The 144,179-nt window shown below is 37.0% G+C and overlaps 2 protein-coding genes across 2 annotated transcripts; one reads left to right on the forward strand and one right to left on the reverse strand.

Moving 5' to 3' along the window:
• Positions 1-22,832: 22,832 nt before the first annotated feature.
• Positions 22,833-31,188, forward strand: LOC134673951 (transmembrane protease serine 11G-like). Its single transcript, XM_063531996.1, has 8 exons — positions 22,833-23,424; positions 24,655-24,844; positions 26,793-26,895; positions 27,345-27,521; positions 28,662-28,753; positions 29,544-29,607; positions 30,615-30,761; positions 31,060-31,188. The coding sequence occupies exons 1-8, from the start codon at positions 22,884-22,886 to the stop codon at positions 31,171-31,173; spliced, it is 1,428 nt and encodes a 475-aa protein (XP_063388066.1). The 5' UTR covers positions 22,833-22,883; the 3' UTR covers positions 31,174-31,188.
• Positions 31,189-32,911: 1,723 nt separating this feature from the next.
• On the reverse strand, positions 32,912-96,307 carry LOC134674145 (uncharacterized). The gene is made up of 3 exons (XM_063532200.1): positions 96,182-96,307; positions 33,810-33,934; positions 32,912-33,330 (listed from the first exon to the last, which is right to left on the reverse strand). The coding sequence occupies exons 1-3, from the start codon at positions 96,305-96,307 to the stop codon at positions 32,967-32,969; spliced, it is 615 nt and encodes a 204-aa protein (XP_063388270.1). The 3' UTR covers positions 32,912-32,966.
• Positions 96,308-144,179: the final 47,872 nt, after the last annotated feature.

Raw genomic sequence — 144,179 nt, forward strand, 5'->3', positions numbered from 1 at the left:
CACGGTCTGGTTACTTTTGAAAACTCGTATCTCACTCAAGTTTGACAGTTTATTTTCTTCGTAATCATAATGCTGTCATTACGGTTAAAGAGGTTTTATGTTTATTAATTAGGTCTTGTCGGGTGACCATGATTGTAGAGAATTAAATTTGCCCTCGCCAAAAAGTTAAATAATAGGAAAAAGTGTGGTTGTTAAACCTAAATATGACGGTGATCGATCAATTATTAGTTACTGAGTGTGCAGGATTAGTCCTGCTCACGTCTCATGAATCACCCTGTATATCGTTGTCTGAGTACCCACAACACAAGCCTTCTTGAGCTTACTGTGGGACTTAGTCAATCTGTGTAAGAATGTCCTATAATATTTATTTATTTAAAGTTTCATAGAATAAATTAAAAAAACGAGTCCATTTTCCATCTGTGAATTTGCCCGTATGACCCTATTTTCAAAAGCATCAGCTCAGAAGGCTCAAATTCTGACATTAGGTATTCGGAAACTAAACAATTAAATAAAACCGGGAGTGCGAGTCGGCATCGCGCACGAAGGGTTCCGTACCATTGGGCAAAAAAAAGGAAAAAAAATCACGTTTATTGTATGGGAGCTTAAATATTTATTTTATTCTGTTTTTCGTATTTGTTGTTATAGCGGAAACAGAAATACATCATCTGTTAAAATTTCAACTGCCTAGCTATCACGATTCATGTCATGAGATACAGCCTGGTGTGACAGACAGATCGACTGACAGACAGACAGATGAACAGCGGAGTCTTAGTAATAGGAACCCGTTTTTATCCTTTGAGTACGGAATCCTAAAAATGTACTATGTAGTACGGTATAGGGTATTTTAAATACGGTCAACGTTATCACGCTGTAATGTTTTTAGTATCTTATAAAACTACCTTCAAGTTCGTCACGCTGAGTAGTGCATGCGAAATGAAGTGAAAGACGTGAGAAGAATACGCCAATCACCAAGACGATCGTAAAGTATCCTATGAAAACCATAACATATTGTTTAATCTCAACCGACACATAACAACACAACATAAACAACATAAGACAACATAATATAAATAACATAATTACAAGCTTTTATTTACTTTCACCTGTCCGTTGTCTGTTTGTAATCAAATCTTGCAAGTTAAATTTAATTCACTTCCCGGTTTCCGATTGAGCTGAAATTTTGCATGCATATCGGATGACAATGCAATATAATGGTACCATCGAGCTGATCTGATGATGGAGACAGGAGGTGGCTATTGGAACTCTGTGATGAAACAACGCAACCTAATTGTGTTAGGGGTTTTTAGAATTATCTCGATGCGTATTAGTTGTCTGTCGTAAGAAAAGTACAGTCAGTGATAAAAGCTTGTCCCAAAAAATTCTGCATAATACGTTGAAAATAGCTCCATGTACTCGTACCTACGTTTTACAGCCATTTTTAATATTCCTGAGACCTCGTAATAAATCATGTCACAAAATACGCAAATATATATAAAAGCCGCAGCCAACAGCAGAGCGTCAGGAGCTTAAAAGTTTAAGCTGGTTTAATTTTCACAACTGCATGAATTTTCATCGCAAAGCTTTGCGCGAAATGATATTTTTTTGGCAACACCTCTGAATGACTAAACTGACTATCAAATACTTTAATTGACCAAGCGAAAACTAAGATCCACGTTTCAGCTTGGGTAAAAAATCGATACCTCCTATCTATATATCCTTAGTTACTTACATAACAGTAAACAAATAATTTGTACATTTTCGGGTAGTTATAACATTTATTGAAACCAACCAAATACAAAACCACCTGGACATGTCACTGAACGACATGAATTTATCATGATTTAACCTACATTATTTGATCATGTAAGGCTCGCCGCATGCCAAATCTCAGCGCGCTCGGACCAACTTGAAAAATTAAAAAAAAAAGTCGGGCATTTTGTTTTTTTTATGTAGGTACTTTGTTTTGTCTCTAGGCCCTCTGTGATATTTGGTCGAGCACCCCCAACTATCACGCATCGCTTAAAAGTTGCCATACAAACAAATACTACACGCGATTACATAAATAATATTGACCAGGTTTGAATCCCGGTTATGTATGATAGATTAAAAAAAAAATATGCCAATATTATTAAATTTAAAATCGAAGCCATGATTCCTAAGAACAGATTTCGCTTTCTCTCATAGCTTCTGACTTCTCCATACTGACCCATTTGGATTGATCACCCTGTACTTATATACACTATTATAATATACTCTCTGCTATGAGTAAGTATACTGTGGCAAGTGCAAAACAGGCCACGGACAGTATGAAATAAAATAAAATACATATTTTCTAGGTCATCTTCAAAACATCGTTGTAAAAATTCTGGCATAAATCTGGAAAATTCGATTTTCTGATCTAATTCAATATCGCCATTTTATCCTACAGTTTGTCATTCAAGTGTCAGAGTAGAGACAGAGAGTTGTGTATGAATTCCGGTTTCTAATTTATATCGTCGGCATCCTGTCGACAAAATCTCGACATGGTACGAGTACTCGCAATCAAATAGATTTTTGTCGTACTTTTGTACTTTAAAAGGTAGGTACGTACGATATAGGTACAACTAAAAATAAATTAAAAATAGACATATATTCTTGATTCTTTTCTGTCAAACCAACCTTATAAGATTTCAGTTAAGAGTCTACCCTTGAAATATATTTTGAATCCCGGGGAAGGACATAGGATAGTTTTCAACGCAGAAATCATTCCAAAGGGGGGTAAAATTTACTACAGGAATGAGTATATAAAAATACCTACTAATTGTACGCAGACGAATTGATGTACACGATGACGAGCTAGTATGTTTATATAAAACCTTAACTTAGAAATACATGTAGTAAATAAGATTTAGGGGTAGAATTTAGCTATGGAGCACAGTACCTACACGCAAACCTTCGTCATCAGTCAAATCTTCAGTTAACTATCTCAAATAGTTCACAACTCCAACAATGTCAGCTTACCGCTATCTAGCATTTTAAGGCTTAAACTTAAGAAGGGTCTGAATCAACACCAAGAATTTATGGCAGCTTTAAAATAATATTATTTCAAGGGTTAAAGGGAAAGGATTTTAGAGAAGATTAACCGAATCTAAATCAGGATTTTATACCCACTAATTAAGTTTAAATTGTAAAATACAATTGTATTTGCAAACTTCGATTTTCTCGGTTATATCACCTTTAAGATTTAATAACTGTCGAATGAAAACTCAAACAAGGTACCTACAAACACTTCGATATTGCAATCTTTTTATGCGTCAATCGTCATAATGTGAACATTACAGCTGCAGTTTCAGCGACGCGGTAAAAGCGCCGCAGATGACATAGTCGTGTATTTGATGAGTCTACATTTCTACAAACAGCAATAGTCCTAACTGTACATCGGTGGACCTTATTACAAAAGGCATAAGGTCCACCGAGGTACAGTTAACAGTGCGGGCGATGCTACTAGCTCTAGAGAGCCGGGATTTTGATCGAGCCAGCGTAACGGTTGACTCAAAGAACCATCCACCGATAAAGTCCATCTAAGCGAACTTTTCGTAGACTTTAAAATGGTAATGGGGCATTTCAGAAAAGTGTCGGACACGTGACGCTATTTTTTCAACAGTGCCTACTAATAAAGCTAAGAAGCCGATATTTGACATGATAACGGTACGGTATATTAAGCATATTGGAACTCACGTTGCTATGTCAAAATGACGTCATTTCGTTATCATATGTCCGTGCGCTGTGCGTCTCGCTCGCATAAATACATGTACGAATAAGAACCAGAGAAATGCACGCACGAATTATAACCAAATTATCATGGAATGTAAGTTGGGATTGGCCTCAGTGTGATAACCGGATTTTTTTTCAATTCCCTGGATTGAAATGAAAGGGCTTAACTATTCTGATAGCGATTCTGAAAAAAAGCGTTAAAACGTTTGCAGATTGCATAGAAGTACGAGTAAATTAAAACGAAACAACCGCTCTCGCGTTTTACCACGCTAGTGCTTAAAAATAAAAACTTTTATTATTTGAGCGTGGATCAACCCTGGCGGGCGGGAAGTACGTCATTACTGGGATTGTGGCCGAATGAATGGCTGACGGCTAACAGTTGCGGTCTAGCTATGTATTGCTAGAGCTTGAACGAGCCGAGTGCCGGTGAACCAGTGAAACCTAATAATATTATAAAGTCAATATGGCTAACAACAAAAGCGCTGGTGGCCTAACGGTAAGTACCGATACCTAAAATGGCCTTATCTGTTAATTTACGAGCGCACAGCAAGTTTAATACATGAGCAGTCGTCAACCATCCCATTCTCGGCGAGCGTTTGGAATCATGGATTGTCACCGTTATTCTAGCAAACTCGGCAACCTTTATCCTCGTCTAATGCTAGATTGTTAATCAAGGGTTGAAAGTGACCCATTTAAACGTTTCAAACCAGAGATAAATACTTATTGTTGTTTTTGTGACTTGTCTTAAAATACAATACCCCGTTTCTGAAAAAAGCTTTATAAATGGCCAATTTCTAGAACGGTTCTTGTTTAAAATCTGTGCACGATTACTGCTCCTAACGCTTTCAGCGGTGGCAAAGTTTTACATAAATCAATAATGTATAGGTGTTTGCCGTGAAATTCGTTAGAAAATAACTTTACCTAACATTATTTACAACTAAAAGTTACCAAACTTGAGTCGATGTTGAAAAGAAAGCTTGTATACTTAGTAATATTAGAAAAAAGTTTGAATGTAGGGAACATTTTAGGAACTTGGCAAAGCTTTTTCAAAGTGTCATTAATCATTTGAAGGGATACACAAAAGAGATTAAAGCATGTTATACAACATTTTGGACACGAAATTATGATGTCTGTCATTAATTTTCATTTGTTATGTCCGACCGGCCAAAAATATGAGCAATGTGTTTTGGGCGTAGTTATGTATGTTTGATTGCTTTTATTTATTAATTCCTATAAAGCTTATTAGAAATATAAGTCCAAAGATGCTCAGGTAAAAAGACATTTGCATCTCGACTTTCTTTTCAGCGAAAATTGAATTTATTCGCGAACAGGGCGAGGGCGCCACAAAAAGTTTCTCGACAATATTTTTGAGGTTATGTTTCTTTCGGAAAGGGATGGTCTGTGCCATATTTCGGAGTAAACAAACCCCATTCACTTAGCGGTGGCCGCACGGTAATGACAAATTTCCGTAGCGCTGTACAGGGGTCGACTTAGAATGACTTTGCTGGAATACTACCCTAGTTTAGTGACCTGAGGACCGGTAAGTACAGCAGTCACATCAAATAGATAGTGGCAGCCCCATATATTATATTTTCACGGCCATTTAGTCAGTGTCTTAGAGGCGTGTAAGTAAATACAGGGTGATTTCGGGGTCGTGGAGCAAGAGAGCCAGACATCATACAGAATCCAAAGATGAGCCTAATGATGTTGTTAATTATTGTTTATCACCAATAATGATGATTATTTTCCAGGTGACAAGTAGGAAAAAACATTTTTGCATACAATTTGGTGACCCTACTCAATGTGACGTCTTGTCGTTTTCCATACAACGTATGTCAAAAGTCATAGGGTGACCATAATTACTTAGTACATTAATTTTACTTGAAAAATAAGAATAATTAAAGTAATTATCTTTTAATCAAATACTTCCATATGATAACGTGGATCATTTACAGAGTTAGAAAAAGTGGTTCTGGATCACGACCCAGAAATCATTTATATATTATGTATACATATACTACTAGTATATTAGTACAATGGTAGGTATGAGAAGTTTCTTGTAAAATATAGCAAAGGACAGATTGCGAATTGCAACAGACGAGTATGTCGCGAATGCAAATAATAGCGGGATATTGGACGCAACGGGCTGCGAACAGATACGATAAACAGATCGTATATAGCCTCCTAAGGCCCAAGGTCCTACCTATAGTACTTATTCAGTTCAATGAAATTTAAATCATATTCGATTGGAACAGAGTTGCTTTTGCATTGTTTCCTTCAGTTTTTGAACAACGCAAAATCAACTCTATTTCCTATTCTGTAGGTTAAAATTTCTGTGGCCAATTTTGCATTTTTCATTTGTATGGCTGGGCCTTAGGAGGATAGAAGACCTATTCTGAAGGATCTTTTATCATAGATTTGTAATTTTAAACCACCACTAATAAGTAGGGATCGCTTCATAAACAGGTGTAGTGTCTCGTATGAAGTTCTAGTCTGAAGGTGTATGACCCTTTATCTGCTTTTTTTTACATTTAGTACAGCATGATTGGAAGCTTACAATAGATAAAAAATTATATGTTATTAACACAAGTTGTTATAGAAACGGCATGCGTTGTTCTAATGATCCTAAAGTTGATGCAACTGAGCATTGTCTCATTTATCAGATCAGTGCGATGGAACTATCTAGCACAATGTTGTATTTTTGCCAAATTCCATACCTAACTATCGAATCTACTTATCAATTTTCACGAGAATTGTCGAAGAGTTAAGAAATAAGAATAAGAATAAGAATAAGAATAAGAATAAGAGATGAAATGCGACATATACACATATACATATACCTACAAGACTAGAACAGCTATAAATACATGAAATCAGTTTTAGCCAAGTAGAAAAAGAGACGCTTAGCTTGCGTTTCGCCATCGCCGACTAAAAACTTGCATGAATTTCTAGTGAAAATAACAAAAAAATAGTAGCAATAGTGGCATGTTTATTTGTCATTAGTCACAAGAACACCCGCCGCGCGTTACTCGGCGCTGCTGACCTCTGACGTCGTTTAATCTCCACTGGGCCGTTTGATTAAATCGGAACTACGGTTTTTCATTAAAAAAGGCTTTGTTGCGACTAGGGAATGCAATCTCGCACCAAGAATGGTGATTCGAGATCTCGCACGAAAAATCTGAATCGAGATAGGGAGTTTCGAGATCTCGACCATCAGACTTTCGAGATCGAGATTTGACAAAACAATTAAAAATGTGTTATTGTGGTCAAAAATCTCTAAGAATCCCGTAAATACTTATTAATTAGGGTACGCCATGCTATATTTTGAAAAAGAAAACAACGAATTAAATTAACATTTAACAATAAAATATTTTTTATACTAAAAACACGAAAATACTTCGCTCTAATTTGCATGTAGGTTAGAAAAAATCTTTGCATGTAGGTCAAAAAGATTACTGAAAACAAACTAATTCACTTTCAATCTCGTTCGAGATCCCGAAAATATTAATCGAGATCTCGACCGAGATTGGCAAAATCGAGATTTCTTGTCAACGAGATTAAATCTCGAAAATTCGTGCGAGATCTCGCGAGATCTCGAAACTGCGAGATCGAGATTGCATTCCCTAGTTGCGACCGCTATAGTTATTGCGAGACATCAAAAGTGTCGAGGTAAATAAATTGAAACTTTATTAAGGATGACTCACGTTAGACAGGGCCGTGTCCGGGCCGGAGCTTCCGGCGCTTACTTTTCTATGACACGATATGTGATGCTTTCCATAGAAAACAATGCGCCGGAAGCTCCGGCCCGGACACGGCCCGGTCTAACGTGAGTCATCCTTTAACGGACGTGAAGCCTCACGCGAACATGGGCAGTATTTTTTGACAAACTGATTAATGTACAGGTGACAGTCCATTTCCAACGACAGCTGCACTACTGTTCATTTTACTATGGAAATTGACAATGACAGCGACGCGTTCAGTACCGGTAGTGCAGCTGCGGTTAGAAATGAAATGCTACCATACCCCGCAGTAATGATGCGGTTATGATAATTATCAAACATGCCTGCGATACGGCTAATTGGGCACCAATTTTTTAAAAGGAATGATAACTAATTGTAAGTATAATTATTATTTTTAATTAAGATTGAATCTCCAATAATCATAATTTTCAGGCAGGCGGCTATGAATGCTGTTACGGGGGCAGCCGAAATGTCATGCCAGCTTCGTTCAAATATGAAGATTTAAAAAAATATTTATTTTATAATAATATGTACCTACGCTAGTTTTAAGGTATTTATCTATGGGCCAATAGTTGCCTGAAAATAAATATTTTCATTTCATTAAATTCAATCAGGTTATTCAATTATCTATGTTACATTATTGATGCTGGTAACAATAGTGTAGTAAACGAAGCAAGTTGTTGTATGGAGACCCATGCATTAATTTCTCAGTCAATGAAATTTTGCTTGGTTATTGTATAGTATGAGCCGAAACTAACATATAAATATCCAAAAAAAAAACCACTCCTAAGTTAGGTATTTATACGTAAAAATACAAATCTGTTTATACATATATTGAACCGAGTAATTCCTCCGTCCAAAATTATTTTACCAAATAAGTTATTTGTATCAGTATGTGATACTAAAAAAAAATCTAAAACTTTTGTCAAACATGAGAATATTTTTTTTACGATAATTCCTTTTTTGGCGCTCATTTTCATCGGAAAATTGCTCTGCCATTTTTTCCTTATTATATGATCTTAGAATATAATTTGGCGTAGTGGGTAAGAAAATTCAAAAAAAAATGCATACCCAAGTTTATGTATTTTAGAACTATAAAAAACTGAGAGTGGAAAATTTCTCAGCCTGATTTCTTTTTAAATATATACTAAGTAGTCACGTATATACTTAAATCCAAAATATCCAAAAGAACTGTCATCCCTTGTACACCCCGCTCCCTATACACTGCTCCCGATATGTTTAGTTTTGAATACGCTCGTTATTTTTTTGGATGTTTTTATAGTTGAATGGAAAGAAAACTGTGAACTTAATTCAATAAATAAAATGGATAGAGAAATTTTCCACAGCGAGTAAAAAGGCAATTTCTGAAAAAAAGTATAGTTACATGGTAAATTTTTTAGATTTTCAATTTGTATGTATAAATCGGCAATAAAATGGCATTCCAGTGAAAAAATTAGACTAAGAAATTTTCCGGTCCAAGCCACGCCAAAAAATTATATTTTGTTAATATTGGTATTTTTGCGGGGATTTTTTTTTTTGATATTTCATATATTGTTGCAATACGTTACATGAACATGTCCGGAGAAGAAAGTTTAAACGGAGCAATTTTCCGTAAAAAGATATTAACGATTTAAGACTTTAGGTATTTACTTAAATACTATTATTATTATTATTCTTTGGAAATGTATACAATACTTTTTATTTATTGATACTTTATCATACTGTAAAGCTTTTTCTGGCTGAGGAATTACTGCGGGGTCCACTACCTTTATTTACTAGACTACAAGAGCTATTAATGTCATCGAGGAAAACCACACATCGGGAAACGGTGATTTAATATTCTATTACCGCGTAACAATGTTTAACAACAACAACAAATAGGGTGGCGTAATTAATTTCGCTATTATGCGCAATTTCTGGACAATTTACCCTGCTGTCAAATAGTGAAGGGATGTGCTTTCGGATTGTATGTCTAATTATGTGTATTTAATAGTATACAGCCTTTCTGGTCATTAGCCCAATATAGTAGGAGAAACGAAAGCCTCAAGACTCCGATGGCTCGGGCACGTGGTCCGTATGGGTGAAGATCGAGCGGTTTGGAGAGCGTACTCGGGCCGTCCGGATGGTCGACGTCCTAGGTATCGCTGGTGCGATGAGGTCGTGAAAGATCTGAACGAGCTCGGTGCCGTCGATTGGACAGAAACGGCGCTAGACAGAGAAGCATGGCGTTCCTTAGTGTCAGAGGCCAAGATCCACTTCGGGTCGCTGCGCCACGGCAGTAGTAATAGTATACAGCATGAGGCTATTGATATTAATATGAAAATCTCGTTTAATTATTTTGAACCGAGGGAGTAGCTGTAGTATAAAATAAATGGAAAATGTTAGGTTTATTTAAACTTCATGACTCAATAGTTTCTCTAAATTAGCAATTATGATTTTAACTTCAATAGATTTGGACAGGCTTTATTTATTTGATTCCTTTCACCACTATGGATTTCTTTTCTTCTAGAGATTAATGTACGAGCCAAAAATGTCACCTGACTTCAGCCCTACTATAATTTGCTAATTAATTCAAGGAGCTTCAATTTAATAAAGTCTCTGAATATCAATAAAATAAATAGGTACCCATCCGCACTGCCTTGGAAATGGCATTTAAATTTTATCAGCAGCGATCCGTTATTAATGCGGTGTAGCCGCAAAACGCTTAATTTCTGGCTTGATGGGATTACCGGCCGCGGGCGCGAGGCTGGCGTTAATTACGTTCTGTTAGGTTATTCCCTAAGTCGAAAAGGTCAAAGACACCGCGCCATCTGGTAAGTTTTAACTAAGCCTTTTTATTTCCCAAGTACTGAGATTGTACAAGCATTGAGCAACCAAAGTAATAAAACATGTAAACATGTCATCATCATCATCTCAGCCATAAGACGCCCACTGCTGAACATAGGCCTCCCCCTTGGACCTCCATACGTGCCGGTTGGAAGCGACCCGCATCCAGCGTCTTCCGGCGACCCTAACAAGGTCGTCTGTCCACCTTGTGGGTGGACGTCCTACGCTGCGCTTGCTAGTCCGTGGTCTCCACTCGAGCACTTTTCGACCCCATCGGCCATCTTCTCTGCGTGCAAATGTAAACATTTACCTAGTGAAAATGTTCTTGTTATTTTTTTATATCATTTATTTATGTTTAACATTGCCATCTCTTGTTCGTCATTGAGTTAACGATAAAGCTTCCATGAGGCAGCTGGGTTAACTTAATTCAGCCGAATAACACAGAGTTGTTATATCATTTAACGTTCCAATGAAATTCAAATGATATTGAAAAGTCAACTCAATTTAAACACCGTAAAGTTGTTTTTACAGTGTAACTGTTGTTCCAAATACGACCTGAATTTAAGGTAATAATTTACAATTTTGTGACTCGGGTCGGATGTTAATTAGTCTTTCGTAAAATAACCTTATTGTTTGAGGGTTAATTGATGTTTTATCTGTAATTTGATTTGATTTATTCGGAGGAGAATTAAATAGGTACTTTTGGTAAACTCTTACGTTGTAATACGGAGCCACGATTAAATGTCATGGTAGGTACCTACAGCCGACGTCAAAGATATGTTTACACTTTTCGCCTTATTACAAATTAGTAAGATGAAAAAGCCGTGGTGGCCGAGTGGATATGACGTCCGACTTTCAATCCGGAGGTCGCGGGTTCAAATCCTGGCTCGTACCAATGAGTTTTTCGGAACAGTACGAAATATCATTTGATATTTACCACTTGCTTTTCGGTGAAGGAAAACATCGTGAGGAAACCTGCATACATCTGCGAAGAAATTCAAAGGTGTATGTGAAGTCCCCAATCCGCATTGGGCCAGCGTGGGGACTATAGCCCAAGCCCTCTTGCGAGTGAGAGGAGGCCTGTGCCCAGCAGTGGAACGTATAATAGGTTGAATTATTAAGTTGAAAAAGTGTATACATATTGTTGACGTCGACTGTACCTGTATAGTTATATTATAAAAGTGTACATTCACGTAACATTCCTTGTCAACATAGCTCAAAAACCAAATACCAACAGTGTACAGTCACCTGCAATAATATGTGACTATTTGAAGGCCGCAAAAATATGTGACACGCTCTTCTCTTATGGCTCTACAAATGAATTGTGTCAGATTTTTATGTTGTGTCACATATTACTACAGGTGACTGTACGTAGGTATAAGTAACACTAACAAGATCTAGGAAGAAAAGTTGCACCTTTCAAAATAAATAGGAAAATACACTTTGTATTATCACGCAGCCAATGCTCTTCCATTGATTGCAAAACCAAGTAAGACCTCGTTCAAACTAAAAGTAAATAGCGGATGGTGCTGGGCCTAACACACGGCGTTGCATGAACAAGAGATTTCCTTTGGCAGGATTGGTCCTTAGGACCCAGGGATGGATTCAAGAAGTGGAGCCACCCAGATTTTTGATGTAAATTTTTAGGGGGGGGGGGGGCTCTCAATTTGGTCTTGATATCTATATCATTTAAGCTACTAGGCCAAGTTTGGTATCCTTTTCGTATAAATCGGGGGTGCTGAATACATTTCTGATATCATAATAACACCATTCCGAAGTAAAATCACATAAAATATGAAAAAAAAAACTTCTCGCTTAAACTGCTGAACCAATTTTGTTAAAATTTGGTACAGAGTTAGTTTGAGTCCCAGGAAATAACATATAACACATACCTTAAGGGTGTGAAAAGGGAGGAGGAAATTTGTATGGGGATTCAATAACTGCTGAACCGATTTAGATAAAATTTGGTATAGAGATAGTTTGAGTCCCGGGGAAGAATATAGGATAGTTTTTATCCCAAAAAAATACCTTAAAATGAAAGGTAAGGTGTAGGATTGTATGGGAAATCAATAAACGTTAAACCGATTTCGATGAAATCTATGTCTACATCTTTGATTTAGTTGAAAATGATACTAAATTTGACTTAGAACCTAAACTTAAAGAATTATTAACCTCAGACGTCGCAGATGCTTAAAAACCCCCCCACCCCCACCTGCATCAAAAATCTGGGTGGTTCCACTTCTTAAATCCATCCTTGGGTCCTAAGGACCAATCCTGTCAAAGGAAATCTCTTGTTCATGCAACGCCGTGGTTGACCTTTTTATGCTCTGAGCACACTCAACTAAAATACTAGTTTAACTTCGAGCGAGCACAACGCTAGCATCTAATGAATGCAGCTTTATCTTAGCATTAAACATATAAGTAGGTATTTAGTTAACCTAGTATTCTATAATTTAGATTACAGAGGTACCTAATTACAACCACGACAAAGTCAAAAGGACGGGTATCACGGGTATCTAATAAACAAAGAAGTCTATATTTTGGATTTGTTATTAACCTTACGATGATTTACTTATTCTTATTCTTATTGACTACGCTATTTAAGGATTTATCCAATAGGATATCAGACGCCACTGGTGATCGTAGAGCTGGCAGCTTCCTCGCCCAAAGAATAAGTATTGCGAGACAGCGGGGAAACGCTGCCATCATCTACGGCACCATTCCGCAGGATAGTTTCTAATTATTTATTTTTAGATTAGTTTTATTTATTTTTAGATTTAGTTCTCATTGTTTATATAATTATAAACTGTCATTGCCATCCTTAGAGCTGAAATTTATGTTGTAGGTAATTTTTGACTATTGTTATGCCTTAATTTTATTCATCCCATCGATAATGCGTTTTCATTCAACAATGGCAACGTGCGTTTAATTTCCCTGTTAGGTCAGGAAATGAATGCTCAAAAAACGTTGTAGAGGGAAATGCTAGGAACACAATTTTTGACTCTGTAACTTTGTTTGGACTACATACGAGGTGAATACATCTAAAGTCCCGGGCTGTAGCCCCGCTACTCCGGGGCAGAGGGGGGTAAGAAGGTCTAATTTTTCGGTTTTTCATTGATATCTTGGAAACTTTGCATCTTAGCGACATGACTACTAAGACTGACTTCTTATTGTTTGGCCTATGTCTTCTTTCCGCACTACAATGTGTGAAGTCCACATGTCACCGCTTCAAACTGTTGCGGAGCTGTGAGCGAGTTTGTCTTGCAAACTGTGAAGCCCCCTCCAGACTATGCGCGTGAATCACGGGGGAAGCCGCGAACGCGAGTGTGGAGGAGGCTTAACAGGACTGCGAACTGCGAGGCTTCGCACACACGAGTAGTTTGTTTCCAACTTAATCTAAATTTATAATTAAAGCAGCCCGAGCTAGACAAAAAGATTCATTAAGATGTTTTATATTTCACTAACTGAAAAAGGGATATTATTGTTTTATCCATTTCTTAGCCAGAAGAGGTCTGATAAGAGGTCTGATATCTGTGTCTTGGCAAAGAGTAAAGACATATGTAACTTTGTATAAAATGAATAGTCTAAGAAAAAAACGTGCCTCGGAAATCAAGAAAAAGTCATTCTCGGATAGATGGCGCACACACCTTTAGCCTATTCTCGGCTAGATGGCGTCACGACACCGTTACATATTTAACAATTTTAACACATAGATATCAGTGAATGAACATGGGTCAAAACGATATAATAGTATTTTATGCAACAGTTTTATAAGAGGGGTCAAAAAATGTGAGTGGCGTGGGTAACAATGTGAGCCGAAGGCGAACATTGTTAATAAATACGCCATGTGCATTTTTTGACTACTTATACAACGTTGCATACAATGCTTTTTCTATGAGTAGGCAATATTAAATAAAATACAAAAAAATATAAACAAAATTTTATTTATGAAAATGTCAATGTAAATTTTGGATAGTAGGTATTACTATATGTATGTAGCTCTTGTCTGCGACAAGCACCCATAATACCAAATATTACTGCAACCTGTAACAAGAAAAAGGAGAATTAAATAATATTCAGTTTCAATGCAAAAATATAAAATGTACATAAATATAGCTCGTTGTACTGTGTACCCTAAAAATGTGTATCAAAAATTTTTATAACATATACCAACCTTGCTTAAAAGATAGATCTGATCCGGTGCTTCCAATTAGTCTTTGAAAATACACCAAAGACGTTTTCAGAGAATGACGAAGTTTTGTGCTCCAATCTCCACGCCATGCACTTCTCATAAGATTTGTCGTATAGGTGCTGAGATTTAGTACTTAGGCAACAAATTTTCGGTCGTTGCTTGTGCTGCAGCGGATATTTCTTCAGGTGTAGAAACAATGTAGTCCTCTTTGTCCATTTTCAACACTTTTTATGAACGCAAAACAAATAGTAACGCAAAGTACTCAAAGAACAAGAAATTACCGGGAAAGGCGGGAAACGAGAAACAAACGAGTAATGTCTATGGTTATGTTTTTTTTTAAAGCCGTTACACACTACCGCACCGCACAAGGGTCGTGGTGCTGTAGGGTATAAAAGTATTTTTTATTATGTTGGTAGCAATGAACTCAGTACAAATTTGTTTCTTTTTTAATAAAAACCGTATGCATTCAATCGTTTGTCACGTTGGTAGCAATATACCGGTATGTGCCACCTGCTACCCTGCACTAGCTTACCGTATCGTAATGTCTCTAAAACGATACAAGTGCTTTTTTGGGCAATAGACTATAGACTTTTAAGGAGTATTAATAATGTACGCCCTTATATGTTCGTTCGTGACTATGTAAATGACAGATAAAAGTACCCGAGTAGAAAAAAATAATAAAATCATTTATCCATATATATTCATTTTTTGATAACTTTATACGTGTTTATTTTGAGTTATAGTCGTGTGCCGATAGATGGCAGTAAATTTACAGTGATTACAATATTTACTATGACAGGACCCCTCTATTCTATCTATTTTATTTTGGTCTTGGTAATCATAATGATTTAGTATACTTTACGGTTCCTTAAAAGTATTCCTGTGTTTTCTTTTATCTTAGTTGTAGGAGTGACATGTATGATATGAGTTACTTCTTTTCTTTATTTTACTTTATCTACTATCTTGTATATTGACCGATCTCATCATCATCATCATCATCTCAGCCATAAGACGTCCACTGCTGAACATTAGGCCTTCTCCTTGGACCTCCATTCGTACTGGTTGGAAGCGACCCGCATCCAGCGTCTTCCGGCGGCCTTATCAAGGTCGTCAAGGTTATCTTGTTGGCCGATCTATGTAGTGTATAATGTGAACGAAGCGTCTCCGTTTGGGGAAAAATGCTTGCGTAGGTATGGCCAGCTGGCTTGCTCTACTGATGAGTGATTCCCTCACACACACACACACACACACATTTCCCTCTTTATCTCTTAAAAGTGTATGAGCTGATCGATAATTACATTATACTTTTAAATGATTCCGTTTTTGTATTTTTTTAATGGTGGATTTGGACTCTTCAGTCAGGTCATAAAGCCACTTGATTATTAGCTTTTATTTTATTAAATATTATTAAAAACACCGACCGCTAAGCTTAAGTTTGACTGGGCTGGACATGTCTGCCACATGCACCCAGAAAGGTGGGCCAAAATGGTTACTGAGTGGGACCCACTGAATACAGTAGACGGTGCAGGCCGGAGTTTAGGCAGACCGAAAAGGAGATGGCGGGACGACTTGGACGCATTCTACCCCAAATGGTGGGAAAATGCCGATGACAGGGTCGAGTGGAGAAAACGAGGGGAGGCCTTTGCCCAGCAGTGGGACACCAAAGTAGGCTAGAGAAAAAAAAATTAAAAACAAACAAAACAATAAGCTGTTCCAATTAATCTAACAAATATGTAGGTTGCATTGATGCACACCTAACCATTAGTTTATTTTATCACTGACAGCAGGGAGCGGCCACCATTCGTGCCGTGATGAAAACATCTACATCTAACTGTGTTAATACGAGATATAGGTCAGATATGATTACGTAATTTTTAGTAAACCAACGTTTAATTATTGCATGCAATGTACTCGTCCTAGGGGAATCCAGACAAATTGACCCACCAAAAACATAAATGTAAAAAAGGAGAGCCAAGTTCAATACAAAAATTATGCTTGGCTGTGGGGCTCGCCGCAAAAAGAATGGAGATCTAAATGAGTGCCACTGCCAAGTTCTATGCAAAATCCAAATATGTAATTTTTGTATTGAACTTGGCTCTCCTTTTTTACATTTATGTTTTTGGTGGGATATCAATACTTTTTGTAAAGAAAACTAGGCAGGTATTTAGATTTAATGTTTTTTCTTGTGTTTCCGCTGTATGGTTTTTACTTCTGTTCTTTGTATAATTATGTGGTGCCGCGCGCCGCCGACGACACACCGTTGGCCGGTTGTTTAGAGCGTATTACAAGTTTTTTGTATGGGGACACCACTTATTTTTTGACTAAACTTTATTTTAATATAGCAAATATAATAATACATATATTGGGGTAGTTTCAAATATCTGCTTGTAACGGTTCCAACGCTACAATAAAAAAATATTTTTTTGTATGGGGACCCCCCCTATTTTTTAACTTTTTTTTGTTTTTAGATTTTTTCCTACGCTTACACACAATAACCGAGCTGGATTCCAAATTTCATCCTTCTAGGTCATCTGGAAGTAGGTTAGGTTTAGGTACTTATATGTCAGTCACAATAAAAAATGGTTTTTTTGTATGGGGACCCCCCCTATTTTATAACTTTTTTTATTTTTAGATTTTTTCCTACGCTTTCACACAATAACTGAGCTGGATTCCAAATTTCATCCTTCTAGGTCATCTGGAAGTAGGTTAGGTTTAGGTACTTATATGTCAGTCCCAATAAAAAATGGTTTTTTAGTATGGGGACCCCCCCTATTTTTAAACTTTGTTTTATTTTTAGATTTTTTCCTACGGTTACACACAATAACCGAGCTGGATTCCAAATTTCATCCTTCTAGGTCATCTGGAAGTAGGTTAGGTTTAGGTACTTATATGTCAGTCCCAATAAAAAGTGGTTTTTTGTATGGGGACCCCCCCTATTTTATAACTTTTTTTATTTTTAGATTTTTTCCTACGCTTTCACACAATAACTGAGCTGGATTCCAAATTTCATCCTTCTAGGTCATCTGGAAGTAGGTTAGGTTTAGGTACTTATATGTCAGTCCCAATAAAAAATGGTTTTTTTTGTATGGGGACCCCCCCTATTTTTAAACTTTGTTTTATTTTTAGATTTTTTCCTACGGTTACACACAATAACCGAGCTGGATTCCAAATTTCATCCTTCTAGGTCATCTGGAAGTAGGTTAGGTTTAGGTACTTATATGTCAGTCCCAATAAAAAGTGGTTTTTTGTATGGGGACCCCCCCTATTTTTTAACTTTATTTTATTTTTAGATTTTTTCCTACGGTTACACACAATAACCAAGCTGGATTCCAAATTTCATCCTTCTAGGTCATCTGGAAGTAGGTTAGGTTTAGGTACTATAAGTCATAAGTCAGTCTAAAAATTTACGACTTTTTGACCTTCATACCTTTATAACTGTTTGAGCTAGCTTCATGAAATTTGGGCTTCTAGATATCCTTATGGATATAATTAAACACACGTAGTTTTATGTGTTTACGTCAAAGATGTTTTGAGTTATAGAAGGGTCAAAAGTGGCACCAAGTGGTTCGTGTAATATTACACTCGGCGCGGGCTAGCCAGTTCCTTTGCTTGAACTTGGCTTGACACGCTGCCGCGTGTCTAGATATAGACGGTAAGTTTGTAAGTAAGGACAAATTGATAAGTGGGTACCTACTCGACATTTTTACACGACCCGAACCTGGATATGTCCTTAAACTATGTCAAACCAAAAGAGAGGTAGGGCACAGTGAAATGTCATCTTGCTCGAATCTGGAGCAGCCCAACTAGGGAATTACCTCCACCTTAGAGAAGATGACAGACATAACAGCACTGCTTAGTTTACTCTGTATGTATGTAGTGTAGTAGGTATGTGTTACAGATAATGAGTAAAGTTTCTATCCAATGCTTGCAACGAGAAATCCTTGTAAGCTTGGAGAGGGCAACGCGTGTGTAACGCTACTAGAGTTGCAAGCGCCCATGGGCTGTGGTGTCTGATAAATATAGGCGGACCGCACGCTTTTTAAATACCGTCGTACGTTGCATAAACAAATTTAAAACGCGTAAAAATATCAATTATTCCAAAGAAAATATTGTCCGATAAAAACAAATATGTAGTAGCAATACTTTTGCGAATCTTTTACACTCCTACAGCGCCACCTGACTTTATTTACACTAACTACAGCGAAACCTCCTGAAAACTTTAGCTTTTAGGAAAAACGTTAACGCCGCTCGTCGGCAGATGGCGCCGCACTGCTGAGTTTCGCTACTCTTCGCTAGGTGGCGCTGTGAGTAATGTCGTATAATTTGAATTACCAATGTTGTCACTCTGAAAGATGTTTCGAAACAGAAAATATAATAAAGGAAACTAAGTTTCGCTAACTTTTACGTTTACTATTGAACTAGCAATATTTATTTTGCATTGTTTTTAAATGTACTTCCGGCTCGATTCGGAAAATGAATTAGATATACATTAGACATAAAGAAGTTACAATATGGATAATTTAAAGATATGTGTAAGGTAGATATGTCAAATTAGACGTTTCCGCGATTCTGGACGTCCTCTTGAACGATTTAGATCTAGTCGATATCTAATGTAGATCCCAAAAATTTCTAGTTCGTCTCTAGTCTTGCAATTATCTCGTTTCCCGAATACGCCTGTTCGACTTTTTGGCGCCCACAATACATAGAAATTTAAGGATACGACACGACATTTAAGGTTTTAACTATTATTAAGAAAACCCCAAGTTTTTGCACACTTTTAACAAAATCAACAATTACCAGTAGACCAACCAGGAGGCCGATTTTTGAAATTCGACCACTCGATTTCGTGTATTTTGTTAAATAATATCTCCAATACTAGGCACTTAAATTCTACTAATAGAATTGAAATCGAGTGGTTAATAGCACTAGATTCTAAATTTCGATTACTCGTATTTCAAAAATTAGCATTTCCTTCTCCATTTTCCACCGACTTTCGAGTGACGAAATCGTGCGATCGAAATTCAAAAATCGGCCCCCAGTTCTTATAAATTATCACTATACAAGGTGGAAAAATCGCGTGCCACATGGATGGCAACTACCTTAAATATTGTAAATAGCACATTTTGTGTAAAGGAGACTTCCCTTTGTTTTTAAAAATAAATTCTGCATTTAAGGATTTATGAAAAATCGCTTGCCTCAGTCGGGACTCGAACCGGTTAAATGTGACAACATTTTTTTGCACGCACGAAAAAGTATCACGTTGTGGACAAATCTCTATGGTAACGTTACGTAATGTAATGGCAAGTAATGGTAATGTTTTCTTATGGCGTTATCACGTTTCTCATAACTTTACAGACAACCATATTTTTTTAATAAATTAATATACTTACTTTACTTGTATTCTTGGGTACATAACATAATATTTATTAATTTATATATGTAATATGTATGCATGTTTGTATATATGCATGTTTATATTGCTATTATCTTTATATGTGTAAGTCTATAATTAGAATATTGTTTAGAATAACCTGATTTGTGATTCATAATTCTTCTCTTTGTCTACAATCCCGCACTAAGTACAAGTTTTCTGTTTGACCCAATGGTTGATTGGTAGAGAATGCCTCAAGGAATTAAGTCCGCCATTTTATTCTCGTGCAATAAAGTTTAAATTAAAAAAAAAATACCGTAGCGGCGAAAAATGATTTAATCCGATGTCCTTGCCAATCAGTTTACACTCCGGGTCTCGGTATCACGGGGAAGTGTTTATGCGAGTATGCCCCAATAATTGGATCGGCGACACGCTGGTTGAATATGGGTCACGTCAAACAATGTCAACAAAAAGGGCTCTACTTACCGAGTAAACGCAAGCTTCATGGGATATATGAACGCAAATATAAGATATTTTACTAGAACTGACGAATGGTATACTCGCTTGAATGATATCATTGATGTTCGGGTTGGTGTCAGCATGATAAACAATAAACACTCCAAAACTGTTTGGCACTACGTCCATAACAACATTAAGGAGTGCGTTTACGTACTTAGAAAAATGTAGATTTAAATTTTGAACTAATTAATTTATTAATGTATTGTAATTGACATACGATAAATAAATTAAAATATTATCCTTTATTAAGTACCATATGCGTTACTAACTGATATGTTTGAAGTCGGTGCCAAGCCAAATAGTAATAATATTGGTCAAAAACATCAGCATTCAGCTTTATTTCTATAAATCACATTACAACTGTACTCATATTATAAACGTGAAAGTAATTCTGTCTGTCTCTTTGTGGGATGAAACCTCATACATGCTGAATTCCACGCAGGCTCTGCCGGTACCTTAACACATTGAGGTAGCCACAAAAAAAAAACAATCTTTAAAAATCTCCAGAAATTTTGCATAACAATACGGAAGCCACTTAAAAATTAACATTCTCCAACCCCGGCGGATACAATTATCCTTGAACTTCGACATCAAAGCTCTTGGGGATATAAAAGATAAAGATAAGATATGATAAGACGGACACGGCCGTCGGTTCGTGTTTCCGGACATCCATCACGGGTGATATTGAGTAGGGGAAAAAATGGCCAAACTGAAAGTGTATGATAGATTATGACGCGAGAAAAACTAATTTACTAGAGCGCTAGTGCTAAAGATTAAGGGCCTCCTTGACCGTTAGTAATCTAGATTAGGGTTTAACCTATGAGTTAATGACACCCAAAGATCTCTAACCTACTTTTAAGAGCATATATAACTACGACTTCCAGTCACCATACTTGTTTAGTACCTAGGTAATTACGATAGCGCGTTCGACTGTATCAGCTGTTAAATGACAAATAAATACAGTCAAAGTATTACCTACTACAACGGGTGCTATAGGTTGTACAGTCACCTGCAATAATATATTATACAACAAAGACCGCAAAAATATCTGACACCATCTTATTTGTAGAGCTATAAGAGTGTGTTACATATTTTTGCGGCCTTCAAAGAGTAACATATTATTGCAGGTGACATTACATTACATTAAATGGTGAGGCTCGCAAATCCCAATATTATAAATGCGAAAGGAACTCTGTGTGTCTGTATGTCTGTATGTATATATCTGCATGTTACCTCTTCACGCTTTAACCACTGAATCGATAAAGATGAAATTTTGTATGGAGATAGTTTGATGCAATCGGTAAAAGTAACGGTACTGACTTCATCAGCATAATTTCTCATTCTATCTCAAGTTATACAATTCATAACCACTTGACCGTCCGACGATAGCATAGTATCCGAAAAAAATATGCTCTTAACCGTCCGCGGGAACCTTACTATCCAAAGGGGTGGAAGAAAGATTTGATTTCAGAGCCATCTAACGGATTATTTCGCCATTATTTACTAATTCTCTTGATGCGACAACGTAGCCTAACTAAATAGTTAGCTCTAAAAAAAATTTGATGGCCGTGTAATTCTAATTTTTGTGGAAAGTTGTGAATGCGCTGCGCGGGGCGTGCGTCGCTAAAAAACCCCGGACGGTTGACAGGAAAACAGTCTCGCGGGCCGGACGGTTGAGTGGATAAAGAACCACTCAGTAACTTTAAAATCGTTTCTCTTAACTCTGTAATAACGGCAACATGTAGCGACTCATTGATGGCAATAATCCATCGTAGTTACAAGTGACCGATGTAATAAATTTGTTTAAGGATCCATTTTCACTGATTACCTACTGAAAATTATTATCAAACTTTGTTAAATAACTTTGACTTGTGAAATGTCTTTATTATCGCTAATGGATCTGCAAATTAAATTAATTGCCGAATCTAATACCTAGTCGCTGTCGAACGACGTTCAAAATATTTGAATTTTTAATGTAGTATTAAGTAATCAACTTATTCATGATGAATGGCTAATGTGAGGTCAGAAGGCTTTTCAAATGTTGATCGAATAATATGATTGGATTGGAATATTTGGCAGTGAAATTGTAATCATTGTGTAGTATAATGGCAGCATAAATATATTATAGCATAAAAATGATAAAAACGTCATATTAAACGTATCTATAATAAAAGGACAAATTTTTACTGCTAAATAGCATAAACAGTTAGCTCTTTGTCCAGGAAATTACTTGAGTTCGATTTCAATGATATGACCATTTTAACTATTTTACCATCTGTAACTGCTGAGAACATCCCCTGTAAATAGTAGTATAAGTAATATCTTTTATTTTAATATTTTCCGGTTTGCGTTCTCACTTTAAGTAAGCTGTAAATAATAGAAAGAAGTGACCGATAACTAAATCATAAAATGTTATCGGTACATTTATTTCAAAACCAAATAAAATACTAGTTCAGAGCTACGACCGCATAACTCGGCTGAGATGTTGATATTTACCGTTTTATATTTTTCATGTGCTCTCGCTACTAACGATAACTATAAAGAACCATCTGTTAGTGATATAGCTAGCAACTTAGTAGATATTCTAGCTGTAAATTCAGCAGATAATCCAAAGTTGAACGAATTAAGAGAGAAACTAAAGACGATAAACAAATATGTTATCGATAAAGAAAAGATGGCAGAATTATTGTTAAATGAAAGTAGAGACATTAACTTAACTGAAACTAATTTCTATGAAGCACTAAATGATAATGACGGCTTCAGACTATTACAGTTAAACGAAGAACCTAAAAATCTCTATTTGAAATTGAAAGAAAAAATGAACAGAGATGATATTTTAAAAATTATTTCTCAAAAAAACTCTTCCGGAATTGTACAATCGTTTAGAAGGTCAATGAATATGAAAGACGAAGTTCCAGGACTTGACGAGGAAATTATAGAAGAGGTAGTAGATAAGATGCTAGGAGAAAAGATAAAGGACGAACATAAGTTTGATGAAGATAATATAGCCAATATATACTGGGGTGAGTCCAGCTCAATCTTTGACGAGGATAAATCAAACATTCATTTTGGTCGCTAAGCAAACGGAAAAACTGTAGGAGTTATTGTTTTCTAAAGCAATATTTGTCCGTCCCAGATGATAGTTCAGTGTATGTTTGATCAAATATAATATCTCCACTGGATTTTATTTCAGTCTATGTACGTTTAGGGCGTACGGCGTAAATAGGTATTTAGATTTACTGAATCATAATTATGAAAGTTATATATATTTCTATGCAAAGTTACCGTTTTTATTGATCTTGAGTGTGCTAATAATATCATGTTTTAATAACATCAGAATCAGTGATAAAATCCAATTAAAATATTTTACCCAATTAAAACTTTTGCTTACTTGTTGTCTCATACTTGTTATTATATTATCCAATTTATTGTTAGTCAGTTTACGGACCATTTTAATTTTAGGGTAAGTAAATATTTAGATTCATACTAAGTATATAATAAAATAAATGTGAGAGTAAGGCCGTAAGTAGTATAAAAAAATAACTCTGTCTGTTAGGTACCTCTCCAAGGTGCCTCTCCATGGTCGAACCGCTGAACCGATTTAGATGATATTTCTTTTGAAATCCGGGAAGGATATAGTCAAGTAGTGTATAAGTTATAACTTTATAAGTATGTTAGTACGGTGGGTAGAACACAAGAGGATAGAGAGCGCTTTATCCGCCAACAAGCTGTCCTCAGTTTGGCGGAATATAAAAATGTTAGTACCATGTAAACTTTTTGTGATAAATAAATTTAAAAAAAAGTAAGTAAAAGGGGATGGAGTTTATTTTTTTGCATATACTTTCTATGCAGATGAAAACGTGGGAAGAAGAAAGTTCAAAAATAATTACTCAAAAGACATGCTTCTCAGAAAATGTTTAGGATTCGACAAAAGATACAAGTTACAATGCCGAGTTTGCCTTTGAAGTTGTAATAGACAAAAACATATCTCGTGAAACTCGATTGGCCAATATTGATGTTATCGGAATTTCTTGCCGATGAATACGACATATTGTTTTAAGGGCTCGTACATTCTTGTTTGATTACGGAGCCCTATATTTAGACGACCCTATGAGAAACTTTAGAACATGTGAATGATATGAAACGTAGAGAGTAATAAGATTTATCGTATTTCTCAAGTTACTATAGTTTTGGTAAGCGATATTTACGTCACAGTCGGGACAAAATATAAAAGAGTAAAACTCTGTTCACAGATCCAAAATCAGAGCTGGAAGACCTAAAAGAGCACCACAGCCGCTCCGGGCGCCGCATATACAAGGGCGAGCGCACGGTCATCCAGAAGTACCCTTTCATGGTTTCCGTCCACATCATGGGCCGCTTCTGGTGCGGCGGCGTGCTGTACTGGCACGACCTGGTGCTGACGTCGGCGGCTTGCTTGCAACTGTAAGTAGGCACTTACATCAGGCGATGATGATTCTATTGATGCTCCACGTACAGCAGTAACCACCAACCAACAACCAACCAGTTACAGCACACACAGTTACAGTGGCAGTAACGACCAAGGGCAGCTTTATTGTGCACAGTGCGATCAGATATTTAAAACTAAGTTCGGTTTTGCGAGACATATACGTGCTCATCAGAGGAATTTGTAAAGGTCGCCGTTGTCGGACACGACATGGAGGAGTATACTATATACTATACAGCAGGAACATAGTTTTGATCAAAGTGATACAAAATGAGATTTTTGCCATCTGGGTCAGTTGTTGTACTTTAAGTTTGGGTTGTGCGGCAGGTGACACGCCTTATACAATGGGGTTGGCCGGTGGAAGTTTTTAGCAGATGGCGCCATCATAGCTTGCCCTGTCAATCCCTAGAATTGTGTAAAATTTTTGTCTTTTTAATACCCTGGATGCCAGTCCTTTAAGCCAAATCTCATAGAAAAAGGGACAAGCTGTGATGGCGCCATATAGATGGCATATGGATGACTTGGTTTGCATAGGCAAACCTTTGACAGTTGCCAACCCCATTATATCTTTTTCTAAAGCGGAATCAGCTCTTGCTGATTATACGCTCTTGTCGATACAATTCATAAATTTCATCTACAAGAGCGTATGATAGCTATACATAGGTATACAGTTAGAGTAGAAACAATTTAATGGTAATATTGTACAGTCGCCATAATATATCGGAGCGGTCTAGGCACTCACTAATATCTGAACACGCCTAGGCGTCCTGATGGCGTTAGAGTGCATGTTCAGATATTGTGAACACCTTGGCCGCTGCGATATATCTGAGGGCGACTGTAAAACTGTAACTACTTACAGAATACATTGCACTACGGATCAGCTAGTCTAGTTGTCAGAAAATCGTTGGATATCTGACTAAATTTGTTCTGTAATTGAATTACATAAGCCCGAATTGGTCAGGACGAAATTTCTACTCAATTACATTATTTATTTGATAGATTTTAGAAAATACTAATAGAATTTGATGATCGCACAATACAATTCACGATCCTATTATTTATTTTCAATGAAACACCAAATTAACATTGTTATCGCTCCTGTATTGAAAATAATATTAACTAGATTGAAAACACTTTAATAAAAACATTAATTCTAAATCCTATGAATAAAAACGATACTTATAAAGTTAAACTTTGTCCACGGAATAATTTTGAACTGAATAAATTCTTTTAATATTATGATAAAGTTGCAAGTTAATTAAGATCTAAGCTGGAAAGTTTAGCTTTTACTTCTTGGACGCGGTTTCGTGATAAAACTCTCAAGGGACGGACCAGTCTTATTTAGACTTCGTTAAATGTCCTGAGACGTCTTCTACATTTATTAGTTTTTTGCTTACTTTATCTCGACTACAATTTAAAGTGACTTTTTGAGCTAGTTTTACGTGTATTGTTTATTAGATATCTGACGTAGAATTTAATAAATATGTCACACATTTAATAAATATGTGACACAGCATCGTGGCATGCAGCCATAAAAAAAAACTAGAGGCAGTATTTGTCATTTGCTTTATGGTTCGTAATGACACTGCCACTACGCCTATAAAAAAAAAACAAAAAACAATGTTTGCTATAATTTCGTGATCAAACTCTCAAGGGACGGACCAGTCTTATTTAGACTTCGTTAAATGTCCTGAGACGTCTTCTACATTTATTAGTTTTTTGCTTACTTTATCTCGACTACAATTTAAAGTGACTTTTTGAGCTAGTTTTACGTGTATTGTTTATTAGATATCTGACGTAGAATTTAATAAATATGTATAAGAAAAACAACTCGCAGGTAATTTAAAAGTATAGTTAGGGGCTGCGCATTATTGGCCCGATTATGTAAATTGTAATACTAATCACAATTAAATGGGTACTCCACAGTATGCACAACAACCGATTCTTCCGAGAAAACCCTCGCGTGCTTCAGGTGCGCGTAGGCAGCAACCACAGCAGGATCAGCGGTGAACTTGTCGACGCACTAGAGGTAAGAATCATTAAATGCTTCTTATACAAAATATTTTTTTTCTTTTTCATGCTCTCTGCTATGGCTGTCGTGAATTAAGACGAAACAGGAGCTGAGTTTTAAATATTTTAGGTAAATATACCCGTTTCGCTAACGGAAGCGGCTCCTAAAATTACTGCGATAAGGACAAGACGAAAAATCCTGCGTAAAAATCTCAAAAATCGAGGTTTCGTACTCGACTGTTTCCTCCTCCAAAATTTTACCAATCCTAACTAAACTTGGATATCTAAATGATTATGAAATTATCTGTGTCGGACCGTTTCGCTTTTTTGGCTAATTGATATCAGTTCAGTCAGTGGTATCAGTTTTTGGTAATTGGTATCAGTGAACCTGACCTGACTAACCAAATTTTTTTAAATTTTCGATCGGCGTTTTCTATTGTCATGTTTTCAAGGCCTGATTGTTCCCAGGTATACTTCCACCCGACGTACAACCCGCGCACGCTGGCGGACAACATCGCCGTCATCCGGCTGCGGTACCGCATCGCCTTCGACCACCACCGCGTGCCGAAGATCATCGACATCTCGCACTTCGACCACAACCCCGCCGCCACTGAAGTGCTGGTGTTAGGGTGGGGTGTTACTAGGGTAAGGGCGATTTATATAAACAGCAAACGGGTAAAATTATTGTAACTGGTGTTAGGGTGGGGTGTTAAGGATCATACGTCGGACTCCAGCGGGCATTTTCGTGGCATGTCAGAATGATAGGTAAGGTTCGCAAATCAATCAATTCACTTTCGAGTATTTGTACTTAGTATTTGGTACCTAGTATTTATAATGTGAAATTCCAACTCTACCAACAAATATAAGTATGAACAACAGTCATAATGACGCATGTCAGCTATTTATTTGTTTTTTAAGTGGCCACTTCAGTGGGCTATCAGTCATCACTTCAAAGAGTATTTTCACATTAAAGATGAATAAATGATAATGGGTAACCAATTTAATTAACTATGTTACAAATACTAGGTACATTATAATACTCGTAAGTTAAGATTTTTTTGTAAACCTTACCTTGCCCTCAAACTGCCCCCTATAGTCCGATGTTTGGAAGGACAATTTATATAAACAGCAAACGGGTAAAATTATTGTAATTTTCCTATTTACCTACTGTCGGGGCTTCTAACATCCGTGGTGACCGGCGGCCTAGCAAAGGTGGCAATAGCTTGCGCTTCGCCATCGAAACACTTAGTGTCTCTCTATCGCTTCCATATTAGTGTGACAGTTGCGTTTCGGTCGCTACGGAGCGATAGGGAATGGGCATGTTGTCTACGGGGCCTGACATCGACCGATCGACTGATAGATTTAGTTACATATTTGGAACGACCAACATTTTAAATTGTAATTCCACGCGACAGGATAACACACTTTAGTTAAAAAGTACTTCTTGAGACCTTTCTAATGAGCCTAAACTCGATATGTTAGTGGTTTTCCATCGGAACGATCATTTAGCTTCAACTGCATCAGCATATATCAGCTCCATGTTAGTCATGGGAATTACGGACGTAACTACACCAAATATTAACTGAATCAGATAGCAGGTGGTTAAACATTTTACAAGACTAGCACACAAATTCATACAATTACATTTATAGTTACCAAGACCAATTACAACCCCTCTGGTATTGCGGGTGTCCAAGAGCGACGGTAATCGCTTACCATCAGGCGAATCATCAGCTCCTTCGTCTCCTATAGCATAAAAAACTAAAGTAAAACACACATCAACAGATGTCCAACCGCCTCGCGTACGAGCCAGTGTTTCTACAGCGCAAATTCCTGCCTGTCTACCCCAACTCTTTCTGCAAGGAAGTCTACGGCGAGTAAGTCAATCATAATATTATGTCCGCCATATCATCGGCGAGAGTTGCAAAGCTCCTATGAAAAGACTAAAGCTTTGTAACATTAGGCTATTGGCAACTAAAATTGCAAATCCTTGAAATTGAGTTACGACTTTTCAACTTTAGCTGACGATACGATCTCTACTTAATTTGCAAAATTGAATATTGTTTTTTTTTTTATTAGTATTAACTGACCGGCGAGTGACCCTAATCACAAGTAAACAACTAATAGAAAGCGTAGACAAAGCCTAAGATGGACCTCACCGTTTTAGTAATAGCCTATTTACTCACTTGCTTTAAAGAGACCGAGATCATAAAGGGTATAGCAGGATAGCCTTTGAAAAATTGCCCCCTGCGTTTTTGGGTCGAAACTATAACCAAATGATTCCTTTTGAGGAGGTAATACCCTGCACAAAGTTTCATTCCTCTGTTACCCCCTGGGGGTGAAAAACACCCGATTAACCCCAAAACTGTTTTATTTATTTTTTCTAAACTATGAAAGTGACGAATTTTAAATTTTGTACAAGTATTAATGAGACTAAAAACTATATTTCAAAGGCTATCCTGCTATATCCTTTGTTGCCGGAGCGCATTCCATTCCTTATATTATAGCATGTGAAATTTTCCGTCATATGTAAAAACTAATAAAAATCCTATTATTTAGGTACGTTAACAACAACATAACACGACATAAATGAAATAAATTAATGCAAAAATAAGTATTTTATCATGACTTAAATTGTTTTAATTTTTTTTCTATTTTTGATTGTAGTGACTTTATAACGAAGCATCAATTCTGCGCTGGCACGCTAACCACAGGAGAAGGGGCATGTGACGTGAGTACTGCCTAATACCAATTTATTAGTAATCCGATATTTGGGATTCGAACCTTCGTATACCTTCGTATGCATCACACATGAGTCCTTATTTGTGACGTTCCATGGCAAAAAGTACCTTATGGCGGCTGGCGTTTACGTCGCATAGTGTCGCAATAATATTGGAGCAACTTTAATAATAGCGTAAGCGCCAACCGCCATAAGGTACCTTTAACCGTGGGACGTCACATTTCAGACTTACGTAATTACTCTTTATTACTTAATCTTATTGTAAGTATAGTTACTCGCCCAGCGGCGAGCTATAAATATCGCCGTGTCTCTTTTATTTACACGGGAGTGCTTATCTTTTGTTCGTGTTTATAGCCGATAGCTCATAGCTTACTAGCTCGCGGTGGGACCAGTGCCTTAAGCTCCTATAGCCACTTCCCGGTTACATTTTCAGACATACCGGTAAATTTCTTTTAACATCAACCGATTATCACACATCATTCTGCAAAATTACATGGCCATTTTGTGACTAAATTGCATTAATAAAAAGTCCATGCAAATTTACAGCTTGCTGAATGTACAGTCGAGTGCGTTCGCGGTGATCCACTTTTAAATTGCCTCGATCCATGCAACGAGCTATACTCCGGCCCTTCTTACAGATAACCAATTAGGACGCATTTAAGGTTACCCACCTTAGTGTGACAGTTTGAGCCTAAGCTTGAGTTTATCTCGAGGCATGGTATAGTACTCTCTTCCCGTCTTTTCTAGGTCACCTGACTGACACAAGCCTACGTCATCATGCGACAGCGCTATATGATAATATGCGATAGCGCTATATATAGCAGCCATGTTATTGTGACGTAGGCTTGTGTCGCTCTGGGAAGAGAAGACCATGTTTTATTAGACTATGATCTCGAGGCAAATATTTCATAAGTGGAACACCGCAAACGAACTCGGCTGTTCGTCGTTAAAATATGTCTTCTATATTGATGAACACCATTCCTGTACCGATTTATTAGCACGACGCCGGCGGTCCGGCCATCCTGTCTGGCAAGCTGGTAGGCATCATATCGTTCGGGCCCACGGTCTGCGGGTATGCCAACGCTCCGACCGTGTTCACGCTGGTCGGAGCCTATGCGGACTGGATCGAACAAGTCAATGATTCGGTAAGTTATACCATACAGCCGTATTCGAACAATGATATACGTCAAATACTAGATATTGAAACGATATGGATTGGATATGTCAGTGTCAAACAAGTGTCAAAAGTGACGTTTTTGTTCGAAGGCATTTCGAAGTCACGGGCAACAAATAATTATGGGATATGTCCTGCACGGAAATCATGGTCGCACTTTTATTACCTGTCATGTCATGCGCACTTTCGCACTTTCATACTTGTTAGAACGTGACAGATCATAAAAAGGCGACATTTTAGCCCTACTGACCTTCTTATGTTGTCTCTAGATGCCAGACTACTACCGCCTCAAAGTGCGCACGACCACACTGGGCATCAAACGTTCTGATGTATTCAAACAACTCAACACGGAGGTGCCTGAAGGCCCAAGAGTCAAAATCTAAACTGTTTCAAATGTGTTTTATATGTGTTTTATTTTTGTCACCTCTAATAATTTATGGGGTAGGTAATATAGGGACCGCGGGCCAGGAGCAAATATTGTCAGTCATCGCCTCCCGCTTGATACTTTGTCGATGATAGTTTAAATGCTATCGTGAATTTAAAAAAAATTGTCAGCCGGTTGTATCGCGGTGGAAAGACACACACGCGGCGCGACGCGGCGACGCGGCGGAGTTGATCACATGAATAGGTACTTATGTAAAAATATTTTTTTTCAGTCAGAGGGGGTAGCGCTACTATGCTCAGTCTGGAGGATGTCTTGTCGGTGTTCAGGGGTATTTATATTTATCATTTAATGGAGTGCAACCTACCAAACAAAAAAAAACCGGGCAAGTGCGACTCGGACTCGCGCACGAAGGGTTCCATACCATAATTTAAAAAAGGCAAAAAAAAACGGTCACCCATCCAAGTACTGACCCCGCCCGACGTTGCTTAACTTCGGTCAAAAATCACGTTTGTTGTATGGGAGCCCTACTTAAATCTTTATTTTATTCTGTTTTTAGTATTTGTTGTTATAGCGGCAACAGAAATACATCATCTGTGAAAATTTCAACTGTGACAGACGGACGGACGGACGGACGGACAGTCTTAGTAATAGGGTCCCGTTTTACCCTTTGGGTACGGAACCCTAAAAAAGCAACTATCAAAATCAATTCGTGCAGTGAAAGGATGTGTAGTTACGAGTAGGTGCAGTCAAGTGTAAAAAAATATGGCTGTAGACAACTTACTCAAAAATATGTCCCATAGTTCTTAATTCGCTGATATAAGAGCTGTGGGACATATTTTTGAGATGGTTTGTGATATTTTTACACTTGACTGTACATCATCATCATCTCAGACATAAGACGTCCACTGCTGAATATAGGTCTCCCCCTTGTTATGGGGGGTGAATGCCATAATTGCCACGCTTGGCAGGCGGGTTGGCGATCGCAGTCGAGTACACGGAATTTGAGGGACGCTGCTGCCCGTCCACCGGTGGTCTTGGACGTAGTTTAAGGACATACCCGGGTCCCTGTACCGGGTGACTGTACATACTCGAATGTAAAAACCCGATTGACGGATAAGTAACTAAAATCAAAAATATTTATATCTGTAATTTGAAGTCGAAATCAAAATAATTCAACATAATATACCTACGATAATAAAATGGGTTAAAAGATCAGTCATTTAAATTGGCTGTCATAGGAAATGCCAGTAAAATATTTCATAATTATAAATTCTGGCTTTTTATTACTCCTCTTCTTCTTCCTCGCGTTATCCCGGCATTTCGCCACGGCTCATGAGAGCCTGGGGTCCGCTTGACAACTAATCCCATGATTTGACGTAGGCACTAGTTTTTACGAAAGCGACTGCCATCTGACCTTTCAACCCAGAGGGTAAACTAGGCCTTATTGGGATTAGTCCGGTTTCCTCACGATGTTTTCCTTCACCGAAAAGCGACTGGTAAATATCAAATGATATTTCGTACATAAGTTCCGAAAAACTCATTGGTACGAGCCGGGGTTTGAACCCGCGACCTCCAGATTGCAAGTCGCACGCTCTCACCGCTAGGCCACCAGTGCTTTTTTGTGCTTCTGGCTTTTTATTACTCCATACACAATATTATATCGATTAACAACAAAGTATAACTAATATGTCAGGATATATGACTGTGTCCTTCTTATTATTACTGTCGTTAAAGTAAACCTACTCGTATTGAGATCTATCAAATTACTATGTACCTATTTAAATTTAAAATTCATGACTCTCGTCGTTGCTTACAAAATACCTTCGCCATTTCAAGTACCGTACTCTCATCTTGTTTTAACACAGTAGCATTGAAAATTTTCGTCTCTTTGCCTACTTTTTCGCAATGTTCTGGTATCTTCTCAACTGGCACATATTCTTTCTTATCTAAGGAAAACTTTCCTTTATAGTGCTTCAATTTCATATGAGAAAAACTGCTGGTTGTGCCTTTGACTGAAGAATTGGGGTCTAGACGAAAAGACACGCAGAGTATATGATCAGTATCACTACACGCTCGGATTATGAAGTTGCCTGGGTATTTCAAGAGGAGATATTCCACTTCGGAGCGAGTGACATTGCCCCAGTACCAGTCGAACCTGAAACGTAATAAAACAGTTACCAGTTAAACACAAAATAGGACAGATACTTATTTTCATCATCATCATCTCCTAGCCATTTTCGGCTACAGCGATTGCCTTTCTACTGCTGAGAGCGTCGCTGGTGCGCTCTCAAGTGACTGACGTAGCCAATCTTTGCAACAAATGTGTGGCCACACTCGCTGCAGGTTAGCACCCTTCCGACGTAATTATCCGTGATGGCCACAGGTGGTTTGGCCTTTAGCTCGTCACGCTGATACTTATTTTAATGAACAATCAAATCATTTTCGGCTATATGTACATAGCAAACTGTTCTGTAGTTCTGTAGGAATTTTCGCAAAAAAGCTTTATAATAACGCATTCAAACAAGCATACGGTACCTTCGCCTAATGGTACGTAATCACTGTAGCCCATAGACGCATATACAGATGTTTAGAAAAATTATGATGTAGTGTAGACATTTGTTGCGCTCAACGTACCTTGGTAATTTGCAATAAATTGAACAGAAATCTTCATTGCTTTCGGGATCCCTGTCCCCCCGGCATATGCAATCTGCAATTCGATATATACGAGTATGATATGATTTCCCGAAGCGGTGAGTTTTCTATTTTGCCTTTAATTTTAAAACTGTTATTATTTCATTTAATTCTAAATACATATAAGTACATAATTACACATACAGTCAGCAGCAGAAGTTGCTAAGCGGGCCAGGTGCTCAAAATGCACTTGACGCGACGCATCGTTAAGAGAATAAGAGCGTGTCAAGATAATTTTGAACACCTCGCCCGCTTAGCAACTTCTCCGGCTGACTGTACCTTGTCAAAATCATAAGGAACTAATAAAAAGTATACTATCGACAAACAAAACTAACGACAGGCGAAAAATCTCTCATTCACATTTGCATGGTCGCCGCAGCCGCAAGAGTGAAAAAGATAGTAAGACGACCCCAATCATTAGTTTGGTTTGCTCAAAATATACCAATGTCAAAGAAAAGATGAATGATCTGTGAGTAACGATATGAACAGGAAGGAAGTGAAGGGTTGGCTGAGTGATGGAAGAAATAGTCATACCCTCTAGCGGCCCACCATACAAGGAAAATTGGCAATCTAATTTGAATCTACCGTATTAGAAAATAGAGTTGAATTTGTTTTGTTTTAAAATCTAACTAAACAAAATAAAAACAACTCTATTCCATTTCATTAAGATTTAAATTTCATTGGAGGTAATTTGTACTAGTATTAGGACATTGAACCCCAAGAGGATACTGCGTTGTCCCCAAAGAAAATGTGTTCATGCAACAAACTATGACAAATATGCGGCAATGTATTTCCCAACAACAACAAAAACAAGACACATTTATTAAGTGCCCTTAGATTTGTCCATCGTTTTGAAAGACTTTTGATATAAGTACAACCGTCATAATGACCCAATGAAAGTTTCATGTTGTATGTTCAGTTGGGATCAAAAAACATCCAGCACAAAGTTTTTGGTGACTATACACTTTATTTTTAGGTAAGTTCTACGTCAACTATTAGGTAGTCGTGTACATTTCTAGGTAGGTACAGTAAACATATTTGCAATGTTGCAAACATTTAGTAAAATACGTATTTGGGTTCCATTTGGTTGGGTGTATCAAAATAATATACCTTTAGATACTATACGGATCATGGCCGCATTTTCATCACTTGTCATGTCATGCGTCACTTTCGCACTTTCATAATTGTTAGAACGTGACAGATTATAAAAAGGCGACCATCTTAGCCCTACTGGATAATTCATAAAGGAAACTTTTTATTATGATCCAGTATTCTATTGTTCTTTTCTTTTGTATCTTTTTACTGAGGTGTGCCAATAAAGAGTATTCTATCTTTATATCTATCTATTTCTACAATTATAAAGAGGAACTTACCTTGCATTTTTCTTCCAATATTTGACTATTCGTTCATTGTCTATATAACTTCAAAACAACATTATTTTCATTTCACACAATGCCTCATCAAAGACATTTCTCTATACCACTATTTATCATCAAAGACATTTCAGGATATAGCCCCAAGTACTAATTTAATATATAAACTAGGATTACTTAAAGAGCACTCTTGATTATTGTACAGCAACAATACTTTAACTAAATGCAGGTTATTGAAATAAACAGAACACATTTCATAGTCCAGTTTTCCTGTATTGAATATGTAGGTATATGGTAAAACATACCTAATATTAACCACAAAACGAGGACAAAACAAATGATGTAATATGCGGTACACTGTGTTTATTATAGTTATGTCAAAAAGTTTTTGCAAAAATTTCATTTTTGGTACAAGCTTTTATCGCTGACTGTACTTTTCTTACGACAGACAACTAATACTCATCGAGACAATTCTAAAAACCCCTAACACAATTAGGTTGCGTTGTTTCATCACAGAGTTCCTATGGCCACCTCCTGTCTCCATCATCAGATCAGCTCGATGGTACCATTATATTGCATTGTCATCCGATTTACTTATACATGCATGCAAAATTTCAGCTCAATTGGAAACCGGGAAGTGGATCAAATTTAACTTGCAAGATTTGATTACAGACCGACAAACAGACAGACAACGGTCCTGAAGATGAAAGTAAATAAAAGCTTGTAAAAATACTTAGTTAAATTTAGTATCTATCATGTTTCACTAATTGAAAAAACCGGGCAAGTGCGAGTCGGACTTGCGCACGAAGGGTTCCGTACCATAATGCAAAAAAAAAACAAAAAAAAAGCAAAAAAAAACGGTCACCCATCCAAGTACTGACCACTCCCGGCGTTGCTTAACTTTGGTCAAAAATCACGTTTGTTGTATGGGAGCCCCATTTAAATCTTTATTTTATTCTGTTTTTAGTATTTGTTGTTATAGCGGCAACAGAAATACATCATCTGTGAAATTTTCAACTGTCTAGCTATCATTGTTCGTGAGATACAGCCTGGTGACAGACGGACGGACGGACGGACGGACAGTGAAGTCTTAGTAATAGGGTCCCGTTTTACCCTTTGGGTACGGAACCCTAAAAAAAGGACTCTGAATAAATAAAGCAATTTGGAGCTACAAAATGTCATAATAATCAACCCATTTATCCCGACCGTGTTATAACACCGCTTTTTAGGGTTCCGTACCCAAAGGGTAAAACGGGACCCTATTACTAAGACTTCGCTGTCCGTCCGTCCGTCCGTCCGTCCGTCCGTCCGTCTGTCACCAGGCTGTATCTCACGAACCGTGATAGCATATCAATATAACATATCAATTATAAATTTCCCGAAATTTCGATATTTTCCCGGGAATTTTGTTTCCAGTTCCGATACTGGCTGAAAGTGCCCGTTCCCGGGAATTCTCGAGAAAAATCAGTCTCGGGAATTCCCGGGAGCATGCCCTATACGGGACCCTATACTCCGCTGTCCGTCCGTCTGTCACCAGGCTGTATCTCGTGATCTGTGATAGCTAGACAGTTGAAATTTTCACAGATGATGTATTTCTGTTGCCGCTATAACAACAAATACTAAAAACAGAATAAAATAAAGATTTAAATGGGGCTCCCATACAACAAACGTGATTTTTGACCAAAGTTAAGCAACGCCGGGAGTGGTCAGTACTTGGATGGGTGACCGTTTTTTTTTTGCTTTTTTTTTGTTTTTTTTTTGCATTATGGTACGGAACCCTTCGTGCGCGAGTCCGACTCGCACTTGCCCGGTTTTTTTGTTGGTTTTTTGTAGTGGCTATTGTTGATACTAAGTAAGTATATCGAAAAATCATAAAAAAAACCACGGGTAAGATGTTTTAGTTTTACGTTTATCTGGGTATAGATACTTAACCAAAATTTACATATTTAGTGACATACATATATTGCAAGTTAAATTAAAGTTTGTAATAGGTAACCAACCATCGAAATCTATATACCTACCTAGGTATCTGGTGCCAAACAAGTTTAAGCATAAAACTGAATCCCCGTTCCAACCGCGTCAAACGATCCATCCGCTCATACCAATCATTCGGGAATCCATTCATTTCGCTCATCGCACATACAAGTCGTTTTATACCGTATGTCTATATTAATAAGGATGGTTTTAGCAATGCCGTGGGTAAGCGTATGAAATGATTGAAAATAGTTTGAAGTTTTTTTGCTATTGCTGGAAAATGGGAGTTAGTAGTTTTGTTCTTAGATAGCTCGGGCCGGATAAGGGAATGCGAAAGCAACTTTTTATATTTGTCTGTCTGTTACCTCTTCACGCTTGATCCACTGAACTTAGATGGAATTTCGTATGGAAATGTTTTGAGTTCCGGGGAAGAGCAGTATTACGTCCCGGAAACCTTAAGGGAGTGAAAAGTGGGGTGGGTTTTTTTATAGAAGTGGTATATGGATGTATTAATTCCACACAAAGTCGCTGGCAGCAGCTAGTTCATTATAAACTCAATATCTACAAACATTTTGCAAAATTTTAGGTTAAAAACTCAATGAAAGTAATTGGTTTTCCAGGTAAATTTTGACTTCACAATCTCTACGTTTTAATGAGATGTGGAGTCTTGCAAGATTAACACGCTGTTACGAGCAATTAGCAAGTTTGATAGGATCCCACGAGCCCCCGGGGAGCGGTTACCTTCGCAGCCTATTTAACTTTGCCGGATAGGAGACCCAAATGCGCACCATGTTACATTAATAGTTTTACCTGACACTGTACAGATCGACATTTATAAAAATTCCAAAAATGTTGTCGAAAAGAAAATTGTAATTGTCTCCCAAATCTCATCAAAATCTGACGAGTATCGGTTGAAATATGTGATCAGTAGGCAAAAACATGCAGACACGAAATAATTTATGCGCCAGCTAAAATGGCGACCTCCGCTTTCGGTCGGTCATTATGATAGTAATTCAACATTTTAAGCTACAGCAACCTCTTTACGCAAAGACTACAAATTTATTTAAAAAGTTTACAAACACAAGTTATCATAAACATTATGGCAAGTAAGTACCTACTACACAATCCACGCATCTTTGAAATTTCTTTATGAATAACAATCCTTCATCTCGAAAGTAATGGCGCGTCAAGAATGACACCAGAAAAGATTTGTTTTGACTAAGTGCAATTTACTGCGGTGCGGCGTATTCACCGTATGTAACACTCACAAAATTTGTTGGCAGCAAATACCTACGTATAATCATAATGGAACCAGAGGCACAATTGTCGGCACCATACACAAAATTATGTCGACGGAATATATTATGTTTCATGTGAAATACCGCGAATCGTTGATTGATACGCCCGTCGTACTAAACTACACGTCGCCTACATCCACCAAAATAATATCACAGGCCTTCTTTAGATATTAAAACTTCTCATACCTATCCTGGGATCTGAAAGAGAAAAAGTTAAAATCATAATCGGTACCTATATAGTTTCCTAAGTTGCCTACTGGACATAGGTCATAGGTATCTGATGATTTTAAATCACTAAGAATTCTGTTAAATAGTCTAAGGGGTTAAAAGAATCTCTTCTTTCGCCTCAACGTTTCTGAATTAAAATATGTTTATGATTTCTACCTTAATCCATTGCAATATGGTAAAAAATGTATACATACTCGTATTTATATACTCGACTATATTTGAGCACTAAACGATTTCACCTAAGGTCTTAAGCTTTGTAATTAAATACCGGGCTTTCGGTCGGACCGTGTAAAGTCTTGTGGCCTTATTTGGGATTAACTTGTGAGGTAGAAGGTTTAGTTACAAATTATTTCATACTCGACGAGTTTACGCCATCAAATTGTTATATTTGTAGGCAATTAGGTAGGTAATCACACATGCGAATTTTATATGTTACATGCAACTACTACTTTTTTGCACGCTTTACATTACAACCCAAATGGTTTCACAGATTTTAACTAGTGAGGAATTTTAGTCGGTTAAAAGTTTTCAAACTTTAAACATAATGAAAATTTTGTAACGAAACTAGAAAAAATAATACATATTTCAACATTTCGCGTTATATATGTATGTCATCATAAGTGTATGTAAAACGAACACCCTAAACACACAGCGCTAAGGAGTTGAGCACACACATGCAAATGAGACACTCGTATTTACTCTCTTGTGCGGGTTTCGCTGTTTTTGGGCTGTTTTAGATTTCATTAAACATAGTATTTGCAGTATTTGAATAAATGTATTTCAACAGCGAAGATTACGTATGTTTACTTTTGTTTTATTACATAAAATAAATAACCGTTTGTCAGAATTATATACAGGGTGTTTGGTACATCGTTTCCCAAATTAAAACGGCAGATACGAGTAGGTTGAGTCATTTGCTATCTTCTCAGGCCTAGAAATTTTTAATTTGGTGCAAAAAAAATTTCACTTCTATGACAGTAAAAGTAAAAATAAATTTCTAATTTTTACTTGCGTAGTAGTAAAAAAAAACATGACCAATTTTGTTTTTCTAGGCATGAGAAGATAGCAAATGACTCAAGCTATCTGCCGTTTTAATTTGGCAAACGATGTACCAAACACCCTGTATAATTGAGTATTTCTTTGTTATACTGTTTAGAGTAGGAATGAATAAATATCTATAAGCTTTTATTGTTAGAGTGAGACAGATTTATCGTTAAAAAGATATATAATAACACACAAAACAGTGGTCGTAGTCCCTTTTACGTTTTATTTATGTTTGATCATGCTCTGAGGGATGATTAGTTGGATATACATATGTATAATACATATTGAACAACTTTTACTATGGGGCCAACCCTGAAATCGCGAAATAGTCAGCCGTCTCTTACATCTTGGTGAACCATAATTATGTCAACGTATCCTATGGAACAGCAGATTTGCTTTGGTATGTTTTAAATTGGTTGTGTAGTTTTATACTTTTTCGTTGTTGTTTTTTTTTATTTTTGTTTTATGAAGTAGTAAGTTTATCACCAATAAATGTTATGACTTCTGATTTCAGTGATCCGTTTTACGAACTTGAACTTCTACCTTCAGAGCCGGTTTTCGAGATCATTCGATTAATCCAGTGACTAAAATGGCCTGTAGGATCCCCTATTTATTACATCTTAGTTGATTACGCCAAGACTGATTAGAATGTAGCCGCAGCTCCATCATGCATTGCAATTAGTGCTAAGTGTGCCTTATTTAGGCGGTGGATTACAGGTGCCACGGACGGACGGGCGCAATTTACTAGGCTCTACGCGTCGCAAGGTATAAACGACCAGCGGCTCACAGAGCTTTTGCAAGCTAGTATACTCGGACATAGTACCTAGCATCCAATAAATCCACGCATAGCATAATAAAACCACGGTCGATTCGGTCACCGCGACTGCTACCAACGCCGTTGCTGTCTCTGGTGTGCTCGCAAGTAGGATAGTACCCTGTAGTGGGATTCTGACCATACCTATACCGAGGCAAGCCCTAGACTGGAGTCTAGCACCAAGGAAAGTGGATTTCCGTCCAAAGCAGAACTGTCGACAGACTAAATATTATTGCAGAGGCGAAGGCGATTGGGAAGACTTGCGAACTCAAGCATGAAGCTCAAGACCGATCAGATGGCGGCGCATTCTGAACGCCCTCTGCCCATCTAGGGCATTAAGTAAGACACTTAGGCCCAGTTGCACCAACAGACTGATTAACGTCAAACAGCAAAAAGGTATGAAATTTCCCACACAAAAAAAAATTGTGACCGCTTTAACGGTGACAAACGGTTTGGTACAACCGACCCTTAGTAGCATTCATAAAATTTTACGGATATCTGTTGTGAAATGTGACCTGTAGAGGAGAACTGTCGGACAAACAACCAGATTTAAGAAATAATGTATGTCCAAGCTGAAACGGAGACGCTTCGCGCTTGATCGGTCAAATACAGCTAAAAATGTTTATCTTGTGTCTTAGGCAGTTATGGCAAGGCCACGTCTCTTAAACCGCGTGCGCTTGTGATTTGTCTGCAGCAGTTGAGCTTGAACCGGCTACCTGCTGTGAAACTGTCACTGATTAATGCCCCATCTGCCTCCAGGCAACGTACGTATTATGAGTTAAAGAGGTCATCAGCTATAGTTCGTTTTTTTTAGCATTAGAAAGAACTCCACAGAAGCAAGCGTGCAGTTATTATCAGGCTCTTTAATTGTTAATAATTATTGAATTATCTAATGTAGCATGGTCAATACATATAATTTACTTCAAATTATTACCGCTAAAAGTGCCGGATTTGGAACTACAAGCTTACTTCTGCGAAATTCTTTCTAATGCTAAAAAAAACGGACTATAGACTTGACGTACGCTAGATATGGTCAATTATAGTATCCCTCAAGAGAATAGTGGATGAACGCTTCCCCATTAAGTTACTTGTTGTTTTTTTTTTTCATTTTATGTCACGAATAAACGGTCTATATTGTATTCTATTCTATTCTATTATAGAAAATGAAATACTAAAAGTGCGCACCTAAGTATAGTCTGTAATAAAAATGCGACCGTGCTTCCGTCGCAAAACTCATTTTGGGTCACTGCGTTGTTGGTCCACAAAAGGTATCTGCGGTGTGGATGCACCTTAACCTCGACATTCTTCACTGACCCTATGTAAACTTTATCTCGGTGCAATAAGATTTAAGATTGGTCACTTAATTGTGCCAGCGATGGGGCTCACTGAGCTGTCGCGACCCAATCTCAGATAATGTCCGTAATTTCGAGCGCGACAGAAAAAAAGGGGCCGAGTAATTACTTTCTTTCGTCTAGGGCGGGACTTATCGAATTACTTCTGCCATTTCTACGCCTTGGGCTTGTTTAACATAAAATCTTAAACTTGAATTGTGTATTGTCTGGCTTCTTATCAACACAGTCTAATGAAATAGGGCTTCTTTCAAAAACTTTCTTATTACATGCTTTAATTTGACAATTTTAATTTCATTTCCCTGGAAATGTGTTTGAGTTTCCTCGCAAAGCTCCTGTCGCCAACCTTTGTAAAAAATATTACCAGAAACAATTGATAGCAGTTATTCTTAATTTTAGTAACAAAATATACCTACAGCGAAACTTAGTTCTTTCTTAGTTGAGTAAAAAATACACACTACAAATATATGCGGAGGACTCATTTTGTCATCTTTTTATACAAGGAACTAAACTACTTAGCCAAAGATGTTAAGTAACTTGGAGAGAAAACAGAATTCGCAACGCGGAGACACCGAAAGTCAACAGCAGGACTTGGGAGGCAAACTAGCCTACAAAGACAAACCTCAAGTAATGTAAATACAAGGGAAAGAAATAGGTACGGCGTGTATCTTAGTGCCACGGTTATATTTGATATTTATTGAAATCAAATTTAACAGCATTACAGCTAACACCAATGCACTGTAATATTAAGTAGTAAAGTTAAGTAAGTTATAATAAAGCGAAACCCTCCAATCAAAAAGAGACACAAACAGTACATGTAAAGACAGACAAGAATGAAACAAGTTGGAGGAGGCCTTTACCCAATATGGGGTTCCTATCGTCTTATAAGTTTAGTGAACAGGCACCTTCTGGGCGAGCTCGCTCCATCGTAGGCCACGTCTACGCCTCGGCTAGTCTGTGGCCATGAGTAAACCCATGCATAATAAAAAAAAAAAAAAGTAAAAAAAAAATTGTAAAAAGTCTTCACTCAAACTTCACTTCAAAAAAAAAATGCTTAAGTTTTTCACGTTCACATGTAATTACTAGAAGGTAAATTAAATTAAGAATTAATAGTATATGTACCTAAACTAAACTATACCAAGTTTGTAAACTGATAAGGAAATAAAGAGGCTTTTTTATTTTTTATTTATTTATTATTTAATAAAGCGATTAACAAGCGATTGCATGTTTGATTCGCAAAAACGTAAATTAAAAAGCTTATGAATTTGGTCGGCAAACAAGTCGCAGTCAGGTGTAAAAGATAAAAAATTATGAAGGAGTGTCCGGGAACGGACAATTGGAGAGAACTGTGCCCTATCCCACAAAACTTTACAAGTGTACAATTCGACAAAATTGTTAAATTGTAAACAAAAAAATGTACCACAATAATTACAAATATGTATTCATTACAAGTCTGCAGTATACAAATATGTAATTTTTGCTAAAGCGTATCACAAAGAATAAAGGTATGTCACGACAGCTACATAATTGTAGAATTGTTGATTTGTAAATATACAAGTGAAAAATTGTAATGTTACAACTACAAATATGTAATAATTTATTTTGCTTCTTTAATGTTGAAGGTAGTTTCACTTTATACGCAATACGCAAAAATTACATCAATTATACAGGGTGAAATTTAAATCACTGGCCATATTCATTCCCGGCACTAGGTTACACTTAAGGAATCTATTTAGCGAAAAAAAAAGAGTACACTTTATACAAATTCATTACCTAAATACACCTAAATACCTACATGATTCAGCCCTACGTAAAGAGGTTAGAATAATTATAAATATTGTGCTATTTCGGGGTTTTAAAAAATACCGGTTCTGAGCCCTGGGAAGCGCCTTTCCGATTTTTTTTAATTTTAATTTTTCAATTTTTAAATATTTTCCACGAGTCGTGGTCACCCTATTACCACAAATGTAAACAAACCTAATAGTAGGTTTTAACAACAACATCAGCAAAACCCTTATCTGACCTTCACTAAACCTTATAATCGTTGCAATAGGGTCCATCCAGTTAGTGTTGGCGATGGTAGGCAGGTTTATCAATTTCGAGGGTAGTCTAAACTAAACCATTCCGCGCTAGCGGTAAACATAACGGTAAGCATAAATGATTAGTCACTCGTCACTCGCCAACCTTAAAATAATAATCGCGCGCGTACTAAGGTTAAAAAAAATGTTTTCGAACCGGGAATATTACGAAGTGGTACGGTGTTATTTATTAAGTGGTGAGTGTTTACGTGGTGCACAAAGATTATACGAAATGGAATCCGTTCCACGCCTTCGCAGACAAGGATTGAATCCAAGAGTACCATCTCGTGGGACTTTCGTTAATTGCGTCGATTTTTAATTAAATGTACGTAAGTTGATTCAATTTTTTAAATACGCCTGAATGCAAAGATTCCTGATCTAGTTTTTACTCATTGTTTTTAAGCCACGGACGTTTTGTTAATAATCATTAGTCAGAAATAACATTTTAGATTAAAAATGGGTTGCCTTTGCATTTTGACGGTTCTAAGCCCGTTAATATGAAAGGAAAAATTAGCAACTTATGTAGGTAATCTCGCTGCAATAGGGTTCATAATTGGTGACGCGATTGCAAACAGCGGGAGGGGCGGGGTGTCAATGACCTTAACTGATAAGAGAGAAGCGAGTGTAGTGGGTAGTTGTCGGTTCACCATAACGTACGAGGTTTTTAGGACAACTTGATGATGAGTTATTTCGAAAAAAATGTACTGAGCGGTATTAAAAGAAAAAAACACGTGTTTAATATTTTTTCGAGTTCTAACGGTTGTTTCAATTTGGCCAGTGAATTAAATTTCACCCTGTATTTATATAGTGATCTTGATCTATCTACGAGCATTTACATACTAACTGACATTACAATGGATTTGCAAGCTAAACTGACCATTATATTATAAACCTCATAAATGTAAACAAAAACTTTAGTAAATTTAGTGATAAATTGATGCACACTATGTAAAACAAATGGAAGGAAAAAGCGCAAAATTTAAATGATTTAGGAATAATGGAGAAAGATTGGAAATACTTAAAAGGGACACTATGTGGCAATATTGGAAAAGGCGTACGAAGATAAGCTCAATTTGAGTATATGCATTTTTTTGTCCAGTATATATGAGTATTTCGTAAATTAAATTAAAGCTAATTAAAATTGGGATTATATATGTATGTAGGTATATATGAAATTCATGACACTTAGGATCACTATCACTGCTACTTGAACTAAATATTTCGTGGTAGGTATATATACAAAGGGTTGGAATAGCTAAAAATGATAAAGTTACTACTGCAATTACTAGTATTCGTATAGTAGCAATTGTAGCAAGAGGGTGCGACACACGTTTAGAGAATTGTTAAATTGTAGGTACAATTCTACATATATGTATAATTATTACTACAATTTAATGTAGCACAAAATAATTGTCAGCTACAAATTTGTACATTTTCCGGAAAAGATATGTAGCGTATGTAAAGTTTTGTGATACAACAAATTGTAGACTTGTGATACAATTTACATATTTGTAAGAATTTTCCACTACAAATTTGTTACTTGTGGTACGCACATTTGTATTATTACAAACTTGTAACTTGACACTTGTAAAATTGTAATTGTAAGTTTTGTGGGATAGGCCACTGGTGTGCAGTCGTGTGAAAGGTTCCATTATCTAGGAGGCGATGGCTACGACAACGTAGGTAGTTGTCGGGAACAAAAAAGGTAGTCGTTTTCGCAACCAAGTCTACGCAGTCTGACTCTCCCCTTAATATTTTAGATGTAGCAGACATTAGATTAACATTACGCCTTATCTCGAGGGAGTTAAAGCATCATACCCACTAAAAATTTGGTTGGGTATAAAAAGGGGTAATACCCGTAAGTTTTTTTATATAAGAAGCGGAGAAAAGCTTTCTGTACCTTTTCTAAAAGCAAGGTGTAGGATTTTTCATGCGGGTTCCAGATTAAAGAGCCCGATTCAATTTTACTTCTAACTATAGTTAGTTTTTTTAGCATAAGAAATAAGGTTAACATACTTGATGTGTCTTTTAATTGATAAACACATTTTAAAAATAAGTTACGGCAAATATGTTACAATTATGAATCTAATACGATCATTTATATTCTTCTGCTTTCATAGGTAATAGTTTTGGATTTTTAAAAAGCGTTTTTCAATTAAAAGTCATGCCAAGATCGCTTACTTCTTGCAAGTTCTTTCTAATGCTAAAAAAACGAACTATAATGCAATGTATAATAGCTGAACTACTTTGGGATCATTAAAGTTTTTCGATTTTTTTTTTTTATTATTATGAATGGGCTTACTCATGGCCACAGACTAGCCGAGGCGTAGACGTGGCCTACGATGGAGCGAGCTCGCCCAGAAGGTGCCTGTTAGGTGTGGTGTGTTGTTAGGTGTTGTTGTGTAGGTGGTGTTGGTGGTGTTAGGTGGTGTGTTGGTGGTGAATATTATTTTATAATTAGGTAGTTAGTTTAGTTTATGGTAGTTTTATATTACGAGGTGTAAATATACGAAGTAAAGCCATGGCGTGTAATAACCTCAAGTGATTGATTACTTTACTTTGCAGCCCTTATCAATTTATCAACACAGAAACAGATCTTTTTAACGACACCTCACACGGCAATTCATTTAAGCTACCCATATTGCCTACAAAATCATTATGTACCTCGTACCAATGAGTTTTTCGGAACTTATGTACGAAATATCATTTGATATTTACCAGTCACTTTTCGGTGAAGGAAAACATCGTGAGGAAACCGGACTAATCCCAATAAGGCCTAGTTTACCCTCTGGGTTGGAAGGACAGATGGCAGTCGCTTTCGTAAAAACTAGTGCCTACGTCAATTCATAGGATTAGTTGTCAAGCGGACCCCAGGCTCTCATGAGCCGTGGCGAAATGCCGGGATAACGCGAGGAAGAAGAAGACATCATCATCAATGGCCACTGCCAGTTTTGACCGAAACGTTAATGCAATTGACCATTCTTGACCATTAACCAGTACAAATTGGACCGTCAACTGTAACCGTCCGTTACCGTTTACGGCTCAAGTTGTAATGGTAAATGGTCAATTGCAATTAACGTTCGGCCAACACTGGCCACTGCATCCCTGACTGATGATGATGATTGTTGCAGCGCTGTGTCAAGAGCGCAAAATCGGCCCTTACTCTTCACCGTTCGAGTACCAAAGAACCGTTCCACTAAATTTTAAGCTCCTGCTCAAGTTTTAATTAAAAATCGCTGTATTTGTTGACCCCAAGTCCCTTATAATCGAGCACCGATTAAGTCCATTATTATTCATAATTATTCATTACGACCCGACTTTCAAGAAGCATCCAACGGCAACGAACTTAGCCGTTAGGCGTCGAATTGCGACACTAGAGTTTGAACTGTACAATAAAACGAATAAAGTCGTCTTTTGGTTGTATGTAAGTAAAAAAGTAGATCTTAGGTCGCTGAGGCTAGTCCAAGAGTCACGCCACTTAATTACTTTTATATAAAAATGCGGAGCTGTTAAGTAGATCGTAGTCAAATGTAATCAAAAATTCATAATAATTAAATCTTGTACTTGCCAATAATTTGCAATATTATTACTGATTAATTCATGAAGAATATGGTCTCAACCAGGAAAATATCTAAATATAATGCCTTTCCTCATTTTTGCTTAAATAATTTTGATTGTATTGTACCTCCACGTGCTGGCATGTCCATGCTGTCGAAACCCAAAATAAAAATTATTCTTACGTTTCAAAGCTTTCAAACGCTGTGGGTAAGGTGTAGTGTGTGCTACACCTTACCCACACATATACAGTGTTAGAGTATATAAGGCTACACATGTATCATTTGAGAGCGCATTATACTAATATCATAGCAAGCAGTTGTTTGTATTTACGTCCCACCTCACATGGCGACCCTGCCAGTGCGGCCTTGCGCTGCACTGGCGGCGCGCCGCGCGGCCAGTGAAGGTCGAGCCAAAGAAGATCGTAAGTAATAATTATGTGACCTTGTTCAAACTTTTTTCCAAATTAACACATAAAATAGAGAAAGTGCTAGAACAGTTATAAATAGACTATGTGAAGAACATTGCAAAAACATTTAGTGAAGTGACTAAAATAATAAATAGTGAAGAAGTGACCTTAATATAACGATTTAAATAAATGGACCGTTTTTCAAGAGTGTATTACGTACGTACAACAAGACTGGACTTTATTATGGATTATAAACGGTTTGGGATAGTATGCAGCCGGGAGTTGTCGGTGTCCCTGGGCCCGTAGCCAAATTACATTCGCTCCGTATCGATTCGATCTCTACGTTCGCGAGCGACTGGTCGATAATGTTTATAATAACCTAGCCAAGAGGCAATCTTTTTAGTTATCGCATATTCGACGGGCCAAGTCGATAAAAATTAATTTTAGTCTGTGGTTCTCGTTCAAAACCGTCAAGAAACGTCATCTGTCAGCTGTCAAGAGTGTCAAGTGAACAGCGAATCTAATTTTGGAGAAAATAATTGTTTTATCGGTAAGCAAATGAAAAATTTTGGCATTTGTTTAACTTAGTTAATTACAATTTCGTGATAAAATAACTCTATATAGTGTAATATTTGAAGAGTGCGTTGTTAATTGCATATAATTTTGACCTAAGTTTAACAATTTCAGACAGCCGTCGTCACCGCAGCCCCAATCAAGGCGGCGGCGCAGCCAGAGCGGGCTCCGCGGGCTCTTCTTCCACGCTGAGAAGTCCTCGCCAAGTTGGCACGAACAGTCAAAGCTGCCGCTGCAATGACGCCTTCATGGCAGTTACCAGTGCTAAGGACGTGCACTGCTGGCTTACTTGACCAGAAGAGACAATACTTTAAGTGTTAGTAATGATTCAAACCGTGAAGTGAAATTGTGAACAGGTTTGCCCGAATCAGTGTAACCTCAGTGAACTCATTTACTTCATAGACTTCAAACATTTTCGAAATTAACAAAAGTCAAACGAACATTGAATACATAGATGTTATGCATTAGATAAGATAAAAGCTGCCTGTGAAACCAAAACTAATAAATCATATTATTACTTAATATTATTTTTTAATTACCTACCATCTTTGCTTTGAATGGAAATTTGGGAAGGGAATCTCACCCGCTAAGCTACTGGCTATTCATATTTAACCTTTTGTATGCTCCTGTCAACAATTTGTAATTTATATATCAATCATAATAAAATAAAATAAAATAAAATAAATAAATAAATATTGGGGACATCTTACACAGATCAACCTAGCCCCAAACTAAGCAAAGCTTGTACTATGGGTGCCAGGTAACGACACATACTTATATAGATAAATACATACTTATATACATAGAAAACACCCATGACTCAGGAACAAATATTAGTGTTCACCACACAAATAAATGCCCTTACTGGGATTCGAACCCAGGACCATCGGCTTAGCAGGCAGGGTCACTACCCACTAGGTCAGACCGGTCGTCAAAATTAATGCATTTTTTAAAGTTGAATATAGGTAAGTACATGGGAGCAGATCTGCTCCTAAGCATACCAAAGGTTAAGGTGGTAACCACCATAAATAAATGAAACAATGATTGGGTTAAAAAGTTAATTTATTTTATTGGAAATCTATTAATGAAAGATACAGCAGGTATTTTTTGCCGGCAGCATGAAATCAGTAGCCAAGCATTCTTTTCTTGTTTGTGATATTATGTAGTGTTTTAAAATAGTAAAACAACACTCAATATATTTTTGTGGTTGTACATGTGTCATAGTTTCTTCCCTTAACCCTGGCTTTGGAGCACCATAAATATGTCAAGGCTGCAATGAATATCCAAGTCACCTGAAACAAAATGAATGCTTAGTTTTTCAAAAAACTCTGTAACATTTGGTTATAATATTTATCTATTCTCTACCAGTCATATGACAAAAAAAACTAAATGTTTTGTGTAAGTACATATATTTTTATATAGTGTGTAGGTACAGTCAGTTGCAGAGAAAAGGTACCACCGCTACATAGAAGTTTGTATGCAGGAGTGGTACCATTTCTCTGCAGCTGACTGTACCTGCGCCTGCCAAAAGAAGTCATATACAATATGTTTCATAATATGAAAAAGTTTCATTAATATGGTTGATAATTTATATGCATAACAACAGCCGGTCTGGCCTAGTGGGTAGTGACTAGTGACCCTGCCGGTTAATCTGATATTAATCCTGAGTTTTAATCCCCGTTAAGGAAATTTGTTTGTTTAATGAGCACAGATATTTTGTACCTGAGTCATGGGTGTTGTCTATGTATTTAAGTATAGTTTGTCAAAGGACTGTCTCATTTCAAACAAAGACAGAGAGAATCATACTAGCTTTGTCATATACTAGTACTAGCACCCAAAAGTATGAGTATAGTTTTCCTGGTTCTTACTGAGTGACAAATTGGTTTGACCATCTATATATAGTTATCTAAGTACCCTAAGTACCCACAACACAAGTCTTCTTGAGCTTACTGTACAGTTTGACATGAAATTGTAGAAATCAAAAAGTAGCAACACTGTAGTCTCGTCTCTTTCAAATCAATTTAAGAAAATGGGATGACACTACAATATTGCTAGTCGTTAGTGACCTTGCCTATGAAGGTTATGGTTTTGTTTCCCGGGAAGGGCATTTATTTGTGTGAAGAACATTTGTTCCCGAGTCTTTATCTATATTTGTAAAGCCTTTACCTATATACCTTTGCCTTTACACATTCAATTCACTTTCCTATTGAGAAACAAGTGCTTGCCTGTGTGCATATGGGTACCAAATTTAATCTACACCGTTCATCGGTTTATATTTGAAGACGTAACAGGAACACATAAGAAGTTATTTTAGCATCAATTACATATTTTATATACTTATTAGGTATGTGGGGATAAGTTATTGGCTCACTCTTACCTTTGTAGGGACGTTGTTTCGTGTTGCATTTGTGGGTGCATAATCCATTTTTCCATGACACTGTCAATATAGATAGGTAGATATTCAGCGTCTCGGTCACATTGGATCCTTTGGGTGAAATGCTGCGTACGGCCCACTATCCTTTGATCTGACCCCGTAGCATAAAGCCACCAGCCACCAGCTAAGGGCAGTCCTTTCCTAAGCAGTTTCAATAGGCGATTTTTCAGACGGCGCCTGCGTCTAAGCGAGACTTCCGCGTTGTTCGCCGCCCACGATAATGTTAAAGTATGCTTTTTACTACAAATTCTAATTTACAAACACTATTATACGGCATTTTCTTGTGCTTCGATAAGTTATCTGCAAGGGGATAGCTCTCGCTACGTATCGACACCTAGGAGGCGATAACGATTCGATTTCGCATGTCAAAAGTGTCACTCGGCTAGGCAATGTATGACAGATATCGAATTCCAGTAACGAAAGTTTTGCGTTTCGTTACAACATTGCAACTTGGCTAACATTTTTGTATTCGTTAATATTTTTCGACAAACTCATCTACGGTACCTGTCATTCCCATACATTTTTTATCGATTCGTTAGCGATATCTTTTTTCGAAATGCGTTTTGGCTAGGCCCCCTGGACTAGGATGGCGAGCCCGAGGCAGGAGGTACGATACGAGAACGGCGGCAACAGCGCAAACAGAGAGGTGCTTGACGTGAAATAATTGGCTAGGTTACGATGATAAGAAAATTTTAATAATTAATTGTTGGTACGTAGGTAAATAATATTTTTAGAATTTTTATTTCTTTGTAGGTAAACTTTTGAACTAAATATTTGTTTTCGTTGTGAAACTTGATAAATTAACCAGTGTACTTTATTGAGTCTTCTACCTCGCGTTATCCCGGCATTTCGCCACGGCTCATGAGAGCCTGGGGTCCGCTTGACAACTAATCCCATGATTTGACGTAGGCACTAGTGTAATTTATTGAGTGTTAATTTTAATTTAAAAAATTATAGCTATTGGCAATAATATATGTAATAAGCAATTAATATGAAGGATATCGTTTTATCCACTTAAATTTATACTTATAGTACTTTATATGGTTAAAAGGACGGTTAGTTGAAAATAAATATTTACTTTAATATTTCTCACTTTTATAAATAGTTTTTTTTTGTGATCTAATTTTATATACATTTTAACACAGGTTGCTCCAGCAATATGTACATGTTGTTTTTTTTTTTAATTATATAATTGTGTTACATATAACGTGCTAAAAATATTAAAAAAGAAATCATTCCTTGTAAATCAGTATACGAGTATTAGAGTGTAGTACCTACAATACAAATATAGCGCGGCGTTGCGAAAGAGTTCCCATAAACGGTTGGGTATGCAGAGAGTATGTTATTACATCTCAAATTTCAGTAACAGGTGTCTTAAAATGAAGCATTGTGCACAGTTTTAGATTATTTAAGTTTTATCAATTTTATCATAATGATACTTATTAATTGCTAGTAGAGACCGCACCGACTTTTAACCATTACATAACTAGATTTGGTATTTTAGTATACAAATGTTTTTGTTCGTATTTAAGATTTTTAAAAGATTTTGTGTACCGGACTTATAAACTTGTTATTTTTTATAATAACGTTGATCTGACATATTATTCAAGGAGTGACTAGATTAGTTAATACAAGAATAATACACCAATTACATAGCTACTTATGAAGAATGAGTTAATAGTTAAATAGCGAAATCGTAGAGTTTGTGTAGACCAGTTTTTATAGATATGGTTTTCAAGGATCGCAAGTTTTGATAATGTATAGGTATAAGTCATTGAATGTTTATGGAAGTTTCAGAAAGGTGTTGAATGTGAAATAATGGATAGCTTGGTCTTGGATTGTTTAATTGAAAAGAAAATGGTTTGTTGTTGGAAAAGTACGTTAGTGAAGTGGTTGGGAAAACTGAAATGGATAAGTTTTTCAAAGGACGATTAGCCTGATCAACTAAGAGTTGCTGACATTCTTATTTGTTGACGTTTTCATTGATGTGAGTTAAGTGATTGCATTTGAATGTTGTTACTTTTTTGTTTGTTGTTGAGAGGAAAGAAATGAAAGTAAATACCTAATTGACAAATAAAAATGCCTATCGCATCTTCGGTGGCCCGAGAGGCGGCCTTGAGCGATACGGTATAGCAAGGGTACGCCAGGATACAAGGCAGGCACGGAATCCTTGGATGTCTGACCATGATTCGGTCGAGTATCAATTGTGGAGACTCCTTGGACACATGGAAGGTTATGATGTAAAGATATGTGTTAAAAGAACTGCCTGTATGAGGATAAAAAAAAGTATGTGTGCGCGCTTAAAATAAAAATTTCCTTGTATCCTGAGTAAATAAATAAATATATTATTGTAAGGTCGGCCGACCACGTGTATAAAAGCGTTGTGTACCCTTGCCAAAAGTGAAGCATATAAAATGCCCACTACAAGTGTTTATTTAAAAAAAATACTGTAAAGGAATAAAGTGACGTCTTAAATAAATATATCGAAAAAGGATAGACTTGCAAGTCATACGTATACACGGATATATGTATCATATAATAAACTCGAGAATTTACTAATTTTTACATTATGACGAAGAACAACTAAGGATGTACATAGGTACCTTCGATCGAAACATTAATGTAGACGGACTCATTTAACAACTAGGTATACAATAATTGTATAGCTAAATATACATGAATTGGAATTTTGGATACTGGATATATAGGTATAATATTCTGTAAACTTTAAAATTTGTGTTAAATTGTCTAAATACTTAGTATTTACCTACCTATTAAGTAACTTTAACTTTTGTGTGTTTTTCTTTTAATGTTAAAACTAAACTCGTGTCTATTGGTTTATTTTTAAATGTATTTTAGGTAGTAAGTTTCTTTAGAAATAATTATAATTTTTAAATGATGCATAATTATGTACGTAATGTATCCCGTACATGCAGAACTTTATTTTATAACTCGAGGTCAATATTTACATTCCAAGATCTTAACATTTTTTTTTATATTTTAAATTCAAAATTGTACCAATATGTATTTCAAAGAAATATGTTGAAATTATAAAAAACTAAGTAATGCATTTTTTAAACCTAACGAATTTAATGTGTTTTTCTTCATAAGGTTAATAGTATTTTATTTTTACAATGTGTATTACCTACTCTATTGTCTTTTTGTTTGCATTATTTTCTTATACAAACTTATTTTTATAAAAAAAAAATAGATTATCGTTTTCTTGTTTTAGGTACAGTAATCTATTTTTTTTTCTCCAGGAGGGAAGGTGTAGTGTGTGCTACACCTTACCCACACATATACAGTGTTAGAGTATATAAGGCTACACATATATCATTTGAGAGCGCATTATACTAATATCATAGCAAGCAGTTGTTTGTATTTACGTCCCACCTCACACTTCCAACACGTTTTTTATTTCATAATGGATTTTTTTTTTAACTTAGTAATAGGGTCCCGTTTTACCCTTTGGGTATGGAACCATAAAAATTAAAAGTCCTAGACAAATAAAAGCTAAGCTTAAACTTAGCTAAGATTCGTGTTTTTGGACATAAAGTAAGTAAATCACAATAGTTGAATAACACAAACGCGATTTTACGGCTTTATATTGTATCGTTTAAGAAACATTTGTTAAATTGAAGGAAAGCCAGATAATTGTCAACGAACGCGTTACGAGATACAAAATATATGAGTAGTACTTATTACATATAACCACAGAATAACTAATAGTACTCTCTCACAACGTACAGATATGGCCGCTAGGTGGCGACAGCGCCACGCACGGCTTACGGCTAGCCATCAAAATTGGTGTGGAACGGATGTACCTACCTACCAGATGGAGCTACCTGTAGCAAAAAGCGACGAAATCGCAGAGTGAGCCACGCCTGATATAATAGTAGCCGAAATTAATACTGTTTCTTTCTATTTAATATATCGCCTTAAAATACCTGCTATTTTCACTAAATTTCGGCATTTTCATATACCGGGAAGTTGATCGTATTTTACTTAGGTACCTACACCACGACCCTTGCAATTTATAAAAGCTTGTAAAGAGAGAGGTGAAGGTCGTAACCTCTATTTGGTATGGTATATCAAAAAGGTAAGGCCAAGTTAGCCTAATAATACATGATGTAACGTTCGGCTACATTCCCAATAAAGTATGCTGATCCCGAGTTGGGATACCTTTGTGTTCGATTGGGCACAGTATCCTGGCAGAAGCAGTAGGTGATTGTTAAAATTACTGAGCGTTGAAATTTTTGCCGCGACTAACTACAATGGTTCATCCCCGCAGGCCATTGGTGTTCCCTGGAAGCGCCTGAACAAACCTTTGTTTACTTTATTCGACGTGTCATCATCGAGGTCGCATCGGGACCGCAATCGCCTCGTCTCGACATAAACTAACACATTCAGGGCCAAGAACGGGTATACTGTTCGTAGGGACTACGTGCTACATACGGCGAAACCGTGGCTACGCGCTACGAGCGTAACCCGTAGCACTTAGTGGCAATGAATGCGCTAAGCGGTGCATTGACAACTCGCAGCAACCGCGCTTCTGTCATGTTACTTGTAACTTACAATATACCTTACTGTTATCAGAAGAGCTACTGTGCCACATTTGATATTATCATGAGCTGCGCCTACTGAATGCGGGATGCGTTATCTATGGGAGTGGGGGAGGGAGGGGTGGAACTATTTACCCTAATGCCCCTCATCGGTATTGGAAGCCAGGTACTAACGATTTCAGGCACTCGAGCATCATTGTGCTCTTTCAAAGGGGATATAAAATATAATCTACTGTACAGGTGATTTTCTTTTTATTTTTTTACGTCATGTAAGTAGGTATTTTATATCTTCATATTTAACGAAGGCGCCTAAAATTAAAGTATATTTTTATAGTAAGAAAAATCAGCCTTCAATATTAGTAAAAATTTGTAAAAAGTTTCGGTGCCTTTGGACCCTTTGGCTAGCACTAAAAGTCGTTGGGCCGTACTATACGGCTCGGCCACGACATTGAAACGACTTGCAACGGTGGCAGCGATAACCATAGATTGGAGCGAGACACAGCGATCCGACCTTTCGTTCCTACCACTGGTTGTCGCTGCCGCCGTTATAAGTCGCTTAATGTCGTTAGGAGGTAACTAAGCCACGTGTTTATTTATCATCTCATACGATTTAACTTGGGTAGTCCGGTATAGCGAGAAAGTTGGAGCTGCCGCCTATGAAGAATTATTTCAATAATTTTCTTCATCATCATCATCATTTCAGCCTATATACGTCCCACTGCTGAGCACAGCGCGAGAGGGCTTGGGCTATAGTCCCCACGCTAGCCCAATGCGGATTGGGGACTTCACATACACCTTTGAATTTCTTCGCAGATGTATTGTATGCAGGTTTCCTCACGATGTTTTCCTTCACCGAAAAGCTAGTGGTAAATATCAAATGATATTTCGTACATAAATCAATCAATCAATTCGTACATAAATCAATTCAATTTCACAATTTTCTTTACATAAAACTAATTATATAAATACAACAAATACAGTTCTTAAAGACTAAAGTGTACTATGCTCTAACTCAGTACATAGTGTAGAACAATTTTCAAACTTTAATATAGGAAATGTCGATATTGGAGTGCATTCGGCTGCAGCATATTATGCGCCGTCGCGTCGCTGTAAAAGTATGGAGGACACTTTACGTAATGCCGTGGTCTGGCATTAGCATAGCGATTAATGCAAGCTCCAATCTATAATCTATGCTTCTGGGCGAGCTCGCTCCATCGTAGGCCACGTCTATGCCTCGGCTAGTCTGTGGCCATGAGTAAGCCCATTCATAATTTAAAAAAAAGAAGATCGGAATAGGACACGTCATACCATTAATCTAAATGATTCTAACTTAAAATACATTAGACTACTTACTCTTAATCAAAATATGCCAAAGCGAGCGGGCAGTCGAGTACTATTTATAATAATCTACATCTTGGTTACTACTAGGGTTTGCACGACGGATCCGAAATGTATGGGAAGATCCGCGGATCCGGATCCAGATCCGGATAATTTCATACATTTCGGATCCGGATTGCAAACCCTAGTTACTACTTTTTGTACCGAGTAAGCCTGGAGTCCGCTCGGTAGCCTATCTTCAGAGAGAGGGACCTTAGGACCTTGTATGTATGAACGTGACTAACATCAGACCTTCTAACTCATAGAAATAGCTAAGCATATTGGGCTCAGTCTGGTTTCGTTGGAATATTTTCCGTTACGAGAACTGCTGGTAAATATCAAATGTTAGTTTATATGTAGTCAGTCATAATAATATTTATACATATTATAAATATAATTTATGAAATACAGTTTACGCAAATGTCATCGTTACAAGCCGGTGTACAAATGCATGACCTTCGTTTTTGGATCCATCTCCTACTTTAACGACCTCTCAGTTACCGAGCTATATCCTGCCTTTTACTTGCTAATTACTTTTATTTTAGTCATTTATTCAATATTGCAATGTCATGTACATAATAAGGTGTTACAATACAAAGGCCAGTTCATGACACCCTGTAAGGTTTAATATTAGAAATTAAAAGAAATATCGCTCATCCTGTGGACTAGCCGCAGCTTTATGCAGCCTGGCTCTCGAGATGGATCAAAGCGGGGTTCCCTCTTGTATCGGAGCGGCCCATTGTATTGGTCTGCAGCCGGTATTACTGTTAAGTATACGACGGAGACTTTGGGAGCATTTGTTATGGATGTAGATTATTGCAATAATGTTTAACAAACTGTATCTCAAAAACGGTCACAAATATTAATGTGATTATTTAGTGAAAAATAAAGTAAGTAATAAGCCTAAATAATTACCCTTTTGCATAAAAGTCCCTCATTCTGTTCACACACATACACTGAAAAAAAAAGAATGCTTTCTGTTTTAGAACAGTAAGAAATTTTACAGTTGAAATAACGTATCACTGTTTCAAAACAGTAACATGTACATTGTACACACTATGTATTTTTGGTTACAGTACATGCAGGTTACGGTTACGGCTCGCTAATGAGTATCCGGCTTAAAACGGTAATTTTAATTCATTACACAGTTGTTCTTACATGCTGTTATGCTGTTTAAACTCCACAGCTAGAGAAAGTCCGTCACAACGATGACTAACCAAAAACATCGTATTAAATCAACCTATACATCTACGAAGATATGTGTGAAGACGCCAATCCTCATGGGTCGCGTGGCAACCAGTTTTTTCCTTGATAATGTATCCTCTGACATTTGGGCCATGAAGAGGAACCATTTGACATGCCATTCTTTACTACATTACTTCACACTATCAACCGACTTATTAATCAAATTATTTAATTTGAAAATTGTGACCTACAACAACAGCTCTCCAAAACACGCGAGTGGCTAAAATGTTTAAATAAGTTAAACCATACAATTATTATACAATGACACCTATAAACCATGAAAGTTTTTTTTTATTGACCAAAACAAATCCTTCAAAATAATCTAGTTTACATTCGTACAACTAGTAAACTATTCGCAACGTAGGCTTCGCCAGGTGGCTATGAATACAAATCAGTAACATAAACATGCTTCGTTCCAAATAAACAAACCATGACATCCGCAACATGCCTTTTAAAATACAAATCATAAAACTACTCACCTAATCGAATTTAAACTGTTGTGAGACATACTAACAGTGCGAGCAGCGTTCACACTGTTCACTCGCATTGTTAGTGCTTGAGAAAGGAGACGTATGCTCTCCGAAACATGTCGCGCGAGTGACTTAAAACAAGTGAATCTAAACCGTAAAATTATTGAATAAAACTACCTATCAATATAAAACACTAATAACCATAAGTTTTCCATTTGACTACGTAGTCGGGTAAGCATGACTGGCATCGGATTCCAAGTTGCCACGGAATCGGTGTAACATGACACGTTTCTACGAATTTGCCGTTTCATCAAACATGGAATCCCTACGCCGATACTTGAGCTCTTTCGCTATTATGGTGGGACTACATGAGCTTATGGGGGGCAATTTAGACTGAGGGGCAATTTAAACTAATCGAAATATCTTCCATGTTTTACATTATGAACTAGACACACACAATACTCGCCTTCTGGACATAATATGGCACTCTACTAGTTAATAATATAACATGGAAGATATTTCGATTAGTTTAAATTACCCCGCAGTCTAGGTGGCCCCCCTGCACCTTACTCACTTTATCTTATATTATGTGTAGGTTGATAATAGTCATTTTGATTTCTTAGTGATCGCTAGATAACTGCACTTTGGCATAGGCATAAATACTCGTATAAATCCATCGTACGCAATGTACTGGTAAAAGCCAAGATAAAAGCAATGTGCACTGACGAAGGGTCTTGACCAGTTTTACATACTTACTTATTTTTTAAGTTGAAAACGAGATGGTATACCGAAGTACATACGATTTATGCTTCGTTTACTAAAACTGCCAGCACGAGCGAATAGAACTCATTGCTTGTACTAAGCGCCAAACATGTAGGTAAAAACTAAAAATGTCGAGTTGTGTTAAAGCGCTGTCTATTACAACGTACCTCTTACACCAAGCCACTTAACACTTATTCTGCAACAACTGTTTGTTCCTTGTAAATTGACTACTGCTGCATTATTAATATTATAAGCTCTAAGCTCGTGTAAACGTAGCATTATGGAAGTATTTGACCCGGAACTCTCACTTTGGGCTGACGCGGCGATCTATTTCCAGAGGAGATAGATTTGCATCGCCCCGAGATCCACCCTTGAACGGTCGTCGTCCCTTAAGCGCACTGCATACGTTTAAAAAACTTGGCATTTATCAAGTTTTTCAATATAAACATTTAGGTACAGATATAGTGGATAATTATTTTACATCGTATTGTTGGGTTATTTATTTATTTATTTATTTAATCTTTATTGCACAAAAGAAAAATCTTATAGTACAAAAGGCGGACTTAATGCCATAATGCATTCTCTACCAGTCAACCTTAACCGTTGTAGGGTTATTACCGGGTTGATGATGAAAACTATTACTTGTACCATTATTTTAACTTTATTCATTTGTTACAAACATAATAACAATCAATCTACAATAAATTATTCAAGACGTCTTCACTCTAACTTGTCCGTACTCGAACTGGCCACTTGTCACTGAGGTACCCACCTTTTATAATAATTCAACATGGCGGGGACCAGGGACAAGTATGAGTCAATTGACACTCTTTTATAAGTTAATTATGAATAAAAGTAAGAATTATCACAATATAAGCTATTAATAAATAATGAATCATTATTAATGATCCTTACAGTATTTTCACGGAAACTTATGAACGTGATTCGTTCGTCATTTCAGTCAGTCAGTACAAAATGAAAAACTGTTTCCAACAAACAATCAACGTGCTTCACCAAATACACATTTTGTCAGGCGTATTATGATTTTAATAACAGGTTAAGAATTAGATCTCGATCAGATATGGTTTTTGACACGGTTAGATCAGATCTGATCCATATCTAATCCAGATCTAATTCTTAACCTATTATTAAAATCAGAATATGCCTGTGTGTATCTAAGGTTATATGTGTTAGAATATTGTTAATCAATTTAAATAAAATTTGCATACGATAATATTTCCCTAAAATAAATTAATGCGCTCAGAAAATTTCCACAAACGTTTTGCACAATACGATTCCTCTAAAGTCTAAACAGTTTCTATTCAACGAAATTTCAGTCTTCTGCTAATAGTTTGAGAGTTCATTTTTATTACAAACCATAATGTCTGAGACACCGTTTTAAATCTCAGTATTTTCAAAGTGATTCGCTCATCCGTTCGTCACTTAAACTAGTCCAAGCTCACTTCCAACTTCAACTACAATTTGATCCAGCTTCATTCAATATTGAATCTTACTTCGGAAGTACTAAAGTTTTTAATCCTAAAGTAGTGTTTAAAACTTTGATGGATCTCTTAAATGCAGTTTTGAAAGTAATATTGGTTAATCTTTTACTATTCATTTAAGGTGATGGCACACATTACAATTATACTGTAAGTAAGTCATACTTATTTGAAGTGTACTCGTACCTTACGGTCACATTTTTATAAAGATATATTATATATTATTATTATATTATATTATATATTATTTAAAGATAATATACTAAAGTATGCATGTCAAATAAAATTAAACATAAATTGTAATTAAATACCTACCTAGTGGTTTTGAGTGTACTTTCAGTTCAGTTACAAATTTAGTCTGCCTAATATCTACACACCCTCCGCACATATTACGTAGCAGAAATAATAAACCTGCCCCCCGATGTGCAGCAAAAACATTTCAGTAATGACATTCCGGCCGGCAATATCCATTTTCATTCCGTGCAACGAACGCCGTAACCCGATTTGACGGCCGATCCGGAACAAAGGCCTTCCCGGATTTCCGGAAATTCAGTTAGTCTAGTCCTGTAGCACTCATCGTGTGATGGCTTTCCGGACTTTTTCCGGACTGATATCTGTTTACCATGTCGCATCTGACTTGGTTTAATGCGATGTCTCTCAAACAGTTCCCTATAAGTAGAGCTCCGAGAGAGTGGAGGAAAAAGAGGGGTGTTACAAATTTAACGTGTACTTATCTGTGTGCCAGTCTGTAGCATCGTAACTCCTAAACCAAAGAGAATTTGATATGGAGGTGGATTGTGAAAGTAATTTGTGTAGCCACAGGAAATTTTATGCTATCTTTCGACAACTGACTAAATCATTTAGAACGCCATTTGACTTTGATCCTGAACATGTCGCGCGAGTGACTAAAAACAAGTGAGTCTAAACCGTGAAATTATTCAATGACTTTGATCCTCGTTCTTTCACTGATAGGTATGTGTTAAATTTGTTAAAAATGTCAACAAGTGTCGCCATTTCCACGAGCATAGGCCAAATGTGTGATAATATGAGGGTAAAGGTACTCGTATCTTTTCGACTGATGGCGCCATACCTTTGACAATACTAAATTATCTTTGCCTAAGCGGATAAACTGATTTGAGTGAGGTTTTAAAAGAAAGTGTTCTATTACTACTACTATCTGGATGAGAACTATATTAATATATAGTTCTCATCTAGGTTCAAATTCACTGTCTACACATCTTTTATTAAATTAAGCCTATTTAATTTAATATATAGCAGTACTCTTAACTGTACATTGTGTGGACCTTATTATAAAAGGCATAAGGTCCACCGATGGACAGTTAACAGTGTGGACGATATTATAACAATTAAATAAAAAGCACAGAGAAACTTTTGTTGACGGTTTGCTTGGGCGTTTTATTCTGTTTCAATTCAAATACAATCTTATCACTTTACTTCAGGAAACAAATAAAATTGTGCGCAAAAACAGTTCCTGTGTAAATAGGCACGCCGAGGACAAGGGATTATACGAAAATTCCTCGTCCAAACCATGTAGGCTTGAAATGTAGGAATACCCACTGACATTGACCGGGTTTTTATGGTTAAGCTTGTTACATCACCGTTGGTCAACTTGAAGTTCAGTAATATGCCCATTTCGTGTAAATGAAATCAAAATCAAATCGAAAACGTCTGTCACTATCACATCATCATAATTTTAGAGCGTAATTCTTGTTGGTGGAGTAATTGGCCAGTTTACGCGATCCTCGGCTAAGTTTTTTTAAAGACACAATATTTGAGTTTTCTGTATGTTTTTGTATATCGCTTGCTCGTGGTTTTCCTCTTCCTCTTCTAGCTTTTATCTTCCCTTCAACTCAATGAAAACATGACACGTGACGCGGTGAAATTCTGCTAAATTCAAGTGACATGGTATTAGACAAACATTATACGTACACGTACCTACATATGTCCTTAAAAACAACATTAACTTAATAGGTAGGCAAATAACTATATATTGTCAAAGAAAAAAAAAACACATTAACTTACCTTTCATATCAATAATAGGGAAAACAAATCATATAACTCCATTCAAAGGAAAGATAAATCCCATATTGAATACCTCCGTTCCCGGATTTTTGCGTTGGAGGTGTTACCATAAATATATTTCATGGATGATTCATTATTGTGCCCAGGCTGCAGGCGAGACGTGTGAGTGACAGCACAACACGTTATGTCACTTTTTCTCGTTATTTACCAAGAATATCTCTGGATAGGACATGACCTGACATAGGGGAGAAATGGCCGAACGGGATGGTCTAATGGAATTTTCAGCAGGAGTAGCAGAAAAACGCTATTATTGTTTGTCAGTCTTAGGGCCAGTTGCACCAACCACATTTGACAGACTGATCAAAGTCAGCCGGCGCGCCCCGGCGCCTTACTATGAAACATTCCATACATAAAAATTTTGCGAACTCTTGAATGATACGAACAGTTTAATGCAACCGACCCATAGTCTCACTTTGTTTACAGATAGTTGTACATTTTACCTAAACAATCCACACGTGTAAAGCATAATCGAAGTGAGAAGCGTGACTTTGCTGTAATGGCTGTCAATCTGCCTGTCAATGTTATACTCGTAAGTACCTACTTTCATTACGAATTTGACGAAATGTGGACGAAAGGTAGCCGTAATGACCAGTGAAATGAACTCCTTATTTTACTGTAAAGTAGTCTTATGGTGGTCTACAAAAATGACACTTAACCCATGCTTCCTTCCTAAATTATTATTTATTCATATAGGACACCGATTTGATTCGGTCTACCTGCTGTATAAAGACGTTGACAATTGAAGTATGAATAAAGTAGTTAATGAAGTTTTTCGTTTAGCAATTGCCTCAAAACACGTGTGCAAAATAAAACGGTCAACTTACTCAAATAAAAACCTAGATAGCTAACAAAAAGTAAACAATCTTATTAAACAACGTTCCCAGGCGAGGCTAAACTTTTAATAATAGACAGAATGGACCATGAATGGACTTCTCTAATCCCATATCCAGCCCGCCGGCGGGAAAACGGGAAAAGGCGTGAAATTTGTCAAACTGCAGCAGGGGGTTGGTCGGGACAACGACGCCATTACTCTAATATGCGGCCACAAGGTTACACGATAAGCGGCCGCGATTTTCAACCCCATGGAATAACCAATTAAGAGAGATTTTTTATTAAGTCAAAAATTGTTGTGTTTCGAGATGATTCTTAGAGGCGTAAAACGAGGAAATTAGTAGGTTTTTACCTTTTATTTCAATTAGGTACTCAAAAAATATACTTCTGCTTAAAATGTTGCTCGTCAGATCTCTTGGCTAAATCACTACTTATTTTAAACTAAAATTATAATGCTTTGGTATGCAGGGTAACGATATAAGTACAATTGAAAGTAAAAGAAAATGCAACACAAGAAAACGTTTTTGTATTTTATTTTCCATCGAGCCTTAAGTAAACTGCTAAATATAAGTACTTATCTTGGCACTAGTGGCCCAACACTCCCAACAGACATGGCATAGCAGCTAGCGAGGTGAACACTAAGTGAATTTAAACTGCTATCTAGCACAAAAGTTCTCCTATTGCCTGGGTTTACGACTTTTATCACGTTCTATAAGCTTAAAACAGAAGGTCTGAAGCGCCACCCTTTTGATATGATTTTACTTCCTTTTTAAAAGGGAATCTAAAGATCTTTTCATATGGACTTTAGGCTCATAATGCTGGCAGTTTCGCGAGAGTTCACGAGTAAAATTACTAGTCAAACTACGTGAGAAGTTGGAAGGAAGTACTTTAAGTCTTCCTTATGATGTGATAGAAATGAGGTAATTTTATATTTACGTAGTTTTCTAATGCCTTCGTTTATAGCAAGAATCTGTTACATAGGTTAACCTGAATAATTAAGATATCGAACGTATACATTTGTAAGAATAACATACATTGAAATAATACTATACTTAAATGATTAATAACCTACCTACCTACATAATTTTTTATCTGACACAATTACCGAATAATCTGAAATGGACACTTACAAATGTGTTTATAAAACATTAAAATGTAATGTTTACTTCTTCTGATTTACTTACTCAAAGATGAACTGCTGTCAGACACTTACCTGTAACAAAGCAAATTAGATTACCTATTATTGAACAGTTCAATTCCGTTAACACCACTCCGCTGGACCGAAAATGCTATAAAATTTACGATGTCTAATTATGTCATTAAATTCAACATCAAGTCCGTAAAGAAGTAAAGTACCTACACATAAAAAGTTAATAAGGCACGTTTTCATTAACTTCACTTTTAACTATGAAGCTAACAATGTAATAAATTCTCACAAATCGATTTTAGTCGTCTCGATGTGAAACTTTGCAAGTTTGATACTATTGAGCTGGTCTGATAATAGGGTAAAGACCTCGGATAGTCAAACCTTTCTGTAGATACTATCCCATCAAAAACATAAATGTAAAAAAGGAGAGCCAAGTTCAATACAAAAATTATGCTTGGCTGTGGGGTTCGCCGCAAAAAGAATGGAGATCTAAATGAGTGCCAAGTTCTATGCAAAATCCAAATATGTATTTATAGGAACAAAATAACATTATAAACAAGTATTAAACTCTATTTCTTTGCTTTATTGGATACCTATAACAATTGCTGTTATTTAAAAAAAATGTGAGATCTTAAAGCAGGTTAGATTTGACTTGGCCAGTTTTCATTACATCAGTCATTTTATAAAGTTATTCAACATATATATATTTTGTAATTCTGATAAAAACTGGCCAAGCCAAATCTAACCTACTTTAAGATCTCACATTTTTTTTAAATAACAGCAATTGTTATAGGTATCCAATAAAGCAAAGAAATAGAGTTTAATACTTGTTTATAATGTTATTTTGTTCCTATAAATACATATTTGGATTTTGCATAGAACTTGGCACTCATTTAGATCTCCATTCTTTTTGCGGCGAACCCCACAGCCAAGCATAATTTTTGTATTGAACTTGGCTCTCCTTTTTTACATTTATGTTTTTGATGGGATATCAATACTTTTTGTAAAGAAAACTAGGCAGGTATTGAGATTGAATGTTTTTTCTTGTGTTTCCGCTGCATGTTTTTTACTTCTGTTCTTTGTATTAATTATGTGGTGCCGCGCGCCGTCAACAACACACCGTTGGCCGGCTGTTTAGCGCGTATTACAAGTTTTTTGTATGGGGACACCACTTATTTTTTGACTTAACTTTATTTTTATATTTCTTTTATATAGCAAATATAATAATACATATATTGGGATAGTTTCAAATATCTGCTTGTAACGGTTCCAACGCTACAATTAAAAAATATTTTTTTGTATGGGGACCCCCCCTATTTTTTATTTTTTTTTATTTTTAGATTTTTTCTTACGCTTACACACAATTACCGAGCTGGATTCCAAATTTCATCTTTCTAGGTCATCTGGAAGTAGGTTAGGTTTAGGTACTATATGTCAGTCACAATAAAAAATAAATTTGTATGGGGACCCCCCCTATTTATTAACTTTTTTTTTATTTTTAGATTTTTTCCTACGCTTACACACAATAACCGAGCTGGATTCCAAATTTCATCTTTCTAGGTCATCTGGAAGTAGGTTAGTTTTAGGTACTTATATGTCAGATTGTCAGTCACAATAAAAAATGGTTTTTTTGTATGGGGACCCCCCCTATTTTTTAACTTTTTTTTATTTTTAGATTTTTTCCTATGCTTTCACACAATAACTGAGCTAGATTCCAAATTTCATCCTTCTAGGTCATCTGGAAGTAGGTTAGGTTTAGGTACTTATATGTCAGTCACAATAAAAAATGTTTTTTTTGTATGGGGACCCCCCCTATTTTTTAACTTTTTTTTATTTTTAGATTTTTTCCTACGCTTTCATACAATAACTGAGCTGGATTCCAAATTTCATCCTTCTAGGTCATCTGGAAGTAGGTTAGGTTTAGGTACTATAAGTCAACAGTCAGTCTTAAAATTTACGACTTTTTGACCTTCATATCTTTATAACCGTTTGAGCTAGCTTCATGAAATTTGGGCTCCTAGATGTCCTTATGGATACAATTAAACACACGTAATTTTATATGTTTACGTTAAAGATGTTTTGAGTTATAGAAGGGTCAAAAGTGGCACCAAGTGGTTCGTGTAATATTACACTTGGCGCTGGCTAGCCAGTTCCTTTGCTTGAACTTGGCTTGACACGCTGCCGCGTGTCTAGATAAAGTCCCTCGAGATTTCGCCCAAATCATATGATTCGATTTGACAAGTCCCATATGTAATATTTTGGCGGCGTACACTACAGTAGAGTCTGTGCGGAAAGAGAAGAGTTGTGAAATGTATGGGATCTAATACATTCTACGATTCTTCTATTTCCGCACAGACTATAAAGGCAGCAATAACAAAAATAATAGATAGATAGTTAAGTATAGAGGGGTCCTGTCATAGTAAATGTTGTAGTCACTGTCAATTTACTGCCATCTATCGACACATGACTATAACTCAAAATAAACACGTATAAAATTATCAAAAATATATATATATATATGGATAAATTATTTTATTATTTTTATATAATTTTGACCCATTTTCATTCATTGATATCTATGTGTTAAAATTGTTAAATATGAAACGGTGTCGTCACGCCATCTAGCCGAGAATAGGCTAAAGGTATGTGCGCCATCTATCCGAGAATGACTTTTTCTTGATTTCCGAGGCACGTTTTTTAGGGTTCCGTACACAAAGGGTAAAACGGGACCCTATTACTAAGACTTCGCTGTCCGACCGTCCGTCCGTCCGTCCGTCTGTCACCAGGCTGTATCTCACGAACCGTGATAGCTAAACAGTTGAAATTTTCACAGATGATGTATTTCTGTTGCCGCTATAACAACAAATACTAAAAACAGAATAAATTAAAGATTTAAGTGGGGCTCCCATACAGCAAACGTGATTTTTGACCAAAGTTAAGCAACGTCGGGCGTGGTCTTGTACTTGGATGGGTGACCGTTTTCTTTTTGCATTTTTTCCGTTTTTTTTTTGCTTTATGGTATGGAACCCTTCGTGCGCGAGTCCGACTAGCACTTGCCCGGTTTTTTTTTCTTAGACTTTATTCATCTTATACGAAGTTACATATGTCTTTGGCAATAGCAATAGGTACATAACCTACAGAAAATTTCATTTACTAACCGACCGATAGGAGGATGTTCTCATTTCGTCGGAATATTTTTATGTATGTTCACTGATTGCTCGAAGACTTTCGTAATTTCTATTTTGTTTTAGGGATTGTGATTTCTAGTTGGTTGCGTTGTCATCAAGTCAGGACCTGATGACAGAGACTTGGAGAAATCCTGAAAATCATGTAAAATTTTAGTCTTAATTTGACCCTCTTCGTCAATACATAATTACATAACCCTTGAGATTATTTTTGTATGTTTTAAGAACAAGAACCATTTGGTCATTTTGAGGGTCAATCAGGCCTGAACCTTGATTTTATGACATAAATTTACGTTAAGTTTCTGTTTTGTGAAATCAGTTCTTTTTTTGGGAAAGGTTATTCAAGTTATGGCACATACTTATTACATTGATTCACACGTTCAAACACTATACAGTTACACACATGTTAAAATATTACATTGAAAGGTGCTAACATGTAACACGCAACATCTAAGACTCATGTATACATATAATTAATTACATTCATTCACACAATTCTACAGGGTGTTAAATATGGGGCAGTAAAGGAAAATATATCTAAATTTGTTCTTATAAACTACTTAGGAAGTTTCTATCTGGCAATGTCGGCGCGATTCGGGAAATGAATTAGAGATGGACTAGATATCGAATAGTAAAGATATGTGACGTTCCACGGCAAAAGGTACCATTGCCCCGGCTGAATATTGGAGCGGCGTTAATAATAGCGTAAGCGCCAGCTGCCATAAGGTACCTTTTGCCGTGGAACGTCACATATCTTTACTCTTTCATATCTAGTGCATCTCTAATTCATTTTCTGAATCGTGCCGTGTGTCAAGTCAACTGTTTCTAAGGGAGGTACTAAAATGGTCGTCAATATGACGAAATTTTGTAGGTTCCATTAACCGTGTAGATACCTACCTAATACGTAGTCTCGTATTATGTATGTTACTTATTTTGGCAGCAAAAATACTTACGTAGTCGTAACTAATTCCAATGTTGGAGTCTCGACTATATGTATAGCAGATAATATGAAGGCATTTTGTTTTTTTTAATCAGTTTTATCCCTCGAGACGGTACTGCTAAGTTTTTAAAGATTTTTTAAATTATAAATTAAGAGTTACGAGTATCCTAATGAATAATAAATATTATCTTATCTTTTCCGTGTTCCCCTAACTACCCCCATTTTCTATTTCCCATCAGGGACTGCATCCGGCTGGCTTCCGCCGGCGCGTGCTCATTTCCGTTTCCAGATAACATCTGCCATAGATAATAACGTTGATCTAATATGGCGTAGCGTTTTTCTATCGATTGTACAGTTAAGTAAATCAGGTTGGCTAGCCAACCTGCCAATCGCTAACGTTCCGTAACGATCGAAACGCAATTGTCACTGTCGCACTTATAAGGAATAGTGATAGAGAGACATAAAGCGCTTCGTTGTCGAAGCGATAGCGATTGTCACCTTGGCTAGGCTGGTAGGGTGGCTAGCCAAGATGCCAATCTTTCGCTCCATAGCGAACGATACCTACGGTAATCACTGTCTATCACTCTTCCATATTAGTGTGATAGAGAGAGTTGCGTTTCGTTCGCTACGGAGCATAAACGATTGGCAACTTGGCTACGCCCCCTGTACGGGTGACGCGGCTAATGTGGCATTCTTTCTCTTTCGCACAGTACCCACTAGTTAGAAAGAGATCGTTATGAGAAGTGCCAGAGGCAAAGCTCATGCGACAGGACCTGTACGGATATGATGGTCGTTCTTGTCCACGTGACAGCGTGATAAAACGGTGTCCGTCTCTTTCTATCCCGCAGAGTTAAAAAGTGACAGTTGTTTTATCACGTGGATAAAGATGGAGAAAGCTATCCATAATACGCAGGCTGGTGTGGGGATGATAACAAAAGCAGTCTATAAAACAATACAGTCATTCGACGAAGCCGTCTAGACAAGGCAATCTTGCGGAGTGTGAGGGGCGAGGGGTGGGTCGCGCGCACCCGAGTAGCATCTACATCGCCTTTGCTAGTAGCTCGGTACTACTTACAGCGCTAGCGTGTTTATAATAGGTCTTGGGCAGTTTTGTAAAAGTCTGACAACCCTACTGTGTTCTTGTGCGGTGTCAGCATTTACGCAAACATCGAAGGCGTCGGTCCACTGTTACTTTATACACTGTGACGTGACAATACGCTACGATAATCGCTTATCATAAAGTAAACTGAATAATTTTCACTATTAAAGTTTATGCTTTAAATATAAGATTTTATGGTAATTTTCCGTTCACAGCACTTTCATTTGAAATATGTTTGACCCGAACTTTACATTCAACAAAATATGTAAAAAACCTTGTAAAAACAGTGAGCAAAAGTTTAAGGTCCGTCCACTGCCCGTGTCCACGTCTCATGCATAGTGAACACTATTGACCTTCCGTCCACTCAAGTTTATCGTTTGATATAACACAAAAAGAACTGAGCTTTTCTACCTTCCAAGGACTTGGTCCAAGTAACTCAAGCAGGGCGTTGAGGAAAGCAAGACGGCGGGAGAAGCTGGACGGTACATTTTTAGGGTTCCGTACCCAAAGGGTAAAACGGGACCTTATTACTAAGACTTCGCTGTCCGTCCGTCCGTCCGTCCGTCTGTCACCAGGCTGTATCTCACGAACCGTGATAGCTAGGCAGTGGAAATTTTCACAGATGATGTATTTCTGTTGCCGCTATAACAACAAATACTAAAAAACAGAATAAAATAAAGATTTAAGTGGGGATCCCATACAGCAAACGTGATTTTTGACCAAAGTTAAGCAACGTCGGGCGGGGTCAGTACTTGGATGGGTGACCGTTTTTTTTTTGCCGTTTTTTGCATTATGGTACGGAACCCTTCGTGCGCGACTCCGACTCGCACTTGCCCGGTTTTTAATTTTATTTAACCTACTTTGATGTCCCTTTGCTGGGCAAAGGCTTCCCCTCGTTTTCTCCACTCGACCCTGTCATCGGCATTTTCCCATCATTTGGAGTAGAATGCGTCCAAGTCGTCCCGCCATCTCCTTTTCGCAACATACAACTAAATACAACTAGAACCTAGGAGGCCAATTCGAAAGTACACTTACTTACTAAATAATGTAATTTAATTTAGTTATCATTTGCGCGGACATTTTGCTAGGACTTGTCCGAACATGTATTACCTCGATTGAACCGCACAAGTATCTTGAGCAAAATGGCATAATTTGGATGTAGTTTTGATGTCAAGTGTACGGTCGGATTGGCCTCTGGTACAATAAGTATAAAACAAGCCATTTCAGCTAAGACATTTTTGCGTTCCCCTCCAGCCTAATCCAATTCAAGTTAATAGGGATCTATGAAAAAATCAAAGCGGTATCTCGATCTCTTGCCAGTTGCTCTTTAGCGTGTTATGACCTCTATTGCTAAGGCAATTTTCTTTATATAAGCTGTTTAATTTTAAGGTTTAGACTCATTTGTTTTTAGGTTGTTGTTGTTGTTTGTGTTTAGCAATGTTAGTTTTCCCTCCTAAGCCGAATAGCGCTATCTCAAAAACAAATGAAGTTGAAAATAGAATTCTCAGTAATAAAAATTCAAAGTTTAAGTTAGCAATGAATTTTGAGATAGCGCTCTTTGGCTTAGCAGGGCAGAGGAGAGGAGAGGGCTCACAACATTACAATTTAAATTCGATCGATTTTTTAATTGTATAACCAATATCGGCCTGTTTAATCAGTTCAGGTTCAAGAGAACCGATAAGTGCTTGGTGGTATTTAATTAGAGCACGACGAAATTTTTCTTTTTTCAAAATATAATTGTTGACTCGAAGTTCGCGCAGATCCGCACCAGAGATATATTTGAGGCCTTCGATTCGACGTCTTCCTGCTGGGCGGCCCAACATCGAGTCAACAATTGGCGAGAGGTCGCACAGGACCGAGAAAAGTGGCGCTGTCTTGTGTCGGAGGCCAAGTCTCATTGTCCGCTGAGCCAACGGAGTAAGTAAAATCTAAAGCTAAACAATCATACAATTATAGAATTCTCTGGAGCGTCCGCCAACAGTACATAACTTGTTTCTAAGGTCACTTTATACGAGACGATGTCCAGCTGTGTGGAGCGATAAATTGAATGTCAGAGGACACTCGTGACCTACTTGCCATCAAGGCGGCGGATCCAGACCAGACTAGGACATATACCTACTGGCACAGACTTTTAACTTAAGTTTGTTACTTTGGGACAAGGTAGACTTGACACGGTAAATGTGTTACGTCGTCGTAGTCTAGTTTTGTGAGGAGAATTTTTTGTATGTACAATCGAGTTCATCAGACAAATGTGTATACATTTTTCACCTTAATAACCCATTGCACCGCATTGCATTTGCATTTGGCGACCGGTCTGGCCTAGTGGGTAGTATCCCTGCCTGCGAAGCCGATGGTCCTGGGTTCGAATCCCAGTAAGGGCATTTATTTGTATGATGATACAGATATTTGTTCCTGAGTCATGGGTGTTTTCTATGTATTTAAGTATTTGTATATTATATATATCGTTTTCTGAGTACCCACAACACAAGCCTTCTTGAGCTTACTGTGGGACTTAGTCAATCTGTGTAAGAATGTCCTATAATATTTATTTTTATTTTTATTTTATTTATTTTTATTGCAATACTTAAGGTGAAAAAATATATACCTTTTTATGAACTCGACTAAGGAATACTCACGATATTGTCTAACAGAACTCGAATTTACAAAATATGAAAACTGCGTCTCTACTTGATTCTAAGATCTTTTATTCCTCGGTTGATTATAGCGAGAAATCTTCTTCTTCCTGGCGTTATCCCGGCATTTTGCCACAGCTCATGGGAGCCTGGGGTCCGCTTGACAACTAATCCCATGATTTGACGTAGGCACTAGTTTTTACGAAAGCGACTGCCATCTGACCTTCCAACCCAGAGGATAAACTAGGCCTTATTGGGATTAGTCCGGTTTCCTCACGATGTTTTCTTTCACCGAAAAGCGACTGGCAAATATCAAATGATATTTCGTACATAAGTTCCGAAAAACTCATTGGTACGAGCCGGGGTTTGAACCCGCGACCTCCGGATTGAAAGTCGCACGCTCTTACCGCTAGGCCACTAGCGCCACGATTATAACGAGAAATACACACTTAAGACGAAACAGGACGTCAGCCCGATCTCAGTTTTGAGATTTTGAGGACTATCCCTGTGTGTGTGGTGCGCGCACACAGACGCACACGTCATTTGCCTTCACGGGCCTCGCGAAGCGGTCGGCCCGGTATAGCTTTGCTACACCTAGTTCTTTTCTTATAGTACAAACTTATTCTTCGGTGGTAACTCGTTAGCTCGCTACCGCCACTAAGCGTTTACGTATTTGATTCGGTCAAATTGTGTTTTTTGAAAAACTAACTATAGCCAGTATTTTATGAATGTAGTATGATACCTTTGGGTATGGTGCTTTACGCACACTAGCGTCCTACCCCCTCCCCCTGACGCAATCCCTTTTTAGCATGAAATAAGTCCCGGTTGGCAGTTTTATTTTTATTTTAGGGGTCGGGACACTAGTGATGTGCGTAAAGCACCATACCCCAAGGTATCATACTACATTCATTGAATGCTGGCTATAATTTGTTTGTATTCCCCATACATTAGAACACAATTTGACCGAATCATATTCCCTGTTATTGACGTTATTGTGATTTAACTTCTTGGCTTTAGGTACCTAACTGAATTCAATATCCGTCTACAACCTGCAATCAAATTAAAATCTTAATAACTGTTTTATTAGTGGTCCGATATTTAGGGTTGCGTAGTCACCAAAGAAACCCTTATTGTTTCGCCATGTTCGTCTGTCTGCCTGTCTATCCGATCCGAGGCTTTGCTTCGTGATCGTAAGTGCTAAAAAGCTGCAAGTTGGCAACTTATTGGCATGGATACATGAATCACGCATTGCGACGGAACGGTAAAATAAAAACTATTAAAAAATAATTGCAGACCTGAGACCTCCCATACAATATTCGATACCTTTGGGTTCAATTGGCGTAAAGGACAAAATGCTATTTTTCAGGAGACAGAGATTTTTTTAAATGTTGATTTATTTTTGTTGTTTATGGAGCTATATTTTTGACGTGTATTAAAAAAGTACTCAAAATGTTAGTCTCTTTAACCTGAATTCCAATCATATCTATAAATTAAAAACGAAAGAAGTTAATGTCCTATAGAATTGGTCAAAAACACTATGAATGTCCTTTACGCCCATGCTGCGTTTTTTGATAATATAGTGTATCTTGTTTAGTAGGGTCGTAAGTGACATTCTGAGACTATTTTATTCCAAATTCGGAGTGTATTAGTTACCAGCCACGGTACCTACACATGTTAACTGTTTTCAGCATAGTTTATAATGAAGCTTAAAAATGTATCAAACGGTAGTTAGTTAATGTAGCGAGATCTTCTCATACTAGAACAACCTTTGCGAACTCACAAATGAACACAAAATCCGCTTTCATATATAATAAAATCAATAAAATCCTATACATTTACCCTAAGGGGTCATCCATTAATTACATCACACGTTTAGGGGGAGGGAGGGGGTTAAGAAAATGTGACATATTGTGACATTGCGGAGGGGGGAGACACAAACTTTGTGACGTCACTTTAACTTCATCAGTAACCGAAAATTTATTTAATTTATTTTATTTGCTGTACATTTAAATAACAAGTTTTTAAAACAATAATCCTTTTTATTCGTTTAATTTTCTTTCCTAAGCAGTTTTGGGTTATAAAATTACTAATATTTATATCGTCAAAAATATTTTGATAAAATATTAATAATACTTAGGTACTTACTTAAAATACTTAATTCGATTTGGCGATTTCGTAGAAAAAATGTGACGTCACACTAGGGGGCAGGGGTTTGCCAAACGTGACCAAGTGTGACAAGGAGGGGGGAGGGGTAAAAAAACCTAGAAATTCGTGTGACGTAATTAATGGATGACCCCTAAACAATCCCATGAATGTAAGTCTACTGTAACCAAAAAAGGCTCAAAACTAAAACATATGAGAAAACAGAGAGCCTTTTACGAGAAGTACCGTCACACACACACACACACACACACGCGTGCAGGCTTGAGTACTTTTCTGATCACATATTTTATTGTTGTCTTTATGTTGCTTATAGTTAATAGTTATAATTAATGTATTGCTTGTAATTAGTATATAATTATTATTTGTAAATAGTATAGGTAGTAAATGTTTTGTGAATGGTAAATAGTGTAGCTTAGTATTAGTTAGATTTCAATAATAACGGAAGAGCGGTGCCTCCCAACACAGGCATAGGTATATTGCTTACCGGGAGACACCATCCCTCAAATTATATGTACAGTTTAATTATGAAATAAAGAATTTTATATTTTGTACGTGTTTCGTTCTCCTAATCAACAAGAAATGCGAGTCGGAAAGGTTCAGAGTGTATTATGCACAGGCTAGTACATATGTTATTGTCGCAAGACTATAAGAGATTCCACTGCGAGAAACACAGTAATAGTTGCGGAAAAACACTGAGCTGAGTTTTCTAATTTGAAGGGCAAACGTTATATTTTGGTTATAAAGGACCCATAAAACTATTTATCAATTTGGCTTTATAGACCTTTATGTGCATGAACTCTTGCGTAAATGCTTTCAAATTTGACGGCAAACATTACATTATAGTAATAATGGTCCCAGAAAACGACTTTTTTGATAGTCTACATACTGCTACGTCCATGTTATTTGTTTGCAATTTGGAGTTTAAACGACACAAAAGTTAGAAAAGTCCTTTACAATTTGTTCGCCTCGTATACTTAAGGTAAAATCATTTTTAGGACGGGTCGTAAAGGGCAAGTAAAATAATTTCAATAGTCAAATAATGTCCTTTACGACCATCTTGACCACACGATATGAAAAATTATCATGACAAATGAAGGGCTAAATGACGACAAAGGACATGTTAGTATTGTTAGTCCTTTACAACATAATTTAATTACAAAAAAAAAGAAAAAATAACTGGTCATTTACGCCCCTTGAGCTAAGCTGTTTTTGCAAGCTCATAGTGTAAAAATTGGGTCGTAAAGGCAACTTTTTACGAGATATCGAAATTTTAACTATACAGAACAAAAGCGCTTGGAATTTTGAACAAAACTGTATGTATGTATGTATGTATGTATGTCACTTTATTGCACATAAACAGGTTTACATAAAATGGACAAAAACAAAACAAAAATAAAAATGTTATGTACAAAGGCGAACTTATCCCTAAAAGGGATCTCTTCCAGCTAACCTTTGAGAAAATGCGAAAGGATCAGATACTAACAGGTGAAAGACAATTTAATATGGACAAATAGCACTATGAGAATTTTGGATACACATAAAGTATATTTATTTATTTAATTGTATGGCATGCATGATTAGGCAATTAGAGTACAGCTTTGAGGTTGTTAAGCCAGGTATTAAAACTGTATATATAACTCATTTTCGCTAAAATGTCCTTTACGCCAATTGAACTCAAAGGTATATATATATTTATTTTTATTTGCTTAGTCCCAATAGTGTGGGGTACCCTTGGATAGGTGTTTCAAAACGAATAAAGGTCTCCTTAAAACATTTTTTGATAAATTTATATATTTTCGGAAATAATCGCTCCGAAAGAAAAAAAAATATCCCCACCACCCTCTAATTTTTGAACCATGGTCCAAAATCATGAAAAAAATCAACAAAAGCTTAATAACTACTTTCAATGAAAACTATATAGCGAATATGACCGGACTCCAGTCGGTTTTGAGTTATTGCAAAAAATCTTCCGTTTTTAGTAAAAATCTAAAAATACGTAAAACGCTCTGTACTCCCTTGTAAACGTATGATACTGACTTATCGCCCCGGTTTGGCCTATTTTGACAGAACGGTAACTACGAAACTCTACACTAAGCATGGCCCGACATGCTCTCAGCCGATTATTATTTTTGAGTCAGATTTGGATACATTTAGGTACCTATGTTTGAGGAGCTCCTGATTTTGGTCGGAATAAATACGAAACCCCAATTTGGGACAAGAGTATAGTACAAGTTCAAAGGTGTGATACCTCATTGGATTCGGAATGATGTTTAGAAAAATGTATTCAAAGCGTTTATTACCACAGATATGAAATCAAAAATTATTATTAAATAAAAGTGCGTCTACTCAGCTTTGTATGAACCAAGAAATAATAGTGTTAAACGGTTTCCCCTGAGGCAAAAGTGCAATAGGTATTACTTACTTCACTAACTTCGCCTACTAAGAGGCAAATCGCGACTTTGTTATGGTTTATCGATAACTTCTCACATCACTAGATTATCGATATTACATGTCGACTATTGCCCATCACTTTTCTGTCTGTGTACGTATTTAGAAACTTGAACCCGCCCCTAAAATTAGTGCGATAGGGACAACTGCAGCTTAGGCGAAAAATCCTGCGTAAAAATGTCAAAAATCGAGGTTTCGTAGTCCTCTTTTTCCTCCTCCAAATCTTAACCAATCGTAACCAAATTTGGAAATCTGAATGATTATGAAATTATCTGTGTCGGACCGTTTTGCTTTTTTGGCTAATTGATATCAGTTTTGAATACCACGCCTCTCATTGCGGCATAGTCAATTAGGCCATTTTGGCCATTTTTGAAGGGCTTTAAAAAACAAAAATATCAAAAAAAGAAAAACGGTCCGACACAGATATTGACAATATTAATCTGTGTTGAAAAAATCATTGCTCTAGCTTCAAAAACCACGGAGGAAAACGAGGACTACGTTTGTATGGAGGAATGACCACTCCCGTTGGCTCTTAAAATTGATTTCGTCGATCCTTTTATTTGATCTGTAGTAAGCAGAAATAAAATTGGATTGAATTATCAGAAAAGGCCGATCTGAATCTGAATATCAAAAATGTTTAAATTTAATGAACTGTTGACATAAAATAATTAATTTAAGCAAAATTAAGACGTAAAAGTAATTGTTTGTCTAAAACCGGACAAATTAGGCTAGGAATGAAATCCAGATTTAAAATTTGTGCTCTTTGTTACACCAAAAAATCTCGATTCCGACAAACTATAAATATTGACGACGGTTGACGAACGATTGCATTCAACTTTAACAACATTTTGGTTAAATAATCATGACTGTGGCCTACGCTTACTTCAAATGAATACTTTAGAAACCTGAGTAACATTAAATTTAATTCAATTAATTTGTCATCACGGTCATTCATTTATCTCCAGCCATCACTCAGGCCTTGTTTCGTCAAGCATTCTGTTATTGTCAAGTACCGAGCCCCAGGCGAGTCCCTTTTTATTGCACGGACCCGTACGGATGGCCCTCAGGCCGAGTATTCTTATTGGCTTGCATGGGGAGTCCAGTCTTTCGACCATTATTCGTACAATATGGTCTCAAGATCTGCCAGCAACTATGTGCAAAAGCTAAGTGCTACGTATACTGGTTTGTTTGCGCGATCGACTCGTCTACAGAAGGCAGTCAATGGGAATTACCCACCAATTGCTCGTGATCGTTACGACGGAGCCTTTTTTGAATTGAGGTTTTATGTTATAGTTATTGCTAGGGCTATTAGGAATTTATATTAAATTACGAAGGGGAATAAATAATAATATGGCGATTATGATAAGTATCTAAAGTCTAAATTTATTCATAACATTTGTCTAGAAAGATCAATGTGGGGAAAGACCGGTATATAACATTTATTGTTGGGATGACCGTCATAGGATAAGATCTCTCGTATTTGTATAGGTACGTACGTAACTTAGAAATAGTAAGAAAGGAATAGCTTCACTCCTTTTGATTTACTGACCTTTTGTAAATGGACAATGTATACAAACGCAATTGTTACAGTTGTTGTCAATTTAAAAGACTCTGGGAGTACACGGTATTCCCTTAAAGAGTCTTTTAAATTGACCTTAACCTTAGTTCACCTTCCTTGTGTTCACCTTAATGGTAACATTCCCTTTCTAACCGCAGCTGCACTACCGGTACTGAACGCGTCGCTGCTGTCATTCTCAATTTCCATAGTAAAATGAACATTAGTGCAGCTGTCGTTAGAAATGGACTGTTACCTTAAGGTACGGTACATGTTTTAAACAACCCCTGTACCACTAGTAAAAACCAAAACATTTCCAAGATCTCTAAAATCTGTAGAACCCTGTTTCTTCGGCATTTACGCCGAGAACAAGCGCCGTTATATTTCGAGGCGTAATTGCTCGCTCGATTTATGTCCCACTCTTAATTCCCGGTACTTCATTACGTTAAGAGCCCTTAAACATGTTGGCTTCTTGGAATTCCACTATTTAGTCTCGTATTCAAAGGGTTTACCCTATTCACGAAACTTACCTAATTGGCACTGCATACCGTATCAATGTGGGTAGATATAATCCTTATTCTGTATAATCTTCTTCTTCTTCCTTGCGTTATCCCGGCATTTTGCCACGGCTCATGGGAGCCTGCGGTCCGCTTGACAACTAATCCCAAGAATTGAAAGCGCAGGTTCGACCTCATATGGAGTACTGTTCTCATCTCTGGTCTGGCACCCCACAATACCAGCTCCTTCCTCTTGACTCCATCCAACGGCGGGCAGTTCGTATTGTCGGCGATCCCGAACTTACTGACGGCTTAGAACTTCTTAGCCTTCGGAGAGACGTTGGCTCTCTTTGCATGTTCTACCGTCTGTACAACGGGGAATGCTCGGAAGACCTTTTTATTTGGTGCCATCGTCTCGATTTTATCACCGCACCTCCCGCCAAAGGAGCAAAGTTCATCCCCACTTCTTAGATACATGACACACCAAGAATAAGCGGGCATCTCGCTCGTTTCTTCCCAGAACGTGCAGAATGTGGAATGACTTGCCTCCTGAGGTATTTCCTTTGCGCTACGACATGGGATTCTTCAAGAAGCGGGTATTTAGGGTTCTCAAGGGTCGGCAACGCTTAAGTGGCTCCTGTGGTGTTGCTTATGTCCATGGGCGACGATGACCGCTTCCCATCAGGCGGCTCGTCTGCTCGTTTGCTGACTATTACATAAAAAAAAAATTGACAAAGGCACTAGTTTTAGTTTTGTATAATATGGTACTTATTCTGTATCATCTAAATTATATAATGTTAATGATGTATTTATAAGGTAGATACAAATATTAAAAAATAAAAATAAACTAACTTATCTATAAAATAAAACTAAATTAAAACTTAAAATGTTAATTATATTTAGGTATTGTTAATTTTTACCACTTCGTGAACCAGCTCAATGAGACCAATTCCGTCACAAAGTAAATTCCGTAAACTAGCGTTTTTTTTTAAACAGTATTTTCATCGATAAAGCAGCGATTGCTTTTAGTTTCAGCAATCGCTGCTTTGTCGAGAAAATTACCAATGGTGTACTGTTTTAGAGAAAAACGCTTGTTGACGGAATTTCCCGTATGACGGAATTGGCCGCATGCACCTTACCTTACTCTTGTATTTGCTATTGGAAAGCGACACCCGAACTGAAACTGCTGATTAACATAATGATGACATAATAGTTTGTGAATTATTTTATTATTTTTTGTAATAGCAGTTATTTCTTCAATAGCACCCAATTATCGACATCAAATAAACTCTGTTCAATAAAAAAAGTGAAGTAAATCACCAACAATGAGCTGAATTATACATCCACACAGAATTAAAAGGTCAGAATTTACATAAAATTTTCATACACAATACCCTTTATAGCGCCGCAAATGTATTATTTGCTGACAATAGCCAATTTACGGGGTTTAAATGTATAGAAATTCAATGTAACAGTAAGGCTGCAAAAGTAACTTTTGCAAGCTCGTATCTCAGTTTCATTTGTATTTTGAATTTAATCTGTATCCGTTTGATAATAAGGCTTTGTTCAGAATGACGGGGCCGAGTAAATATGAGGTTGGGAACGTTGTTGAATATTTGAATTACTGGATTTTATGTTGGCTAATGCCGATAATTTAGAAAATTGATAATTTACTCGATCATATGGATGAATAACAATATATCCTACAAATAATTGTATCAGGGAGTGCAGAAAGTCGAATTAAAGCAATATAAAGACCAGACGTCGCTTAGGCTTTGCCAGCATTTTAATATGGCCAATAATCACTTCAACAGCTGAGACTAATATAATGACACCTTACATAATTATTGCAATCCCAAATGGTGTAGGCTAAACGACATCCATACTGTCTTCTTCTTTGTCGTCACACTCTTGTCAGAGTGGTCGTGGTCATCATGTCAGGACCGGTGGCAAGCTTCACAATCCGTCGCCATTCCTCCCGTACTGTAGCCCTTCTTGTACATTCATGGAGTGGTTCATTGAATGCACTTTTGACTAGGTCTGACCAACGCATTGCTGACCTACCGCGCCTTGTGCCTTCGACTTTTCCCTGCACTACAAGTCGTTCCACAGATGTATCATCTCGACGCGTAATATGTCCAAAGAAAGTGAGAATACGACACTGGACGATGGAAGAAAGACGTTGTTTAATACCAAGTTCCTGGAGAATTGAGATACATACTGTAAATGACATAATATAAATTATAACCCTACTTCAGCAGCCGAGTAAAAAGGGCTAGGATTAACTAGTCAAAGTCAGACTTTAAGGACAACTGCTTTGTGTGAAATTGAACAGAAAAACTAAGGGACCGCTGGCATTTTCAGGGTTAAGCTACGAGTACAACATACATATTGTACCGAAATCTAACACTAGACGGGTAGATACCTCTGTTTCATGAGTGAATGGATCGATGATCGGATAACTCATTCAGTGCACCGCCGGGAATTGGATTTGATGAACAGTCTGCCGCGAATAAACGAAGTCTCGAGGCCGATTCTATTTCACAAGCTTTGATTTAACTTGCTTGTACAATCGCCTGCGCTCGCGGTGTTCCACCCTTAGGGCGATACTCGTTTGAACGCCTTGCAGGTAGCAGGTATTAAGGATTTATAAGGCAATTCTTTCTTAACTGGAAGACCGCGAGCGCATGCGACTGTATGTTCAAGTCAAATCTTGCAAGCTAAATTAGTCCCAATTTGCATCAGTCAATTAAGCTGAAATTTCATTATATTATGTTAGCATTGAGCTGATCTGATGACGGACACAGAATATGGAACTCTGTGATAAAACAAAACACCCTTATTGCGTGTGGGTTTGTCAGAATTCTCTTGATGAGTACAGTCGCCATCAGATATATCGGAGCGGCCAAGGTGTTCACAATATCTGAACATGCACTCTAACACCTTGACAATAGAGGCGTGTTCACATATTTGTGAGCACCTTGGCCGCTCCGATATATCTGATGGCGACTTACTAGTTGACTGTTCAAAGAAAAGTGCAGTCAGATAAAAGTGTTGAGAAAAAAAAAAGAAATTTTTGACAAAATAACTTATTAACAAATAACAATTAACTAACATTTTTCTACTATGATCATCTATTTTTTATAGGTAATCAAATTAAATGTTACTGTCTGTCCTTCGGGGCTTCCTGAGTATGAGGGCCCTGGGCACGGGCTCCGTGTACCCTTATGGCAAAGACGGCACTGAACAGGGGTCTCATGAGACACTTCGCTCCTGCTTATTGGTGCGCGTGAAATTCCAGATAACAAGACTCAAGGTTGAATCAAAATGAGGTGAATACATCAAATTGTGAAAGCCAAATCAGCCTTTTGCTCAGAAGGCCGGTTAGCTTTGAGTTGTTTCTTTGAGCTGTTAACAGAACAATAAGATTGCGCTGAGCTTTGCGTAAGCCATTTAAATCCTTCACGGCTTTAATGTTATCCGTGACAATGAAAAACTTTGCACAGAAGTGATGTTTTGAAATAACTCCAAGTACCTACTTGAGGTTTATATCGTTCGATTTTTTATCAAATTTTTCATTCGGTATTTTTTTTTTCGCTCCTAACTATTAAAAGGGCTAACATTAATTTATTACACAACAAACAATAATAATTAAACAAGTTTAAAGTAAAGTGAAGTAAAATTTTATTTTTGACATCAGTTTATTACAACAAACAATAAAAAAAAATTACCCTTAAACTAAAAATTACAAACTAAGCTTAAAATAAAACTATAAATAGAAAATTTACCGCGATTTGGAGCGTCTACTGGCAGCGTGCCCAGTAGTGCATAATTATTTTCCATCGTATTTTCACGGAAACGTACGAACGTGTCTTCGAATCAGGGCTACAACCGCGAAAATCGAAGTTCGCAAATTGCGGGGATCTTTCTCTTTTACTCCAATGACGGCGTAAATAGAGTGACAGAGAAAAATCCCCACAATTTGCGAATTTCGGTTTTCGCGGTAGCCCCTCAGTCTCGGTACAAAAAGTACTGAGATTGACTGAAGTAGCATGACAAATACGAACGTTTCCGAAAAAATACGACGGAAAACAATTATGTACTACATCTGTATCCACGTTTCTGAAATCCACTATGAAAGGCACTTACCTAAGACCTATCTTCAGTGGTGCTAAAGTCATAAATATTCTCAGTTTAATTTGCAGAGTAATCCGGTGTTTAAGCTCGTCGGATTGTATCAACTGCCTCGGCCAGATGCTTCAAGATGATTAAAATGCAAGCTCCAGAATTGCTGTGTGGTTGTAGGATTTTATATCTTGAAACTGTTGGGAAGCGTCTGTGGAATACTTTCTTGCTCACTTAAAGGATGACTCACTGGGTTTTCCCAGAGATAATACCTAGTTTTGGAGACCCAATACCATGCCCAACAACATACTAAAAGTTGGTAGCGGTTTCCGGATCTGAACTATCTCTTCGACCGTTTCCCATAAGGCATAGTACTACCTAGCTAGATCGATTTTTCGTCCCCATATATCAAATTGTATCGAATTCGTTGGAGCCGTTTCCGAGATCCCCGAAATATATAAATAAAATAAATATACAAGGATTACTCGATTGCTCGTTTAAAAGTATAAGATGGACTTGAAGCCTAATTTCCGTACCTATTTTATCCTTAGCGACCTGTAAAAACCTTGGTAGGTATTTCTTAAAATGTGCATGATGAAATTCTTATATAAACTTATCTAAATCGACCACTTTCGTAGTTGAAATTTGACTTCATGTCACTTACAATTCGCCGGCCCAATATTACAGGGTTCTATGTTACATTTCCAAGATAGTGGAAATTCGACTTAATGTACTCTGACAATGTTCAAATTTTAGATCGATAAAAGTGAATCCTGGAACCCCGTAATATTGGGCCAGCGATATATACTAGTAGGTATGTAGGTAAGTATGTGTCGTTTGTTCCACCGTGGCATCAAAATTCTTGAGTCGATATTCGTGAGTGAAGTCATTCGCTTTTATGACGCCATTTACATAGGATACGTTTTTACCGACTTTAAAAAAGGAGGAGGTGAGATGTTTCCTGCACACTTCACAAATCCGAGAATGGCTTACATTGCTCGTAGAACATGTTATTGTATATGCAGAAATATTCTTACCCCCTTATTCATAAAAACTTTATGGGCCTGTACGGATATTATGGTCGCATTTTTATCACTTGTCTAACTGCCGTATTCGAACTTCAAGATATTCACAAGAGACGACACGTACTAGATCCGTTCTAGATACGTTATAGTTTAGATATCAACTACTCTTTTGCAGCGCAATTCAGGCAACCAATGTCACTTTTACATTAGATAGAGTAAGATATCTATTAGATGTGATTTGTATCTCTAAGTCTTCTCTAAGTCATATCCTGTAGAAATCGTTCAAGAGTATTTCCAGAATCGCGCAAATGTCAAATTTTACAGTTTAGATCTTAAACATATCGTTATCGTATCTTGGTGATGTCTAAAAGATATCTAATAATAGATGTCTATTTCAAAATCCAAATCGGGCCCTAATTTATAAATTATAACGTTAAGGTAAGTACGTAGGTAACATAACCTACTGGATATACTTATCAATTTTCAACGACAATTTTCATATTGCTCAGCCTAGCAGACTTTGAGTTTGAGAGACTAAAGGGGCCAAATTCGACATGTCAGATTTCGCATCCACGTCAAATCAACAGTTGATTTTATTGCATGTCGATTCTATCAAGTGTTGATTCAATCACCTGTGGATAATAACATTTGGTACAACCAAAACTCCACTCTGAACTCGGGGTGGTTCGGTTTGGTTTTGTCGTCACCTAACTGTGGATTGCTAATGTCAAATTTTGACATTGTACGTATTCGAGAACTTATGATTTTTCCCACGTCAACGGGAGATCAACACGATACGTCAAAAGTCGCTTGTCGAATAGGGGTCAAGGTGACAGTCCATTTCCAACGACAGCTGCACTACTGTTCATTTTACTATGGAAATTGACAATGACAGCGACGCGTTCAGTACCGGTAGTGCAGCTGCGGTTATAAATGGAATGTTACCATTAAGGACTCACGGTAGACCAGGCCGGGGGCCGGGCCAGAGCTTCTGGCGCTTCGTTTTCTATGGAAAGTAAAGCGTGATCACCGATCACCCGTCATTGAAAATGACATGTCGGACGCCTCGGCATTTTTTAAGTTTTTTATATGTTTTCCGAGCAAAGCTCGGTCTCCCAGATATTATTCATAAAACTTTTTACATGCTTTCAAAGAAGTAGAAAGCGCTGAGGATAAAATAAGTACGAAAATTAGGCTTCAAATTCCATTTATTTTATGATATTTAAACAGGACAAGTCGCAAACCTTAACGCAAACCTACTAAAAAAAGTCTGTGATTTCAATGCTATGCCTACCGTAGATATACTCGTAGTGTGGATAAATGTAGGTAGGTACTACCTTATACATATACAGGGTGTCTGGCGTGTAAGGGAGCGCCACCAATTACCAGTAAGTGATGGATGCCTCATAACTACATTGGACATTTATATTACTTATACTGAACACGTAGTTTACCTACGTGTAGATGGTGAAGCGAAATGATAATGGTTTTTTTAGGGTTCCGTACCCAAAGGGTAAAACGGGACCCTATTACTAAGACTTCGCTGTCCGTCCGTCTGTCACCAGGCTGTATCTCACGAACCGTGATAGCTAGACAGTTGAAATTTTCACAGATGATGTATTTCTGTTGCCGCTATAACAACAAATACTAAAAACAGAATAAAATAAAGATTTAAATGGGGCTCCCATACAACAAACGTGATTTTTGACCAAAGTTAAGCAACGTCGGGGGCGGTCAGTACTCGGATGGGTGACCGTTTTCTTTTTGCATTTTTTTCCGTTTTTTTTTTGCTTTATGGTACGGAACCCTTCGTGCGCGAGTCCGACTCGCACTTGCCTGGTTTTTTTATATCAAGACGGTCGAAGCGAAGGTCTCCCTTTTTTTGCTTGAGCAAAAATGGTTTCGTATGTCTTTCCGGCTGTTCTCCTCTGCATTTCTCAACTCGTGAAATTTTGTGAACACTGAACAGGTTCGATAATAAATTAGGGCATTCCCGTTGCCAGGGAAGTTTTGAGATTATTCTGAGCTATTTTTACTATGGAACCACAACGGGAATGCACTTATTTTTTAACCACCCTGTATCAGATTGTGACTGATACTTAAGATCGCAAACAGTAGAGATATACCTATATACAGAAAATAATTCCAGAGTTGTAGATACTTGGATCGTTGTTTCATCCGCTGCTTTCGAAGCTGACTGCTAAAAATAAGTTTAATTAAATACTTAATTACTTTGTGTTTTGTCAATATTCCAAAGTCAGCAGCAAACACACTCGACCGCTGTATGTATATTTAGACCCGACTTAGAGGGCTTACCGCGAACCACGTTCGACGTGTTGCCTCTCTATCGCACTTATAAATTTGTCCGTAAGGTTGACATCCCTTCGAACGTGGTTCGCGGTAGGCCCTCTGACCCGACCGAGGCTCATCCTTTAGTAAAGTATGCAGAGAGCAGATAAGGGAACGCAGCGTACCACGAAATTTTGGGGATTTATTACTGAGCAGTTTTGCGAAAAAATTACGGAGTCATATAAATACGAGACATTTTAATGCGGTCATTTGGCTTACGGTATATTTGTGTAAAGGCTCCTCTTCACGTTGGGCCAACGCCGACGCCAACGAGGGACGCATTTATGCGTTAGAGGGAGCAAGTGATATTGCTATCTCATTCTACCGCATGGCTGCGTCCCTCGTTGGCGTTGGCGTTGGCCCAATGTGAAGAGGAGCCTTAAGCATTATTATCTAGTGTTCTTTCTTAAAAGGGAACTACTTAACTGACAATAGGAACTTTTTCATACAATTTCCATTTCGGGAAGAGATATTTAGATATAAGACCGCCTGTTGTTACCGTAGTCTTAAACTTGTCTTTCGTTTTCTGTGTATTTTTGAAAACATTTTAAACATATGGAGTGCACAATAAATAATATTTACTTACTTAACAGTCAGTGTGGGAGCACCATTATACACTATCTAGTGGATTATTGATCTGTCTAAGCCATAGAGAAATATAGTAAGAATAGAATGCTCATTCCATACATCAGTTTTAGTACCAAATTGACAATTTTTTTCGCAGTCGACATCTAGAGACATCTAGACTTGATACTAGAATTTCCTAGTATCGCGACTGACGAAAATTGTATTAAACAACAATTTACAACTAATATTAAAAGCAGAAGGTGTTGAAAATAGAGTTCCGGTTAATCCCGTTATAATATCTGAAAATTGTTGAGCATTAGACTTTTCGGTCGTCGGAACATCTATTGTCAAGTAGCAGTACTGATAATTCCGCTACTCGATGCTAGATCTCGACTACGAAAATAATAGTCGTTTTGGTACTAAAACCAAAGACATAAGTATGTAACAACTTGGTATAAGATGAATAAAGTCTAAGAGAAAAACCTGCCTCGGAAATCAAGAAAAAGTCATTCTCGGATAGATGGCGCACACACCTTTGGCCTATGCTCGGCTAGATGGCGTTGACGACACCGTTTAATATTTAACAATTTTAACACATAGGTAGTACCTATTAGGTACATATCAGTGAATGAACATGGCTCAAAATGATATAAAGATAATAAAATCATTTATCCATATATATTCATTTTTTTGATAATTTTATACGTGTTTATTTTGAGGTTATAGTCGTGTGTCGATAGATGGCAGTAAATTTACAGTGAATACAACTTTTACTATGACAGAACCCCTCTATACTATCTATTATTTTTGCTAAAACTGATGTATGTAGTGAGCACTCTATGTATTTTTTTCTCTATGGTCTAAGCCTAAGTGAGATGCAGGTGCTATCGCTTGTCTGTCCGATGTCACTTTAACGTTTCCGTTTCCCAATGGCCCGTTATCTGCCCGTAATGGACTTGGATTGTGCAAATAGATTTAGTAACAGTAAATGCGTCCTAATGGCACAACAGGGAATCGTCAGCCGAGTGTGATATGGATAGGCGAGCATTACGAGGCCATTTATTGACACAAGGCTGGCAAGCCAATTTTGATGCTTATGATATAAATAAAATATTCTCGTTAAAGGATGACTCACGCTAGACCGGGCCGTGCCCGGGCCGGGGCATCCGACATGTCATTTTTAGTGGCAAAGGTCGTGATTAGGGCTGTTTTCCTGATACCTACCTACCTATACCTTGGAAAAAATCAAACCGACGACAGTCATAGGTATATTGTTTTTACTGCAGTACAGATGTAGTGCATAATTGCTTTCTATCGTATTTTCTCGGAAACGTTCCTATCTGTCATGGAATTCAGTCAACCTCGGTACTTTTTGGTTCCGAGACTGTCTCAAATAGCAATACACGTTCGTACATTTTCGTGAAAATACGATGGAAAATAATTATGCACTACATCTGTAGCTTTAGATACCCATAACATAATATTGGGCTTCAGTAATTAAGAGTTAATATGAATCGTAACTGAAATATTTGATAATATCTCGGGCCTCAACATTCATGTCAATTCGAACGTACACATATTAGAATCACATCTAAATGATGTCATTCAGTTAGCATGCATTACGCTCGTACTTGTCCGTAGGTACATGTGCAAAAGCTAGACGCACGATAGCTAAATGACATCAATTAGATATGATTCTAATTTCAGTGTACGCTCGAGTAGATCTGATTATCTATGTAGCTTCATAATAAACATGCGCCGTTGCTGATTCGACACTACGGTAAGGTTAGCTGATATAAAAGTCATATTTATTCGGTTCTAAAATCCCAAACAAACAGCGCTGGCAACCCTGACAATGGCTGCTTACCATCTGCCGTCCGCACAACTACAGAATAAATAATAGTACTAGGTACAAAAGATTCAGTCTCTAACAAAACGCGTCTGTTACGATCAGCACAGATATGGCCGCTAGGTAGCGACAGCGCCACGCGCGGATTATGGCTAGCCACCAAAATTGGTGTGCAACGGATGTACTTGTAGCTAACTGTTGCAAAGCGACGAAATCGCGGAGTGAGCCACGCCTGGCACAACAGTTCAGGCAACAAAGTACCTACTGCGAAAATCGAGAATCGAAACTTTTTATCTGCCTCTCTATATCTGCATATTAGAATGATGGAGAGACAGAAAAAGAAAATTCGATTTTCGGATTTCATGGTAGTGCCTCAGGGCTGTGCCAAATTGATATTGCATTTTGTTTTTGTGAAAGCCGAGTCGGCCTCAAATTGATTAAAATTGTTCATAATATTTATGGGTTTATGAACGGTTGTGTGTTGATTCTAATTTTATTTGGAACGCAAAGCTGACAATTTGACAATAGGTTCGATTAAATTGAAAGCATACCTAAAAGTGAAAAGTTGTGGAAAAACGACTAAGGATTTTTTTGTTATTTGTTAGGATTAGTGAAATTTTGGAAGCATTTATTTTCTTATAAAAAGTAAGTAGAGAGAGCACATGTAGACTTTATTAGCTATTCGATTACTAAAATCTATTTGATTCTTAGAGAATATAACCAATGGAGTGGTCATTAACAGGCGTTCCTCTCTGTCGAAAATAGGCGACCAATGGTCAACGACATGTCAACCACATGTATGGACTGACGTTTATCTGACATGGCTATGTTTACGTTATGTATACATTTGATGTGCCCCTCCCCCGCAAAAAACGGCAGACTATTTTGTACCGTAAATTATAGACATGGCGTCTCCATTGGTTATATCCTCTAAGATTTGATTATTAAAATTTATGATATCACAAATCGTCTCGCGCCATGAGTTTGTGAGCGTTGGATAGACATCACTGTCGCTCCGCTGTCACATTACCGGGTCCTACGGGGACCGTGATTGCCGGATATCCGAGTGTGATCCGGATAAATGGATTTACACTATTTACAGTTAACTTGACGTATTTGCTTACACCAAAGGGTTGAATATGTGTAAAAAATGCGAGAGTTTAAAGTGTTATAGTCTTCATATTATTTACTCATGTAGCCAGTTTAATGAAAGGGCTCTAATTACGACGTAATAGTACCTAAACTAAATTAATCTCGCTTTCAAGAGTCACGGGGTTTACTTAACACGATAGACTGAAAGTGGCTCAATTAGCTATCGTAATAATGTGAGAAGAGTCAGTTTGAGTGTACTCATTAAGTAGAAGTGTCAAAGTGAAAGGGTCAGTATTTAAAAAAACAGGCCAAGTGCGAGTCGGTCTCGCCCATGAAGGGCTCCGTAGCAGCTCCGTAGCAGCAAGTAACATAATTAAATTGCGGTTTACGATTTAGGACGTATTAAAAAAAACCTATTTACTAGATCTCGTTCAAAACAATTTTCGGTGGAAGTTTGCATGGTAATATACATCGTATATTTTTTTAGTTTTATCATTCCCTTATTTTAGAAGTTACAGGGGGGGGGGGACACATTTTACCACTTTGGAAGTGTCTTTCGCGCAAACTTTTCAGTTTAGAATAAAATGATATTAGAAACCTCAATATCATTTTTGAAGACCTATCCATAGATACCCCACACGTATGGGTTTGATGAAAAAAAATTGAGTTTCAGTTCTAAATATGGGGAACCCCCAAAATTTATTATTATTTTTTTCTATTTTTGTGTGAATACATATACATATATTTACCAAGTTTCAACAGTATAGTTCTTATAGTTTCGGAAAAAAGTGGCAGTGACATACAGACGGACAGACAGACAGATAGACAGACGGACAGACATGACAAATCCATAAGGGTTCCGCTTTTTGCCATTTGGCTGCGGAACCCTAAAAACAGGCCAAATGCGAGTCTGACTCGCGTACGAAGTGTTCCGTCAAAAAACTGCAAAAATCACGTTTGTTGTATGGGAGCCCCACTTAAATATTAATTTTATTTTGTTTTTAGTATTTGCTGTTATAGCGGCAACAGAAATAGATAATCTGTGAAAATTTCAATTGTCTAGCTATCACGGTTACAGCCTAATGACAGACAGACAGATGGACGGACAGACGGATAGAGGAGTCTGAGTAATCATTGGCCTGGTACATCAATAAAACAGAACCCTAAAAATTTACCGATGAAATGTAAGAAGAGTTAAATTTACCTAAATGACAAATTCCTGTGGACATGTTTTATTATTCATATAGCCCAGCACATTAGGTATGTTACGGTTACGCAAAGCGAAAGATGTGATGTGATCAGTAATAAAATTCCATAGACATTCATCCATTCATCATTTCATTCTATATAGGTGGTGTGCTGACGTGAGCTACCTAAGGGCGCATCAGAGAGTGGATCAGCTACACTCTAATATAACACGAGTTAAAAATTGCCTACAGCACAAAGTCACTGTGGCCGAAATCGGTCAGGAGAACATCTTCATCATCAGGCCTCGAACAACATGCGGATGACGTACAAATGACGTAATTTTGCACACAGGATGATGTATTTAAACTTTCGTGTGATATGTCGCACGAAGTAACAAAATTTTAAATCATCCTATGAGTGGTTTGACGTCATCCGCATGAATTTTTTGAGCCCTGTTCATCATCATCATCATCAAAATTCCATACATATCAACCGTCGTATGCATGCAGAAAATAAATGTACTTACATTTCTTGGCCTTTAAGCGTCTGCCTCAAGTCACCCAAGAAGTTTAACAACTATATATACCTATCCAAATATTCATATACTCTTACTTTGTATTATCCCTTCCTAAGCGTACATATCACAACCCAATATCTATTTCGGCAAATATGTGATTTGGTAACGTTATGAAAGGCGAAACTGTCTGGGTCATAAACATATCTTTGACGAGGTAGTAACTAACGTCGAATTTAAAAACAAAGCTAAAAAAATCCAGACCAAAGTTAGCGTGTCGATTTTCAAAGGCTTTTACGGTGAAAATGTATTTTCATTTTAGTAAATTCTGATGAATACTCGTACTTTCATAAAATTCTTTTGGAGAAAAGTGTAGGTAGTATGAAGTAACCTACAAGTCTAAAAATGTTATAGCCGGAGGCACTAATTACTCTTTTGTTAGTTGAAATGTATACCTAGTTCTAAAATAATAACAACGTAATCCTGTTGGTTTTCAAATAATGAAATACGTACTGAATATTTCCACACATGTTTTCAAAGAAAGAAATACTGAATAGGTACATTTTTTTATAGTTTCATGTTTTTATCTACCTTAGCGTTCATGATTTTCAATACCCCAGTAATATTTATTTTAAGACATTTATAAAATCATCCTTTAAATACAACAACAGTCATATTGTTCTGACATTCGATTATCATTTTTGAACTGCCAGTCTGCCTCTTTACGGCTTAACATCTCAATAATCCTAATAAGGCCGTCAATTTGTCTGAATTGGCAACGCAGTGGTGTCGACGGATTTTCACAGAAATTTCTCAGAAATAAATAATTTCGACGAGATGATGCCAAAGATTATGATCCTATGACCTCTAAGAAGGTTATCCTTGCCAAGTTTGTTATGATAAAAGTCTTCATCGGGACTTGTTTACGGATCGTAATTAAAATATTATCTCAAAATTTTACGGAACATAACAGTTGGAAGGCAAATTGTGCTCATGCTTGAATAGATTCAGTTAGTAAAATGAATACCTTGGGCGAAATTGTATTAGGTGAGAATCTTTTATTCTGTGTAAAGTCTCTTTGTTGACGAGCAAATACTGCCAACGAATATATTAAAGTGATTGTGTTTGATGTAAAGATGCGAAAAATAGATTGTAGTTTGTTTCTAGTTCGTCAACAAAACGTACTCCGGAGATTTGAAATGTATTTTGGGATAGTTACGAATCCCATGTGGTGCATAGAGAAAATTGGTATAGTCTGTTCGGAAAGAGACGAGTCTTGAAATGTACGGAACCCAATACATTCTACGACTTTTCTCTTTTTGCACAGACTCTATTTGAAAGTTTTGTCAATTCAGCTGCACTGAACCGTATTTTTGATAAATGTGCTGGAAATTACCATGTCAAAGATCATCAATTGGCCAATACATCCATGGCAGATATGATGCGATGCTTTTTGCGTCATGTTTAATTGCTTTTTACTGGCTATTTCTATGTAATTTCACACAATTAATGTACATTCATTTAGTCACACCTTTGCAGTTAAAACAATCTAAACATTGAACTAAAACTACTGCGGGTTTTTATCATTGTAGACAAAATTAACTGATCATTCATAAACCTGTCTCGTATTAAAATACCAGTAAGATTTATTTCTGAGCAGTTTACAGTGTCTATTCGATCTGATTGCACAATTTGGATTTTTACTATAAACATCAAAAATGAAACACTTAACGTTTTCATTATCAATTACTATTTATTCTACTTTCGTAAACAGTATAGTGTCGTTTCATTTTTTCTTTTTAGAACTTTGTAGTTTAATACGTTATTCCGTGTGCTGGCTATTTTCTGGATATTATATCTTTGTAACCATATGAGCTACTACGAGTAAAAATATTAATTCGGAACGGATATAAATAGCAATCACGTCAACTACTTAAGTAGAAAAATAAAACGAAGTTGATATACAAAACAATAAATATCATATATTTTTATAAAAAAAAATCTAAACGTTAAATTTCATATCACACAAAAAATATGCTGCCCTCCTAATAATACAGTAAAATTATACATTTTGCGTTTGCGTCAAATCCGGTAGTTCTGATTTTTTGCAGGCTTGTTTATGATGTTGGCCCAATGAATAATCCAAGTTTGTGACCTCGAGCTCCGAACGCAACTTTGTCAAAAATCGAATAAACCGCATTTTTTTTTAGATTTCGGCGATTATAACCCTAAGTACTAGTTTTTGGTAGTAACTTCCTAGGGCGTTTTTAAAGTAGACTAAATTTGCTACAATAAGACACTAGAATTGTCTCTGTACATCTAATATTTTAGATATAAGCCTTTTAAAATTTTATAATTTTACATCAGTTCTTAGCTATAATATAAGGGTTAGGTAGGTAATTTATATGAAATTCATCACCGCCACGCTCTACAAAATAATTATATTCCATAAAAAATGTATGAGTGCCTAGTGTCTTATTGTAGCTAATTTAGTCTACTTTAAAAACGCCCTAGGAATTTACTGCCAAAAACTAGTACTTAGGGCTATAATCGCCGAAATCTAAAAAAAATTGCGGTTTATTCGATTTTTGACAAAGTTTCGTTCGGCGCTCGAGGTCACAAACTTGGATTATTCATTGGGCCAACATCATAAACAAGCCTGCAAAAAATCAGAACTACCGGATTTGACGCAAAATAGCCAGGTTACAAAATTCGACAAAGTTACTGGATTATAAGCCGAAAAGCGCTATCTCAAAAACAAATGATTTTGAAAATGGAATTCTCAGCTATAGAAACTAAAGTATAAATTAGCAATGCATTTTCTTTTGAGATAGCACCACTCGGCTTAGCAGGGCAGTATGGATGACTGAAAATTATCAATGAAGATCAGTAATGACTGCAAAATCGCCAAACAACGCCTTTGTTTTGATTCATTACGCACAATTCAAAATTCTAAACACAATAAACACAATTAGTAATTTCCTCAAATAAAACAGGTGTTGCATTGAACTATTTGCAAGCGGCCTTGCCCTTCGCTGGATTTGATTTGGCTTCAAACCAAAGGGCTTATCTAGCAAGGAAATGTTGAAGTAACTGCAATGGAAATAAAACAGTATATCGATAATCGAATTAGGCGCATGTTGCCAATAGGAATTTCGAGCCAAAACTAACACAATTAACAGATTGAAGCCAACGGATGCTTATTTATGTAATGTATTCCAGCCAAATTCGAATTGCCTTTGATTTCTGTAAAAGTCGGTAAGTATGTATTGTTTGATATTATAATATTCAAAAAATTATAAATTCTAAATATAAGAAAATCCTTTATTTAAAATGCGCACGTCTTTGAAATATTGTGCGTAGGTATATAAAACGTTTTCGAATTCATTAGAAGTGATTTATATAACTGGATAAATAATTTTAGCAACTGATATTTAAGTAGATTTGAAAATGTTTGTCCTTTGGAAGGACAAACTCAAATATGAACTTACCATTACTGAATAATCTATATAAGGATGTATAAGGATATATTATATACTACAGGATTTTGCCTGAAGCAAATTCAATAAAAGTTGTTTGTACGGTATCCAACATTGAAAATCGAGATCGAAAATGTTTACTTAATATCGGTCTCCATATTTACCTATACGATATTAACGTATGCGTTTCATAATATATGTATATGCTGAATAATTAACTTTCTGTTAATTAACAGATCCAAATCGTGCAATCATTTCAGGTTTCTTTACGTTAATGAGCTCAATATAAGTACAATTTTCGTCTGCTGACATAAAATTTTGTTTAATTACCTACAAATAATATTTAAAATTGCAATTTTCTAGACTTCAAAAATCAAACTAAGAAAAAATATATATTTACAAATGAGATGATTAACTTTTCAAAGAGCTCGTTAGCGTAAATCAAAAAGCGTACCTATAATATTAGTTAGACAAATACATACATTTCGGACGTACTGATCAAAGGTCCTCACCGCTGTCCTGCCGAGCAGTAGCGCGTCCATCTCGCTCTCCGGCACCGCTACCACCGCCACCGTCGGCGCTGGGCCCGCCTTCATTGACACGTTCATTTTGAACTTTATAGGTTCAATTTTAAGAAAATCTTCAACAACTGTTACGCCGCTTATATTTTCATTCACATTTGCTAGCACTTCTACTTCAAATTGAACTGGAGCAACCTTTTTAATTTCAGTGGCTGTTTTGTCACTTTCATTGTTTATAGTAAAAAGTGAAGTTTCAATAACACTAAGTTCATTATCGTGGATTCATTATCATCATTAGAGTGTGGATTCGCTGACTTTGAAAACACTGTCACTGTTAAATTTTTTATATCACTCACTAAGTTGATTTTGTAAAGTTTTGGTAAATTTATATGTCTGCTTCACATTTACTACTTCACCATAATATTTTATTAGTTTAGAATATATTACATCGCCATATGAATCCGTTGCCCATGTGGTAATAACTTCATAAGTAACCACATTCAGTTTCAACTTTATAATTAGGTACTATATCACTACTATGCTCAAACTCCAATGCAAGTTTGTACCTAGTTCTAAGAACTTTGGCTTCTAGTTCTATGTCTACAATACTTTGAATTTAACACAGTTCTGGGCTAAACTGAGTGAAACGTAAACATTAAATTTTAAATTTGATCACGTCAAATTGAAGTCCAAATGTGTACAGCACGTTCGTTTGAGTTCGTCTTCGGCGCATTCGATTTAAAGATTTAAGTTCATGCGCTTAAAGTTGTGTTTACACTGATTAGGAATGTTTAAGTCAGTCACGTAGAAAAGCAAGCTTGATTACTAAATTATCCCAGATTTTCACTATGCTTCAAATACTCTCTTTCAATGGGATTTCTTATCCTTTATACACTCGATATTTCTTTAGGCTTTTGTTAATACAAATATATTTCACCATCCCTCTATCACAATTCTTGCACCAGTTCTTTCTTTTCTTGAGTTACACGTTTTAGGTTTGAATAAATAATTGACAAAATAAAATCAGGACTGATATGATGTTATTGTCTTTACTAAATTGACTATTACTATTCCGTCTATTATTTTACTTTCTAAGGGGTCTGTATAATTTAGTCTACTTTTGAATTCACTGTCATTCATAACACTGTTCACATTCTGTTGTCACATTTCTGTTCTTATGCACTTGTTCCCGATTCAGTCTTTAACATATACTTTTTTTCTGACAGTTTTCGGGTGGTAAATAAAATTCGTATTTTGGACCTTGGTTACTGGTGATATTTACTTGATTCTAAGTTTAACTGAAATCTTTAAAGTCATAATAGGAGTGAGTGGTTAAAGGTGATTTTGTCCTAGACCACACACAATGGTGTGAATTTCATGTAAAATGTGTAGTACCTACCGGTGTTTGTAAAAAGCAACAATAAGTAAAATTTAATAGAAAACGAATAGTGGCATTGATTTTTAATACTTCTTTAACATTATGTGTACAAATTAACAATCACAAAAAAATGCATAAATTTTATTTGATTACATTATTTCCTACAGATAGCAAGGTACACTTCTAAAACTTGCCAGCTACGCATATTAATTGAGGAAAACTTGATGGCAATCAACAGTTATCAAGCCATCTGGGTCTAACTTATCTAATTGCCAAGATTCACGCTCGTTCACTGATCTTAATAATTAATAATTGACAGTAATTGTCGCAACTATTGCGGGCAACATTTTCCTGTTATTCCGAGTTGCTGGCTTTTATCGCCACTATTATGAAGTGGGTATCTAAAAGTTATATGGCTTTTAACGACACTGTTGCCTCATTAGTTAATTCATAAGTAGATGTAATTAAGTTAAATCACTATAAAAATTACTACTAAGTGAGGAGGGTAATAATTTTCGAGTGTAAATATCTTTATTTGTCAATTACTTTTGTTAGCATTTCTTACGTCTGAGATATATCTATGAAAAACTTGTTTAACCTTGAACTTGAAAAGTTTTTCGTTATTTTTCTACATGTATATAGTCCTTTAGTACTAAAGATGTCTTCAAATAGTAACTATTTCCAAACAGTTTTCTTTGAAGAGAATATCGGTTGCCTGATTACAAAGCCATATCGATTGCTACATTGAACGAGCTCAATATCTACCCAAAGGAATAGGATCCTAGAAGATCTAATGTCATCATAAATCTCTGGGAATTGGCAGCATCCCTCGATTCCACTAAATTTATAATAGAAAAGGAAAAATTTCAGCTCTTGGAAAATAAAATGGCCATTTTTAAAGCTAATGTCGGCAAGACATTTTTATCACCTTTCTTAGCCCTAAGAATGTCCGATAGGTACTGATCGGAATAATGGTAACATTCCATTTCTAACCGCAGCTGCACTACAGGTACTGAACGCGTCGCTGTCATTGTCAATTCGCATAGTAAAATGAACAGTAGTGCAGCAGCTGTCGTTGGAAATTGACTGTCACCTTAAAAGTTAATATAAATGTGAAAGGAGTTAAAAAGACAAATAAATCCGATACATGTACCTACATAAATATGAGTAGCAAGTTCTTAGTCATAAAATTTGTCTCAGTTTAGGTTTGAATATTATTATTTATTATTTGTTGTCTGTCAATCGTAATATTGATCGAAACCGATGGTATTAGTCATTGAAACTCTGATATACCTATAACAAAGCAACATCGTTGTGTTTGAATTTTATTAAAACTGACTGTTAAATGCTTACTTTTAAGTTTTCCACTTCTGAAGTATAAATTTGCAATTAAATTCCATATCTTTAACTTAAATGTTGTAACCACATAAAAAGTATAAAAATACCTTAATATAAAACCATTATAACCGCAAAATTGAGACTTAAAATAGGTGGCACCGTACGCAGTACATTATGCGGTAGGTAACTAGGTTGTCAAGCGCTAACATTTGGCATTCCAGTTACCGTAAAAGCTACGACGCCGTGGCAACGTGAGCAGGCAGCCATATTATTATTTTCTAATTCAGTGATACCATTTCCTTATGAGGCTTCAACGGCGCTTAAATTCGAGATTAATTGGACGGAAAGGCTCGATGTTAAATCTGGCTAATCGATGGATTATGTTATAATTAGATGGTGCTATTGATTACCGACAGCCTTTGATGCGTGATTAAGATATCTATAGCGACAACTTTAGAGACAACCAGCCGTATTCGAACAATGAGATACGTCAAATACTAGATATTGAAACGATATGGATTAGATATGTCAGTGTCAAACAAGTGTCAAAAGTGACGTTTTTGTATGTATGTATGTATGTATAAACTCTTTATTGTACAAAACACAAAATACAAATTTATGGCACAGGATAGGCAATATATAACATATTATGGGTTATAATATATTATGGGTTTTGTTTGAAGAAATGTCAATTTTGACACTTGTTTGACACTGACACATCTAATCCATATCTTTTCAATATCTAGTATTTGACGTATCTCATTGTTCGAATACGGCTGACAGAAAGTTTTGATGTTTTAGTGATCGTTTAAAATTTTTTACTGAGCTGTTGTGAGAACTATTACGTATTTTTTTTTTATAAATGTAAAAATCACACCATATAATATAGTAAATAAAATCATAACAATCATAATAGGCAAAGGGGTAGATATTTAATATATATTAGGGTATTTAAAAGGGATTCAATCAATGTGTGGAAGGGCGGCACCGTCGTCGAACCCAAGCCACGTCCTGGCAGTAGACTTAAAGCGGCGCTGGTGGCGGGCGGGACCGCCAGATACTGCCATTAAGTATATATTGTGTAAATAGTTCTTAAATCCAAACGATTTAATCAATAAAGATTTTTTTTAAAGTGAAAACTTCTTTAGCGGCGCTGTGCTCTTGTTGTGATGGGAAAAAAATGTTAAACTGGCGAGAGCGTAAGACGTAAGACGCTTCGTAAGACGGACACGTGACCTGATCGAAAAACTGTTACAATGTCATTGAGTTAAACACTTCTGCCAGCACTCCCGGAGTGCAACCCGTTGTTTTTTTTTAACGATGGAAATACACACTCGGGTTATTCTTGAAAATGCGTTTGCGGTTTAAGTAAATTTGGTTGTACAACTGCTAAGAGCAGTCAAATGTAAAGGGAATTGTAAACTGCTAAAGAATCGATTTACTTGTCTGTACTTTTCTTAAATCATGAATTCATGATCAAAGATAAAATAACATTTAAAATAGAATTAACGATGTGGTAGTGAGACAAAATGGATTTAATTCAATTTAGCAAACTAACTGAAACGAATAATTAATGGTCTCTGTCAGTCTCACGTCACCGCCTTAAACAGATATTTGAACATAGTTCGAATTCAAACTGGGTATTGAAAGTTAACAGCTTCCAAAGTAAATATTGGAAGGTCAGAATGTTACTGAACTATATTGGTTTACAGTATCTTTTGAGTATTATTATTTAGGTAATATTAATATTGTAGAATTTGAACTTTATAGGTATCAATTCATATTTAGGTTTTTGAACAAAGTAAGTCTCAAATTATTTTAGGTTTAGTCATTTATATATCCAAATAGATAGAAATAACTCTTTATAGGTACACCTCAGTAAAAACTACAACATAAAAAAAATCCTTATAAAATAATTCCTTAAAGATAGAGGCAGACAACTGGCGGTTATCGGCGCGATTCGGGAAATGAATTAGAGATTCACTAGATATGAAATAGTAAAGATATGTGACGTTCCACGGCAAAAGGTACCTTATGGCGGCTGGCGCTTACGCTATTATTAACGCCGCTCCAATATTCAGCCGGGGAAATGGTACCTTTCGCAGTGGAACGTCACGTATCTTTACTATTTCATATCTAGTGAATTTCTAATTCATTTCCCGAATCGAGCCGTATATCGCTAAAGAGCTATCCTTCAGACAATCTATCTAACCTAGATATATTTACATCATGTATATGTGTATACTTCAATGACTTCTATATTTCCAACCTTTACAATCTAATAAAAAACCTTGCAAGTGCGAGTCGGACACGCGCACGAAGGGTTCCGTACCATAATGCAAAAAAAAAAAACAAAAAAAGCAAAAAAAAAAACGGTCACCCATCCAAGTACTGACCACTCCCGACGTCGCTAAACTTTGGTCAAAAATCACGTTTGTTGTATGGGAGCCCCATTTAAATCTTTATTTTATTCTGTTTTTAGAATTTTTTTTGTTATAGCGGCAACAGAAATTCATCATCTGTGAAAATTTCAACTGTCTAGCTATCACGGTTCGTGAGATACAGCCTGGTGACAGACGGACGGACGGATGGATGGACAGCGAAGTCTTAGTAATAGGGTCCCGTTTTACTCTTTGGGTACGGAACCCTAAAAAGTGAGGTTAATTATTGTGAAGCTCAACCAACAAAAGGTTAAAAGGTCACAACCATTTCGCTGAAGCACTCAATCCAGCCATTAAAACTACTTAAGCGCGCGGCTCCGCCTATCGTTAACCTGGCCATCCCAGCTGTTACAGTAGTTATAGCATTTATATGGCTTCTCAAAGGCTTTATGGATGGTATTATGTCACATGAGTTAAAGGAGAACGCTTAGCTTTTAGGACATTATGTACTGAGTGAAGGTAGTTCTATAATCGTTAAAACTTTTGGTTGTACAACATATAGGGTTTTGTTTTTTTTTACTTTTATTGCTAGGTCAGAAATAGGTGGTATAGGTACTGGTGTAAGTATTTTTGACACATTATTACGCCCTTAATGATAACTCTGCGTATTGTATACATGTACCTACAGTATACAAATACATTTTTTATGTACTCAATGTCATATTTAAGTTGTTGACTGACACCATAATAATATTATTAAAGCATCTTCTGTCTTATATACACAATTCTAGCTTGGCTGAAAATACACGAGATGTTGTTATTTTTCAATAAATAATATTTCATTACATTACAAAACTTAGCGACATAGACAAGCCAACCAAAACCTGTTCCCGTGTACAGTCACCTGTAATAATATGTTACTCTTCGAAGGCCGCAAAAATATGTGACACGCTCTTATGGCTCTACAAATACGATCGTGTCAGATATTTTTGCGGCCTTCGTTGTAACGTATTATTGGAGGTGACTGTACCAATTAAACGTTTCAAACCCTAATCTAGCTTTCAGCCTGGCTGTATAAGACTCATAAAGAAGTCTTTTAATCTAATTTTACTGCCGTCTTAACGAAAATAAAGGTCCTGCCATAGACATGTAAAGAATAAAGGAATGGTAACGACGTCCCGTTTTTAATTAATACTAGCGACCCGCCCCGGCTTCGCACGGGTTACACAAAACCTTAATAAAATATATAACCTTCCTCAATAATCACTATACTGATAGGAGAAAACCAAATGAAAATACGTTCAGTAGTTATTGAGTTTATCGCGAACATACAAACACACAAACAGAGGGGGACTTTGTTTTATAAAGTGTAGTGACATTTAATGGTATCCTATTATTTTATAATGTATTTAGACTTTTATAACAAGCTATCTATTTAGGGTTCCGTACCCAAAGGGTAAAACGGGACCATATTACTAAGACTTCGCTGTCCGTCCGTGCGTCCGTCCGTCTGTCTGTCACCAGGCTGTATCTCACGAACCGTGATAGCTAGACAGTTGAAATTTTCACAGATGATGTATTTCTGTTGCCGCTATAACAACAAATACTAAAAACAGAATAAAATAATGATTTAAATGGGGCTCCCATACAACAAACGTGATTTTTGACCAAAGTTAAGCAACGTCGGGAGGGGTCAGTACTTGGATGGGTGACCGTTTTTTTTTTTGTTTTTTTTTTTTGCATTATGGTACGGAACCCTTCGTACGCGAGTCCAACTCGCACTTGCCCGGTTTTTTAATGGTATTCTATTATTTTAAATAAATAAATAAAATAAATAAAAAGTCATTTATTGTAACAAAACTTACAGCAACAAATCGAACAAAGAGAGATTTTATAATGTATTTAGACTTTTATAACAAGCTATCTATTTTATGAGCTCGTTAGATGGTATTATGTTGCACAACGCTTTCAAAGCGCATCACAGTAATGAAATCTCGCTAAGCTTGACTAGGTATATTTTTGAATTGTTATAATTGTGGCAAGGAAAACTTTTTACTACAACATACTGACGTTTAAGGTGACAGTCCATTTCCAACGACAGCAGCACTGCCGTTCATTTTACTATGGAAATTGACAATAACACCGACGCGTTCGTACTAGTAGTGCAGCTGCGGTCAGAAATGTAATGTTACCCTTATACATGACGCTAAACACAGGGTGACATTCATGAATCATTAACGCTGATACAAAAGCGAAAAATTACGTGGTTTAAACCTGTCGTCCCTACTAATATTTTCCTTTTTAATTGCTCTAATGCTTAATTTAGCCCGTGCATCTCGATCCTAATGGAATTAAATGAACAATCCAAGAGATAAGGTACCCATTAGAAATTTACATGTGTCTAATATTTCCAGTTCTCAACTTGCGATAAAGTGTCATTCTATGGACCTTCCTAACTAAGTAAACAAAAGTCACTAGCAAATTCATTAAACAGAGACAATTTCAATATGGCGGTTTGTTTACATAGTTAGCAAGTTCCATAGAATTACTGCCGTATTCGAACTTCAAGATATTCACAAGAGACGACACGTACTAGATACGTTATAGTTTAGATATCAACTAGTCCTCTTTTGCAGCGCAATTCGGGCAACCAATGTCACTTTTACGTTAGATAGAGTAAGATATCTATTAGATGCGAATTGGATCTAAGTCATATCCTGTGGAAATAGTTCAAGAGTATCGCGCAAATGTCAAATTTGACAGGTTAGATTTTAAACATATCGTTATCGTATCTTAGTGATGCCTAAAAGATATCTAATAGATGTCTATTTCAAAATTCGAATCGGGCCCCTACACTTTACGTTACAACGTTACGATGTCTAATACAACAATTTTTAATAAAGAACCACCACGCCACGTCTACGCCTCGGCTAGTCTGTGGCCATGAGTAAACACATGCATAATAAAAAAAAAAAAAAGAAGAAGTCTTTAAAATTGACAGTTTTTATAATTTATATTTCTTTGTCGCTGTAAACTTGTTTATTCATGAAGAAAACTCAATTAAGTCCAAAGACATGAAACAATCGCCTTGTTAGGTTAGTCCAGAAGCCGTGCGTTCAAGTCTCACCCAATGGCAGTACTTTATCCACTATTAAATTTATTCATTGTTGTTTTGTTGTTGACAACTGTGGTAAACACATGCCTTTGGTAAATTATACTAATAGCTACAATTTTATTAAGGTATAACCGAAACTTGTTCAACGTAGATAATTCTTGGTTAGTATAAAATCTGAATTACAAATTATATTCTGTGAAAATTATGCCTAAATTTAGACAACTAGTTACTGATTTTGTAGAAACATTTGCTTACGTGTCACACATGTAATAAGTCGGTAGGTATAATAAAAAAATATTTGCATAAATAAGTACTTAAAAAAATTTAGACCTATTTTACTTTCCAATTTAATCTTCCTAACATCAAATCTTTACAATAATATCAAAATGTTATTTTACTAATTTCGTCGTACAAATACGTGTATATTCTCACCTTTAACCACTATCCTACAGGGTGTATATCTAACATTCATCTAAAATAAACTGTTTATAAAAAATATCCATCACTACGAGAGCGCGGGCGAGCGAGCGTCAGCGAAGCGTGCGCCTTGCGGCCCGCGGCACGGGGCACTGACGGACGAGCGTCTGACGCTACGCTACAGTATAGGGACAAAGATAGTACGCTACCTTAACGACTCGCAGCCGTATTCGAACAATGAGATACGTCAAATACCAGACATTGAAACGATATAGATTAGATATGTCAGTGTCAAACAAGTGTCAAAATTGACGTTTCTTCAAACAAAAACGTCACTTTTGACACTTGTTTGACACTGACATATCCAATCCATATCGTTTCAATGTCTAGTATTTGACGTATCTCATTGTTCGAATACGGCTGTCGATTCGGGAAATTAATTAGAGATTCACTAGATATGAAATAGTAACGATATGTGACGTTCCACTGCAAAAGGTACTTTATGGCGGCTGGCGCTGTGATTCGGGAAATGAATTAGAGATTCACCAGATATGAAATAGTGAAGATATGTGACGTTCCACTGCAAAAGGTACTTTATGGCGGCTGGCGCTTACGTCGCATAGCGCCGCAATAATATTGGAGCGGCGTTAATAATAGCGTATGCGCCAACCGCCATAAGGTACTTCAACCGTGGGACGTCACATATCTTTACTATATCGCATCTAGTTAATCTCTAAATCATTTCCCGAATTGCGCCGAAAGATAGCACCCTATCTTAAGTCTCGAATCTACTGTTCATCTAGGTATCCAGTAGGAAGTGACGCTGGCTTTATCACACGGATAACCCGCCTCTATCATATGATCGCCAGTTAGCTGTGCGCCCAGTGTGCGGAACGGTATCGTCACTTGTTTTTTTGCAAATCGTGCACCAGTTTGATGATATACGAGTAGGACTGGTTAGGGAACCATTTTCCATGATACTTTCATTGATAAAACCAACAAGGGCGCCGAGTGGTTAAGCTTTGTAAGCCATAGCACAGAATAAATAATCGTACTAGGTACAGAAGACTCACTCTCTAACAAAACGCGTCTGTTACGATCAGCACAGATATGGCCGCTATGTGGCGACAGCGCCACGCGGCTTATGGCTTTCCTCAAAATTGGGGCGGAACGGATAAACTTTTAGCTACCTGTAGCAAAGCGACAAAATCGCGGAGTGAGCCACGCCTGGCCATAGGTTCAAATTCTGGCTCGACAAGCGATAGGGCCAAAGTATATAGGCAGTGACAGTAGGTAATCTTTCTCGTTATGTTCAGGAATATACAGGTTAATCCAGACAGACAGATCTTCAGAAGGAGGCATAGGTCTATGTGCTGTATTAACCGTTAAGGTGTCAGTCCATTTCCAACTGCATTACTTACTGTTCATTTTACTATGGAAATTGACAATGACAGCGACGCTTTCAGTACCGGTAGTGCAGCTGCGGTTAGAAATGGAATGTTACCATTAGGATGTACGATAGTAAACTTTGTGATAGTTTTTAGGGTTCCGTACCCAAAGGGTAAAACGGGACCCTATTACTAAGACTTCGCTGTCCGTCCGTCCGTCCGTCCGTCCGTCTGTCTGTCACCAGGCTGTATCTCACGAACCGTGATAGCTAGACGGTTGAAATTTTCACAGATGATGCATTTCTGTTGCCGCTATAACAACAAATACTAAAAACAGAATAAAATAAAGATTTAAATGGGGCTCCCATACAACAAACGTGATTTTTGACCAAAGTTAAGCAACGTCGGGAGTGGTCAGTACTTGGATGGGTGACCGTTTTTTTTGCTTTTTTTTTTTGTTTTTTTTTGCATTATGGTACGGAACCCTTCGTGCGCGAGTCCGACTCGCACTTGCCCGGTTTTTTTGGCTATGTTAGAGCAGTCCCACATTAATTGATGGTATAAATGTTTCCCAGCAATTAACTTGCTGACCAATATTGGCCGACGGAAAACATTTGCTCCCAAAAGTGAGAATATATCGCCGAGCGTTTAAAAGATAGCCGTATATTAATACAGACAATAACGACTGGCCTGTGGTTCAGGTTTCCGCCTAATGGCCGGCGACCGCCAGGCGCTCACATATGATAATGCTTATGTTGTGAACTCTGCCCAAGCAATAACATGTCAGTCAATTGTTTGTATTTTTGGTACTTAATAACGCTAAAACAACTGAAAGCATATCTATTTGGATAGCTGATAACCTGGATTAACACGTTCCCAGTGTACCTAGGAAACAGAGTCCTCACGTGCAACGTGTTTTTTGGCAAAAGGTTCATAGCCAGTATGTGCATGCAAATAAAATAGGAAAAGACCTAGCTCATACGTGTAAACTTTGGCAATGCTTTAAGTTTAAGTCGTGCATCATTAGTGGTGCATGCACGTATCATATGTACCCTAAAATGCTACACATATGATGCATGCACAGGGAACGTGATAACATATACGATGCTTTTTATGCTGCCCTAAGGAGGATGAAGTGGTGTAAAAGTCGAGATGGGGTAAAAGGGTAGCCTTAAAAAATGCGATGCGTAGCGTTATGTGGAATGTAAGTTAGTCCAGGAGCCAATGAGTTTTGACACCAGCGGGCGCAGCATGATTGATTTTTTATCGCCTGTCACTATGCTCGTCACTTTCGCACTTACATACTTACTTGTTAGTACGTGACAGGCATAGTGACGGGCTACAAAAATTCAACCATGCTGCCACCTCAGGCAGGAAGGTTTTGATACGAGAGTTTTGTCGTTATTCAGTCCCGACAGCAGGAGGAAGGTTCTACCTATTGATATTGAATTTGACGCTTCTATCGCGCGTCGCTCCCGCTCACGGCCCGCGTCTAATTTTAAGATACGTCAGTTAATAGATCTAGGAAGGATATGGATTAAATATGTCACTGTCAAATGTGACGTTTCTTCAAACAATAACGTCACTTTTGACACTGACACTAATCCATATCGTTTCGAGATCTACTTACCTATAAATTGACGTATCTTAAAGCACAGAATAACTAATAGTACTACCGTCACAGAATAAATAATAGTACCAAGTACAGAAGACTCACTCTCTAACAAAACGCGTCTGTTACGATCAGCACAGATATGGCCGCTAGGTGACGACAGCGCCACGCGCGGCTTATGGCGAACCCCAAAATTGGGGCCGAACGGATGCACTTTTGGCTACCTGTAGCAAAGCGACGAAATCGCGGAGTGAGACTCGCCTGCTACCGTACTTAAAGTTCGAATCAGGTGTTCAGTCAATTAAAAACCGTTGGTATGCACGTTGTTTATAACACCGCGTTGAAAAATGGAATCCCATCTGAACACTCAGGTTGTCACAGGCTGCAGGATCCGTTTCGAGTGCAAGGTCGACCCTCCCCCGCGCGCCCCCTCACCCGTCCCCGCTCGAGGCCGGCATCCAATTACACGCAGGAGAAGAATACCTCTGACAGACTGCGCAATATGAACAAAATCTGGGATACCGAAATTTGCTCGGATAACATATAAAAATTCAAAAATGCGCGTTTTCTCAGAGATAGGACCTACTGCCGTGTTCGAACTTCAAGATATTCACAAGAGACGACACGTATTAGATACATTATAGTTTAGATATCAACTATTTCTCTTTTGCAGCGCAATTCGGGCAACCGATGTCACTTTTATTTTAGATAGAGTAAGATATCTATTAGATATGAATTGGATCTCTAATTCATATCCTGCGGAAATCGTTCAAGAGTATCTCCAGAATCGCGCAAATATCAAATTTGACAGGTAAGATCATAAACATATCGTTATCGTATCTTGGTGATGTCTAAAATATATCTAATAGATGTCTAGTTCAAAATCCGAATCGGGCCCATATCCTGTGGAAATCGTTCAAGAGTATCTCCAGAATCGCGCAAATGTCATATTAGATAGGTTAGATCTTAAACATATCGTTATCGTATCTTGGTGATGTCTAAAATATATCTAATAGATGTCTATTTCAAAATCCGAATCGGGCCCTTAGAGATTAACTAGATACGATATAGTAAAGATATGTGACGTTCCTCGGCAAAAGTTACCTTATGGCGGCCGGCGCTTACGTGGCACTTTTACGCTCTCAGACTTTCATAGCGTATACAAGAACGCGACCCTTCTTAGATGCTGCTGTTTGGGAACTGCATCTAGTGATAGAAATCTGTGTTCGCAGGACTCTAGGTCAGGAGTGTGTTAGTATTTAGGTACAAATGATAATTAGGAATGATGACTAAATTGTGCCCCAGACATAAAGCTATCCGTTTCAGTTTGGGCAAAAATGCCTTCGTATGTTCGGGTGTTCTCTACAGAGCGTAATACTCAACCAATTTTCGAGAAATTTTGTGACCCGGTTCAATGATTTATTCTTCTTCTTCAACCTAGCGTTTTCCCGGCCTAGCGCCAGGGTCCGCTTTTTGCCGATTTATTATTTGAAATATTTTCAAAATGGCGGAGCAATACACTTATTGAGTTTTAAGCTATGCTTGCGAGGTCTATAGCTCACAGAGCCACTTGTAAAGGTATATTATCATTTTAGATTTTATGATAAGAAGGGAACTTGTATTTAATTTTTACTAAAACTTCTTACAAACAATAATAGGCCCGATTCGGATTTTGAAATAGACATCTATTAGACATCTTTTAAACATCACCAAGATACGATAACGATATGTTAAAGATCTAACCTGTCAAATTTGACATTTGTGCGATTCTGGAGATACTCTTGAACGATTTCCACAGGATATGATCTAATTCACATCTAATAGATATCTTACTATATCTAACGTAAAAGTGACATTGGTTGCCCGAATTGCGCTGCAAAAGAGAACTAGTTGATATCTAAACTATAACGTATCTAGAATGGATCTAGTACGTGTCGTCTCTTGTGAATATCTTGAAGTTCGAATACGGCAGAATGTCTCGTCTCTCAAGCCACGTAAGTAGTTGGAAGGAGCGCTCACCAGGGAATTCACTTAGCCAAGTCGCTAAGTAATAGCCTGGCTAACTCAGTAACTTAGTTGCGAGGACTGTCGTCCCAAATCATTCGGATGGCCGCTAAAACGTGTAATGTGGAGCTAGAAACCCTAAATAGATACCTGATTCGTACTTTAAGAACGTCAAATACTATCTGCCGTATTCGAACTTCAAGATATTTACAAGAGACGACACGTACTAGATCCATTCTAAATACGTTATAGTTTAGATATCAACTAGTTCTCTTTTGCAGCGCAATTCGGGCAACCAATGTCACTTTTACGTTAGATATAGAAAGATATCTATTAGATGTGAATTAGATCTCTAAGTCATGTCCTGTGGAAATCTAAGTCATATCCTGTGGAAATCGTTCAAGAGTATTGCGCAAATGTCAAATTTGACAGGTTAGATCTTAAACATATCGTTATCGTATCTTGGTGATGTCTAAAAGATATCTAATAGATGTCTATTTCAAAATCCGAATCGGGCCCTGTGTCTAGATACGATATGGATTAGATATGTCAGTGTCAATGGTGACGTTACTTTAAACAAGAACGTCACTTTTGACACTGACATATATATACATATCGTATCTATACGTAATATTTAACGTATCTTAACACATTCAACACCAAGAACCCGACTGTCGGGTACACTGTTCGTAGCGACTACGCGCTACATACGGCGAAACCGTGGCTACGCGCTACGAACGTAACCCGTAGCACTTAGTGGTAATGAATGTGTTAAAGTTCGAATCGGACCGTAGTAACATTTGTAGTAGCAACGACGAAACTTTCTCTACGAAGTGCTACGTAAGCGTCGTAGCTCAGCTACACGACTACGCCGTAGACACCTACGCAACTTTTGCTACCATGCCCACAAGTAACTTACACAATCTCGTATCTCGCTGCAAAGTATAATGAAAACGCGCTCTTATTACATACGACTAAAGTTCAATATATCAAAATAAGCGGAGGTGTGATAAGATTATAATGACTAGACTTTGATATGCAGTATTTCAATAATGGAGAGACATTTTTACGCGTTGTCGTAAATATAAATATGCTTATAAAAGCGATATAGAGTACATTATTTTTAATGGCGAGTAGATTGACTCGCTCAGTATGATATAATAGTAAAATGGCAAGTGATAAAATGTTATAGAAGCTCGGCCTTTCGATGACAAAATAAAAATAAATAAAGGACAAGTTTTTATTTTTATTATTGGTCAAACCATTACGGGTTTAAATGAGCTTTAGAGACTAATAGCAATTCATGGTTCGTCTTCTTTGTCGGCCTCTGCTTTGCATCGGCCGATAATTTTGTCGATTCAGGTTTTGGTCTACAGTTCAGAGTCACTAATTGTTTTGCTTCGACCCATTGCGTAAGCCCGTGGTATAATAATATACTCCGCCTGGTACTCTCTTCCCGTCTTTTCGTGGTCACGTGACTGACACAAACCTACGTCATCATGCGACAGCGCTATATGATAATATACGATAGCGCTATATATAGCGGCCGTGTTATTGTAACGTAGGCTTGTGTCACTCTGGGAAGAGAAGACCATGTTTTATTAGACTATGAGTAAACCCATGATTTCATTCTTACTTAAACTCTGCATAACACTCAAGAACAATCAATTATCAATTTATCACCTCACGCCAATATCAGTATTTTACCTAAAATTTTAGCCAATACATCTACGCATTGAAATCTCATCCTTATTGTAACTCAGCATACAGCACTCTTATGAAAATATTTTACTATCACCAGTCAAAGTGACAATTTCGACCTTATCATTATCCTATCACAGTTCATATTAACTTGCTGCGTATATACGAAAGTGCCATTATATTTTATGCCTTATTGTGTGTGCCGTAGGGTTGAAGGCTGTTATTATATGTGCCAGCTCACATGAACGCGTTCTACTTAGTATCGGAACACGTCGTTAGGTACGGCTCCGCGAATTTCTTTCATAGGCCGAGAGCTATGCATTAAATAACGATGTAAATTATACCACGGACTAACCTATCAGTCCATGATTATACAATAAAATAAATGCACGGAGCGAATAATCTGTATAATAATCTGTAAATGAACCTGAGTATAGATAGAGTTTGACCAAGAAAAATCTGCAGCGATTTTGATAGCCCACGCAGTACAAGTGTTATTTATACGTCATAATTTGATATAAGTTTAACGTTTAAAATAACACGTGCGCTGCGTGGGTTATCAAAATCGCTGCAGACTTTTTTTGGTCAAACTCTATTTAACTTACCCTCTTACGAGCCCCGATGCAAATTATTTCGTCTAGTTCCACGCAACAATTTTGTTTATTTTAATAAATTTTACACATGAACATAAAGTGACCCAGTAATGGGAACCATAATAGTAATGTTTAATGTAGTTTATTTTGATTGTATAATAAAATTGCATGAGACTTTTATTGCTGAAAAAACGTACTTTTCAAAAACGTTGTCCAAATCATATTGTCCTCTCCTACAGCACTGCTGCATGTATGGGCTCGAAACAAAATTGTCACTACATTGGCAGAGCCCTGCTGCTTTCCCTAGTAATAGCCCTTTTCACATGTTGTAATCCTACCCGTTAATAAAAAAATAAAAAATCGTTATTTTTTTTCTTTCAGTACAAACGGTATGTCTTGTATTTGGATTTAGTTATTGCAGAGTATTACCATATAAAATTAAATTACATTAGTATACGCATTAAATATGTTATGTATTAGTAGTTTTAAAACTAAAACATTATTTTTGAACAAACGCGAGAACCTCAAAAAATGGTCTCACTAGACGAAAACATGTGCATCGGGGCTCGTAGTAAGTTTGATAGTGTGGATCAAATCTCGGAAGCTAAATTTGACTCACTTCCCGATTTCCGATTGAAGTGAAAATTTGCATACATTATATAAGTCGAATGATAATGCAATATTACGGTACCATCGAGCTGATCTGAAGATGGAGGCACGAGGTAGCCATAGGAACTCTGTGATAAAACAATGCAACCTAATTGTGTTTGAGGTTTTTAGAATTGTCTCGATGAGTATTAGTTGCATGTGGAAATAAAAGTACAGTCAGCGATAAAAACTTGTACCAGCAAAGAAATCTTTGCCAAAAACGAATTTATACGCAAGCTCTTGGACTGTAATAAATCCGTGCGGGTCTCTTAGCGTGTTTATTTTTATTCGCGATGTTTCAGGGCAGCCATCCGGCGCTGATAGGGGCTCAAGTCTTCTATAGTAAGGGCCCGATTCGGATTTTGAAATAGACATCTATTAGATATCTTTTAGACATCACCAATATACGATAACGATAATTATGTTTAAGATCTAACCTGTCAAATTTGACATTTGCGCGATTCTGGAGATACTCTTGAACGATTTCCGCAGGATATGACTTAGAGATCACAATTCACATCTAATAGATATCTTATTCTATCTTACGTTAAAGTGACGTTGGTTGCCCGAATTGCGCTGCAAAAGAGAACTAGTTGATATCTAAACTATAACGTATCTAGAATGGATCTAGTATGTGTCGTCTCTTGTGAATATCTTGAAGTTCGAATACGGCAGTATTTCTTAACATAATTTAAAAATAACAAACATAAAGCGGTGGTGGCCGAATGGATATTATGACGTCTAACTTTCAATCCGGTGGTCGCAATTTGAAATCCTGGCTCTTACCAATGAGGTTTTCGAAACTTATGTACGAAATATCATTTGCTATTTACCGCTGACTTTTCGGTGAAGGAAAATATCGCGAGGAAACCTTATAATTTAAAAAATAGGTGCCTAAATTTTGTAGATTTTTTAATTTGCTTGATTTAATAACAAGTTTTGTTTGGCGGTAATGAAATTCTTTTAACTCTGAAACTCGCTGTGAAAAGAATTTCTTAATTAAAAATTACTTTATACTAACTGTAAAATAAGATACAGTAATGTGTTTTTAACGGTAAAATAGAGTTCTTTTAAGCAAAATCTTAATGGTGCCTAATTTCAAATGCACAATAATATTTATGAAACAAACGTTTAATATTTATTTGTTTTACAAGGGAGCAAAGTTGTTGTTTAACCGCTCGTGCTAATATTGATACCCGAGCAAGCGAAAGATTCCAAAAATGAATCACGAGCGTAGCGAGTGGTTCAAAAATGGAATCTTGAGCGTTGCGAGGGTTTCAAAGCACGAGGGTTAAACAAAATTTGCCCCCGAGTGAAACACAACAATTTTCACCACACCAATCCGAGGCAAATATTAAATGTAAATAATCTAACAAAATCATACCAAATCAAATCCAAATGAATGTTATTAAATATTTATCATACATAATCATCATTTAAAAGTAAATTCTACCAGCCAACATAAGAAAACAACTCAAAATTTACATTTGATTACTTTGCCTCACATGTGAATAAAATGCAACTTTGCTATCAGTTCTTGAAGTGCAAAGTAAGCCTTTCCGAGCTGGTGTGGTGAAAAAAAAGTTTTGTATGTTGTACAAACAGCAACATTTCTAACTGTACATCGGTGGACCTTATTACAAAAGGCAGAAAGTCCACAGATGTACAGTTAACAGTGTGGGCGATGGTACGTATCATTTAAACTAAAATGTCATCAAGTAGATAATAAAATACTAATATTGTCAATTTGCCTAAATACCGAGCCATGTCTAAGATTCATTGTCCTTCAGTGGCATCACTCAATGTTATTACAAGGGATAATACATTTATTATTTGTTAGTTTGATGTGTAATTAAAATAATAACCACTTCTTAACAATATCAGTCGAGAAAGTTTGAAATATCTACATTGTGTCAGCGCTGTTCCTTGAATCCATAAAACTCTCAACTCGCAAAAAATGCACGACTGGTGAATTTTAAGCCAAACTTGCTATTCTGTTTACTCAAAATGTCATATTTGAACGGGTAATGTAATGGACTTACGTCTTTCTTTAAGCGTGGCATCATTGTTCACCGGTATTTGGAAGTGTAGCTTATAGAATGTCGTATCTCTCACGTTTATTGGAAATAGAACCTTTTCTGTAGCGGTGTAAAGTCGGTATTACTACAACGTTTGAAAAATAACTCTGCTCAGGAGAGGTTTTACAGTGAATAAAACTTTATGACTGGACCGTAAAGTTGATTTTGGAATGGCATCGTAAAGTTTTACAGGAAGTAAAATTTATAGGTTGTTATTAGTGGGAATAATATAATTACTGTTGTGCGGACAATATGGCCATTGTGCTTTATTACTGTTTTATTTGACAACTCTGAAAACTCTGCCCATGGTGTCCTCCTGCTAGGTCGCCCTCTTTACATGGTGGAGGTGCGGGGTAGCAGGAGGACACCATGGGCAATGAAAACACTTTCTTAGATTGCTCTTTTAATACGTTTTTAAAGACCTTACATGAATGATCAACAACTATTCTAGGTAGCTGCCTCCCATCGAATGCCGAATGCGCACCGCGTTCCCTTTGACAGCGGGCTGATAATCCAAATTTAAATATCATAACTAACCAGTTACCGATTAAAAAGGCTGTAAAGGTTGCAAACCTTTACAGTACCTATATTTCTTTGTTATGGAACTTCAGAGTTGTCAAATAAAACAGTAATAAAGCACAATGGCCATATTGTCCGCACAACAGTAATTATATTATTCCCACTAATTCCCCTAATTCGTCCATAATATTTAGTTGTAAAAAGTAAATTGTAAAATTTTTACAAGCTTTTATTCAACTTGCAATGTTTATTTTAATACAATAGTTTGGACCAAATCTTGAAAGTTAATATAATACCGTCGAGCTAACCTGATGATGGACACAGGAGGTGGCCATATAAACTTTGTGATGAAACAACACAACCTAGTCATATTTGGGTTTGTTTGAATTATCCCTAGGGCCTGTCAATACGTCATCGATTTTTGACCCACCCCCCTAAAATCATCCAAAAATCATGCTTCGAATGACCCCGTTTCCTCCTACGTCATGCTACCATCATCCGATGTCCAGACCCCCCCCCCCTAATAATTTGAAATGACATCATTTATGAATAGCCCCCTATGAGTAATTGTTAGGTACATGAAGAAAAGTACGGTCGCCAGTGGATCAACAATGAAATTTTTGACAAAATAATATCTTATTAAGGTCGACTTTCAGGTCTTACCTGCTTAAAATACAGCGGGTATTTTGCGTCGAGAGCCGAGGCAAGAAATCTTTAGTTGTAATATAGTTGTGTTCTAGTTTTGAAGCGTTCGTACCTAAAGCATTCTTGCAGCATTGTGATCTTCAAGAGAATGCCTTGAATACCGCTGGTTTCTTATTTATTACTCCGAGGAGGCTTAAGAGATTATCTCATCTACTGAGAATTATACAAACTCAATAAGCGTAATTCAATGTTTTAAAATAGACGGCTGCGATATAAACGTGGATTATTCAAAGAATTATATGAATGATTTCTTATTCTAATGAATACCTGTAAATAATCTATTATTTTCTAAGATCTTTCGATTCATCACAGATGACATAATTTAATATTGACAACAATATTATAGGACTTTCTTGAAAATATGGGGATATAATGGGGATTCAACCAAACCAATAATTAATAGGACAATGTGGCACTATGTGTAGTCATTCGTAATAATAATACGACAAGCTGTTGAAGAGTAATGACCCCAAGGACCCAAGTGCTGCCGAGAGTCGGTTAGGGTCTCCGTCTCCGGCGTGTCTTCGTCGGCCGGAGTGGACCCCAAGGGGACCCGCAGGACTCTCAGCTCTGGCTTGCCTTCATTGGCGTCCAGAGAGGAGTCGCTAGAGCTATATGCTTCAGGGGTGGAAGTGAAAGATGCATAAGACGCGAGTTGGCACAGTGGCTGGTAACAGCTACTGGGTATTAGAAAGCGGCGCACACCTCACCTCACGACACCCCTGAGCCGCTCACACCGATGTTGCTCCTGGTCGTCTTTATGACGGCAGTTTCAGGGGCCCATCTAGTTAGCGCCGAGTCACCGCCTGCCTTGATGACGGAGTTAACATTGTTATGGCAGGTGTCCGGACCTCTTTACAATGCAGTTTTATTTTCCAACCAAATTTCAATCTATAGACCGGTATACTGTTCACTTTTTCTACAATAGTCCCAATGCCTGCCGGCCGCGCCATCGCTATCGCTTCGACAACGAAACGCTTTGTGTTCCTCTATGACTCTTCCTTATAAGAATAAAAGTGCGACAGTGACAGTTGCGTTTCGATCGCTACGGAGCGTAAGCGATTGCCAGGTTGGCTACGCGGCCTGCTGAGACTGGTTCATGGGTGTCTATTGTTGCGCCTGTTAACGGGTTCCAGCAGGCGTTCTACATGACATTAAAGCTCTCCAAGGGGCCAAGTTGGATCTATATCCCCACGCAAGCTTATCAAAAGACCGAGATTTATAGGCCCGTAAAATCCAAGAACATACGACAAAAATACACAATAGGTACGGTCAAAGATAGAATCTTCTCTTTTTGATTTTGGTTAATAAATGTATTCATCATCATCATCTCAGCCATAAGACGTCCACTGTTGAACATAGGCCTCCCCCTTGGACCTCCATACGTGTCGGTTGGAAGCGACCCGCATCCAGTGTCTTCCGGCGACCTTAACAGGGTCGTCTGTCTATATTGTGGGTGGACGTCCTACGCTGCGCTTGCTAGTCCGTGGTCTCCAATAAATGTATTAGTGTAAATTTAAACCTCAATTGCAAAGCACGCCAACAAATAACGTTCAGTTTAGCAAAAAGGCATCCCATTAATATTTCAATTAAGTTGAGCGTCGAGCAATTAAGGGTCAATTTCTGAACACGATTTTTTTTCTGTCCGTGATGAAAATCGCGGGTTAGCATCAAATAATACTTACTATTTTTTTTTTTACATAAAGAAGCCACACTTTCACACCGGGTTCCATATGAATTCACTGATTAATTGGTTTTTAGAGTACACTTAAAAATACATAAAGGCTCAAATTACTACTCCCGTGCCCTGTCCGAAATCTACTTTTGAGCATAATGAAAAATCCTACGAAAAATTCTACATTAGTATCACTAATTTAGTGTCAAATACTTAAACTAGATGATATTTACAATCACTGAGCACATACACTATTAACTTCATTGTGGTAAATAACTCGTGATCGAAGTTTAAATTTTGTCCGAGCGCGCGAGTAAAATTTCGTCGGCAAAACTCAAAGGGCTCTCACATCCGACGTCTCTATCTGAACCGCCTCGTGTCCCGCCTCACCTGTACTGGCAGTATTCGGCTGATTATCAAAGCAAGCGGATGTACGTCAAGCCGCGGCGTGTTCGAGCAAATCGCATAAGTATTTCGGAATCCGGGTGGGCGACAATTTTTTTCTAATTTCGATGCCCCTTATAAATTTTATTTCCCACATAGCTTTTCAAAAACAATTGTCATATTTAGGAGCTCTTTATGTATCTTTATGTAAGCGATAACAGTTTGGTGAAACACGATTTAAATTTTTGGCGAATTTTTTTATTACGAATTCTAATTTCCGTGCCCTAATTCCCATAGAATATTTACCTAAAACAGCTGATTAAGTGGCACGGGAATTAGAAAGTATTACATTTATTGTCAACAAAATTTTAATTGGGGGCACTGTAAGTTAATTGGCAATGTTTACGTCATATTATTATTACATATATATATATTGGCATTGAATATATACTATATGTAATAATAATATGACGTATATCTTTCTATCTTACATTTAAGGAAATCTCAGAGAATGCACAAAATTCTATGAACGGTTTTTTAGTATAAGTACTATTACATACTTACAGGGTGGACCCGAATAACCCGGGCAATTTTAATCCGTAAGGTAAGGTGGGGTAAGACGACACTGGGGTAAGACTATCACTTGTATGGAATCCTCGTACTGTTAGTCTTGCGCCACCTTACCTTATTCATTTATCATATTATAATATTAAAATATTATATAAACATAAAACTATTTTTGGAATTATTACATATTATAATACCCGTACCTAAGGTTACATGAAACAAAATAAATCAAATTTACAATGGTTTTATTTTGTAAATTTGACAGCTGACAGCGTAAGCCGTATAAAGTTTTTTAATCTGGGAGACCGAGCTTTGCTCGGAAAACATATACCTAGCTAAAAACTCGAAAATGCGCGTTTTCCCAGAGACACCTAGCTAGATCGATTTTTCATCCCAGAAAACGCCCATACATGATCAAATTTCATCGAAATCGTTAGAGCTGTTTCCGAGATCCCCGAAATATGTACAAGAATTGCTCGTTTAATAGATTAGTTGTTATAAATTAGCTTTTCTAATAGGTACAAGAAAAATTAAATATATCCTATTCTTACTATATTATAAATGCGAAAGTATCTCTGTCTGTCTGTCTGTTATCTCGTCACGCTTAAGCCGCTGAAACAATATCATCTTGATAATACATATTTGGCATGGAGTTAGTTTGAGGCCTGAAGAAGGACAAAGGATCTGGGGGCACGGCAGTGCCGCCGCCAAGTCGAGCAAAACAAAGTGGCACGGCCGTACCATCAAATCTCAATAACATTCTATCTAAATAACATTTAATTTGAGCATGTAGTCTAAGAATTAATACACTTTAAAATCCCTTAGTTTTGTCACTGGCACAATCAATATTATTTTAAGGTACTTCTAGCATACCCACAAGTTCCAAATTTGAAACGTAATTAGGTTTTAGCTTTTTAATCCAATAAAAATCTAATAATATTGCAATATTAGTCACGTTCTAAAGATAACTGCATAATTAAGTTTGTAATCCTATAGTAATATATGCGATAACAACGTTACCTTTTAGTTCTTACAATTAGTAGGGAAAGTAAGGGTACACTACGATGGACGATGTGAGTATGAATAAAGATGTATTATGATATGTATGTACATAGTATCAGTATGGTATGGGTATGTTTACCCGAAAAGAAGGACAGCCTACAAAAAGAGATGGGATCATTTCAATTCATGTAAAAAGATGCAAATCTCGCAACGCAGTTCTTCTACTCTACTTACTACAAAAAAGTTTTGGGATGTAATGTGAAACCAAGTCGGTTATTTTAGTCAGTGCCAGGGGGTATTTTGTAAGCAAGTTTTTTTTAGGAAGATTATGATATTTTTGAGAAATTACTTAACCAACCTACACTTTGAAGATTTTCCCGCAGGGCAGGGACACCCCGTATACCTATGTGTAAAGTAAGGCGGGGTAAGACTAACTTAGTTTATTTTGATCGGGGCAAGACTAACAGTATGAGGATTCCATACAAGTGATAGTCTTACCCCGGTGATAGTCTTACCCCACCTTACCTCATATGTGTTCAAACAATTTTTTGGGTTATTAATTTATGAAGGCAGCATATTCGATTTCTTCAGATTAACTTACACAATAACTTCTTCTCACTGTGCCCCTATTTATTTCTTAGTATCATTTCCTATACGATCATATACCAGATCATACACCTTGTACCTATCTACATGCAGATACATAATGACACTTTTTAATGAATAGTTTTGTATGTAAAGACGGACAAGTTTACGAAACTACTCAAAGTATTGTTTTGAAATATGTACATTTTACTAAGAAAGAGAGATTAGTTGCCATTAAAATAAAGGAAAGGATTAGTCAAATACGTAGTTTTTAGTGTAACATACTTTCGTAGATTTGTCGTTCGAAACTAAAATTAAAGAAGGTAAATATGTCCGATGCCACTTCAGTATGGTTGCAGTATATTATTGTAGATTAAAATATACATAAATAATAGTTTTAAGTACCAAAATAAGTTAAGAAAACAATTCCCGTGCCGTGTTCTAATTTCCGTCCTAGTAAAATCTAATTTCCATGGACACACTAATTCCCGTGCCCTGACCAAAATTTTAAATTTAAATAACTTTTGTAGTTTTATGAATATTTTTATCCCATAAGAAAATTAATATTTATTATATTTTTTATCAAATTCTCAGCATATTTTTTTTTGTGTAATGTTGGTATTTCAAAATTCCATGGAAATTAGACAAAAATGTTCGTTTGGTGAAATTGACCCTTAAAATACTGACGAATAATCAGCTCCACGGATGAGTCGGGTGACCACTCTCAAATGCCCGTTTCAATTAAATACAAACATCTGGAAGACCGAGCTTTGCACGGAAAACATACAAAAACTCAAAAATGCGCGTTTTCCCTAAACTTTTCGCGTTTCCGCAGGACGATAAATCGATCTAGCTAGGTTTTATCTCTACAAAACCTAGCTAGATCGATTTATCGTCCTCAAAGGCCCCCATGTAGCAAATTTCATTGAGATCGTTAGAGCCGTTTCCGAGATCCCCGAAATATATAAATAAACAAGAATTTTTCGTTTAAAGGTAGGTATTAGATACAATTAACCTGTTTTAATAGAGAGAAATCGAGGATTTTTAATTAAGTTCCGCCTTGGGCCCATAACCGAACTTGACTTGTTTACTTAACCTGAGAACCTAGCCAAGATAACAATATTTGAAAACGCTAATCGAAACTATCTTGTATCTCGGGCGGTATTCGAACTGGCACCGCATTCCGGTACGCGCCCTAATTCTTCCAAAGAAACTGCGAACCCTATTCGGGTTCGCTATTCGCCTGAGATTTATCAAAGCACGCCATCTATTTCAAATTCAATTTCAACCGTTACAACGCCCTCTTTTGCCGAGCGGCGAAACTACATAGTAACCCAGAGGCTCTTTAGTTGACTGGTGAGGTGCTTAAAATGCTGATACAGCGCTCTTAGTGGCGAGTAGCGGAACTTTTCAAGGTCACGTTGTTCAATAATGTTAAGCAGTTGCCATGACAACCGCCAGGAGAGGCGGGGCCTAACGCAGCAACAGTTTGTTTTGAGTACTGGTTCAGGGCATATTCAAAGAAGTTGAAGACTTAAGCGCCTAAATATAGAGTCGACATTGGAGCTTCACGAATAAAAGGTTTCCGATATTTGTTGTGTAAGTAGTTGAGCGCTCTCTGGACTAATTAGAAGCAATGTCTGTTATGTTTGTATCTCGAAAGTACTAAATTGGATACTTTACTCTAGACACTAAGAAGTTTGCTATGTAGCGTGGAGGAGGTGTCTTGACTTGATCTTGACTTATGGCTGATTCCCAAGCATTTTGAAAATATTGAAAACTCAGGAGATTTCAACTGTCACAAAACATAGCACAGCTAATACATGCTTACAATCGCGCGGTGTTACTAGTGCGTTGCCATATTTAAAGGAACAAAATGCAGGTACAGTCAGCTAATCAATTAGCTTAGCAACCCTACAATTTATATGCAACGACCACGCATGTGCAATTAAGAAGGTTTACGACCGCGATCGTCAGTTTGGTTGGCGAACACTATATGTACTTAATATGTACAGGTAGATTCGAACGTACACTGACATTAGAATAATTTTTAGGGTTCCGTACCCAAAGGGTAAAACGGGACCCTATTACTAAGACTTCGCTGTCCGCCCATATAACCATTCCAGTCGCAGAATCATCAAAGTGGTAACTAAATGTCAGATGTGTCGTAACAGAGTCCACACAATGTGTCTAGAAACTCTAGAATTGTTTCGAAACAAAGTGTCGTCGCCGTGTGTACACTTTTCCGTAACAAGGTGTCGACACATTTGTGTGCACTTTGCGGGCGGTTTGCGACTAAATCTGACAGCAAATTTGTGACAGCAAATGTCAATATAAAATACCTCTTGAAAACCAAGGTTTGTCAAACTACTATTAGTGTCTCGTGTGCTCGTAAGTAATTCTAGTAAGTCATCATGGGCGATGCAAATGATAATAATCGACCAAAACCATATAAACACCCAACACCCGTCAACCTTTTACAGAAAAGTTTTTAAAGAAATGCAATAAGCTACTTAGGTCAGCCAACGAATGCTCCAAAAAGTTGTAGAGGGAAATGCTCGGAACACAATTTTTGACTCTGTAACTTGGTTTGGACAAGTTAGGAGGTGAACATATCAAAAGTCCCCGGCCGTAGCCCTTGAGCGGGGGAAGAGAGGGGGCTTTGAAGGTCCCATTTTCCGGTTTTTCGATTATATCTCGGAAACTATGCATCTTAGCGACATGGCCACTTATACAAAATGCAAGTTAATTTAATTTGTTACAAGTTTATTCAGTCAATTTTTTCGATATGTTGAATAGTTTTTGAGATATCCGCTCTTGAAAGTTTATTTAGGGCTCTCAATTTTATCTTGATATATCTACATCAGTGAAGGTGCAAGGCCGTGTATGGTATCGTTTTCGTATAAATCTGGGTTGCTGAATCCATTTAAGGTATCACATTGACACCATTCCACAAAATAAAAAAATATCTTTTTAGGGTTCCGTACCTCAAAAGCAAAAAACGGAATCCTTATAGGATCACTCGTGCGTCTGTATGTCTGTCTGTCTGAATACACAAAATAGTTCTTTACCTATAGATGACAGGAAAACCTATTAGAAATGTGCAGTCAAGCGCGAGTCGGACTTAATGTACGGAACCCTTAATACGCGAGTCCGACTCGCACTTGGCCGGTTTATTTTAAACTCCTCTTGACGCTTAACCGCTGAATCGATTTCGTTGAAATTTGGTATAGAAATAGTTTGCGTCCCGGAACAGGACATAGGATAGATCTTATAACCAAAATCATCTTTTGAAGGTGTGAAAAGTGGCGTGGAAATTTGTACGGGAAATCAATAACCGCTGAACTGATTTATATTAAATTTGGGATGGGCTACATCTTTGATTTAGTTAAAAATGATAAAAAAAACATGACTTCAAACCTAAACTTAAACAGAACTTCAAGAAGTCAATTCTGAATTCCCCCCTACACCTCATTTCACACCTTTAAAGGATGATTTTTGAGATAACTTATTATGTCCTGTCTCGGGACTCAATATATATGTGTACTAAATTTAAATTAAAACTGTTCAGCAGTTTAAGCGTGAAGAGGAGTTTAAAAGAAAGTATATGTTTTTACTTTGGAATGGTGTCAATGTGATACCATAACTAAATTTGGTACTGCGAATTTATACGAAAACGATACCAAACATGGCCTCGTAGCTTTAATGTTGTAGAAGTCAAAATAAAATTGAGAGCCCTAAATTCTTATTACTTGACCAAACTTGTGTAGAAGGAAAAGGAAAAATAAAAGTCTTCGGCAGGAATATAAGACACAGATATAATTTTTTTTTTTGCGTTACTATTTCAATCATCAAATATAAACATACCTTGATTATATTATTCTAGTGAGATCCTCACAGATAAACAAAAACATTTACTTAAAAAATTACAAGGTCGAAATGTCACGGAACTTGTGAGAGTAATATGTGAAAAATAAAAACTTTTATGACAAAAAATCTGGACACAATTTAAGAAGCATCCCATTGCGTCGAGGAATCATCTGTATTTTTGCTTGTTTCATTACCTCCTCGCTTCTTTTTTTGTCCTTTGTATTCTGTAGCAATTTGTTAGATCTGAAAATAAAGATAACTTGCGTCGTCACGGATGTCGATTTATAGGTTTTAGGGAGTGCAGAATTCGAAAACGATGATCATTTTATAATCCAAGATGGCGGCTACGTATTTTGTCATAAAATTCGTCATGAATATCGTTTTATAGGTTTTAGGAAGTGCCGATTTCGAAAATGATGACCAGTTTGGAATCCAAGATGTGTGCCGTGCACTTTGTCATAAAAGTCGTCATGGATATCGTTTTATAGGTTTTAGGGAGTGCAGAATTCGAAAATGATGACCATTTTGGATTCCAAGATGTCTGCCGTGCACTTTGTCATATAAGCCGTCATAGATGTTGATTTATAGGTGTTAGGAAGAGCAAATTTCGAAAATGATGACCATGACCAACAAAACGACATCCATGTCGACTTTTAACATAGTGCATGGCCACCATTTTGGATTCCAAAATGGTCATCATTTTCGAAATCAGGGCCCCCTAAAACCTATAAAACGACACCCATGACAACTTTTATGACATAGTGCATGACCGCCATTTTGGATTCCAAAATGGTCATCATTTTCGAAATCAGGGCCCCCTAAAACCTATAAAACGACACCCATGACAATTTTTATGACATAGTGCATGGCCGCCATTTTGGATTCCAAAATGGCCATTATTTTCGAAATCTGCGTCCCCTAAAACCTATAAAACGACATCCATGACGACTTTTATGACATAGTGCATGGCCGCCATCTTGGAATCCAAAATGGTCATCGTTTTCGAAATCTGCGCCCCCTAAAACCTATAAAACGACACCCATGACGACTTTTATGACATAGTGCATGGCCGCCATCTTGGAATCCAAAATGGTCATCGTTTTCGAAATCTGCGCCCCCTAAAACCTATAAAACGACACCTATGACGACTTTTATGACATAGTGCATGGCCACCATTTTGGAATCCAAAATGGTCATCATTTTGTAAATCTGCGCCCCCCAAAACCTATAAAACGACATCCATGACGACTTTTATGACATAGTGCATGGCCGCCATTTTGGAATCGAAAATGGTCATCGTTTTCGAAATCTGCGCCCCCTAAAACCTATAAAACGACACCCATGACGACTTTTATGACATAGTGCATGGCCACCATTTTGGAATCCAAAATGGTCATCATTTTGTAAATCTGCGCCCCCCAAAACCTATAAAACGACACCCATGACGACTTTTATGACATAGTGCATGTCCGCGATTTTGGATTTCAAAATGGTCATCATTTTCTAAATCGGGGCCCCCTAAAACCCATAAAACGACATCCATGACGACTTTTATGACATAGTGCATGGCCGCCATTTTGGAATCGAAAATGGTTATCATTTTCGAAATCTCCGCCCCCCAAAACCTATAAAACGACACCCATGACGACTTTTATGACATAGTGCATGGCCGCCATTCTGGATTCCAAAATGGTCATCATTTTCGAAAGGAGGGCCCCCTAAAACCTATAAAACGACATCCATGACGACTTTTATGACATAGTGCATGGCCGCCATCTTAGAATGCAAAATGGTCATCGTTTTCGAAATCTGCGCCCCTTAAAACCTATAAAACGACACCCATGACGACTTTTATGACATAGTGCATGGCCGCCATTTTGGATTTCAAAATGGTCATCATTTTCTAAATCGGGGCCCCCTAAAACCTATAAAACGACATCCATGACGACTTTTATGATATAGCGCATGGCCGCCATCTTGGAATCCAAAATGGTCATCATTTTTGAAATCTGCGCCTCCTAAAACCTATAAAACGACACCCATGACGACTTTTATGGCATAGTGCATGGCCGCCATTTTGGATTCCAAAATGGTCATCATTTTCAAAATTGGTGCCCCCTAAAACGTATAAAACGACATCCATGACGACTTTTATGACACAGTGCATGGACGCCATTTTGGATTCAAAAATGGTCATCATTTTCGAAATCGGCACTCCCTAAAACCTATAAATCGACACCCATCTCGACTTTTATGACAAAGTGTTTGGCTACCATCTGCATGCAAGACATTTCTATTATTTTTACGTACAAAAATGGCCCCCTGTCAACTTCCAACCGAGATTTAATCGATAATTTATTCGATTAATGTTCAGATTAATTCAAATTCAATCTATGTTAGGTCGATTAACCTAATCGTGATTAAAATTTGAGGATTAACTTTTTTTATTCCATTAATTAGCGCCACTTGCACCATTCCACTAACCCGGGGTTAACTGGTTAAACCTGGAGTTACAATGGTTACCAGTACAATTTGATACTGGGTTAACGGTTTAACCGCTTAACCCAGGGTTAGTGGGACGGTGCAAGTGGGCCTTAGTCGAATAAACAGTTAATCTATTAAGTCCCATCTCTGACCACGTCATTTTTACACTTTGGGAATATCTGAAAACAAATGAACACAAGGAGCCATTTTGCAAATCGAGTAACTTTTTTATTACTTTTGACAGCGCGTGTCATGTGTCTACACAGAGTCGACACAAAGTCGAAACATTTGCGACTACTTTGTGACTGCAATATTTCTCAGCCTTAAACCATATTTATACATCATAATTAACAAGTTTCGTAGTATGTAAAGCGTTATTTCTGTTATCTAAGTATAGTATACGCATCGAAGTACTAAAAATGCATCAAATAATATATTTATGAACACAAGCACTGAGAAGTAAACAATTTCATTTCCGGCTAAACTAAAACAATGTGGTGGCGCGTTGATTATATTACACTTAGTTTATCAAATCACTCGAGCAGTTTAATTCCCCATAATAATTTAAGTCCTATTGTAATATAAATGCAAACAATATATAATTACGTCTTGTAATCCGTTTTAGAGATGGCGTATTAATGTCACTTATTTTTATTTAACTATTTTTCCATCTGACAGTTTCCATTTGACAGGAACAAAATGAACGAATGAACGAATGATTTTGGCATAAAGTAGTCGCAAACTAGTAACAATGTGTGCACACGGCGACCACACTTTATGTCACTTTGTGTCATGTGTCGACCCTTCCCCATTTCTGGTAACTGTGTCGACACGGCGACGACTCTGCGACTGGAATTGTGACCGAAACAGACGGTGTCGACACAAGATGTGTCTACACCGCGTCGTAACGGCGACTGGAAATGGTTGTATGGGCGTCCGTCCGTCCGTCCGTCCGTCCGTCTGTCACCAGGCTGTATCACACGAACCGTGATAGCTAGACAGTTGAAATTTTCACAGATGATATATTTCTGTTGCCGCTATAACAACAAATACTAAAAACAGAATAAAATAAAGATTTAAATGGGGCTCCCATACAACAAACGTGTTTTTTGACCAAAGTTAAGCAACGTCGGGAGGGGTCAGTACTTGGATGGGTGACCGTTTTCTTTTTGCTTTTTTTTGTTTGTTTTTTGCATTATGGTACGGAACCCTTCGTACGCGAGTCCAACTCGCACTTGCCCGGTTTTTTTAATGTAGTTATTTAGTTATCTTGCGTCTCGCTCTCGGCCTCGCCAACACAGTCATGTACGGACAAGTACGAGCGAAATGCACGATAAGTGAATGACATCAGTTAGATGTCACTGATATCAGTGTACGTTCGAATTGGTCTCATACCCTCCGAGTGGACAGTAACTCGGCATACAGACGTGCCCGGAATCCGGTATCCGGATTATACCGGTTTAACTGAACAGGGATACTTATTAGTGATTCGCGGATGGAACTTAGCGGTGACGGGTATCAGAGAACTAGCTGAGGGTGCAACCGGGACAAGGTGAATAAGTGTTTTGACAAAAACATCATTTTGCATGCGAACTTTTATCGCTGAATGTACTTTTCATTCCACAGGCAACTAACGATTCTGACAAAGCCTAACACAATGGTTGCGTTGTTTTATCACAAAGTTCAATCGATTAAATGGCAAGTGGGTCGAATTAAGCTTGCAAGAATTCAGTGGCACACGGCAATAAAACATTCTAAGGAATGTAGTTTCTAGAGCTACTTTTTAAATAATTTTTGTTTCAATCTAATCAGCTTTATATTATGAAATTTGAACATAATATTATATTAGAAATGATTACTAACCAACTTTAAATTCTTATTTGTACCAACTACAAATTTAAAGCTCAAAAGGTCATATTGTTTAATTGTGATTGTCATGCTTGTATCTTTAGTGACATTTGGACAACTAAAATAAATCGATTGACGAATGAATCATCAAAATCGGCACACCCGTTTAGTCTCCAGTGTCCCACAAGGGAACATACATACGGGTAAAAATAGGAGAGGTAAGTATATTTATAATAACAAAACAAATACTATATCAAGCACAATAAACTACAATATTGCATTATTGCCCCATAACTGAAACCAATCTATTGTAATCTCGCCAGAAATATCAGTATTACTGGAAAGCCCATAACGTATAACTCTGTCCATGATTGGGTCATTAACTGGAATGATTGTTAGCGTCGGTCCGGACTATTTATCAAGTTTGCCTGCCTCTTGGTCCTTTAGCTTAATTACATTAGATATAGCACTATGCGATGAACAATAATAACATTTGTACATAGTGCTGTAGGAAAAGAGGAATTAGTAGGGGAGACCGAGGTGAGTTGTGGCAGCGGAGACTTGACACATCGTTGATTTTTTGGAATCTATTAACTAAAAACAAGGTCGCAATAGCGCGCGTTTGTTAGTTCAAGTTACGAACTAACCAACGCACACTGTTGCGAGCTCGCTAACAGTCATTAGATTCCAAAAAATCAAGGATGTCACAACTCTCCTAATTAGTAACAGAACCAAGATCAGATTGATACGAGCACTGGTATTCCCTATCTTCCGGTATTAAGGCAAAGCAGAGAGATTGTGGGCGATGATTTTTCATTTTCACTCTTAAAACTTCGCCATTTAAAAACGTTATATTTAAACCTCTACTGACTAATTACAGAGCCGGCTTCAAGCTAAGAAAATACTTAATAAGATAAGATTCTGCTTAACAAAGAAAAAGAGCGTAAATATTTTACTGCGTTTTACGCCGACGGATAAACTGAAACACAATCCCATCAAAAACATAAATGTAAAAAAGGAGAGCCAAGTTCAATTCAAAAATTATGCTTGGCTGTGGGGTTCGCCGCAAAAAGAATGGAGATCTAAATGAGTGCCAAGTTCTATGCAAAATCCAATTATGTATTTATAGGAACAAAATAACATTATAAACAAGTATTAAACTCTATTTCTTTGCTTTATTGGATACCTATAACAATTGCTGTTATTTAAAAAAAATGCGAGATCTTAAAGCAGGTTAGATTTGACTTGGCCAACTTTTTGATACTTTTTGTAAAGAAAACTAGGCAGGTATTGAGATTTAATGTTTTTTTTTTGTGTTTCCGCTGCATGTTTTTTATTTCTGTTCTTTGTATTAATTATGTGGTGCCGCGCGCCGCCAACGACACACCGTTGGCCGGTTGTTTAGCGCGTATTACAGGTTTTTTGTATGGGGACCCCCCCTATTTTTTAACTTTTTTTATTTTTAGATTTTTTCCTACGCTTACACACAATTACCGAGCTGGAATCCAAATTTCATCCTTCTAGGTCATCTGGAAGTAGGTTAGGTTTAGGTACTATATGTCAGTCACAATAAAAAAGAAATTTGTATGGGGACCCCCCCTATTTATTAACTTTTTTTTGTTTTTAGATTTTTTCCTACGCTTACACACAATAACCGAGCTGGATTCCAAATTTCATCCTTCTAGGTCATCTGGAAGTAGGTAAGGTTTAGGTACTTATATGTCAGTCACAATAAAAAATGTTTTTTTTTGTATGGGGACCCCCCCTATTTTATAACTTTTTTTATTTTTAGATTTTTTCCTACGCTTTCACACAATAACTGAACTGGATTCCAAATTTCATCCTTCTAGGTCATCTGGAAGTAGGTTAGGTTTAGGTACTATAAGTCTGTCAGTCAGTCTTAAAATTTACGACTTTTTGACCTTCATATCTTTATAACCGTTTGAGCTAGCTTCAAGAAATTTGGGCTTCTAGATGTCCTTATGGATATAATTAAACACACGTAGTTTTATGTGTTTACGTTAAAGATGTTTTGAGTTATAGAAGGGTCAAAAGTGGCACCAAGTGGTTCGTGTAATATTACACTTGGCGCTGGCTAGCCAGTTCCTTTGCTTGAACTTGGCTTGACACGCTGCCGCGTGTCTAGATATAAACTTACAGAATGAACAATAAATTTTAAGCACATTGGTTATATGTTTGTTTTTTATGATATTACAGAAGGCGATTAGTATGCTCTTTGCATATTTATCGCTTGGTGGTAAGTAATTACATTCACCCATGAACACCTATTATAGGAGGGATCGCAACTGCTTCGCCTACAGATTTGACATTCTTTCACACAAAATACGGCCGTATAGATTTCTATAAAGTTTGGCACACAGATGTCTTTTAATCTGCCTTTGCATAGCTTACAACTGAGTAACCATACATTACTCCGCCATTTTGAATAAAATTGAAACCAGAATCCACAAAACAAACAAGATGGAAAGTATGGAACCTGCTCACAAAATTTCACCAAGAATCGGTTGAGAAATACGACCCAGGAGAACACCCCAATACATACGAAAGCAGTTTTGCCTTTGATATATTATTTACAGAATTGGTACCCTAGGGATTCAGCTTATAAAAAAAACCGGACAAGTGCGAGTCCGACTCGCCCACCGAGGCTTCCGTACTTTTTAGTATTTGTTGTTATAGCGGCAACAAAAATACATCATCTGTGAAAATTTCAACTGCCTAGCTATCACGGTTCATGAGATACAGCCTGGTGACAGACGGACGGACGGACAGCAGAGTCTTAGTAAGAGGGTCCCGTTTTACCCTTTGGGTACGGAACCCTAAAAAGTATAAGTTCACGTTCCTTTCTTTTGTTTCGCTTGCCCCAAGGCCTATTTCTTGGGGCGCGCTGTTGACTTGCAATTACAATATTCATTACTCTTACTCGACTTTCTTTTAATTTTTGTTATCACAGTATTTGCTTTACAAGATCAATGGTGGGATTGGATATAAGAATAATATGTTGGTAGGCAAGTATAATTAATAATGTTCCTTACAATCCATGAAACTTTATTGCTATTGATACTTTTATATTTATTGGAAATGGATGTAGAGTAAATAATCTTACTAAAATAGATATATGTATTATCCATAGCTGGTCAGAGGGACAGAAGCAGCCTAGCATTTTCCGAGAAAGGTACACCATACGTCCCTCGGGAGCTGCTGTCAACAATTGGAGCAATATTATTTATTACATGAGGTCGTCGGCTGAAATATTGTTGATTTGAAGGCTATTTACACCCTACAAACTAAAAAAGAGATTCATGTTTTATCAGTATTTGTTTCAAGCCAATTCAAACGTACACTGACATCAGAATTATATCCAAACTGTCAATGATGTCATTAAGTAGAGTACGAGCGACATGCACGATAAATAAATGATATTATTCCGATGTCAGTGTACGTTAGAATAGGTCTGTCATCATATTATCATCTCAGCCATAAGACGTCCACTGCTGAACACAGGCCTCCCCTTATAATAGGTCTATATAGACATATATATGTCTGTGTAAATTTACATATTTCGTTCACTCGCGGCTCAAACCGAACGACACTTTTGTGATTTTTAAGGTGATATCTATAAATAAAGTTTTTCCTTATTTTTTTAAATCTGAAGTCTTTTTGAGTAACTTTTCTCGTTTATCTTCTTAAACTGGACTTTTCCCTTCCCCTGAAGCACCATTAAGTTACCGTAAATATAAAGTGGATACAAAGCTTGTCCGGGTCATGATTCAAGCGTATTAAAAGTTTTAAACGAGAAACCAGACCCATTGTTAGAAACTTGGTTCGAATTCGTCTTGTAATAGCATCTGTTTTTTAAATATGTACTTTATAATATTTTGCACACTGAATGTCCATAAGACTTGAACAATTTACAGAAAAATCATCCAGTAAGCAAAATTATGTAGAGTTGTATGTTTCAAATGTGTTATAATGTACTTAATAGGATTTTTGCGTCGTACAGCTAAATTATCCTTACCGAAGACAAAAATAATACAACATTTCAATGAGCAAAATGGCTGATTCTTGCAGAAGAACTTAGGCTGTTGCTTCATTCTGACCAACGATTCCTTTTTCCGCACACGAAGCAAGATTATGCAAAATCTCGCTTATTTCTCTAGAGGACATCTCGAGGCGGTACGCAAATGGAATTATCCGACAAAAAATATGTCCGTGACAAGTCGACATTACGTATCGTGTACAAATTAGGTTTACATCTATAGTCTAATAAAACATGGTCTTCTCTTCCCCAAGTGACACAAGCCTACGTCACAATAACATTGCCACTTTATATAGCGCTATCGCATATTATCATATAGCGCTGTCGCGTAGGCTTGTGTCAGTCACGTGGTCGGAAGAGAGTACCAGGCGGAGTATATTATTATACCATGGTTTACATCAGACTTGTCTCGAAATAGAAACATTTTATGATACATGTGAGCTATTATTGCCGATTTTGAAAATTTGTACCACGGAAATAGAATCTACTATTTTTGGCAGAATTTTATTGAGATTGAAAACATCGATAACCAGTTGTTAAAACTTTAAAATTACCTACTTGATATTTCTGAAAACGATTAAAAAATATATTTTTAATCGCTTTATAAAGAGCAATGGCTCTCTCCGGATAATTAATCTCTTGTGTCTGGAGAGATTAATTGAGTCTCATTAATGCATCATTTATTATCCTGCTGTTTATACGATCAACATTTTATACACTAGCTTTAATAGGCAATTTAATTTGCAGTGGAAGTTTTAATACAGTTCCGTAACAAAATTGGCAAAAACGAAACCCTTATAATTATGTAGAATCTGTATGGAAAGAAAAGAGTAAAGATAAAGATAAAAAATAGTTTATTCAAGTAGGCATATTACAATGCGCTTATGAACGTCAAATAAACCTAAACCGGCTCCAACCGTACACCTCTGTCCCGAGAAGAAGAAGAAGTATTGACAGTCAATACTCCCTTATATTCATTCCATGACTCTTCTCCTTCCGCACAGACTCCGTCAACTGGTCATCCATCTGTCCATATGTCACAGACATTTTACTCAAAAACTAACAGACAGATTTTAATAAAATTTGGATCAAAGGTGTAAGTGTAAGTATTTTATGAGCCACTACTTAGGCTCGAAGTTACAATTTAAAAATATGTATTTCGAGGGGGATTCGGAGCGAGCTAAAGAAATGGATATATGTAAGCCAGTCGTAAAGGCCATCATGTATTAAATTCTATCGTAGTGTTACGTTTGTGCAGCACATGTAACAATATATGTATTTACTGATATTCTGGATTATTTCAAAACCAAACAGCACGCAAACCATCTAATAATAATCTGTTTATCTGTTTTGTTCGTTTTCCTTATTTTAGCAGCAGCGAATTTATTACAATACTCGGATAAAGATTCCAGCTGAATGGAATTAATTCATCTCCCAGCCGTCATCTTGACGTGTGGCATAGGTACTCAATTTATACAGTTGTTCTATTAAGTATTTAACCGAATATGTTAATGAAATGAAATAATCGCAGCAGTCAGACAATAAAAACAGTAGCACTCCGGGGGTGCCGAGAGAAGTGAAAACTTGAACAATTACGAAATTCTTAATTTCACATACGCGAGCGGAGCCGCGGGCACAACTAGTATAGTTATATTATCAATGTACATTAACCCAAACTCAACTCTCGTGGAAACGGGGCCAATATAATGTAGATACTTATATACAGAGGTGTCGGTTACGGTAACGGTAACAGTATCGCGAGTTCAATTGTTTTTTCCCACCTCAAAAAAAACTAACACGCCTAAAGAAGTATCCACTTCGGTTCAATTACGACATATCTTGACTTCTTGAAATCTTGACAAGTGTGCAGTCAAAGAATTTACTTCAGTACCACTTCGTACCTTGTCTATACTGAATTTTTTTTTGGCCGTACAATCCTTTCTTAGCTATGACGATACAACGCGATCGCAAGCAGTAGATTAATATACTCTCATAACACTGTATTATCACAAAATGCTCCGGCTCACACTAATGAATGTCCGAGTGAAACGCGCTGATTTATAAGTGCAATCCATCAACACCAAAGTATTTACACGAAAATGGATACCGTTGCTTATTTTATCTTATTTTAACATCGTTAAGGACGGGCATGATAAAAAAATGGCAACTTGTCACGGCATAAAAAATGTAATCATCGGAATTTTTCAAATGAGTTTTAAAAGCGCGATATTAATGATAATGACTAAGCACTTCAGTAAGCTCAATTAATCATTATCGTGATAACTTTTTAATGACAATCAGTTTAACGCTTTTTGAGAGAAAAATTATATTGGCATGTGCTAAGATACTGGTGGGGGAATGGATGAAAATTGATTAGTGCAAGGAACTGTCAAACTTTTATAGCTTGACTTGTCATCTGTCCTATGGTCGACGTCAAAGATATGTTTACACGTTTGCCCTTACTTCTTTGTAATAAGGCGAAAATTGTAAACATAATTATCTTTGACGTCGACTGTGTTACTGGAGGCAGTTATGAAGTTGACAAAAAAAAAAATTTAGTAAGCTATGTGCTTTATCACATATGTTTTTTAAGTAATTCTAAGCATTTCTAGTCCGGGAGGCAATAAGAAATATCGTCTGATCGGGAAGGGTGGGGTGCAAAGATGGCGTTAACAACACCGTTTGGTATTTAACAATTTTAACACATATCAGTGAAAGAACATGGGTCATTATGGAACAATAAAAATTAAGAATCATTTATCCGTATACATATTTTGATTAATTTATACATTTTCAATTTTATTTTAAGTTTTTATCGTGTGTCGATAGATGGGAGTAAATGTACCGTGACTACAAAATTGACAATGACAAGACCCCTCTATACTATCTATTCTTTTTGGTAATATACTTAGGTAAAATTTGAACGGCGAAGATTTTTCTGTAATTTTAATTTAATACTTGTCACTTTGACATAAAGTGCCCATGTCGAATTCTAGTGAACCGTCGAGCGCTAGTACTTCTACCTTACTACAATAAAGCGCAATTCATGTAGATTCTAACCCCCTTATTCATAAACGTTTACTAAAGTTGACAAGCCGATAATAATCGTTTGTCTCTTTCCGACGTATAGGTATGATGGAAAGGGACAAACGATTATTATCGGCTTGTCAACTTTAGCAAACGATTATGAATAAGGGGGTAAAAATATACACTCGATCGTAAATTCGGTGATTCGAAAAACATAAAGATTTACTCGTCATCGCCATTTAGCCATGAACACTGCGCATTCGGGTATTAAGCATTGTTTCAGTAAATTCTTATGGCGCCAGAGGGCCTAACGCGAACCACGTTCGACGTACTGCCTCTCTGTCGCACTTGTAAATTCGTGCGAAAGTGTGACAGGGTTCGCGATAGGCCCTCAGCCCCTCAACAAAGAGTCCAATGTCTGCCTACTTACCCGGAAAATGCTTAATCATTCAGACGCCATTTTTCATAGCTCTTGTTACCCGAGAAATTGTAAATCTCTCAGTTATTTAGTCGTCTGGTTTCGGAAAATGTGACGTCACAAAGAGGGTTCAAGGTCAGTCAAAACGCCTAGTAAACTTCGACAATAGTGTGTTAGGTATGCTATTTTTTTTAGTATTTCGTTGTCAACAAAGTCAAATGATAGTTCTAATGAAAAAATAATTTAAATTCTTTATTTCCAGGTAACTATTTTCCCTTAGATAAAAGCCAATTAAAGGCGTTCGAGTGAAATATACCAAGCTTATTAGGAAAATATCAATATTTATCTTTATTTCCGAGTGCACGTCCTGTCCTTTGCACGTAAAAGGCCGATAGAGACGAACTGCAACCCGACTGCAATTTGTATGGAAACTGCACGCCAACTGCAACGTCGGCAAGCAGTAACCATACAATTTCCAGTCGGGTTGCAGTCCGTCTGCCCTAATAATTCCTATTCGAGAATTAGCAACTGAGCTCAAACACGATACGACACAACACTCTTTCCGGCTGGTTCATCAGAGCTCCATGTTAGCAGATATTACGACGCACGTATGCATTAGGAATTACAAAAGGATACTCTAAAGCCCCATTTAGACTATTCAAGAACTTGCAAGCAATATTCAATACATTGCTAACTACAGAGTATAATGAATTTCAATCGAACGACCAAATACCGCAACGTATCGAAAATCGCATGCAAGTTCTTGACACGTCTAAATGGGGCTTTAATTTCAAACGTTATGGAAAAATGCCAAGTAAAAACATTGAAAAAGATGCATATTCACAATCCATACAGTCAACAACAGAGCTATGAATACATGCAAAGTGTCATAAATATGTGTACAGTACTTTATTGTCTGTACATTAAGGTCGTGTATACATATTTTTGGCACTTTGCCTGTATTCATAGCTCTGTTGTTGACTGTACAAGCGCCGGGGACAGAATAAATAAGTATATTTGGCCCTCACCACTGAATTCTATCCTAGCTCGATGAAAGTTGATAGTAAACCTAAGTTTATAGGAGGATAGAAATGTTTTTTATGTCCCTCCAGCGAAGCGGCACCTACTCGTATAGACAAAAGATTTTACGACTTCGCGATAAAACGAGATGAATCCGCCATCACTATAAACTGGTGTAGCCTCACACCACAGTATAATATGAAATTACTAGTTTCAGTAAGGTTTCAATATATATCTTAGGGCTGGCTTTACGGGCAATAATAATGAGACATGACAGGGGCCAATACCGCGGTGTGACACCGCTACAACGCGATTGGTTGATGAGATTTGACGACCGGTCTGGCCTAGTGGGTAGTGACTCTGCCTATGAAGCCGATGGTCCCGGATTCGAATCCTGGTAAGGGCATTTATTTGTATGATGATACAGATATTTGTTCCTGAGTCATGGTTGTTTTCTATGTATTTAAGTATTTATATATTACATTTATCGTTGTCTGAGTACCCACAACACAAGCCTTATTGAGCTTACCGTGGGGCTTAGTCAATTTGTGTAAAAATGTCCTATAATATTTATATTTATTATTTATAGTTCGCATCATGCGCGCGATTGATCGAAACTAGTTGCGTTAGACTGCACGATTGGCTCGAATTCGTGAGACACCGCTGAACTAGTACAATTTTTAGTGCCCGTAAATCCAGTCCTGAGATATACGTCAATGATCTAAACCAAAATGCAGCCAATGTAGTAGGTTACACAGGTTGTATCCACGCGGGTGGAGTCGCGGTCACAGCTTGTTGAATATTTAGTTCTCTAAAACTCATGGGAAAATTCTTTGTATTTAGTGCTAACAATAAACGCATATTTTCGTTTTGAAAGGATTTGAAAAAAAAAGTAGTTTTCTAATTTCTTTTGTATAACATACCTAATGGATGTACCTAGTAACAGTTTCAGATCAGGAGGCGGTCAAATACATACATATTAAAAGCATATTGCGAACATCAAAAAGTACTTAGCGATAAAATCTAACTGTAGTTCGCTACCTACGTATCTATTATATATTATCATAGAACTCTATAAATAAATGAGATATGAAAATAGCATAGACATTGTCATTTTATTTTATTTTGAAGTATACAAATCCTCAGAGATGTGAAAAATACTTTATAAAAAGTATTTAAATACAAAATGCAAATACTTCCTTGATATACTATTTCAAATGCTAAATACAAAATAGTTTTTGAATTTATATTTAAAATACAAAATACGAAATAGGTATTTTCAAAATACTTTTTTAAAATACAAATACTTTGCGATAAAAGGTACTCTGAATAGTGAATACCTAGTCTGAATTAAAAACGAAATTCCCGAGTTGAAAAGACTCTCTTTATTCTTTGAAAACAGTGTGTCAATCAGTCCTCTATCTAAAGTGCAAATTTCTAATTGTTTGCTCATATTAACCGAAAGGATAGATGAATGATGGTTTTTAACGGCCAATTTTTAAAAGCATTCATTTAAATATGTAATGTTTTACAGCTAGTATAGGTAATACCTCTCGTTAGTGTAATGAAAACGTCACGTTTGTGTTTCACCAGGGCAGAAAAGTTTGTTCTCCTTTCGTGCCTTGAAACCCTCGCAACACTCAAGATTTTTTTTTTAACCACTCGCTACTTTTGTGGTCATGTGCGACGTTACTAAACATATTCAACAGTTCCATGTTAAAAGAATGAGAGAGTTGCCAGGATTGTAACATCAGAAGAGGTAACTCCTACCTAAATTACCTACTATAAAGTATTTTGTATTTTGAAAATAGAAAATAGGTCCCAAAAACTATTTCAAATAAAATACAAAATAGTTTTCTTCAAAAGGTATTTAAATACAAAATAGGTATTTTGCATTTTGTATTTGCATTTTAAATACAAGTATTTCAAATAAGTCACATCTCTGCAAATCCTCTATTACAAAAATAAATAATACGGTAATTTGAGTGGCAATTACCGTAATTAGGAAATTTAATCGTCCATCTGGACTGTATCACGGTTGCCGCTACACGGTTAATAACACCTTTGCCTCCGGACATAATTATCTGAAACCTATTATAATGTTGATTATCGAAATTGATATTCACCAGAAAGTGATCAGTGCCATTTTGTTATGTTTGACCAAATTGACCAATAGGTACTAGGGTCAATATAAAAAGTCATATTTTTAATATATAGGAGGTAAACAACCAGACGTATTGCCTGATGGTAAGCAATTACCGTCGCCCATGGACACCCGCAACATCAGAGGGGTTGTAAGTGCGTTGTCTGCCATTGAGATGGGAGTACGCCCTTTTCTTGAACGTTTGAAGGTCGGTTCGGAAATGCCGCAGGCGACAGTTCATTCCACAGTTTAGCTGGGCGAAGCAGGAAGTTTCTAGAGAAACGCACAACAACATAATATTGAACAACTTTCACAGTAGGTATCACTTGAGTCGCTTAACTTCAAACTCGGGAAAATCCATCCGTCAGATTATGCGATTTTGGTATTAAGAAAAGGTTTTTTTGTGAAAAGGTGTTTTGTGATTATAGGGTATATATTTGCTGAGAGGGTCAATTTAGATTTAGGTACCCAAGTTTGAAGTTAAGCGACACATAGAGACAGTAAAACACTTAATGTGTGAATGTCACGCCTTCGCCAGACAAAGAATGAAGGACTTTGGAGCAGGATATCTGGAACCAAAGGACTTTAAAACGCTACCCATGAGCTCCATCATCTGGCACATGGACATGGGAAAACCTCTTGAGTAGTTAACGGATCTTTTCTATGTGATTGCACAAAAGATCCCTTAGGTCAATGTGTATCCGCAAGGGCCCCCCGGAAACGATAAGCGACACACTTACCTCTGCTGTAGGTCGGTAAGCCCCCTTGCCCTTCCCATGATCCGGGGAGTGGCGTAGATTTTTAGAGTCGATCTGCACGTTTGTCTGCATCTTGACGCACTTTTACACACACTGCATATATTGTTGTCTCTTGTGAAGCACTATTTGAGTTTAGTTAGTGTACTTGACTGTCTGCGCACTAAGGCGTACCAGTTTTTGCTTCCACTACATCTTTTAACTTATTTATTAATGTTTTACTGTTTATGCCCTTAATTATTCACACTATTCTGGATAAACATAACACTTCTCTAATGTTTAATTTGATTGAAAATTTGGTTGTTTTACACTAGATCTACATTCAAATAGTTCTATCTAGATTCATTCACTTTAGTGTCACCATTTTTACTGATTTTTTTTTATTGAAGAGTCACACACATCTGTTTAACATTTATTGTTACTGATGATTTTATTTTCATTTCCACCGTCAGCTCTCCAATTGTTATTTTCTACCTGTAACAATACAAACATAAGTATTATAATTGTTTAACTTAATAAAAACATAATAGAAAAAGATCCAATAATAAATAACAATGGATTTTCTTTACTTGGACCTCTTTTTTTAAGGTCGATTTAAATATAGCAGTCACTCAGGCCGTAAAAAATCAATGGGGTTGGCCGGTCAAAGTATTAAGCAGATGGCGCCATCATAGCTTGCCCCGTCAATCCCTAGAATTGTGTCAATTTTTTTTCTTTTTTTAATGCTTTGAATGCCAGTTCTTTAAGCCAAATCTCATAAAAAAGGGGCAAGCTATGATGGCGCCATCTATGCAAACCTTTGACAGTTGCCAACCGCATTGACAAAGTACCAATTGCTTAATGTACCGGCACCGTTGCTAGCTGTGTTCTATTAGAAATTTTACTAGGTACAGTCAGCAGCAGAAGTTGCTAACCTGGCCAGGTGTTCAAAATTACCGCGACACGCTTATTCTTTTAACAATAAAGTCGCGTCACGATCATTTTGAACACCTCGCCCGTTTAGCAACTTCTGCTTCTGACTGTACGTTATTACATACATTCAAACAAATCCTTTATTCCTTTATAGATTGTCTTGATTTAATAAGACATGTCTTCGCAAAGTGTGTATTACTACTAAACTTTAATAAATAAACTGTTCCTAGAGAAAATATCCATTTTCTTGGATACATGAATTCTACAAGCGCAACACGTAAACAAAATAAGCTGTGCTCTTATTTTCTTATCATCTACTAGAAAACTAGATAAACTCACGCAATCCACGATGCGCAACACATTTTACTATTGTAAGTAGTAAGTAGCTATTTCATCTTCCTTCAAAAATCTTTTTGGTTATATGTCAAATAGCAACAAAACCCTGTCATATTTGTTTACATTATTTACAATTTCTATTGAACTACAGTTTGTTTATAATATATACAAATATATACAATTATATTATGTATATACAATTTTACCTGCATTAAAAGCAGCTTATACCGGGTGTGGCCTGTAATATGAGCAATAAATTAAACTGTAGGCTGTACTCCTCATACTGACTAACATTTGTTCAGCGACTTTTAAAAAAAACTTGTTGTTTGATTTTTAACATACTTTAAAGTTTATTTTAAGACGCAATGTATTGCGAATTTTTATTTGTTTAAGGCGTGACAAGCAACGTCAATCACAATGATATGGCGTGGCGATGGCGTCCATTGAAGATAATATTTATTTTGTATGAAAAATAGGGAGTCTAAATAATTCATAATTTTTTAAAGTCGTAGAACATAAGTGTCACCGTTTGAGGAGTACAATCTATGTTTTAATTATTTGCTCATGTTACAGGCCACACCCGGTATTACGCAGCAATTTTCAATAATAATAAAGCTTTAACATCGAGTAACATTAAACAAATATAATCAGAATTGCCGAGAAAAAACACCAGAGTAAAACAAACGATAGGCGGAAAAAGCATATTTTTTTATCACCGGCCAGTGTGCCCGGTGGTTGTAGCATGCAGGTTTGCCAGGTTACAATTTTTGAGTTGTTTCGCCATGTTGGCTTGAATTGATTTTAAGTGATGATTTTGAATGATAGAGTTATACCAAGATAAGTCTTTGATAGCACAAGTAGTTCAAGTGTTATTTTACTCATTTCATAGAAGTTTGACATTTAAAATAACACTTGCACTGTGTGCTATCAAAATCGTTGCAGACTTGTTCAGGGATTCAGAATGACACCCGATTTGTAATGAGTCTTGTGCAGTAAAGATTGTGAGTTGAACAACGTATTTCATTGAAGGCCGTCGTCGTCATCCACGATTGAAGGTTCTGATGTGCTGCAGATAGTATGATACGCCCACAATTCCCGACATATATTTCAAATCTCTAACATATTTTATGATACTTTCATTTTTTTAGCAACTATCATCATCATCAACTCTCGGAAGTGTAATCAATATCTGACTAGTACTTAATTAGGTTCACCTCCAACCCATATTTAAACTACATTTCATTCGCAACAATGCTGATTTTAACGCATTTCCTCCACGTGCAAAAACGAATTCATTATAAACTCATTAAAAGAGCTGAATGGGAAGCGTAGCCAATTCCATGTTTCGCAACTTGTTGTTATTGTAAATGAGTTCCAGTTGGTTTCGCTGTGTTCAAAATTGTCTATCCTTAACATATGCATTTAGCATTAAATAAGCTTTCAAGTTATATATGTATACAAATATAAATATAAATATAAATGTATATAAATATAATATTTTAAACTTTCGCGTTTTGAATACATATTAACTCACATTATAGACGGGTCTAACGCGAATTATATTCAATTACCTTTATTTACCGACGTTTCGACACAGGTTTCACTGGTCGTGGTCGCGACTGACTGATTGTCCCAGCAAAATGTCAAAACAGAGATTTGTACATCTACCCGACGAAAACCATACCGACAGATACTTACAGGCATCCTCTCATCATCACCCAAGGCACCTACAGTCTGTGATCGCGTCCTTGGTGAACAGGGCACATGACTTATGTGACCCTGAGCACCTGGACGGTGAACTGGCCCATGTCCAAGCTGTACTGGAGAGGAATGGATACCGTGGGAGGATGAAACGCAAGCCGAAGAGAACGGAGAGACATCCAGAGGTCAACAGACAACCAGCGTTTCTACCATATGTGAAAGGAATAACGGACAAAATTGGAGCAGTACTTAAGAAATTCTCCATCAAGACTGTATACAAGCCGTTATTCAAAGTAGCAGATCTGTTGCGCAGTCCAAAAGATGTCATTCCGTACCAAAATCCGGGCGTATACAAAATAGACTGTAGCTGCGGAAGTGTGTACATTGGACAAACTAAACGGAGCGTGCAAGAGAGGGTGAAAGAGCACATAGCGGCAGTTAAAAATCGCCAATTACACAAATCCGCAATCGCCGAACATCTTCTTACATCTGGCACAAATCACTGGATTGAGTTGCATAGACCAAAAGTTGTCTCCACTGAACGCCATTATTATCCTCGAGTTGTGCGAGAAGCAATTGAAATCAAGAAACACCCCAGGAATTTTAATAGGGAGGATGGTTTCAATTTATCGCCAACTTGGGAACCAGTGATACAGAAGCTAAAGCCAAAGGATCTATCTTCGGACGGGTGCGTGGATATTGTGAGTGTTGCGTGTCGGACTATTGACAATAATTAACATTATGTGTGGTGGGTGGTTTGAAAATGTGATGTCTACCCCAAACTTTTCCATACACTTTTCGTCGGGTAGATGCACAAATCTCTGTTTTGACATTTTGCTGGGACAATCAGTCAGCCGCGACCACGACCAGTGAAACCTGTGTCGAAACGTCGGTAAATAAAGGTAATTGAATATAATTCGCGTTAGACCCGTCTATAATGTGACTTAATATATATATAAATAACTAGAGACCAGCCCCGGCTTTGCAGGGGTTACACGAAACCTTAACAAATCCTTTGTTAACACAAAACCTTAAATCTTTTGTTAACACAAAACCTTAAATCTTTTGTTAACATAACCTTAAATCTTTTGTTAACACAAAACCTTAACAAATCTTATATTTCGGCGATCCCGGAAACGGCTCTAACGAATTCGATAAAATTTGTTATATGGGGGTTTTCGGGGCTGATAAATCGATCTAGCTAGGTATCTCTGGGAAAACGCGCATTTTTGAGTTTTAATGTTTCCGAGCAAAGCACGGTGTCCCAGATATTTATATACCTAAACCTTCCTCAAGAA

Source organism: Cydia fagiglandana, chromosome 19 (assembly GCF_963556715.1).
Source record: "Cydia fagiglandana chromosome 19, ilCydFagi1.1, whole genome shotgun sequence".
Lineage (NCBI taxonomy): Eukaryota > Metazoa > Arthropoda > Insecta > Lepidoptera > Tortricidae > Cydia > Cydia fagiglandana.

Excerpts from the sequence above, each read along its gene's own strand:
- LOC134673951 (XM_063531996.1), top strand. The coding sequence starts at position 22,884 with ATGTTGATATTTACCGTTTTATATTTTTCATGTGCTCTCGCTACTAAC. Across the intron at positions 28,754-29,543 it reads TGCAAGGAAGTCTACGGCGA|TGACTTTATAACGAAGCATC; the intron begins GTAAGTCAATCA and ends TTTTGATTGTAG. Across the intron at positions 29,608-30,614 it reads CAGGAGAAGGGGCATGTGAC|CACGACGCCGGCGGTCCGGC; the intron begins GTGAGTACTGCC and ends CCGATTTATTAG.
- LOC134674145 (XM_063532200.1), bottom strand. The coding sequence starts at position 96,307 with ATGAACGTGTCAATGAAGGCGGGCCCAGCGCCGACGGTGGCGGTGGTA. Across the intron at positions 33,935-96,181 it reads TTGATCAGTACGTCCGAAAT|AAAACTCACCGCTTCGGGAA; the intron begins GTATGTATTTGT and ends AAGGCAAAATAG. Across the intron at positions 33,331-33,809 it reads ATTTATTGCAAATTACCAAG|GTTCGACTGGTACTGGGGCA; the intron begins GTACGTTGAGCG and ends ATTACGTTTCAG.